This window comes from Oncorhynchus keta, chromosome 26 (genome assembly GCF_023373465.1).
Source record: "Oncorhynchus keta strain PuntledgeMale-10-30-2019 chromosome 26, Oket_V2, whole genome shotgun sequence".
NCBI classification, from domain to species: domain Eukaryota; kingdom Metazoa; phylum Chordata; class Actinopteri; order Salmoniformes; family Salmonidae; genus Oncorhynchus; species Oncorhynchus keta.
In genome coordinates, this window is record NC_068446.1 from 18,350,224 (window position 1) to 18,494,402 (window position 144,179).

General features: G+C 42.8%; 5 protein-coding genes and 1 long non-coding RNA gene across 17 annotated transcripts; 3 read left to right on the plus strand and 3 right to left on the minus strand.

The window, feature by feature from the left end:
- Positions 1-243: 243 nt before the first annotated feature.
- nmu (neuromedin U) lies at positions 244-12,107 on the plus strand. Of its 2 annotated transcripts, XM_035736644.2 has the most exons (9): positions 244-418; positions 2,584-2,639; positions 2,800-2,847; positions 3,079-3,132; positions 3,309-3,335; positions 10,121-10,201; positions 11,017-11,070; positions 11,165-11,202; positions 11,444-12,107. In XM_035736644.2, the coding sequence occupies exons 1-8, from the start codon at positions 271-273 to the stop codon at positions 11,198-11,200; spliced, it is 504 nt and encodes a 167-aa protein (XP_035592537.1). In that variant the 5' UTR covers positions 244-270; the 3' UTR covers positions 11,201-11,202; positions 11,444-12,107. The 2 variants fall into 2 exon arrangements, with proteins under 2 accessions (XP_035592537.1, XP_035592538.1); XM_035736645.2 differs by lacking the exon at positions 10,121-10,201.
- Positions 12,108-23,579: 11,472 nt separating this feature from the next.
- clocka (clock circadian regulator a) lies at positions 23,580-83,900 on the plus strand. 4 transcript variants are annotated; one of them, XM_035737190.2, is made up of 24 exons: positions 23,580-23,671; positions 39,555-39,644; positions 54,033-54,156; positions 54,438-54,502; positions 54,761-54,999; positions 55,109-55,200; positions 59,761-59,823; positions 59,954-60,102; positions 61,866-61,957; positions 63,567-63,656; positions 63,827-63,947; positions 65,512-65,625; positions 65,775-65,893; positions 66,052-66,134; positions 66,495-66,601; positions 69,945-70,092; positions 70,232-70,313; positions 75,128-75,272; positions 75,380-75,474; positions 75,569-75,850; positions 75,950-76,108; positions 76,299-76,714; positions 76,871-77,117; positions 77,203-83,900. In XM_035737190.2, the coding sequence occupies exons 6-24, from the start codon at positions 55,181-55,183 to the stop codon at positions 77,476-77,478; spliced, it is 2,808 nt and encodes a 935-aa protein (XP_035593083.1). In that variant the 5' UTR covers positions 23,580-23,671; positions 39,555-39,644; positions 54,033-54,156; positions 54,438-54,502; positions 54,761-54,999; positions 55,109-55,180; the 3' UTR covers positions 77,479-83,900. The 4 variants fall into 4 exon arrangements, with proteins under 4 accessions (XP_035593083.1, XP_035593081.1, XP_035593084.1 ...); XM_035737188.2 differs by lacking the exon at positions 54,033-54,156; XM_035737191.2 differs by lacking the exon at positions 54,033-54,156 and having other exon boundaries at positions 39,555-39,637.
- Positions 23,718-27,211, minus strand: LOC127912008 (uncharacterized). The gene is made up of 4 exons (XR_008080068.1): positions 26,907-27,211; positions 25,883-25,946; positions 25,479-25,580; positions 23,718-25,282 (listed from the first exon to the last, which is right to left on the minus strand). It is a non-coding gene; the product is annotated as an uncharacterized LOC127912008 (long non-coding RNA).
- Positions 83,901-84,052: 152 nt separating the features above from the next.
- On the minus strand, positions 84,053-89,021 carry tmem165 (transmembrane protein 165). 5 transcript variants are annotated; one of them, XR_004820586.2, is made up of 8 exons: positions 88,642-88,991; positions 86,311-86,539; positions 85,983-86,158; positions 85,683-85,865; positions 85,272-85,377; positions 84,863-84,954; positions 84,614-84,657; positions 84,053-84,510 (listed from the first exon to the last, which is right to left on the minus strand). XR_004820586.2 is itself a non-coding variant. In XM_035737197.2 (7 exons), the coding sequence occupies exons 2-7, from the start codon at positions 88,738-88,740 to the stop codon at positions 84,878-84,880; spliced, it is 870 nt and encodes a 289-aa protein (XP_035593090.1). In that variant the 5' UTR covers positions 88,741-88,765; positions 88,915-89,021; the 3' UTR covers positions 84,053-84,877. The 5 variants fall into 5 exon arrangements, 3 of the variants coding, with proteins under 3 accessions (XP_035593090.1, XP_035593089.1, XP_035593088.1); XR_004820585.2 differs by having other exon boundaries at positions 84,614-84,954; positions 88,642-88,990; XM_035737197.2 differs by having other exon boundaries at positions 84,053-84,954; positions 88,642-88,765; positions 88,915-89,021.
- A 610-nt stretch (positions 89,022-89,631) lies between these two features.
- On the minus strand, positions 89,632-93,059 carry srd5a3 (steroid 5 alpha-reductase 3). Of its 2 annotated transcripts, none has more exons than XM_035737194.2 (5): positions 92,644-93,059; positions 92,258-92,412; positions 91,934-92,125; positions 90,853-90,984; positions 89,632-89,972 (listed from the first exon to the last, which is right to left on the minus strand). In XM_035737194.2, the coding sequence occupies exons 1-5, from the start codon at positions 92,862-92,864 to the stop codon at positions 89,713-89,715; spliced, it is 960 nt and encodes a 319-aa protein (XP_035593087.1). In that variant the 5' UTR covers positions 92,865-93,059; the 3' UTR covers positions 89,632-89,712. The 2 variants fall into 2 exon arrangements, with proteins under 2 accessions (XP_035593087.1, XP_035593086.1); XM_035737193.2 differs by having other exon boundaries at positions 90,853-90,987; positions 92,644-93,056.
- A 16,639-nt stretch (positions 93,060-109,698) lies between these two features.
- On the plus strand, positions 109,699-126,065 carry kdr (kinase insert domain receptor (a type III receptor tyrosine kinase)). Of its 3 annotated transcripts, none has more exons than XM_052480301.1 (29): positions 109,699-110,063; positions 111,419-111,515; positions 111,719-111,933; positions 112,159-112,280; positions 113,278-113,443; positions 113,644-113,780; positions 114,165-114,348; positions 114,570-114,690; positions 114,802-114,971; positions 115,213-115,369; positions 116,458-116,578; positions 116,671-116,779; positions 116,902-117,246; positions 117,411-117,557; positions 117,679-117,810; positions 120,709-120,815; positions 121,336-121,471; positions 121,585-121,689; positions 121,916-122,029; positions 122,442-122,530; positions 122,780-122,942; positions 123,371-123,591; positions 123,673-123,784; positions 123,888-123,987; positions 124,171-124,276; positions 124,458-124,606; positions 124,767-124,851; positions 124,939-125,024; positions 125,151-126,065. In XM_052480301.1, the coding sequence occupies exons 1-29, from the start codon at positions 109,994-109,996 to the stop codon at positions 125,365-125,367; spliced, it is 4,083 nt and encodes a 1,360-aa protein (XP_052336261.1). In that variant the 5' UTR covers positions 109,699-109,993; the 3' UTR covers positions 125,368-126,065. The 3 variants fall into 3 exon arrangements, with proteins under 3 accessions (XP_052336261.1, XP_052336258.1, XP_052336260.1); XM_052480298.1 differs by having other exon boundaries at positions 109,700-110,063; positions 113,275-113,443; XM_052480300.1 differs by having other exon boundaries at positions 109,700-110,063; positions 113,275-113,443; positions 123,374-123,591.
- The last annotated feature ends 18,114 nt before the right edge of the window (positions 126,066-144,179 follow it).

The following is a 144,179-nucleotide window of genomic DNA, read 5'->3' on the forward strand; positions in this document are numbered from 1 at the left end:
TCAAACATATGCTGTCATCTCATTCCTGTATTTGTTCAGGAAGAATATTATTGATGTATAGCATCACGTTTCCTCATAACCTCAATCATCAATTAGATAGGCCACAGCCTTGTGTAGCCTATGCATGCATGTGATGTGGAATTAATGACGCAGTGTAGTGTCATTGATGTAGAGAGGGTGTGACCTCGTGTTTTAAAATTGTTCCGGTGGAATAGTATTTATCACAGATAAACAAGAACACAAGCCAATAGCAACCAGAGAGAAGTAATTATGAAGACCTCTCAGTGCCAAACCAGAGTATCTCAGAGCGGCAGCGCGAGCTACATGAGCAGCCTCAGCACCAGCGCAATGAACCCGCTCAGCAGCGCGAGCCTCATCCTCCTTGTTCTCCTCATCTCAGCGATCCCCATCTGCAAAAGTAAGTTTAATAATATATTTTGAGCATGCTTTGGTTCTTGTGCATTGCTAAAGGTCCAAGTCAAGATCTTAAAACGAAAAACTTTTTAAAACAATGGAAAATGTTTGCGGGTTTTCTGTAGCCTAATTTAATAGGTTATGAAACATGTAAAGGTGTAATCAAAGGTTTTTTCAAACCATTGAATTTGGGCAACATAAATTGCTAATAGGCCTAATCAACAAGCTCAACAACAACAATATAAATGCTTAAAATAATTAGACTACAAAATAAAATTAGGTTCATCAATCATCCCACTTCGTTAGCTTTAATGTGTACAATTCCTGGAGAAAAAAAAACTGTAGACTAAAGTTTGTTGTATTTCAATCCCTTACAATATGAATAGACCCATATCAATATTTAAACTCAAGGTTATTTCACATGCCAATCATTATAGTATTGTGCGTAATTACACATTATTGGGAACCTGCCCAAAGGAGAGAAGGTTGGATAAATATTTAAAAACTTGACATTTACTCAAGTCTATCTTAACTACAGATTGTCATGATAATTATTGGTAAATTAACGTCGATTGTTGCCTGTTGCATTGAATTAAACGTTTGCCATGTCATCAACACTTTCAGCACTTTCATCTGGTAAATGTACTTTGTTCTGAAGAGGGCCTGGTGTCTCCCAGGTCGTTGCTACAATAAGAGCGCTAGATGTAATCGGAGGGCGAACTTTCGTTACAACGATGTTTTTCATTTAGCCTATATAATCTATTATCCAAGACTGTATTTTCGTTTGAGGAATTTTCGCTGACTGGAAATGAATTGATTATAAACGGGGTTGCATTGAGCACTGGTGTAAGCCTATAAACTCCCACCACCAGTACTGCGGCTTTGCAACCTGTTGTTCTAGGGCTGCAACTCACCTGGTCTTTAATAACTACCAGATAGAAACAAAAACAGAAGTGTTTCGGCCCTCCAGTACTGGAATTGAACAGCCCTGGGCTGGGTTTCCTAAAAGCATCGTACAGTAGGTACAGTAGCAATAAAGCTAATCTTAATTCTATTGAAACTATCTGGAAGAAATAAGATTTTAGTGCTATGATGATTTTGGGAAATCCAGCCCTATTTTTGAGTATGAAATTAGGCTACACTTTTATGACTCCCCCATAGCCATGTAACATACATAAACGACAAAAGTTGGAAAGGGAATGACCTCCTAATCCACAATCAGTTAATTTCACTGTATTTTGAACCATAATGGGACGCACTATTGGAACTTGTTGTGGATGAGCCTGATCATTAGTTTCAAATTGACCCATTAGTACTGTCAAACCTTTCTGGGAATAGCATCTATTGTGACATTGTTGCAACTAGACATTTGTTTTGGTAAAATTACGATGTTAGTGTATTTACTGCACTGGCAATTTCTCTCTATTATTTATTTCATGCATGGTCCTCTTCTCCCTCTCCCACTCCTTTCTTTGTTCTGTGACAGACAGCTTGGATGTCCTACAAAAAAAAGCAATAAAGCCCCCCCCCATTGTAATGGCTCTAAACATTGGCTTGGATTCGACCCTAAACAGCAATAATATCACAAATGGTTGAGACAAATAGATTCAGATTGGCAATCGTGTCAATCACTCTTCAGTGACATGATAAATTGTATTTGTTAAGGGGTATTTGCGGTGACATTGAGCGATTGAACGCAGCTTTGATGCTCTTTTGTGATAATTGGCACAGGTGTTTAGAGACATTTAAACCGCGATGGCGACAGGAAGAGAACAGAGCTATTGCTGTGTGCTGTTAGGACAATTCAGACAAAAAGAAGGACAGAAGAGGGAAAGAGGGATCTATAAGGGAAAATAGTGGTTTAAAGAAAGACCATTGTTGGATGTCAGTACACTCTTGGGATACAGAGCTGTTGGTTCATAGTTGGTCACTATGAGTTTTTGAATATGAACAAATATGACCCCAGGATAACACAGACAAGCTTCAATACACTCTCCAAGTTCCCATCCTCCTGTCATATTGTCAAAATGCATTAGTTTATGACTATGATCCACTCAAAATGGATTGTTATGGTTTTTAATCACGATATACACACTCCTATTAGCTTAGTGATACCGCATCAATGTGATGATGTAATGATACTCGTGTCTGCCTGTGTTTCAATGGAAGGTTCTCCAATACAACAGCAGAGAGCAACACTAGACCAGTACCAGCTTCTCAACCAGGTAGGCCACAGAACTACAATGTCTCTCTGTTCTCTCTCTTTCTCTCTCACTCTCTCCATTTTCCCATACTAAGACTGAGCTGTTCCTCTCCTTTGCTATGCAGAGACATGTTTACTATTCACTCCCTCTCTCATAACAACACTCGTCTTGTCTCCCATAGCTAGAAGATGTGTGCTCATCCTACCTTTCTGCAGACCTGCCATTTCGGGTGAGTAAGACTAGAATAATGAAATGTTCATATGGAAGCACGGAAGAGGATGGATGAATGTTCAATGTTTTCTTTCTCTGAACCTTCTCTCATATTTTCAAGTTCAGGATCAATTCCAATTATGATGAAATTTAAAATAGTCAATAACAGGCTTGAAATGAAAATGCTGTTACAACCGTATCAGACTATTGCGCTCACCTCTTTCCCCCTGCTCTCTGGTTGCTACCCTAGATACCCAATGTTTTAGGAGAACTCTGTGTGTTGATGCTTGTACAGAAGTCTAAGGTATTCCACCATTCATGTTCCAGCATAGTAGCTCAAACAAATATGATATCACAAATATAAATACACACGTTGTGGTTTATCCTACTGTGCGAGCACAACACAGTTGCATGTATATTCAGATTTGCAGTGTTTAATCATTCTCGAGTAAATGTAGTTTTATTTCATTGTCATTGCAGAAAGGATGGGACAATCCTAGTAAAGGGGTAAGTGCGGCATCTGTTTCATCCGTCCATTGAAAAGTGTTCACTAAAGGGTAACTAATATCAATGCAATCAACATCCAACCTTTTGACAATTTTTATTTGTGCGTGTATGTGTTTGCTTGCATATACCGTTTTTATTTCATTATGTTAAGCAACACGGTGCCGGCTTAACAGAGGAGGCGGTAAGTTGGGTTAAAGCTCAATTTCACTGTGCACTGCTTTGTGGCTTGACACGAAGGCACATTGCATTTTCGTTTCATTATCTGTTACTTGTACTGTGTTTTTAGTATTGCATTACCTTTTTTATTCCGTAACGTGCATTTTTATCTTGAAAAAGCGTTAGGTTTTAGCTTTCCGTAGTAAACCAAATATTTAGAGTTATGAATTGCAGACACTTTGCTGCATATCACATTACCACAGCTCTCAGGTTCTCAAAATGCATGCCAGCTCACACAAACGTACACTCTAGCGTACACAAACGTACGCTGCCCAGCTTGCTAACTTCTCAAGAGTTGTCCTCCAAGGAGACAGGCCCACAGGTTTCTGGTATAAGAAATACCATAGTTTTCCCATCCCTGGTATGAAAAAGGTTGAAAGAAAACACTGCTCCACCTGCCATAGTGCTTCCCTTCCCCTTGTCTCTTGCTCTGCATGCAAGATGTACACTTTCTTAAACTCTTTTAGGTGTCGCATGTGTCCACACAGAGGCGTCATGCCCATATAGGGGTCAGATTTGTCCAGTTTTTTTGTTGTTGTTTCTCTATAATACTACTAGGCAATCGTATGAAGTTGGTTTTATCCCAGATACACTACATCACCAAAAGTATGTGGTCACCTCGACGACGAACATCTCATTCCAAAATCATGGGCCTTAATATGGAGTTGGTTCCCCCTTGGCTGCTTCCACTTTTCTGGGAGTTTTTTCCACTAGATGTTGGAACATTGCCCCAGGGACTTGCTTCCATTCAGCCACGAGCATTAGTGAGGTCGGGCACTGATGTTGGGCGATTAGGCCTGGCTAGCAGTCGGTGTTCCAATTCATCCCAAATGTGTTTGATGGGATTGAGGTCAGGACCCTGTGCAGGCCAGTCAAGTTCTTCCATACCGATCTCGACAAAACCATTTCTGTATGGATCTCGCTTTGTACACATGGGCATTGTCATGCTGAAACAGGACAGGGCCTTCCCTAAACTGGTGCCACAAAGTTGGAAGCCCAGAATCATCCAGAATGTAATTGTATGCTGTAGCGTTAAGATTTCCCTTCACTGGAACTAAGGGGCCTAGTCCGAACCATGAAAAACAGCCCCAGATTATTATTCCTCCTCCACCAAACTTTACACTTGGCACTATGCATTCCAGCAGGTAGCGTTCTCCTGGCATCCGCCAACCCCAGATTCGTCCATCGGACTGCTAGATGGTTAAGCGTGATTGATCATTTCAAAAAATGCATTTCTACTGCTCTGGAGTCCAATGGTGGCAAGCTTTACACCACTCCAGCTGACATTTGGCATTGCGCATGGTGATCTTAGGCTTGTGTGCTGCTGCTTGGCCATAGAAACCCAGTTCCTTAAAAATATGATCCCAAGTGGTAATTTCAGGCAGCACTGATAGGGATATTTAAGGCCATCCAGCTGGTTTAGCGGGTAATGGCATTATTTTGACAGTGGAAACACAGCCTATACAGCCGTGACTCACACTACCCATATGTGCATGGAACAACAGTAGCCTAATGTGCTTTTGATGCCTCTATACTTTGTATTTAGAAACAGATTTTTTTCTCCCATTTAGTTTTATTTGATTAAAAACCAAGCATAGCCTCCCCTCTCAATTAAGGCTTTTTTTGTTTGCCCAATGCAATTAGGAAGTAGTCAAGACTGTCAATAAAGGGGTTGGCTTCTGAGACCACTTGGAAATAAATCTTAATCACCAAAGCTTTATTAAAATATAAAGTTTGAGAGGAGTAAAACAGTGAGCTGACATTCCCTTTGTATCTATGCATTGTAGGCAGGCACACATTATTTTAGCCATGCAGGTCCGGTTTTGGACGTGCGTAAAATGTAGGCTACGTGTCCATGCCCATGGTGAACCTCATATTTAGAAGTTATCTGGTCTGTAAAAATGGCTTGTTTTCCGTTTCATATGTTCAAAATCTACTATAACGTAGACTTTTAAAATGTTTTTATCCTGGTGATTTTATTACCACAACTTATTAGAATGATTCAAAGTCTTGGTTTTATGGTGACAAAGTCCGTGTCACGCTTGCAATGTAACTTCTGGAGGTGTGTGAACGCTACCTGTTCTTTAAAATGGTTCTGATTATGTTCACAAAACATAGGACTATTTGGGAGTAGTATAATGGTGAGTGGACATCCTCCCTTTCTATTTATATTGGATCAAAGTCCAGCAACTGTGAAAAGTTTGGAGGCGCATAAAACCCTGCATAGTCTGCGTTGTTTTAATATTATATGCCCACGGGGAGAAATGATGGTGCCTTTTAAGTGTAACATAGCCTATTTAAAACAAGTTGTTTTGTTTAGAATTTGATTAGACTTATTCATTCTCTTTTTAGGCCTTATCAATAAATATTTTAATCTTGCTTATTGATCATGTTTGGCATGTCCATGCTCAGCCATAATGCAATTTACAGTAGGTCCCTATATCAGTGTGAATGCTATTGAAGCCATGCAATTACTTAGAACAATGTGGACTACAAATGGGTTCAGGTTAGCAGTTAGCAAAGATAGGTCTACATTTTGTTATTTGGCTTTGTTATTATTAAGCTATTTAACAAACTATAACAGACTAACATTGGAGTTGATTCCAAAGGCAATACATAAACAACGTAAATACACAGCTTGAAGCAACCACATATTTCCCCATTGGCGCACATTCTGATTGGCCAGTGAGGGGCCAAGCCTCTACACACACCCACAACTTGTTTATTCATCAAAACCCAGCCCTTTCGCGCAAACGCAAGCAAGTGTGCCGAATATTGTGATAGTGAAAATGGCACAAATATTTCTGACACACCCCTGAACGTATAGCACTACCGCATGCGCTTAGATTTACCATTGTGTTAGGTTTGTTTAAAATAGAGCCCTTAGTTTCTTTAAAAAAAATCCCCAGCCAGGAGGATACAGACAGGTGAAGAGGTATGCTTAGATATGCATTTTTTTTAATTATATAGAATTAAGCATAAGGATTATGCAGGAAAAAGGTGTTTGAAAATGCTAAATTCTCAAATTTACGGACGGGGGGCCTAGCCCCCCTACAGACCACCACTAGCTAGTCTGACATACTTTGTGCCCCCTCACATTTTTTGGAGTGCGTGACACACCTGTTTACACATTAGTGTATCCTGTCTTGTTTGCATGAGAATTGGAATTACTCATTTCACCCTCACTTCCGCTGTCATCAGAATAACTGACGTGGGGGAACATCATTAGTGTAAATTAGATAAACAGAAAGTACAATGAAGGGAGTAATTTTCTGCCCTGTCTGAATAATTCATGGAAGGCTGTATTTTTAAGTGCCAACCATTTTCATCTCAAGTCTCCAAGTCATTGTAATGGCACCGAAATGACATCCTCTATTTCCTGTGATGGCTTCATTAATTCATTTAGGATATAGCTCTGTTTACAGTCACAGGGCAGAGATTGGCTTTGCAAAGTTCATCCTCAGAGGATGTTAAGCACAGTAAAATCAAGTTGAGTTGACAAAATGTAAAACATGTCAACCAGATAACAATCGAAAGATGATGTCTTTCCTAGACATTGTGATTACGCCATGAAAATGTCTATTTAACTGATTGTAATCGGTTATCTGACATCACTTCAATTCCGTCATAATGACATCCCACACCAAGTGTTGTCCAATGTTACCTACGCATGACGCTGGTACATTACATTAGTAGAGAAGGTATAGCACTTCAATGTCCTGGCATGGCCTGCATGTGGAGAGCGTGCTGTCACTCTGTGATGTGTCGATCTAAACATGCAGAGTCTCAGAGTCTGCGAATGAACACAGGGTTGTACTGAGGACTGTGTGTGCACGTACAGTTGAAGTTGGACGTTTACATACACTTAGGTTGGAGTCTTTAAAACTTGTTTTTCAACCACTCCACAAATTTCTTGTGAACAAACTATAGTTTTGGCAAGTCGGTTATGACATCTACTTTGTGCATGACACAAGTCATTTTCCAGCAATTGTTTACAGACAGATTATTTCACTTATAAATCACTGTGTCACAATTCCAGTGGGTCAGAAGTTTACATACACTAAGTTGACTGTGCCTTTAAACAACTTGGAAAATTCCAGAAAATGTCATGGCTTTAGAAGCTTCTGATAGGCTAATTGACATAATTTGAGTCAATTGGAGGTGTACCTGTGGATTTATTTCAAGGCTTACCCTCAAACTCAGTTCCTCTTTGCTTGACATCATGGGAAAATCCAAAGAAATCATCCAAGACCTCAGAAAAATAAATGTAGACCTCCAAAAAGTTTGGTTCATCCTTGGAGCAATTTCCAAATGCCTGAAGGTATCATGTTCATCTGTACAAACAATAGTACGCAAGTATAAACACCATTGGACCGCGCAGCCGTCATACCGCTCAGAAAGGAGACATGTTCTGTCTCCTAGAGATGAACGTACGTTGGTGCGAAAAGTCCTAATCAATCCCAGAACAACAGCAAAAGCCTTTGTGAAGATGCTGGAGGAAACAGGTACAAAAGTATCTCTATCCACAGTAAAACAAGTCTTATATCGACATAACCTGAAAGGCAAGGAAGAAGCCACTGCTACAAAACCGCCATAAAAAAGCCAGACTACGGTTTGCAACTGCACATGGGGACAAAGATCATACTTTTTGGAGAAATGTCCTCTGGTCTGATGAAACAAAAATAGAACTGTTTGGCCATAATGACCATTGTTATGTTTGGAGGAAAAAGGGGATGCTTGCAAGCTGAAGAACACCATCCCAACCTTGAAGCACGGGGGTGGCAGCATCATGTTGTGGGGGTGCTTTGCTGTAGGAGGGACTGGTGCACTTCACAAAATAGATGGCTTTTCATGAGGAAAGAAAATGTGGATAATTATGTGGATATATTGAAGAAACATCTCAAGACATCAGTCAGGAAGTTAAAGCTTGGTTGCAAATGGGTCTTCCAAATGGTCAATGACCCCAAGCATACTTCCAAAGTTGTGGCAAAATGGCTTAAGGACAACAAAGTCAAGGTATTGGAGTGGCCATCACAAAGCCCAGCCCTCAATCCTATAGAGAATATGTGGGAAAAACTTTAAATGTGTGTGTGAGTAAGGAGGCCAACAAACCTGACTCAGTTACACCAACTCTGTCTGGAGGAATTGGGCCAAAATTCCCCCAACTTATTGTGGGAAGCTTGTGGAAGGTTACCCGAAGTGTTTGACCCAAGTTAAACAATTTAAAGGCAATGCTACCAAATACTAATTGAGTATATGTAAACTTCTGACCCACTGGGAATGTGATGAAAGAAATAAAAGCTGAAATCAATCATTCTCTCTAATAATTATTCTGACATTTCACATTCTTAAAATAAAGTGGTGATCCTAACTGACCTAAGACATGCAATCTTTACTAGGATGAAATGTCAGGAATTGTGAAAAACTGAGTTTAAATGTATTTGGCTAAGGTTTATGTAAACTTCTGACTTCAACTGTATGTGTGTGTCAGTGTTGCCCAATTCCTAATTGAATTGAGAATGCATCAAATTCCAATTAAATTCTGCAATTTGAATTGAGGTAGTAAACAGGATACAAAATTGCAATTTGAATATGAATGAAAGTAAATAGAATTAAATTAAATTCAAATGCCTATTCTATTCTATATATGATGAGCCATGACTAGAATACAATGCATATCAAGTGGAAGAAACAGTATGTAAACATTATTCATGTGACCAGTGTTCAATGACTATGTACATATGGCAGCAGTCTAAGGTGCAGGGTAAAGTACCTGGTAGTCTATACAAATATACATATTGAACATAAAACATGTCATTATATACATGCATAAAAGATATTGTTGAAACGATTGATTTCAGGACAAAATCTTAAAAGAACGATCAAGGAAAGCAACCTGTTTATGAATATTCATATATTCATTATATTTCATTAATCAGTTACATTTTGTTCAATATGGGGAAAATACCACATTTCCCAGAATGCATTAGTTTAACCCTCAAATTGACCCTGAGGGATTCAAAAAGAAGCCAAACTAATTAAATGTTTGGTGGAATTATAATTGGCTATTCTAAGCACTAATGTTAAAAGAGTATATGAACATTCCAGAGAAAATGGATATTTATTGTTATCTGGAAGTGTGACCAGTCAGATTCAATGAAACTCATTTTCTATGACTGATTGGAATTTATTTGAATTGCACTGAATTAACTTCTACTTTCTGTCACTCAAACTCAAATTCTACATCCTGTAGGGTGTGGCCAATTCAATTAGAATTTCAACTCATGAGTGGAATGGGAGTCAATTCAAAAATTCTGTGGGCGCCTGCCCTCGCAGGTGTGTGTGTGTGTGTGTGTGTGTGTGTGTGTGTGTGTGTGTGTGTGTGTGTGTGTGTGTGTGTGTGTGTGTGTGTGTGTGTGTGTGTGCGTGCGTGCGTGCGTGCGTGCGTGTGTGTGTGTATGTATATATGGACTCCTCTCTGCAGCCCCCAGCCCTCTGTCTCTATGTCCGGGCAGTTGTTCATGTTTCTTCATGTCTGTCTGTATGTGGATGTTTTGTGGATGTGTCAGTCCCCTGTGATGCACCCTCTCCTGCAGCTAGTTCCTCTACTCCATACCAGACGAGAGAGAGGAGAGGAGTTTGTATTCCGCGTATGTACACTATGCATGTTCCGTTTTACATCTACTCTGCACCTGTCACTTCTTTGGAGAGGAAATCTCCCAGTAATCTCTTAGACTCGCATATAACAAAGCCAACACAATTTGCAGTGCTTTGTTATAGTGTGATACTAATTGTCGAATTAAAGATATTGTGAGCACCCTTTGCTTTTAATTAATTGGGAGAGCTAAAACTCTTGATGTTCCCTTTGCAGTCAATTTAGGGCATCTGGAGGCTATTCTCTTTTCACTTAGCCAATGCATACAGGATTTGTCATTTTTCCAGTGTGTTGTCCTACTATGAGACTGTTTCATTGTGCGTATAGAGGCTACCTTTTTTACACACATATTGTCACTCTCTGTACTCGTCTACATTAGCTGTTCTTTTCCATGATTCAGGTAATTACAGTTTAAAATTAGTGCATCTGACAGATGAACATCCACGTTGCTGTGCTTTAACTCAACATAATTAATCCTTCATTCTACCTGGGGTTGACATTCACATAGTAGCTACATCAGAATTGTGAGTGGAAAAGTGCTCAGCTTAGTGTGTGTCTGTTTACGGCAGAGACTCAATGGGAGTGACGTCTGCTCTAATGGTTTTGCCTACGAAAGAATGAAATAAGTGGGAAAGGAGCTTAGACAGATAAACAAGGATATCTAGCACACTTCTTTCTGTTCCAACTGAAATGTTGACATTTTTTCATTTTAAAGCGGTTGTCGGCTGAATAAATACTGCCTTACTCAAGTAAGACAATACCTGAATTTCTATCACCTGATCATTGATATCCTCTGTGCTTTCTGTTTAGGATAATCTCCAGGGACCTGGGGGTATTCAGAGCAGAGGGTACTTCTTATATCGGGTATGAATACACACATTCAGGGAACAGGCATTAACTCCATTACAACGTTTATTTGATTTCATACATCAGTAACATTTGGTTTTCTTTCTTACAGCCAAGAAATGGAAGAAGATCCCTAGAATTTGAGTAAATGTAAGGTTTGGGGTATTTCTCAATGCCATTATCATTAGTAAACACTGCTGTAACACTGTTGTCCATTTACTAGGGAATGGGGGAAAAAAAACATATCAAACCGTAATCTGACAGAGTGGGGAGGCAGGTTTCCATGAAACTCTTTGGTTATTATTACTGTGAAAACATTTATTATCATGAGTCGTAGTCTACTGTGTTTGTACTTGCATGGCCTTTGACCCTTTAAAACAACGTGTTACAGAGTCCCTACTATACGTTGTACAGAGATGACACAGAACCAGATAACCAAACAGGCACAACCATCTTAGAGTGGTCCAGACCTCCACCAAAACGATGTTGAAAGAATGAAGAAACTAAATGAAGAACAAAGAAATGAGAGTCTAAGTAAAATAATCTTTGTTTGTCCAAAAGTCTTATTTGTGTTTTGATGATGTGTCTTTTGAATTAAAAGCATTGTTATATGGTTATCTTTGTGATTGCATGATTTTGCAAAAAGACAGATACTGCTTATGAAACTTGCACAAAGAGGTTGTCACGAATTACTAAGGTGGGTGGAATCAGGCGCAGAGAGCAGGTTTCAATTATTAGACAGTTTATTCTCCGGCGCACAAAACACGGTCAACCCAACACACAGGGTGAATATTCCAACGCAGGACCAAAATAGTCCGGAGAATAAAACTCATGAACACCACCAAATAACAGGAATACAAAAACAATCCCGCACAAAACAAGGGCGGGACAACCTACTAAATATAAGGACGCCAATTAAACTAAAATACACACAGGTGAAACTAATAAGACAAAACCAACAGACAAACGAAAAAGGGATCGGTAGTGGCTAGTAGGACGGTGACGACGACCGCCGAGCACCGCCCGAACAGGCAGGGGAGCCAACTTCGGCGGAAGTCGTGACAGAGGTCCTGACGCAACTGGAACATTTTCAGTGAACACACAAGAGGAGCGTGTTTGTGTGTGTGTGTGTGTGTGTGTGAGCTGAAATACTCTTGACCATACTTAGTGTGCTCAAAAAAACAATGTGAAACATTTCCTATGACACAAGATTGAGATCTCACCCAACACTATTATGTTGCACCCGCGTTCTGGAATTAAACTCTACCTTTCAAACAGACGAAAGACCAGAAAGGCTGATTATAGTCTCAATATACCAAAACCTCATTGTTTCAGCTACCAACTATTACATTCAGGTGAAGAGGTAAACTCATTCTGATGACTTACTAATTGTATTTACCTTATAGCATTGACGCTTTATTAATGGTTTTGTTAATTAGGAAAATATTTGTGGAGAGTCAGGTCTGGAATATGGAATAAAAATGTATACTTTGTTTTTGTGACCTAGTAACTATTATCAGACTTAACACACATAGCAGTGGCTGTATGATCGATAATGACACTACACAAATAACGTGTATCTCTTTCCTTTCTGGTTTCTCATCCACTGTGGGAGTATTTCTTGAAAGAAGTAGCTGGAAGGCTGTGGACTGATAGTGACCCATGAGCAGGCTGCTGTGTCCTGGAAAGCTAGATCTGGGTAGAGGATGGAGGAGGTTGGGAGTGTGAAGCAACAAGACACCCCACAAGACAAGTCTCTGAGTGTGAGAACTCCGCCAAGTGTGAAGCAGGTGTTCAGTCAACAGCCAGAATGCTCTGCCAAAAGGGTGAGAAGAGCTGGTAAAATATAATACCTCCCAGCTGTACATAATATTGTAACAGATAAAACAGAAGACGAACACATTTGTATCTGATGCAGGATCAATTCACTTCTGTGTGGATCAAATATTTGACCATGGCGCTATCTAGTGGTAGTAAAAAAAACATCTCAGAAAGCACAGTCATATCTTCAGAACCAAGCCCATCCCAAGGCAATTCCTTCAAGACTGTTGAAAACCTTGACCCTAAAGTCCCATAGGGTGGTGCACAATTGGTTGGAGTAGGCTGCCATTGTAAACACACATTTTTTGACTTGCCTAGTTAAATAAATAAAACAAGGAATGGAAGATAGCTGCTTCAAGGTGCAGTACTTCCTCTAAACAGTAGATGTCCCAATGCTACAACAAATACAATTTCACTTTCAGAAAATAATGTAAACTCAGTAAAAAAAGAACCATCCCTTTTTCAGGACCCTGTCTTTCAAAGAAACACTGTTTCCCATGCTTGTTCAATGAACCACAAAAAATGTATGAACATGCACCCGTGGAACGGTCGTTAACACACTAATAGCTTACAGACAGTAGGCAAATCGGTACATCCGAGCATCACAACAACTGCCCGAGTTACACCAGGAACACACAATCCCTCCATCAGTGCTCAGACTGTCCGCAATAGGCTGAGAGAGGCTGGACTGAGGGCTTGTAGGCCTGTTTTAAGGCAGGTTCTCACCAGACATCACTGAAAACGATGCCGCCTATGGGCACAAACCCACCGTCGCTGGACAAGACAGGACTGGTAAAAAGTGCTCTTCACTGACGAGTCGCGGTTTTGTCGAAGGAATGAGTGTTACACCGAGGCCTGTACTAAGGCCTGTACTCTCGATTTGGAGGTGGAGGGTTCGTCATGGTCTGAGGCGGTGTGTGACAGCATCATCGGACTGAGCTTGTTGTCATTGCAGGCAATCTCAATGCTGTGTGTTACAGGGAAGACATCCTCCTCCCTCATGTGGTACCCTTCCTGCAGGCTCATCCTGACATGACCCTCAAGCATGACAATGCCCCCAGTCATACTGCTCGGTCTGTGCGTGATTTCCTGCAAGACAGGAATGTCAGTGTTTTGCCATGGCCAGCGAAGAGCTCGGATCTCAATCCCATTGAGCACGTCTGGGTCCTGTTGGACCGGAGGGTGAGGCCTATAAGGCCATTCCCCCCAGAATTGTCCGGGAACTTGCAGGTGCCTTGGTGGAAGAGTGGGGAAACATCTCACAGCAAGAACTGGCAAATCTGGTGCAGTCCATGAGGAGGAGATGCACTACAGTACTTAATGCAGCTGGTGGCCACACCAGACACTAACTGTTACTTTTGATTTTGACCCCCCTTTGTTCAGGGACACATTATTCCATTTCTGTTAGTCACATGTTTGTGGAACTTGTTCAGTTTATGTCTCAGTTGTTGATTCTTGTTATGTTCATACAAATATTTACACATGTTAATTTTGCTGAAAATATACGCAGTTGGGCCTCCCGGGTGGCGCAGTGGTTAAGGGTGCTGTACTGCAGCGCCAGCTGTGCCATCAGAGTCCCTGGGTTCGCGCCCAGGCTCTGTCGTAACCGGCCGCGACCGGGAAGTCCGTGGGGCGACGCACAGTTGTCCGGGTTAGGGAGGGCTTGGTCGGTAGGGATGTCCTTGTCTCATCGCGCACCAGCGACTCCTGTGGCAGGCCGGGCGCAGTGAGCGCTAACCAAGGTTGCCAGGTGCACGGTGTACCCTCCGACACATTGGTGCAGCTGGCTTCCGGGTTGGATGCGCGCTGTGTTAAGAAGCAGTACGGCTGGTTGGGTTGTGTATCGGAGGACACATGACTTTCAACCTTCGTCTCTCCCGAGCCGGTACAGGAGTTGTAGCGATGAGACAAGATAGTAGCTACTACAATAATTGGATACCACGAAATTGGGGAGAAAAAAGGGGTAAAATAAAAAAAAGAAGAAAGAAAATAAAATAAAAAATACGCAGTTGACAGTTCAAAAGGACGTTTCTTTTTTTGCCTTGCCTTTTTGATTGGATCAAACACATTAAGAAGGAAAGAAATTCCACAAATGAACTTTTAACAAGGCACACCTGTTAATTGAAATTCATTCCAGGTGACTACCTCATGAAGCTGGTTAAAGAATGCCAAGAATGTGCAAAGCTGTCATAAAGGCAAAGGGAAGAATCTCAAATATAAAATATATTTTGATTTGTTTAACACTTTTTTGGTTACTACATGATTCCATATGTGTTAATTCATAGTGTTGATGTCTTCATTATTATTCTGCAATGTAGAAAATAGTGAAAATAATGAAAAACCCTGGAATAGGTGTGTAGGTGTCAACTTTTGACGGGTACTGTACATATATATTACAGTTACATAAGTATTCACTCATATAAATAATTACTCAGTACTTTGTTGAAGCACCTTTGGCAGCGACTACAGCCTTGAGTCTTCTTGGGTATGATGCTACAGGATGGGCACACCTGTATTTGGAGAGTTTCCCTCATTCTTCTCTGCAGATCCTCTCAAGCTCTGTCATGTTGGATGGGGAGTGTTGCTGCATAGCTATTTTCAGGTCTCTCCAGAGATATTCGATCGGGTTCAAGTCCGGGCTCTGGCTGGGCCACTCACATACATTTAGAGACTTGTCCCAAAGCCACTCCTGTGTTGTCTTGGCTGTGTGCTTAGAGCCGTTGTCCTGTTGGAAGGTGAACCACCCCAGTCTGAGGTCCTGAGTGCTCTGGAGCAGTTTGTCATCAAGGATCTTTCTATAGTTGCTCTGTTCATCTTTCTCTCTATCCTGACTAGTCTCCCTGTGGCTGAGAAACATTCCCTCAGCATGATGCTGCCACCACCATGCTTCACCGTAGGGATGGTGCCAGGTTTCCTCCAGATGTGACGCTTGGCATTCAGGCAAAATAGTTAAATCTTGGTTTCATTAGACCAGAGAATCTTGTTTCTCTTGGTCTGAGAGTATTTAGGTACTTTTTGGCAAACTCCAAGCGGCCTGTCATGTGCCTTTTACTTAGGACTGGCTTCCGTCTGGCCACTCTACCTTAAAGGCCTGGTTGGTGGAGTGCTGCATAGATGGTTGTCCTTCTGAAAGGTTCCCCCATCTCCACAGAGGAACTCTGGAGCTGTGTCAGAGTGACCATTGGGTTCTTGGTCACCTCCCTATCCAAGGCCCTTCTCCCGCGATTGCTCAGTTTGGCTGGACGGCCAGCTCTAGGAAGTGTGTTGGTGGTTCCAAACTTCTTCCATTTAAGAATGATGGAGGCCACTGTGTTCTTGGGGACCTTCAATACTGTAGACATTTTTTGGTCCCCTTCAACCAGATCTGTACACCAAATGTAGGCTCCTGCCTCTTTAAGAGCTAGAATTGATTTTGTATCCTATGTTGTGATTCTCACCAAATATATTGTCATCTTCTCACACTATTCAAACCCCACAAGCGAATAAACAGTTTATGGACATGTCTTTATAACGCACATATTTCAAATTAACAATCTGAACTAAAAACACATTTTGGAATTTCTGTGCATCCTTGACAATTGCTAAACAATATCCCAAAACCACACACATTTTTCTGAGAACCTGCTCATCATTTCCCCTCTTTTGTGGCACCAATGTGAGGGTTATGGCAGGAGAAACGGTGTTGCAGTATTTTAGTGTCTGCTGCGGAAATAATGACAAGCGAATCTGGGGAGCTTTGTGTTCACATTGCCCTAAAAAAGGGAACCGGACTGAGGAATTCTAGCGAACCGAATTCAGACCATCTCTCGAGATGGTCTCAGTTCAGTCCGCTTCGGGGGTTCTTTTGAGGGGTCTGAGATACTTTGGAGGGTTCACACAGGAAAAAAGAATCAGCGAACCGCACAGAGTTCACAAAAATTGTCTGAAAGGGACCAAGTCTGAAAACACCCTTAGCTACCTCCAAATTAATCGGGAAGGACTGTTTTCTCCTGCCAAGCCAATGTAATAGAGTGAAACGCAATGGGACATTTCTTAATGAGTGAAATTTTAACTTACCAAAAGTTGCTATTCCTCAATAAAGGTATTGGAAATGTTCCTACCTATGTTTCTTCCTAAGAGAAAAGTTAAGAAGAAATGGGATTCTTTAAAATACATTTCTTGGATTTCTTCTTGGAAATGTACATAGCTTTCGGGGGCTAAACCCTTGGTCTTGTGCAGACTGGTCAGGAGGTGAGCATTTAAAAAAAAAACATAACTAAAAACATCATTGTAAACCTTGATTTATTTATTTTTTAAATCACATATTTGACTAAATAATGGATAATAATAATAATAATAATTGTTGAAATGGTCATATAAAATCTAATGAAGAACAAACTAAATGTATTATTAGAAAATTATTAAAATAACAAGTAAAACAACTTCCATTTAATGGCAATAGTCCAAAACAGTAATAATCAAACATTAATATTTAGTAATTCAAAGCTTACGATGGTACTTTGAAGGATGGATGTTCTTTGCACAGCGGCTAGAGAGAAGAGAACTCACAGAAGCCCCTACGGGATTGGATGGATCCTCTATATGTCCCTGACCATGTTCTACTGAGGCAATATCGACTACCACAACACTTGGCTGGCCTAAATGAAAACTTAAAAAGAAAGACCATGAGATCATGCCCTCTTCCAATCATCATTCCAATCATGATAGCGCTGAGATCCCTAGAATCGGGAACCTTTCAAGCCTTGCTTGCAGTCCTCTGTGAGTCGGGTGGTTAGTGCAGTGTGCGTGATGCACTGTGTCGTCATGTACAAATATTTATCAAGTTCCCATCAACTGCAGCTGAACAAATAAGCACCAAACAAAACATTTTTGAGGTGGCTAACTTCCTCAATGTCCTTGGTGCAGTGGATTGGACCCATGTGGCAAAAAAGGTCAGTGACAATGATACATAAGTAAAGTTTGCACCCCACCAAAATGTATTATTTCAGTAGGCCTTATGAGTATAATGTTCTACCTGATAGGGTCCACGTGAAGAGGAGGAAATGTATGTTATTCAAAATCACTTCCACTCTATCAATGTCCAAGTAGTGTGTGATGTCACACTAGCCTTCACAAATGCTGTTGCCAAATGGTCCTGGAGCACACGACTCCTTAATTTGATCAAATTCAGCCCTGGGAGCCAAGATTGAGGAATGGCACATTCCTGGTGGATGGCTATTATGTAAAGAAATCACTAACCCTTTCTTTCCTTCACCTGATACCATTTAACTGTGTAATTGTTTTGTGGTCCAAAGCACACTTTAAAAAAGTGTTTCTTCTTATGATATCAATTTACTACTTAGTATTTTGGGGTTTTTAGGTGATAGTGGCTATGGACAAAAACATGGCTCATAACACCAGTCCTAAACACTAACAATGACACAACGAGAACTACAACCATGCTTTGATGAAAACAAGAAGTCTAGTAGAGAGATCTATCAGAGTCCTAAAATCCAGATTCTATCACGTTTCAGGAGAAGACAGAGATACAGACAGTGTTGAAGTAACAAAGGTTTATTACTAGAACAGGGGGCAGGCAAAACGACAGGTCAAGGGCAGGCAGAGGTCAGTAATCCAGATCAGAGTCCATAACGTACAGAACAGCAGGCAGTCTCGGGGTCAGGGTAGGCAGAGGTCAGTAATCCAGATCAGAGTCCATAACGTACAGAACAGCAGGCAGTCTCGGGGTCAGGGTAGGCAGAGGTCAGTAATCCAGATCAGAGTCCATAACGTACAGAACAGCAGGCAGTCTCGGGGTCAGGGTAGGCAGAGGTCAACAATCCAGATCAGAGTCCATAACGTACAGAACAGCAGGCAGTCTCGGGGTCAGGGCAGGCAGAGGTCAGTAATCCAGATCAGAGTCCATAACGTACAGAACAGCAGGCAGTCTCGGGGTCAGGGTAGGCAGAGGTCAACAATCCAGGGTGGTGTGACAATGGTACAGAACAGCAGGCAGGCTCAGGGCAGGCAGAATGGTAAAAATCTGGAAAACTAGAAAACAGGAACTAGAAAAAGACAGGCATTGACCGCACTGGGGAGTTATTTTATACAGCCCAGAAAAAAACATGCAAGATCATAACATTGGCATGTATCTTGCACAACATCTGCATTAAAAAAACAAATAAAATAAAATGTTATTTGTCACATGCGCCAAATACAACAGATGTAGGTAGACCTTACAGTGAAATGCTTACTTAAAAGCCCTTAACCAACAATGCAGTTTCAAGAAAAATACGGGTTAACTAAAAAATATATAAGTTAAAGAGTCTGGGTAGTCATTTGATTAGGTGTTCAGGAGTCCTATGGCTTGGGGGTAGAAGCTGTTTAGAAGCCTTTTGGACCTAGACCTAGACTTCCAGTACCACTTGCCGTGCGGTAGCAGAGAGAACAGTCTATGACTAGGGTGGCTGGAGTCTTTGGCAATTTTTAGGGCCTTCCTCTGACACTGCCTGGTATAGAGGTCCTGAATGACAGGAAGCTTGGCCGCAGTGATTAACTGGGCCGTACGCACTACCCACTGTAGTGCCTTGTGGTTGGAGGACTAGCAGTTGCCATACCAGGCAGTGATGCAAACAGTGCTCTCGATGGTGCAGCTGTAGCAGTTTTTGAGGATCTGAGGACCCATGCCAGATCTTTTCAGTCTCCTGAGGGGGAATAGGCTTTGTCCTGCTCTCTTCCCAACTGTCTTGGTGTGTTTGGACCATGATAGTTTGTTGGTGATGTGGACACCAAGGAACTTGGACCTCTCAACCTGCCACACTACAGCCCTGTCGATGAGAATGAGGGTGTGTTCGGTCCTCCTTTTCCTATAGTCCACAATCATCTCCTTTGTCTTGACCACGATGAGGGAGAGATTGTTATCCTGGCACCACATGGACAGGTCTCTCACCATGTCCCTATAGACTGTCTCATCGTTGTCGATGATCAGGCATACCACTGTTGTGTCGTCGGTAAACTTAATGATGGTGTTGGAGTCATGACCGGCCATGCAGTCATGGGTGAACAGGGAGTACAGGAGGGGACTGAGCACACACCCCTGAAGGGCCCCTGTGTTAAGGATCAGCGTGGCAGATGTGTTGTTACCTACCTTTACCACCTGTGGGTGGCCCGCCAGGAAGTCCAGGATCCAGGTGCAGAGGGACGGTTATGGTCCCAGGGTCCTTAGCTTAGTGATGGGCTTTGAGGGCACTATGGTGTCGAACACTGAGCTGTAGTCAATGAATAGGTGGGAAAGGGCAGTGTGAAGTACAATAGAGATTTCATCATCTGTGGATCTGTTGGGGCGGTATGCAAATTTGAGTGGGTCTAGGGTTTCTTGGATAATGGTGTTGATGTGAGCCATGACCAGCCTTTCAAAACACTTCATGGCTACAGACGTGAATGCTATGGGTCGATAGTCATTTAGGCAGGTTACCTTAGTGTTCTTGGGCACAGGGACTATGGTGGTCTGCTTGAAACATGTTGGTATTACAGACTCATTTAGGGACAGGTTGAAAATGACAGTGAAGACACTTGCCAGTTGGTCAGAGCATGCTCAGAGTACATGTCCAGATAATCCGTCTGTGAATTTTGACCTGTTTAAAGGTCTTACTCACATTGGCTACAGAGAGTGTGATCCCACAGTCGTTCGGAAAAGCTGATGCTCTCATGCATAATTCAGTGTTACTTGCCTCGAAGTGAGCATTGAAGTAATTTAGCTTGTCTGGTACACTTGTGTCACTGGGCAGCTCGCAGCTGTGCTTCCCTTTGTAGTCCATAATAGTTTGCAAGCCCTGCCACACCCTCCTCGCGTCAGAGCCGGTGCAGTACGATTCAATCTTAATCCTGTATTGACTCTTTGCCTGTTTGATGGTTCGTTTTAGGGCATACCGGGATTTCTTATAAGCATCCGGGTTAGAATCACGCTCATTGAAAGCGGCAGCTCTAACCTTTAGCTCAGTGGGGAGGTTCCATGTAATCCATGGCTTCTGGTTGGGGTATGTACGTACGGTCACTGTGGGGACGATGTCATCGATGCACTTATTGATGAAGCCAGTGACTGATGTGGTGTACTGCTCAATACCATCGGAAATTCCCAGAACATATTCCAGTCTGTGCTAGCAAAACAGTCCTGTAACTTAGCATCTGTGTCATCTGACCACTTCTTTATTGACCGAGTCACTGGTGCTTCCTGATGCCACATCCCAATATACCTGACATTCCACCAGCTGTACCTGATCAGGATGTTGCTGCTGACCACAATGCCGCTGGTAGATGCAATGCTGGCCTACATTCAATAAGGAGGAGATTCACATGACAAGAAGACGTCTGTATGATATCAAACCAGATTTATTTTAGGATATTAATAATCAAGTCTTTTTTGCTTTTTCGTGGCAAACTTATCATTCTCCAGGGCTAGCTTCTACTTCTGCGCCCTACTCACGGCTGTGCCCTCCCACAGGAGCATCTTCTGTACAGCCACCATCTCCTTCACAGCAGCAAGCCTCCTTGCCCAGGGTGGCACTGGCTCGTACATTGGGGTGTCATGATGCATAACAGGGATCTGAGACAGCCACATCCCCTCTGTATCTTCAGTGATGATCTTTTGAGAAAATACAGTGAATCTATTATGGGAATGATAATGTGTTGTAGGAGATAGGCCTATGGTAGAAGAATAATAAACTTATGAAATTACAAATCAAACAATTACCTCTGCTTGTTCTTTTGTCATATGATTATGATGATCCATGGCTCCCACATCCCGTAACACAGGGGCATATGTGTTAAATAAATATTAAATGGGTGGGTATAATTTGAGGAATGTTCCTCAAATTATACCCACCCATATTAAATCAAATAAATAAAACATATTGATGAGGTCCAGTGTTTTTTGTGGAAGATTGGACACATGGTGTTAATAACCACAAAGTTTCAAAAGCTGTAGGCTCGATATGATGAGAGAAGTAAACAAATGTAACGTTAGCTCCATGACTGGATACATTTATAACCATGAACGTTTTCTTGCTGCCACTGCCACAGTTGGATACCGGACATTTAAATACGGAAAGAAAACGCGTTTATTTGCGTTTGCTTTTAACCGTAGAAACCAAGGTGGGGTGCACGGGACTGAAATTTAAATGGCTGTTTGGTTGTATGACATAAATCCTATCATTCAAGAACACAATCCAGTGATTCAACACATCAGCTGTCAAGAATGTATTTTCCCGCGTGCACAATGAAGGTTGATTGGTTCGTGAGTTTGACCTAATTGGCACCCTGCCAAGGAAGTGAGCGGCACACGAAGGCCAAGGATTTTGAACAGTTGTATAACAAGAATTCAGAGAGAACACGAGTAGCCAAAAACCTGACCACAGAAAAAAGATCCTTATGAAACAAAAATAGTACCTTGCATGTTTATTGGAATGAAATACACAAAATAAAGTTCGTTTCACAGCATCTAATAGGAAAAGCGAAATGATTGTGTTTGCTCATTTTCACATAACTGAAGGCACAAATGTTTGTAGGCTATTGTGAGAAACAGGTCTCACAAAATGTTTTAACAACAAATTTAAGTATGGTTGTTGAGCTGTAGGCATTGTGTTATTATTCGAGTGAAATACAATTAATTAGAATGTTTATCGCAACATACTTCAAACGTTTTACAATATTTTAGAGGTAGGAGCTAGGTTGCCATCCAATTGGCGACTGATTTTCATGCTAATATTCTCAGATCCGGTTAAAGAAAATATGCGCATATTCCCGCCAGTCAATCGTAGTGGGAGGACCACATATAATCTCGTGATTCCAGTGAGTCATATATGGTGGGAGGACCACTTCGTGGTCCAAATTTACTTCGATATGATAGTTATTATATCAATACCTGCGCATAAAGGCGTTTCCACCGCCATTTCAAGCATCATTAATTTTACAGATACAAAAATATCGCACAATATTGAACGAAGAAAGTAGGCCTATCTGTCGGCATTTATAAAATTGTACCGAAACTTCCCGTTTCCATCACAGCTGTCGTGATTTAAAAAAAAATGTATGCAGTTGCCTATGACTTTACTCGCATGAAAATGGTGAATGGGCACGTGGTTATATACGAGTTTGTTCGTGTCAAATGTATTGCTCGGTAAAAACTGCGCATGCGCGTCAAGAGATCGAGGTAGACCCTGCTGTTCATTTGAAATCCAGTTGAACCATAGAGATATATAGAGGACTTATTGTTTGTACGTGTGCTATTAGAACGTCTGTGACAGAATGCGAGGCGCCATTGAGGCAATCTCCATTTGAAGTAGTACATTTTCTTATTTACGATTGACTGATCCCCCCCTGATGACCCAGTTGGACATGATTTCAACAGGGTCAACAGGAGGGTCGTCACTAGTTACCACAGTCACAAAGTCATAAAACCTGCATATTTCTAAAATGTTTCTTCTTATAATAAGATGTTAAACCTAACCTTAACCACACTGCTATCCTTGTGCCCAATCCTAACCCCACAATGAAGACCAAAAAGCAAATGTTTGTTTAATTAATTTCAACCATATAGCCATTTAGACTTTGTGGCTATGGTAACTAGTGGAAACCCCACCAGGAGGGATCGGCCACCCAGTTGACTACATTAAAATGGTGGAAGTCCTCAATGGCTCTTCCCATGCTAATACCGCCTTTTGGCCACTAGAGGCCTCTATCATTCTCTATGAGTTCAACTCAACGCGGCCAGCTAAAGCAAAACAAGAAGCAGGGAAATCCAGATGAACGGTGAACAGACAAGGTAAGAATGACCTTTTAACCGACAAAATCCACTTAATTTGGAAACGCGCCTGTCATAGGTTTATGTGTAGACACAGTTATATTGAAGAGGAGTAAACCGAGGCATTTTTTTCATAGCTGTGCAAGCTTGTTTCAAAAGGCCTGGTGACCCACATTCGTAATCTAGGCTAGAAATACCGGGGAGTGTGCAGTAGATCGCCGCATAGGTTTTTGATGTTTAAATATGCTCCTGGTTTTCGTATGTTTACCATTTTCATTAGTATTGTGGATGTATCTGTCGCATAATGTGTTATAACTACGTTGCTATATTTAGCCTGGTAGCTCGCATTGACCCCTGTTTTGGAGTGATGAAACACGCAGTTGGTTTCGAGTGCGCGTTTGCAATGACAGCACAGTTGCGTCTCTTTCACTGTAATTTCTAATGATGTTCCTTTTGGGGCTGAACCTATAATGTCAGTGGGTTGAACGCTACGGTTGTGCAGTGAACAGTAGCTGTGAATGTGAGTTAGATTTTTACACTGCAATCGGAAGCTTTCGCATAGATGTGGGCTGAATCAAATCCAATTAACCCTCGACATTTTCACCCAGGATCTGAGGACGCAACCTGCAAACGTAGCTGGGTGATCCAGTGAGAAATGCAGATAGGCTACACATCAATATTATGCAGAGGAAATCCGTATAACGGGAATACACACTTTGCATGTCATCAGCTAGCCCAAGACGTACTCTTAAGGAGCCTACCCAGTGGGCAAACCCTGGTTGAAAGACGTCATGTCTTATTCTGGTCGCAAACAGATTGAAAAATTACGTTTTTTAACGTATTTTTCAGACCGCCATACCACCAGTTGGATTCTTACCACTATTTTATGTGCTATATTATGTAGCCTACTGGTCATAGTTAAGACCTCATCATAACCTGGCAATGACTACCTGACTACAGCTTATTACTACACTCTTAGATAAAAGGGTTCCAAAACGGTTCTTCAGCTGTCTCTATAGAATAACCCTTTTTAGTTCTAGGGAGAAGCCTTTTTGGTTCCACATAGAACCCTTTTAGTTTCCATGTAGTACCCTCTGTGGAAAGGGTCCTACATAGAACCCAAATGGGTTCTACAGTACCTGAAACCAAAAGGGTTCTACCAGGAGCCAAACAGGATTCCTCAAAGGGTTCTCCTATGGGGAAAGCCAAATAACCCTTTTAGGTTCTAGACAGCACCTCTTTTTTCCCCCTAAGAGTTTACTGTAAAAAGTATTGCAGAGGACAAAGTTGGATATTAAAAACATTGTTCATTACATTTGTATTTGTTTCCATAGTCACCGATTGATGTTAATCTGCAACACATTTTTTTTTTTACATTTAAAATGTATCAAGCAATGGCAAAAACAAATCTACATCACAATTTCACACATCTGTGTACAGTAATTGTTTCATAATTCATCAACAGAAATGACATGCATAGAAATACTGTGAGTATATAAAGGCCCATTGTTTTATTTGATTCATGATCAATACGAGTGGTGTGATGGGGTAGATCCTCATCGAGGACCCCTGAGCACAGATGGTGATCTGGAGCGTCGTGACCTTCTTGAAGAGTCGTGTGATGGCTCAGATCTGCAGTGAAGAGAATCGGCGCATTACAACTTTATACATTTGCGATTTTATAAGCAAAATAGGAAAGGACATTCTTGAAGAAACTTTGTGGACTCAGCTGGCTAGAAGTATTTGCATGGTACTAGTTAAAGTATTTTGTGGCAGTTATAGCTTTGAGATGTCTTTAAAAAAAAGTGCAACTTGCTTATATACATACTTTGCTTCCTTCACCAACACGGCTCAGGGGCATATTTCGGGACTTTCCAGAGGGCCCGCAACACATCAATCTCCTGAGTTTTCTGGCTTTTCGTGACACTTACTGTGAGCATAAAAAACAACAACAGTGTTGGTATGCAGGACGCGACATGACAGTAACGCACAGTTAAATACATTTTAACAGTCAGAATCTACTAAAAGTGGTAGCAAAGGCTTGTTTGCTCCTCGGTCCCTACATATTGAAGTCGGACATAAATGAACTGGTCATGAATCTGAAACATTTTGAAGGAAGAGGATATAAAAATGAGACAGTAGTTGGATAATGAAAATGTTTAACTCCTCTCTAAATGGTCAAGTGTTGCTTTATCTTAATACAGGTAATAATAGGCTTTTTATAAAACACACCGCTGCCTAATCCTGAGGACATCGTCCCGGACAGAGGTGCCCCAATTCAGGATAGCTTGGCAGTCTTAAAAAAAGAAAGTGAAATGTAAGTATGTTGTAAAGACAATAAAATATTATATTGTTCAAAAGGGATGTCTGTCATATCATTAATGCAACGAATAGTGTTAGAAATGGGTGTAATTGGCAAATCTCGCCCTCTTCTTTGCAACTGCACACGTGTTTGAGTGAGCGACAGAGCGAAATTGGAGAAACTGTACATGACTCACCAACAATGTTACCTAAAAAAAAAAATCCGGCACTGAGCAAATTTCAGGTCTGCTGAGTGCAAACTTGAATGAACTTCCAGCGGGCTTTTGCTGTGAACACTGAGGCTGTACCCATTTTAAGCTACAGTTTTAACAATGGCCAGATAGGCTACAGTGGCTATTTGATCACAATGTAGGCCTAACAGAGTGGTATTGAAAATAAAAGAGAGCCGCACACTCTTGGAGCTCAGATGCAAAAAATTAATACCAACGTTTCGACAGCCAAGCTGTCCTCATCAGGGTATGTTATACCCTGAGCTCCAAGAGTGTGCGGCTCTCCTTTATTTTCAAGTTTCTACTCCGCTAGCCAGCACCTCGTCTTAATTAATAGGTGTGCGTTTCTTTTTCTTCTAACAGAGTGGTCTATCATCAAAAACAATAAAGAAAATGCATCCCATAACATTTTAACATTTTAACATTCAGCCTACAGTAGCAGCCAATGTGTGGTGTTCTAAATTATGAGACCTTTGGGAGAAAAAAACATGCAGGGCTAGACATTAACCTGTTTATCCACTTGTCCTTCAGACAAGGAGGTAAGTGAACATGTTGTTGTTTGATGCAAGAAAACAATTTACAAAATAAAATGCATCATTATTCCCATACCATTATTACAAAGAATCAGACAAATTATGCAACCCTCTGCCTATTGGCTACTTAGCTTATTCAAGCCTGTCTCAAAATACAACACTGCCCCTCTAAGACAAAAAAAAGCTCTTTACCTGACCTGCCTTTCAAAGATGTCTAGAAATGCACACATTTTGAGATCTTGTAGGAAGCAATCACGCCCCCATTGCTGACTACAAATCATGAACAAAATGTGGACACATGGCTACATGCAGCTCATGCTTTGATCTCAAAACAAGATAAAGATAATCTACTCAGACCACAGCTGTCAACACAGTTCAGATAAAAGAAAACACCACAGATCCATACGGCAATTGTCTATTTGCATATAGGTCTACTGCAGCTCTGATTGGTTATGCCGCACTGGTCTGTCTGTGTATAGTACAGGCTGAGTCCTGCCCAATAGAATCCTGCTCCGATGCGTTCTGCCTACAACAACATCTCTTAAATAGTTTGTTTTGTTTTAGCATGTTGCATTGAAAGTTGCTAATATTGCTTTGATTCGATTTACAATAGCCACAGTAACAGGAAACGTTGATGGTGTTAAGTAACAGGGAAAACTCTAGGAATTTGAGTGAAGTTCAATCTCGTGCTTCTCTGTTGGCTGATATTTCCTCTGCGCTCCCGACAGTCTCCGGGCAACAGTTTAGAGAGAACATTGCTCACCAAGGGAGGTGTCTGTTAAATCAGGACACAAGGGTTTTGCACCTGGGGGGAAAAAAGTGGATTTGATTTGCTTTACAATGTTATATTATTAGAAGCGGTGCTATTTCGATTGGATCTACTTACACTACACTCTTCGAAAAAAAGGGTTCCAAAAAGTTTCTTCAGCAATCTGGCAGTCAGGCAGACAGACGGAGAGGCATAGACAGCCAAGCATAGGCTATTTACGTTTCTTAGTCTGCAGGCTGGATAACTTCTGTACTCATTCCCTTTATTCCCTCCTCCATCCTTCCATCCAAGCTAGAAGATTCCTGCGAAAACAGAGAATAAAGAATTGACAAAGGCAGTTGATCGGTGTAACATTAGAATGCGTGTTGATGGATGTGGAGCAGGTATTGGCAAAATGTATGTTATTCTCAAATATAAAATATCCAAAAATACAAGGATCTCTAATGAATCAAGAAAATCTTCACATCCATATTGGGGGTAGAAGTTTCAAGAATTATCCTAGTTTACGTTCTTACGCAACACAAACAATCAATGTTCTGTGTATTCATGTACTCTCTCTTTCTCACACACACACACACACACACACACACACACACACACACACACACACACACACACACACACACACACACACACACACACACACACACACACACACACACACACACACACACACACACACACACACACACACGATGACAATCTTTTTTATTATTGTGATCATAATCATCTCTCCTTCCTCTCACACAGATACACACATAGTTAGCATGACAATGTTTTTTCTAAACTTATTGTGATCATCACTCGCTCGCTCACTCACTCACTCACTCACTCACTCACTCACTCACTCACTCACTCACTCACTCACTCACTCACTCACTCACTCATTCGTAGAGGACACACGCACACCAGTGGCTGTCGGTGCCATTAAAGATGAGGGAGGACGATTTTTACTTTTCATCAGCATGGCCTTATTTCTATTACAGCATATTGGATGACTGTCATTGATATTCCATTCACCCAGTTAAATGTAACAGCGTTAGGTTTAGGCTACTACATGATTCTCTCATTTTCCCTGTACCCGTCATGATGTTGCTACAACCTAGCCTACGAATGAAAGTTTACAACGTGGGTGCACACAGGACGAGAGAGAAATTTGAGGTGACAGACAGTGGACTTCAATGTACAACACATCAGCTGTATGTGACCAGGCGAAAAAAACTTTCCAAGCCAAACCCTATCGTAACTGCTACACACAGCCTACATCTTTGTCACCATATTAGCTGTGAATATATTTTTTATCTAAAAAGGATAACTTTTAAAATGTCTAACAATTTGTATTTTTATGAAACGCACTGAGGATGGTCCTCCCCTTCCTCCTCTGAGGAGACTCCACTGACACACGCACACATTTACTATAATTCAAATAAATCACTACAGTAGCTAGCTCAAATCATTCCTTGATGTTCTTCTCCCCAACACACTGCTGCTTTACTTGCAAAAGTGTAACAAGAATGCAGGAGAACAGGGGACTACCACTTAGCAGTCAAATCTTTTTTATAAGTTTCTTGTGTAAATTTCGAGAACCTGTTGTGGTTTTCCAGCTGTGTTGTTGTGTAGCTTACCGGGCGCCCTGGCCCAACTGCCATATGGAATGTTGACGGCTGCTCTCAAGCAGGCTGCCTGAGCGCAGAGATCTTTTGCTGCGCATGAGACACAGATTCCAATTCAAGTTTTAGCTTCGTTATCTTTAAGGTTTATTTAGCTACTGAAATTAAAGTCCAATTACTGCATGCATTATGTTCATTTATTAAAAGCTTTAAGGAGAAATATAATTGTCATATTTTCAGGGTCAAATTCAGGTGCAATAACTTTGGAATAATTATTGATGGAAATAAATGCGATTAAAAATGTAGTTTTGTAAATCCTGGTAGATTGTAGTAGCTATTGAAATAAAAGACATAGGCAGGCCTATGTAATATTTGTTAAATTCTGAAAAAAGTCATTATAGAACATCAAAACAGCATTTAGTGGAACAGAAGAAAATGTGCAGCACAATAAACAGTGCAATTAGCCAACACGACAAAATATTACTATTAGAAGCCAACACACACAGCAAGAAATCCAGATATCATTAATAAAACAACCATTATTTCATTGTACTGCAGTTTTGTAAGGTTATCCTGTGTTATTGTGAATGCTAATCTTACATGCTGGTAGCCTAGAACAAATGTTATGGAAGTGAATGTGCACTTTTCAGTTGGGTGGAATGCAAGTACAAAAAACACTGCCTGTAGTAAACCAAAAGCATTTATAGCATCGGAGATTCCCTAAATTGGGGACCATCTCTGATAGATATATGACCACAGAGACTGACACATTTGAGCTTTTAATGACCTAGCAAATTAGATGACTTGGAGGTGAAATACACTGAACAAAAATATAAACGCAACATGTAAAGTGTTGGTCCCATGTTTCACGAGCTGAAATAAAAGATCCCAGAAATGTTTAATATGCACAAAAAGCTTATTTCTCTCAAATTTTGTGCACAAATTTCTTTACATCCCTGTGATGAGCACTTCTCCTTTGCCAATGTAATCTATCCACCTGACAGGTGTGACATATCAAGAAGCTGATTAAATAGCATGATCATTACACAGGTGCACATTGTGCTAGGGACAAAAAAAGGCCACTCCTAAAATGTGCAGTTCTGTGACACAATACAATGCCACAGATGTGTCAAGTTTTGAGGGCGCATGCAATTGGCATGCTGACTGCAGGGATGTCCATCAGATTTGTTGCCAGAGAATTGAATGTTCATTTCTCTACCATAAGCCGCCTCCGTCGTTTTATAGAATTTGGTAGTACATCCAACCGTGCTCATAACCGCAGACAACTTATAACCACGCCAGCCCAGGACCTCCACATCCGACTTCTTCACCTGTGGGATTGTCTGAGACCAGCCACCCGGGCCAACTGATAAAAATGTGTTTGCACAGAATTTCTGCACAAACTGTCAGAAACTGTCTCAGGGAAGCTCATGTGCGTACTCGTCATCCTCACCAGGGTCATAACCTGACTGCAGTTTGGCGTCATAACCTACTTCAGTGGGCAAATGCTTACCATTGATGGCCACTGGCATGCTAGAGAAGTGTGCTCTTCACGGATGAATCCCGGTTTCAACTGTACCGGGCAGATGGCAGACAGTATGTATGGTGTCGTGTGGGTGAGATGTCAACATTGTGAACAGAGTGCCCCGTGGTGGTGGGGTTATGGTATGGCCAGGTATAAGCTATTGACAACGAACACAATTGCATTTTATCAATGGCAGTTTGAATGCACAGAGATATATGGTGATGAGATCCCGAGGCCCGTTGTCGTGCCATTCATCTGCCGCCATCCCCTCATGTTTCAGCATTATAATGCACAGCCCCATGTCGGAAGAATCTGGACACAATTCCTGGAAGCTGAAAATGTCCAAGTTCTTCCATGGGCTGTATACTCACCAGACATGTAACCAGACATTGAGCATGTTTTATCCAGCAACTTTGCACAGCCATTGAAGAGGAGTGGGACAACATTTCACAGGCCACAATCAACCGCCTAATCAACACTATGTGAAGGAGAGGTGTCGCCCTGCATGGGGCAAATGGTGGTCACACCAGATACTGAGTGGTTTTCTGATCCACGACCCTACTTTTTTTTGTATTGGTGTCTTTAACCAACAGATGCGTGTCTGTATTCCCAGTCATGTGATATCCATAGATTAGGGCCTAATGACTATTTCAATTGACTCATTTCCTTATTTGAACCGTACATTTTGGTTCTGTTTAAAATCACCGATCTTAATGCAATTTACAAAAATACAGTATAAGTAAAGTTACTGCATCCAAAAGTGGATTTAAACCTTAATAAAGTGACTTAATATATATATATATGTTTTTATCCAAGGTAATTACAGGTAATATTGGTTTATTAGGATGTGGATATTTGTGGTTGAAAGGTATTTTAGGTATATTTATGGATTGAATGGAATCCTATGGGCAAACAGCATAACACAATATGCCTATAAAGTATCTAAATATGTGAGATATGGACTAAAAACTGTTTTTGAATATCAAACAAGTGTGAAAACAGATACACATGTCGAAATGGGGGATATCCAGCCCATTGTGGCTTAAAGTAAATTACATTGGGTTTTATACACTCCATTTTCATAACAAACCCTACTTAATCAAATAACTGTTGTTTTACAAAAATATCTATACAATATGTTTAAGAAGTGGTCCTAGTAAGTAAATAAAGTTACCAGCACAGCACACCCATTTACTGTACATTACAATTAGCTTAGTATCTTTACCGAAATTAAGGTTCTCATTAACAAAACGGACCTAAAAAAATGATGTGGTAATGATAAATGTGTATTTCGTGCCATGAGGCCCAAGTTCAATCTGCAAATAATAGGAGGGCCGTTATGAGTCAACAAACAATTGACCACATCACTAAAGCCCATTTATGCCTTAATGTTGGTAAAGTAATGGTTCTGACTTTTTCCCTATTTGAACTTTTTAGCCGTTTTGGTAATGAGAAGACCAAGTGAGGTAAAGGGGGTGTTTGAGAATAAGAACCTCTTCTAAAGTCAGAAAAAAAACATTTATTTTTATTTTCTATTTGACCTTTTATTTAACCAGGTAGGCTAGTTGAGAACAAGTTGTCATTTACAACTGCGACCTGGCCAAGATAAAGCAAAGCAGTGCGACACAAACAACAACACAGAGTTACCCTTGGAATAAACAAGCGTACAGTCAACATAATAGAAATAAAATAAAGTCTATATACAGTGTATGCAAATTGTGTGAGGAGGTAAGGCAATAAATAGGCCATAGTAGCGGAGTAATTACAATTTAGAAAATTAACACTGTAGTGATAGATGTGCAGATCATGATGTGCAAGTAGAAATACTGGTATGCAAAAGAGCAGAAAGTAAATAAAAACAATATGGGGATGAGGTAGGTAGGTTTGGTGGGCTATTTGCAGACGGGCTATGTACAGCTGCAGCTGCTCAGATAGCTTATGTTTAAAGTTAGTGAGGGAAATATAAGTCTCCAGCTTCAGCGATTTTTGCAATTAGTTCCAGTCATTTGCAGCAGAGAACTGGAAGGAAAGGCGGCCAAAGGGGGTGTTGGCTTTGGGGATGAGATATAGTGAGATATACCAGTGAGATATACCTGCTGGAGCGCGTGTTACGGGTGGGTGTTGTTATCGTGACCAGTGAGTTGAGATAAGGCGGAGCTTTACCTAGCATAGACTTATAGATGACCTGGAGCCAGTGGGTCTGGCGACGAATATGAAGCGAGGGCCAGCCGACTAGAGCATACAGGTCGCAGTGGTGGGTGGTATAAGGGGCTTTGGTAACAAAATGGATGGCACTGTGATAGACTGCATCCAGTTTGCTGAGTAGAGTATTGGAAGCTATTTTGCAAATGATATCGAGGATTGGTAGGATAGTCAGTTTTACGTTTTACGGTATGTTTGGCGGTGTGAGTGAAGGAGGCTTTGTTGCGAAATATGAAGCCGATTCTAGATTTAATTTTGGATTGGAGATGTTTAATATGAGTCTGGAAGGAGAGCTTACAGTCTATTAAGACACCTAGGTATTTCCAGAGGTGGATCAGGGAATCACCAGTAGCACGAGCAACATTGTTGATATGTACAGAGAAAAGAGTCGGCCCGAGAATTGAACCCTGTGGTACCCCCATAGACTGCCAGAGGTCCGGACAACAGGCCCTCCGATTTGACACACTGAACTCTCTTTGAGAAGTAGTTGGTGAACCAGCGAATTTAAGCGAATACATTAACTTATGCTCATCTAAAGACTACTCCTCTAGATGATGCATCAAGAAATGTTGAGTAGAACTTTAGTTTTTACTTGAAAAAGTGTTACGGTAATGAGACATGTTCACAGACAGTGTTTTTACGTAATAAATACTGAATGATAGTTTAACGTCAACTATTATTTGAAAAAAATATGATTTATAGACTAACTACAGCAACTTATTTAGTCTTTTATTCAAATAATTTTTTTTATAAAGTAAAATTGTATAGAATGACCCGATTAATTTAATCCGGACGCATTTCGGTAATTAGTATTTGGGGTGAAAATGTAAGAAATTCTGGGAAAAATATAAAATGTATTTAAAGATGAACTATGCAGAAATCGCACTGCCAATTAATGGTTGCTAAAATTCTAATAATTTTCCTAATTTCTCTTTTTATGTGACAAAACAAGCAAGTACAGTGTAGAGAATCATTGTACCATCTAAACTGCTGTGAAACATATTTTCCATCACCAAAAATATTGTATTTTCAGCTGTTTTGAAGCTGGTGTACACAACCGAAAGTAAAAGACAAAGCGAAACATAGCAATAGTGCACATAAAACATATCTACTGCTTCTTAGACTTGCTTTCAATAAGAATGACAGATCTATAACACACATTTCTATGTGAATTTGGTCAGGTCACCAAAAAGTTACATATTGCACTTTGCCAAAAACTAGACATCTTAGTCTGCAGAATGATAGTTGATTTTTGCAAATGCATCATAGGTTTTGTAACTCTATTTGCTACAGACATGTTTAAAACTGGTTTCATGCGAATCACCTGTATATGGATACAATGTATCCAAATGGCATTAATCTAATAGCCACTGCTATATTCAACTAGAGCTATCTGACCATGTTCATTGTATTAATTTACTGCCTTAATGTAGGCTACACATTTTATTTATTTATGCACGGAATGCCTGCCTAATGCAGTTTGGTGCACTGGTTCCTGTGATGCTCAGTAGGGTTGTGTTTTTGGCAGCCTTGAAACCATACCAATATGTGTCTTTGTCAGCTGTTGAACCAGTACCGATCTGTTGTTGCTAAGTTGCCCTCTGAATTCTACCGATCTGCACTGACAGACGCAGCGTGTAACCAATGTTGAAACATACATTGGTCCATGGAATAACAAGTTGTTCAGTGGCTCTATGGTTGAACAAGTTGTTCAGGGCAGGCCATGGTAAGTCATTCTCATCCACCCTGAACTGCATCTGTTTTGCCATGCATCTTGTGATATCTATAGTGGTGTCTGCATGCCTTGTCTGTGTCGTCATTGTTATCGTTTGTCTTTAGGAGTATTTGTGGGGAAGTTGTCCTTGAGCACTGCTCACAGCATGCACAGTAGCCTGTTGTCTGAGTTCTAGAAAATGTCCAGTGACTTTTGGTTTGACCGTGACCAAGTTAGGATGCGTGTCAGTCACTCCCCAAATAGTACACAGTTTATTCCTTAGCCTAAACCTGGTGTTCGTTGAACCTGTACAGTGAGGAAATATGTATATGAGGAGATGTGTATTTTGACACCTAAGCCCCTTTTTCATTGGCATTTGAATTAAGGCCAAATTTGAGCTGGCTTGAATGTAATTCTCAAATTAGAGCTGGGTCGGAGGAAACCCTGGCCAGTCCAGCCCAGTTTCACAACTGATGCTAGCCCGATTAAGATTCAGGCCAGTGACGTTGTTCTCAAGTTGGCAAACACAGTTGCTAAGCAACCAGTTGTCAGCTTCTTCAATCAATCAACAGATAAATGTATACTGTTGCGGCAAAGAACTAGAAAGTCGGTTCCTTGGTCCTTTGAGGAGATCCAGACCCTTGGGCAGACACTTCAGTACAACATTTATACAGTTGAAGTCGGAAGTCTAGATACACCTTAGCCAAATACATTTAAACTCAGTTTTGAACTATTCCTGACATTTAATCCTAGTAAAAATGCCCTGTCTTAGGTCAGTTAGGATCACCACTTTAAATTAAGAATGTGAAATGTCAGAATAATAGAAGGGTGATTCAGTTCAGCTTTTATTTTTCATCACATTCTCAGTGGGTCAGAAGTTTACATACACTCAATTAGTGTTTGTTACCATTGCCTTTAAATTGTTTAACTTGGGTCAAACGTTTCGGATAGCCTTCCATACGCCTCCCACAATAAGTTGGGTGAATTTTGGCCCATTTGTTTCATCAGACCAGAGGACATTTCTCCAAAAAGTACTATATTTGTCCCCATGTGCAGTTGCAAACCGTAGTCTGGCTTTTTTTATGGCGGTTTTGGAGCAGTGGCTTCCTCCTTGCTGAGTGGCCTTTCAGGTTATGTCGATGTAGGACTCGTTTTACTGTGGATATAGATACTCTTTTACCTGTTTCCTCCAGCATCGTCACAAGGTTGATTTGCACTTTTTGCACCAAAGTACGTTCATTTCTAGGAGAGCGGTATGACGGCTGCGTGGTCCCATGGTGTTTATACTTGCGTACTATTGTTTGTACAGATGAACGTGGTACCTTCAGGCATTTGTAAATTGCTCCCAAGGATGAACCAGACCTGTGGAGATCTACAATTTGTTGTCTGAGGTCTTGGCTGATTGCATTTGATTTTCCCATGATGTTAAGCAAAGAGGCACTGAGTTTGAAGGTAGGCCTTGAAATACATCCACAGGTACACCACCAGTTGACACAAATGATGTCAATTAGCCAATCAGAAGCTTCTAAAGCCATGCCATCACTTTCTGGAATTTTCCAAGCTGTTTAAAGGCACAGTCAACTTAGTGTTTGTAAACTTCTGACCCACTGGAATTGTGATACAGTGAATTAAAATAGAAATAATCTGTCTGTGAATAATTGTTGGAAAAATGACTTGTGTCATGCACAAAGTAGATGTCCTAACCAACTTGCCAAAACGATAGTTTGTTAACAAGAAACTTGTGGAGTGGTTGAAAAACTTCCGACTTCAACTGTAGCTTCTCTGTTCTGCAGGTGCGTTGAAAATCTGTCCAGCTTTATATTTTCCGTGTCGTCGTTCAGCCACCACTTGGTGAAACATAAGATATGATTGTTTGTTGTCAAGTAAAACGGGTGGCAGTGGGAGTTTACTCACTCGACACCGGATTGTCAAAAGGCAGCCTGATCTGCGTCATCTTTTCCTCTGTCTTTTCTTCACGCAAATGGCGGGGATCTGGGCCTGTTCCCTGGAGAGCAGTATATCTTTCTCGTCAGACTCGTTAAATAAAAAATCATCTTCCAGTTCGTGTTGAGTAATCCCAGTTCCGATGTCCAGAAGTCATTTTCAGTCATAAGAGACGGTAGCTGCAACATTATTTACAGAATAAGTCAAAAAACGAGTTACAAACAACGCAAAAAATCGAACATAATAGCACAATTGGTATTTTATTAGGATCCCCATTTGCTGTTGCAAAAGCAGCAGCTACTCTCCCTGGGGTCTACACAAAACATGAAACATAAAACAGAATGACATAATATAGAACATCAATTAGACAAGAACAGCTCAAGGACAGAACTACATACATTTTTAAAAAGGCACACGTAGCCTACATACAAATGCATACACACAAACTATCTAGGTGAAAAAGGGGAGTGGCGTTGTGCCGTGAGGTGTTGCTTTATCTGTTTTTTTGAGCCCAGACTGTTTATTTGAGCAATATGAGATGGAAGGACGTTCCATGCAATAAGGGCTCTATATAATCCTGTACGTTTTCTTGAATTTACTCTAGATTTGGGGACTATGAAAGACTCCTGGTGGCATGTCTGGTGCGATAAGTGTGTGTGTCAGAGCTGTGTGTAAGTTGACTATGCAAACAAGTTGTGATTTTCAACACATTGATGTTTCTTGTAAAAAGAAGAAGTGATGCAGTCAGTCTCTCCTCAACTCTTAGCCAAGAGAGGGCCTCCCGGATGGCGCAGTGGCTAAGGGCGCTGTACTGCAGCGCCAGCTGTGCCACCAGAGACTCTGGGATCGCGCCCAGGCTCTGTCGGCCGCGACCGGGAGGTCCGTGGGGCGACGCACAATTGGCCTAGCGTCGTCCGGGTTAGGGAGGGTTTGGCCGGTAGGGAAATCCTTGTCTCAAAAAAGCAGAGCATCACTTTATTACGGCCAGACCTCTCCCCATCTTTGCAACCATTGAATCAATATGTCTTGACCATGACAGTTTACTATCTAAGGTAACGCCAAGTATTTTAGTCCCCTCAACTTGTTCAACAGCCACACCATTCATTACCAGATTCAGCTGAGGTCTAGCACTTAAGGAATGATTTGTACCAAATACAATGCTCTTAGTTTTAGAGATGTTCAGGACCAGTTTATTACTAGCCACCCATTCCAAAACAGACTGCAACTCTTTGTTAAGGTTTTCAGTGACTTCATTAGCTGTGGTTGCTGATGCATATATGGTTGAATCATACATGGACACACATTGGTTATGGGCATGTAAAGCGTCAGCCATCCTCTTCGGCGCCATCTTAACATCTGGTGTATCTCCACTCCAGTGGTGATGGAGAAGGTCAGCCTGGGCCTGTCTTTGTGCAAATAGTATTGAAACTTCTTTCGTCAGATAGTAGCCTAATTGAAAAAGAATTAATTTGAGAAAATGTCCATAATATATTCGTAGTTATTGCAATGATAGTGTTTCACAGTATTACTTCCCGCTGTGATATTCGCCTGTTGATTTCTCCTACCGGTGCAGCATCTGTAATCAAAATGGGAAAGCTTTTTTTTTTACTTTGTGGCTGTGTTTTCTAGTGGGAATTGGATTAAAGTGGCCATGAAGAAATCGGTCTGTCATTTCCTGGCTGCTAAATTTGTACACTGTTCGCTCAATTTAAGTTTATGTGAGAAAAGCACTGAATACTGTAGGAAATCATTGTACCATCAAAATGGCTCGGAAATATATTTTCAATCACAAAAAATATAGTTTTGACAGCTGTTTGAAGCTGGTGGACCAAAACCGAAAGTAAAAGGCTCAAGCAAGTCTCCACCTAACACGGAAATGAGATGCAGGGGAGATTTGTTTTGAATGCAGCCTAGCGCTGTTGCAATTCACCTAGAAATCCCCTTCAAGTCACTAGCCTTGTCTGTCTGTCTGTCTGTGCCAGCCAGCCAGCCAGCCAGAGTTGGGCTCAATTCGTATTGACGACAGTCAATTCAGGAAGTAAACTAAAATTACAATTGAATGACTTTTCAATAAACTGAAAAGTAAATTGAAATCAATTTGAAATGAGCCCAACCCTTCTCTCTCTCTTTCTTTCTCTATTTCTCTCTCTCTTTCTTTCTCTATTTCTCTCTCTCTTTCTTTCTCTATTTCTCTCTCTCTCTCTTTCTTTCTCTATTTCTCTCTCTCTTTCTTTCTCTATTTCTCTCTCTCTTTCTTCCTCTATTTCTCTCTCTCTCGCCAGGTTCAAGACACGACACACACCTAGGATTAGTTTAATGTGGATCCAGGAGCAGATGGAAGCTTGTGTTTACATCTGTGGTACCGAAACCCCCCGTCCCAGCTGACTGACACAGTGCCAAGTCTTGGTTGTAAATGAGTTTAGGAGGTGTGGTTGTGTGTGTCTGTGTTTTCTGACTGGTGTGTCACTGCTTTGGAAGCTTCAGGATGTGATTAATCTCTAATCAGAACGTCTGGGAGTAGCAGAGCTGATGGCTAGAGCAGAACCTCACACGGCACCGCCTTGTCCTCTGGAAACTCATAGTTCACCACACAGCCAACCCCAATGAAACCTAAAGCAAGTCCCTAACTCCTTGTCTAGCTTATTCTCAACATGATTTCAGCACTTTTATTTCCATGGCTGATTGATCGTGGCTCATTCTTGTCCCTTTACAGCAGACATGGTGGTCAATATGTTTGGTACATCGAAACCTATCATCGAATCGCTATGCATATAGAATCGTGAGAATCGCAATGCATATCGTATCGGCGCCTAAGTATCGTGATAATATTGTATTGTGAGGTCACTGGCAATTCCCAGCCCTGCCTGCTAAAGACTGCACTCTGGCACAATATATTGTGATAGTTTTTTCTGCTGGTCACAAGGAAATTTGAAAAGCTTCAGGTGGGTCACTGCACAAGAATGTTAGGTAACGACTGTTTCATATTCCTACCATATAGACTCGCCCAGACCACAGGGCTAATCTTGACCAAATATATGTGTGGTTCTCAGTGGCCTTTGTTATTTTTATTTTCCAGGTTGACATTTTGAACAAAACGGCTGTGCTGAGAACATGGGTTGCAGAGGGTTGGTTGCCTTACTGGACATCGCTTAATAAAGTGTAAGAGGTAAGGAGACGAAGAAAAAGGCTGCATGGCATTTGAGGAATGTACTGCACAGTCTATGCAACGACTCCATTTAGACTGGCACCATTGGTGTGACGGGTCTATTAAGTTAATGTGGTCTAAAGCATTTTTGAATGCACGCAGTGACAAATTTAGGCTATTTGTGCATGTAATTTATATTTGATGATTTAGCTATGTGTCACCTTTTGGGGTCTCAATTTTAAATTTGGGTTTCTCAAAGTGGGTATTTGGGTTTGCCCAAGTAGAGTAAAGTCATTGTTAAAATTTGTCCAGGTAATAGGTCAAAATGGTGATAGGTAAGGGTTTTGGAATATATTATAGCCTGACTATCTTGAGATAAATGGTTGGTTCTGATGTTGACGTTTGCGCTGTGACGGTCATGGAGTTTTTGATGACCGCAGTCTCGGTAATGACCGTTTGAATAGCAAAGAAAAACGTTCAGCCTCTATCGAGGCTCTAGTCTAGAGTGTCCGGGTAAATTGTGTTTGAGTGCATTTATAAACTCTCGAAATGGTTAAATGAGTGAGAAATAAATGGCATTGTTGCAATTGTTTTTGAGTGGTCAACATACTCATGATACGATATTATCACGATACTTGGGTGCCGATACAAAATGTATTGCAATTCTCATGAATCTACACTGAGTATACCAAACATTGGCCTCAATTTGTTGGGGCATGGACTCTACACAATGTTCGAAAGCTTTCCACAGGGATGCTGGTCCATGTTGACTCCAATGATTCCCACAGTTGTGTGAAGTTGGTTGGATGTTCTTTGTGTGGTGGACCATTCTTGATACACACAGGAAGCTGTTGAGCATGAAAAACCCAGCAGCGTTGCAGTTCTTGACACTCAAACCGGTGCACCTGGCACCTACTACCAAAGGCACTTACATACTTTGTCTTACCCATTTACCCTCTGAATTGCACACATACACAATCCATGTCTCAACACTTAAAAATCCTTCATCTACATTGATTGAAGTGAATTTACAGGTTAACAGGTGACATCAGTAGCTTTAACCTGGATTCATCTGGTCAGTCTGTCAAGGAAAGAGCAGGTGTTCCTAATGTTTTGTACACTCAGTGTATACTATCATAAATTGGCATGCTTAATTATTTTACCATATGTGTGCAGTTTACAAGGTGCTTGTTTAAAAAATACAAGTAATATGATTACTATTACTAAGTATGTGTATATAGTAAATTGTATGTTTTAGGTTTTCAATATATCAAAATGTGTTTCTGGTTATTGATTTGGACACTTTAAAACTGTTTTTTGACTTTGGGCAATTCATCAAAATGTTTTGTCAGCAGAAAGCAGCGACAGCCTAATTTTCAATTGACGTTTTTTGTAATATAAATGTAACTTTATTAACAAAATGAATTTCCAATGGCATTGTACTTAATCTGGTAAAAACTGCTGAATGAGTTAAAAAAACATGAGGTGATTTATTTATTTTGATCAAATCACCAAAACGGGTTTGCCCTGACTATTAAGTAGTGATGGGGGGAAACATTGATAGAGTTACACTTCCGTTCAAAAGTTTGGGGTCACTTAGAAATGTCCTTGTTTTTGAAAGAAAAGCAATTTTTTTTGTCCATTTAAAATAACATCAAATTGATCAGAAATACAGTGTAGACATTGTTAATGTTGTAAATGACTATTGTAGCTGGAAACGGCAGATTTTTCTATGGAATATCTAAATAGGCATACCGAGGCCCATTATCATTTTGAGCCTGTAATCGAACCCACAAATACTGATGCTCCAGATACTCAACTAGTCTAAAGAAAGCCAGTTTTATTGCTTCTTTAAACAGCACAACAGTTTTCAGCTGTGCTAACATAATTGCAGAAGGGTTTTGTAATGATCAATTAGCCTTTTAAAATGATAAACTTGGATTAGCGAACACAATGTGCCATTGGAACACAGGTGTGATGGTTGCTGATAATGTGCCTCTAGACGCCTATTTAGATATTCCATTAAAAATCAGCCGTTTCCAGCTACAATAGTCATTTACAACATTAACAGTGGCAACACTGTATTTGTGATCAATTTGATGATATTTTAATTCACAAAAAAATTGCTTTTCTTTGAAAAACAAGGACATTTTTAAGTGACCCCAAAGTTTTGAACGGTAGTGTAAGCCTACGCTCATGATGCATATCGTGGTAGGCGGTGGTAGCGGGCACTGTGGGCAGTTGGCATGGCGTATTTAATATCTTCCTCTCCTGTGTTGGCCTGGCAGTGCTCATCTCTCTGTCTCTGTCTCTCTCTCTCCCTCTCTCTGTCTGAACTGGCCACTGTGGGAGAATGGGCAAGTGGTGGGGCTCCTGGCAGCCTCTCCGTCCTCCTGCTGCCATTGGAAACCGCTGCCCTACTCTGACATTCCTGTCTGTGGAGTGTGGGATTCAAACGCAAACAAAGACCCCTTTTGTGCTGTTGGGGCTGCGGATGCATGTGCTTGGGTGGAACACAACTGGGTTGCCCAGCTCTGGGGGCTTCAGCAGCCCAGTGGTGTGGAGACGAGCTGGGGTGGGCAGGGAACTGGGCAGCAGCATGGATAGAGAAACAGTAGCTCAAGGTTTAACTTTAGCCCAGACACAGTACGGATCACTGACTGTCAGAAGAATCATCGAGCCTGCTGTTTTTGTTTGTCAGTAACTCCACTGTATTCTTCTTCTTCTTGGAATTGTCAGCCTACTAATTAGAAGCCATTAACCACAGTGTGTGCTGGTAGCAGGCACACTCTCTTATTGTCTGATTTAACAGGGAGAGGTGTAACCTTTGTGTCTGAGAGTGGGAGAGAGAGAGAGGGTGTATATGCAAAGTGTGGGTAAATGTATATTTGGTTCGTTTCCCGGCAGTGAATGTGTTGATGCTCGTTGGTGGTTTCCGACTGCATTAGATTACTGAGGGATTCTCTGCCACTTAGAGCAGAAACTCTCCTCCTCCAGCTCCTTGTCTGAACGGCTGAATATCTTAAATGTCGGCCTGTTTCTATGGCGGAGACATTTTCCCATCCCCACTGTCAGTTCCCTAAAAGCAGTACTGCTGCTTTTCATATGGTGACACTCTGGCTATCCTACCCCCTTACTAATCGATGGTCCACAAATTATTTTGAGTTTCCGATGGCAGAATATGTCGGGATGGTACACACTGGCTTGGGCTGAGCTTAGAAAGGACCTATTTTGTATGCCAAGGTCCATACGATACGGATCAGATTTTTTGTGTTTAATATAGGTACGTTTTACATACCTCTAGTAAGACCCTATGATCCGTGAACTGTACATGATATAGACAACATCTTGGTGTCATTATACTCCTTAGGCTATAGTGTGCTCTCATATCTGTCTAGATTCCCATTCATTTATTCAACATTAAAAATATTTATCTCACAACTATCCTTTTTGATTTTGCTTATTTTTAGACATTGTCTGTGATCATATTCTCTTCAAACACGTCACGTTTCAAGAGTATGCACTCTGGTACTTGAAAACATGACAATTTTCTCCATATAAATTGACATTATAGTTCATTAACCAAGCACAGCCCTCCTTTTACGGTTGCACATTCAGCAAATCACCAACAGAGTTCCCTTCAAATCCATTTTCCCATTCACTGTGTTGGTGGTGCTCATAAAATTGATCAGAATTAGCAGAGAGGCCACTTTGTAAATCTTATGTACTTATAGAGTAGATATTGTTCCAAACAATACGTCTTAAAAAGGGTACTTTTGAGATTGATTCATATTAATATTTTCAATGTTAAATGAATTCATTCATGTGAATGTGTATTTCAGAAGGTCCATATGTTAGAGCACACTAGGAGTATAATGACACCAAGATGTTGTTCGTGCGCACACAATGTCTCTAGGCAACTTGAAGTCGATAGCCAAAGTCTTACGGCCCTTCGCCGGTGATTGGTCAACAGTAGGGATTCTTCAATGAAGTGTTTGTTGTCATTCAATGAGAGATTCATTGTTTTCATGCATATTTTTTTTACTTGAGAAATACTGTACCAAACATCTTAGTTAGATGCAAACATTTCGCGACTAAGATCTTGTTGGCAAAAATGTCAAAATTAATTACCGATTTCTTGAGTTATCTTAGATAAATTCAGACTGTTTTGAGGAAGTGCATACTGGCTACAGTGTCTCAAGATGGACAAACAGTGCTATTGATGCTTTTTTTCTCATTTTTCTAGCGAAGGTCTTAGAGGTATGGAGGTAGGTCCTCTTTCTGCGGTAGGTAGACCATCATAGGGGGGAGCTCAGCCTCCAACAGAGATATAGGGAGTCTCTCTCTCTGCTCTATAATAGAATAGGGGGATGCGCACTCATGATGGAGCAATTCTCATCTGTAGAGGAATTCAGCGGAGCTATTTTTACCCTGCATGGCGCGGGCGGTTGCTATGGGGTTGCTGATGGGCACTGACGATATGCTGGCGTCTCGATGCATGCGTTGGTGTGCGTGACGACGAGCTGCGCCAAGGATCCACTTTAGAATGAGTCATATCCTCAGAGCTCCTCTGACCTACATCTGAGTCAGTGCGTGCGCGCGCACACACAGCGCATCAGCACAATGCCTGTGAGAGGGAATTGGTGAAAAAGGGTTTGATGAGTGAGATTTTGTAAGTGGGAGAAAAATCGGATCAAATCTAATTTTATTTGTCACATGCGCCTAATACAACAAGTGCATATCTTACCCTGAATTGCTTACTTTGCAATCCCTTAACCAACAATGCAGTTCTAAGAAAATAGAGAATAAAATATTTACTGAGTTCGCTAAAGTTAAAAAATAATTGTCCAGGTGGCCATTTGATTAATTGTTCAGCAGTCTTATAGCTTGGGGGTAGAAGCTGTTAAGGAGCCCTTTGGACCTATTCTTGGCGCTCCGGTAACGAATGTGTGCGGTAGCCGAGAGAACAGTCTATGACTTGGGTGACTGGAGTCTTGACCATTTTTTGGGCCTTCCTCTGACACCGCCTAGTATATAGGTTCTGGATGGCAGGAAGCTTGGCCCCAGTGATGAACTGGGCCATATGCACTACCCTCTGTAGAGCCTTATGGTCGAGTGCCGAGCAGTTGCAATACCAGGCGGTGATGCGACCGGTTAGGATGCTCTCGATCTTGCATCTGAATAACTTTTTGAGGATCTAGCAACCTATGCCAGGTCTTTTCAGTCTCCTGACTGGGAAAGGCGTAGTCGTGCCCTCTTCACAACTTTCTTGGTGTGTTTGACCATGATAGTTTGTCGGTGATGTGGGCACCAAGGAATTTGAAACTCTCGAGCCACTCCACAACAGCCCCGTCGACATAAATTGGGGCATGTTCGGCCCTGCTTTTCCTGTAGTCCACAATCATCTCCCTTGTCTTGCCGTTGTTGATGGAGAGGTTGTTGTCCTGGCACCACACTTCCAGCTCTCTGACCTCCTCCCTATAGGCTCTGTATTTGAGGCTACTAAGAAATGATGAGGGGGCTCCTACCTGGGAGGTGTATTAATCGGTTTCTGTGTATATGAGGGAGAAACAGGAAATTTGCGGCTTCAGTGATTGATGGGTGGCTACTTTAAAAACATTTCTCTTCCCCTTCCACCCTCTCATTTTCCATGTCCTTCCCATTATCCTTCATGCCTCCCTCTCTCTTCTTTTCCTCTTGTCTCACTACTGCCCCAGAGAAGCCAGGATGCATTTGCTAACTGTGTAATTGGCTTTTGAATGTTGTGATATGCTGGTTAGGGACTTGATTGGCTGTTCAGGGCTCATTGTGACTTTCTCTGCTCAGTGGTTGGCTGCTCAGGGTTTCATGGTGACTGAAAGTGCTCTGTTATTGGCTGCCTGTGGAGCTGTGATGAAGTTAAAGGGGAAGGAAGAGGAAAATAGGTCATTGTGTCAGCGGATCAGTGAAGCACTCAGTGACCTCATAGTTATACAAGCACAGCCTTTAGCTGTAGCTACAGCTAGTGTTGCTGCTGCTACTGCAACTGTTGTTATTTTAGAGGAAATAGAAATGTTGCTGTAGCTTTTTAACCCTAATCCTACTCCCTATCATTCCTCTGCTCTCACGTCATGCTCTGTCTGCATGTTTTTCTTCGTGGCAATTCCAGTGTTATGGACTTGCACGCAAAAAGAATGTACAAAAAATATACATTTAAACTTTTATGTGTGTATAATAGCCCTAGGGGGGTGTTTATACCCAAAAAGCTAACTTCTAAATATTGGCATGTTGGAGAAATAAAGCAAATACGAAGCGTTATGGATGTTGTTGACAAGCTTTTAGAGGAGACTGAACATATTAGTGAAAGTCTATACGTCTTAACATGGATAGCCATTTCGAAGGAATGGTTTGGCTGAACACAAAAACTATTTTTTAAAGGTTGTCATTTCCATTATTACTTTAGAGACGAAAAATGACTTACGGATGTTACACCCTCCGTTATGGTTGTTACAGTCTGAAATAGACAATCAAATTAGAAAAATATCCGCAAAAGGCATAGTAACTTATAGGCCCGGGCGGCATTAGTATTTTACTATACAGTATATACTGGTATTGATGCACGCACCGGTTTCGGTTTTACTTTACTTTTTATAACGGTATATCAATTTCTAATGAGATACACCACTCCAGCGCATGTAACGTCTTTTTCTATACTTTACTCCGTTTCTTAATTGAGTCGTCTCTCCCGCTCCTCCTGGATGCCGCTTCCCCATACTCTTCTTATACAAAGCCCTGCACCCTACGCTTCCTATACAAAGCCCTGCACCCTACGCTTCCTATACAAAGCCCTGCACCCTACGCTTCCTATACAAAGCCCTGCACACTACGCTTCCTATACAAAGCCCTGCACCCTATCACTCGAGCACTTGCAGGCAGTTAACCCACTGTTCCTAGGCCGTCATTGAAAATAAGAGTTTGTTCTTAACTGACTTGCCTAGTAAAATAAAATTAAAATAAAATATACAGTGTATTCGGAAAGTATTCAGACCCTTTCCCCTTTTCCACATTTTGTTACATTGCAGCCTTAATCTAAAATTGATTATGTTGATTTTTTTCCTCATCAATCGACACACACAACCCCATAATGACAAAGCGAAAACAATAAAAAAAATAAACTTATTTACATCAGTATTCAGACCCTTTGCTTTGAGACTCGAAAATTGAGCTCAGGTGCGTCCAGTTTTCATTGATCAAAAATCATTGAGATGTTTCTACAACTTTATTTGAGTCCACCTATTGTAAATTCAATTGATTGGACATGATTTGGAAAGGCACACACCTGTCTATATATGGTCCCACAGTTGACAGTGCATGTTAGCGCGGAAACCAAGCCATGAGGTCGCAGGAATTGTCCGTAAAGCTCCGAGACAGGATTGTGTCGAGGCACAGATCTGTGGAAGGGTACCAAAAACTTTCTGCAGCTTTGAAGGTCGCCAAGAACACATTGGCCGCCATTCTTAAATGCAAGAAGTTTGGAACCACCAAGACTCTTCCTAGAGCTGGCCGTCTGGCCAAACTGAGCAATCAGTGGAGAAGGGCCTTGGTCAGGGAGGTGACCAAAAACCCGATGGTCACTCTGACAGAGCTCCAGAGTTCCTCTAGTGTAGTAAATGCAGAGATGGTAGTCCTTCTGGAAGGTTCTCCCATCTCCACAATCAGGCCTTTATGGTAGAGTGGCCAGAGGGTAAAAGGCACATCATCAGTAAAAGGCACATGACATCCCACTTGGAGTTTTCCAAAAGGCACCCAAAGGACTCTGACCATGAGAAACAAGATTCTCTGGTCTGATAAAACCAAGATTGAACTATTTGGCTTGAATGCCATGTGTGTCACGTCTGGAGGAAACCTGGCTCCATCCACACGGTGAAGCATGGTGGTGGCCGCATCATGATGTGGAGATGTTTTTCAGCTGCAAGGACTGGGAAACTAATCAGGATCGAGGGAAAGATGAACGGAGAAAAGTACAGAGAGATCCTTGACGAAAACCTGCTTCAGATAGCACAAGAATTCAGACTGGGGAGAAGGTTCACCTTCCAACAGGACATCGACCCTAAGCACACAGTCAAGACAATGCATGAGTGGCTTCTGAATGTCCTTGAGTGGCCCAGCCAGAGCCCAGACTTGAACCCGAACATCTCTGGAAAGACCTGAAAATAGCTGTGCAGCAACGCTCTCCATCCAACCTGAAAGCTTGAGACGATGTGCAGAGACGAATGGGAGAAACTCCCCAAATACAGGTGTGCCAAGCTTGTAGCGTCATACCCAAGAAGACTCGAGGCTGTAATCGCTGCCAAAGGTGCTTCAAGAAAGTGCTGAGTATGGGTTTGAATGCTTATGCAAACATTTCTAAAAACCTGTTTTTGCTTCGTCATTATGGGGTATTGTGTGTAGATTGACAAGGGGAAAAAACAATTTAATCATTTTTAGAAAAAGGCTGTAACATAATCAATGTGGAAAAAGTCGAGGGGTCTGAATACTTTCCTAATGCATTGTAACTCTGTAAAATCTTTTAAATTGTTGCGTTTATATTTTTGTTCAGTGCAGAGTCACAGTGCAGTTATCACAAAATGTAAACTAAGCAAAAAAAGAAACGTTCTCTCACTGCCAACTGCGTTTATTTTCAGAAAATTTAACATGTGTGAACATTTGTATGAACGTAACACGATTCAACAACTGAGACATGAACTGAACAAGTTCCACAGACATGTGACTAACAGAAATGTAATAATGTGTCCCTGAACAAAGGGGGGTCAAAATGAAAAGTAACAGTCTGGTGTGGCCACCAGCTGCATTAAGTACTGCAGTGCATCTCCTCCTCATGGACTGCACCAGATTTGACAGGTCTTGCTGTGAGATGTTACCCCGCTCTTCCACCAAGGCACCTGCAAGTTCCCGGACATTTTGGGGGGGGGTTGTCCCTAGCCCTCAGCCTCCGATCCAACAGGACCCAGACATGCTCAATGGGATTGAGATCCGGGCTCTTTGCTGGCCATGGCAGAACACTGATATTCCTGTCTTGCAAGAAATCACGCACAGAACGAGCAGTATGGCTAGTGGCATTGTCATGCTGGAGGGTCATGTCAGGATGAGCCTGCAGGAGGAGTACCACATGAGGGAGGAGGATGTCTTTCCTGTAACGCACAGCATTGAGATTGCCTGCAATGACACCAAGCTCAGTCCCATGGTGCTGTGACACATCGCCCCAGATCATGATGGACCCTCCACCTCCAAATCGATCCCGCTCCAGAGTACAGGACTCAATGTAACGCTCATTCCCCTTCGACGATAATTGCGAATCCGACCATCACCCCTGGTGAGACAAAACCGCGACTCGTCAGTGAAGAGCACTTTTTGCTTGTCCTGTCTGTTCCATCGACGGTGGGTTTATGCCCATAGGCGACGTTGTTGCCGGTGATGTCTGGTGAGGACCTGCCTCACAACAGGCCTACAAGCCCTCAGTCCAGCCTCTCTCAGCCTATTGCAGGCAGTCTGAGCACTGATTGAGGGATTGTGCTTTCCTGGTGTAACTCTGGCAGTTGTTTTTGCCATTCTGTACCTTTCCATTAGGTGTGATGTTTGGATGTACCGATCCTGTGCAGGTGTTGTTACACGTGGTCTGCCACTGCGAGGACGATCAGCTGTCCGTCCTGTCACCCTGTAGCGCTGTCTTAGGCGTCTCACAGCACGGACATTGCAATTTATTGCCCTGGCACATCTGCAGTCCTCATGCCTCCTTGCAGCATGCCTAAGGCACGTTCACGCAGATGAGCAGGGACCCTGGGCATCTTTCGTTTCTTGTTTTTCAGAGTCAGTAGAGAAGCCTCTTTAGTTAGTGTCCTCAGTTTTCATAATTGTGATCTTAATTTCCTACCATCTGTAAGTTGTTAGTCTCTTTTTGAATATATTTGTTTTATTTCACCTTTATTTGACCTTGTAGGCCAGTTGAGAACAAGTTCTCATTTACAACTGTGACCTGGCCAAGATAAAGCAAAGCACTGCGACAAAAACAATGACACCGAGTTACACATGGGATAAACAAACGTACAGTCAATAACACAATATAAAAATCTGTATACAGTGTGTGCAAATGAAGTAAGGAGGTAAGTCAATATAGAGGGCAATAGTGGTGAAGTAATTACAATTGAGCAATTTACACTGGAGTAATATATGTGCAGATGAGGATGTGCAAGTAGAAATACTGGTGTGCAAAAGAGCAGAAAAAACAGGTAGGTAGGTAGTTGGTTGGATGTGCTATTTACAGATGGGCTATGTACAGCTGCAGTGATCGATAAGCTGCTCTGACAGCTGATGCTTAAAGTTAGTGAGGGAAATATAAGTCTCCAGCTTCAGCGATTTTTGCAATTAGTTCCAGTCATTTGCAGCAGAGAACTGGAAGGAAAGGCGGCCAAAGGAGGTATTGGCTTTGGGGATGACCAGTGAGATATACCTGCTGGAGCGCGTGCTATGGGTGGGTGTTGTTATCGTGACCAGTGAGCTGAGATAAGGCGGAGCTTTACGTAGCATGGACTTATAGATGACCTGGAGCCAGTGGGTCTGGCGACGAATATGTAGCGAGGGCCAGCCGACTAGAGCATACAGGTCACAGTGGTGGGTGGTATAAGGGGCTTTGGTGACAAAATGGAGGGCACTGAGATAGACGAGTAGAGTATTTGAAGCTATTTTGTAAATTACATCGCCGAAATCGGGGATCGGTAGGATAGTCAGTTTTAGGAGTGAGTGAATGAGACATTGTTGCGAAATATGAAGCCGATTCTAGATTTAATTTTGGATTGGAGATGTTTAAGATGAGTCTGGAAGGAGAGTTTACAGTCTAGCCAGACACCTAGGTATTTGTAGTTGCCCACATATTCTAAGTCCCAACCGTCCAGAGTGGCGATGCTAGTTGCGCGGGCGGGTGCGGGCAGCAAATGGTTGAAAAGCAAGCATTTGGTTTGACTAGCGTTTAAGAGCAGTTGGAGGCCACAGTAGGAGTGTTTTTATGTTATTGAAGCTTGTTTGGAGGTTAGTTAACACAGTGTCCAAAGAAGGGCCAGATGTATACAGAGTGGTGTCGTCTGCGTAGAGGTCGACCGATTATGAATTTTCAATGCCGATACCGATTATTGGAGGACCAGAAAAAGTCGCTGCCGATTAATCAGACGATTTTTTGAATATGTATTTGTAATAATGACAATTAGAACAATACTGAATGAACACTTATTTTAACTTAAGATAATACATCAATAAAATCAATTTAGCCTCAAATAAATAATGAAACATGTTCAATTTGGTTTAAATAATGCAAAAACAAAGTGTTGGTGAAGAAAGTAAAAGTGCAATATGTGCGATGTAAGAAAGCTAACGTTTAAGTTCCTTGCTCAGAACATGAGAACATATGAAAGCTGGTGGTTAACAACAATATTCTCAGGTAAGAAGTTTTAGGTTGTAGTTATTATAGGAATTATAGGACTATTTCTCTCTATACAATTTGTATTTCATATACCTTTGACTATTGGATGTTCTTATAGGCACTTTAGTATTGCCAGTGTAACAGTATAGCTTCCGTCCCTCTCCTCGCTCCTACCTGGGCTCGAACCAGGAACACATCGACAACAGCCACCCTCAAAGCAGCGTTACCCATGCAGAGCAAGGGGAACAACTACTCGAAGTCTCAGAGCGAGTGACATTTGAAACGCTATTAGCGCGCACCCCGCTAACTAGCTAGACATTTCACATCGGTTACACCAGCCTATTCTCGGGAGTTGATAGGCTTGAAGTCATAAACAGCGCAATGCTTGAAGCATTGCGAAGAGCTGCTGGCAAAACGCATGAAAGTGCTGTTTGAATGAATGTTTACGAGCCTGCTGCTGCCTACCATCGCTCAGTCAGACTGCTCTATCAAATCATAGACTTTATTATAACATAATAACACACAGAAATACAAGCCTTAGGTAATTAATATGGTAAAATCCGTAAACTATCATCTCGAAAACGAAACATTTATTCTTTCAGTGAAATTCGGAACCGTTACGTATTTTATCTAACGGGTGGCATCTATAAGTCTAAATATTCCTGTTACATTGCACAACCTTCAATGTTATGTCATAATTATGTATAAGTCTGGCAAATTAGTTTGCAACGAGCCAGGCGGCCCAAACTGTTGCATATACCTTGACTCTGCGTGCAATGAACGCAAGAGAAGTGACACAATTTCACCTGGTTAATATTGCCTGCTAACCTGGATTTCTTTTAGCTAAATATGCAGGTTTAAAAATATATACTTGTGTATTGATTTTAAGAAAGGCATTGATGTTTATGGTTAGGTACACAAAGTAAGGCAGGTGGTTAGAGCGTTGGACTAGTTAACCGTAAGGTTGCAAGATTGATTCCCCGAGCTGACAAGGTAAAAATCTGTCGTTCTGCCCCTGAACAAGGCAGTTAACCCACCGTTCCTAGGCCGTCATTGAAAATAAGAATGTGTTCGTAACTGACTTGCCTAGTTAAATAAAGGTGTAAAAAAAAAGGCCTAATCGGTATCCAAAAATACCGATTTCCGGATGGTTATGAAAACAACTTGAAATCGTCCCTAATTAATCGGCCAACCTCTAGTTAACACCGTGTCCAAAGAAGGGCCAGATGTATACAGAATGGAGTCGTCTGCGTAAGAGGTGGATCAGGGAATCACCCGCAGCAAGAGTGGCGTCATTGATATGTACTTTAATCAGGAGAACAGTTTTCAGTTGTGCTAACTAACATACTTGCAAAAGGCTTTTCTAATGATCAATTATCCTTTTAAAATGATAAACTTGGATTAGCTAACACAACGTGCCATTGGAACACAGGAGTGATGGTTGCTGATAATAGGCCTCTGTACGCCTATGTAGATATTCCACAAAAAAATCAGCAGTTTCCAGCTACAATAGTCAATTACAACATTAACACTGTCTACACTGTATTTCTTACTGCATCTGATCAATTTGATGTTCTTTATAAAATGTGCTTTTCTTTCAAAACAAGGACATTTCTAAGTGACCACCCCAAACTTTTGAACGGTAGTGTATGTCTCATTTGCATATCTTGTTACATTATGTGTCTATATTCAACAGGTAAAGGTTACTTTTGATATAGGCCTATATAAAGAGAAATAATGACCTATTAGGGTGTGGTGCCTGACCTTGTATACTATTCACACTACCTGTAAATATGCAATCCTAAGGAACTAGAGCTGGGCGATATGGCCATATCACAATATTTTTCATATGATGTTTTTTTATGTTTTTTAAATATAAAATATATATATATATATATATAAAGTTCTAAATATGCTTTGAGTAGATCATAAAAGAGAAGTCTGATGTTTGCTGTGATAAAGCTGTCAGAATTTCACTGCACCTTTTTAAACTTGCTGTAAATTGTAAATACATTTGATTTGAACGGATTCTGTTTGAAGAATATTTTCTGCTGGGCATTTTGCAATTATCTGTGTCAGGTCTTGTGGAACCTCCGTTAGGTGCATGCCTGTAATCGTTAATTGAAGAGGGGAAAATAGCTTAACATTGTCAGGGCTGCCTGGTGGGCTAAATGTGCAGCAGTAGCTCAACGCACCGTCATAAAAACTACATTCAAAAGTTAGATGTTTTATTAAGTTAAGAATTTCAAATGCCATGGTAAATCCTTTCTGTAACAATGTCACATGGATAACTGAATTGAATTTAGGCAGCTTTTTCATTGTTAAAATAAGCCAATTTTTTTCTCTCTCAAATTAACACACAAGTGATTGAATCCCGTTTGTATTTTCGATAAACTGTTGCCATCCCTCGCTTATACCACTGTACGCGAACACTTACGTTTGACATTTTTTCTATATTTATTCCCACTGGACAATGACCATATCTTTCCAATTCTGTGCACGTTAATTTTATAGTTTTGACAGATGAAATGTATATTTAACGACATCACCAGCTGTGTCAATGCGCCCTTGTTGCAAGGCTACATAATGTGGATAGAAACTTGCTGCTGCTTACATACATGGTCACGTTGAGAGTTCATTAAACCTGTAACCTTATGTTATGGACAGAGACCTTATTCTCTGTGTGTTATGTGATGTGTTTGTGTGTGAGAGCCTGTGTGTCATTCTGCCTGTGTAGGTCAAATGTATCTGTCACATGCAGAGAGCAGCAAAATGGGCATAGCTGAAAGTCAACGGCCGGTGACACTGCCCCCCCTTCTATCAGGCACTCCCCTCATTCACCTAGACACTCAGCCACAGCCACCACACCCCAATGTCTCGGTTTCGCTCGTTCTATCCTAAAATGTGTTCGTAGTTAAAAAATGTGTCAAACACTAACTCTGATGGTTTGTTCTATCCAGGTATTGCAGTCTGTTGAGCCAGAATGGGAGGAATCCTGATACTGGTCATTTTAGGAAAGCTCGCCATTGGTGATTTTCTATTGGTCAGTCAAGCTCTACTGTAGACGTCCTTGCATTGGCAGAAGTAGGTATCATTAGGACCGCTAACCAGTTTAAAGACTAGGGCTGGTGTCTAAACAAGGATTTTATCATGTCGGTTTTTGGTTGCGTACGTGTGTGTGGCTGTTGTGACCCATCTGTCTCTTTGAATCAGCTGTTCCATCATCATGTGTCATCTCTAAGGGTATAAGGTTATATGTGCGTCTGTATGTAAGGTTATTTGTGTGTCTGTTTTCAGGGTATAATGTGGGTGTGTGTTTGTGTATGTTTCAGGGGTATAATGTCATGTGCCTTTTCTTATTTTAGATCTGAGAAGAAAAGGGTATCTTCTAGTCCAGTGCTGTAGCGACTCCAGACCAACCATGTGATCGGTAAGTGCTTTCCTCTGCTCTGTACTAACCAGTGTGATTTACAGCCAGTCCCAAATTGACCCCTAAACCCTTCCCCTCCTAGGCACATGAGAAATATAGCGCCACTGATAGGCTAGGTGGAATTTTCTCCATGTAACATTTCTCCAATCATTCATTTCAGACGGACACAAGGACCTAGGGTACACAAGTACCTTTGGAATTGAATAAATAGAAAACTCCAAAGGTTTACTAATGTAATGTCTTCTGTTTTGTAACCAGTTAGAGCATCCGATGTAGCTGTCATGAGGTACGTCCACAACCGAACCCGGCGGAAAGCTCAGCTCAGAAAGGACCCGTTGACTGGCCTTTGACACAGGATCCTCTCCGTGACTCTCGTAACAAACCCTCTCCCCTAGTGGGCACACAGACCTCTGCCATCACCGCAGTGTCTCCTCACAGAGTGGACCTTCATCCTACACCACACTCCTCATCCTCCCACATAGTCGGCTAGACAGGAGGTAAGGTTGGGCTGTGTGCTGCTGCGCTTCAGGGATGGAGGCTGTGGACTATTTTTTTGTTTCAGGCCAGGTACTGTAATTTCACTGCTAATCTAGTTTTATCTGGCAGGTTAATTCACAAATGTCTACCTCACGATTAAAAGGCCCCTCTCCACCACTGCGACCCTGAACAGGCTACAAGATGACTTCCAGCATAGGCGGGTGAGTCAGTCCACCACTCTCCTCCTACCCCTGAGAGAAATGAATATCCTACCTTACCTGCTCATCAAACTGGTAACCTAGACGCTGTCTCTGAAATCACCTGTGGTTAAAAATCCTTAAGTATTTTTTACATTTTCATCTGTACTTCACCTTGGCTGCACAGAGTCCCCATGGTGATTTCAAGCAACATTTTGGTGGACCTTTAGGTGTGTGTGACTGACCTGTGTGTGGGTGGACTCTGGCTCGGCAGCTGTTTTAACTGGCTGGCTAGCTGAGTGACAGCGGAAGTGTCCCTGTATCCTACCAGCACGGGATCTCCCGCCTTAACCCCAGGATTAGTATACCACTCAGCCCTGCTCCATTTTGAGTGGGTTGTGTTTTTTTTTCTCTCTTCCCCCAGTGTGTGTGTGTGTGTGTGTGTGTGTGTGTGTGTGTGTGTGTGTGTGTGTGTGTGTGTGTGTGTGTGTGTGTGTGTGTGTGTGTGTGTGTGTGTGTGTGTGTGTGTGTGTGCCCCGTCTTATGCAAGGGAGGGGCCTCTCTATTGGGCACCACTGAACTCCCCCTCTACTGTCATGTGGGTTGTCTAATAATTCGACTTAATGTGTTTAGATATCAGGAAAGGTATGTTGCTGTAAATGAGAATGTGTTCTCAGTCAACTTACCTGGTAAAATAAGGGTAAAAAAAAAATAAAGTAGTGAGTGGAGTTACAAACTATACTAAACAAGATAAATGTCTTACCTGTGCTGTTTTCCACACACATAGCTACGTTTAGCCTACTCGGACACCGGCTTCCCCACATTTCCCACTCTCCCACGCTGAAAAGCCTAAACCCACAGGGCTCTTCTCGCAGGCTCTATTTCCCTATGTGGGAGCATTGCAAACCGTAGGGTTGGGATTTTTTATCTGGTAACATCTACATTGAACAACACAGCAGCTTTTCGTCATGCTTTGTTATTTCTGTATAGCTAAAAATGGATGATGAAGTTGGCTCTTTTACACTGGGGTCAATGGCAAGGAATGTTTGTTTTCGTGAAGTTGTGGTTGAGGGGAATTCTTTATTATTACGTGAATATCGACTCTTGAGTGTTTGCATTATTTAAGAGGCATATCCTTTTGATAGAAGATGTTTTCGAATGAATGAGACTCTCATGTTTCACGTCTCAGTTGAATTGATTTGATTTGCTTTGAATTCAAATGATACTTCCTTAAAATGAAAATTAATTTCAAATTCTGCTTCCTATGAGATGTGTCCAATTGAAATTCATTGTTTGAAATGAATTAAATTCAGATATTCCAAATGGACCCCAACCCTGGTATACTGTCCCACCAGGCAGGGATATACTATACCTTGCCAGGTTGTCATTGGTAAATGAGAAATGGTTCTTAATGAACTTGCCTTGTTAAATACAGTGTCTTCAGAAAGAATTCACATCCCTTTACTTTTGTCACATTTTGTTGTGTAACAGCCTGCATTTAAAACGGATTACATTTAGATGTTTTTGTCACTGGCCTACTAACAATAAGCCCATAATGTCTTTTGAAATGTTTATATTTATTTATAAAAAATAACACGCTGAGGTCATGACACCTGTACAGAATAAAAAATCATGCATCCTGTTTGCAACAAGACACTAAAGTAATACTGCAAATACTGGCAAAGCTATTAACTTTTTGTCCTGAATAAGTGTTCAGTTTGGGGCAAATCCATTACAATGCATTACTGAGTACCACTCTCCACATTTTCAAACATAGTGGTGGGGATGCTTGTAGTCATTAAGGACTGGGGAGTTTTTCAGAATAGAAAAAATAAACGGAATGGAGCTAAGCACAGGCAAAATCTTAGAAGAAAACCTGGTTTAGTCTGCTTTCCAACAGACACTGGGAGATTAATTCACCTTTCAGCAGGACAATAACCTAAAACACAAGGCCAAATCTACGCTGGCGTTGCTTACCAAGAAGACAGTGAATGTTCCTGAGTGGTCGAGTTACAGTTTTGACTTAAATCTACTTGAAAATCTATTCACACTTTGACCCTCTTTGGCTGCTACTTAAAGAAATAAATGTTAAGGATTTGTGAGGATCGAAAACACAAAGACCAGCACAACTGCTATAAAAATACCTCTTGTCAAAAGTCTGTCGTTAGATTGTGAAAGGTATGTTGATAGTTTGTCTCAAGTATTTTGACGGTGGTTGTGTTTGTAAGTAGGATTTTTGTGAGCATCCTTACTTATCTTACTCATTGTCCCTTGGTTTCAGAGGAGAATAGTGTTTTGCTGCCACACGGTCCTCTGAAGCTCCGCCTCCTGTAAGGCAGAGGTTAGAGCTGGCCACACACTATTAACACCAGCTTAAATACACAATCCTCACGTTTTACATGGCACCACAATAAAACACTGCCAGCTTTAGGTGGCCTAATTTAATAGTGCACTATGGGTGGAGTTTCATTTATTCATGTGGCATCTTTATGGGCAATTTGTTATTGATTTGATGCCTCCAGCAAGTTGGAAAGTAAATATCAGTTCGCATTTCTTCGGAGTCCCATTCATTCTCATATGAGAGCAGAGCCTGGCTGTACTTATCTGTCAGTGGATGTGTGCTTGTTTTTACTGTATCTTTATTGCAGCATTTGTTGTTTTGATATGAAACCATCAGGTTTCTACATTGTTGATGTTAATGGCTTCATCTAAAAATATCTTTGGTGAGTGTAATTTGAAGCTGATTTGATCGTAGCAATTCTGGGGTTAAAAACACACACACTCACATAAAACATTAATCTCATACTCACACAGCATGCACCAAAACGCATAAGGGCAAATATTGGGACAGATGCACACATACAGAAAGCATGCCAGTGTACCTCATTCCGCAGAATGGCACAGGCTTAGATCATTACGCATTTGCATTAGTATGATTTTCCCCCTCCAAGGAATCTTGGTCAGTGGTTTAATGAATGATTGTTGAATGGGAGGAAGTGTGGAGTGACAATATACCTCAGAAGTGACTCAGGTTGGCCAATAAACCTTTATGGTACTGGCTGGAAGGACTGTGGAGCACAGTGACCCCTCATATGGACCATATCCACGCATGCTATGCATGTAGACAGACAGTCAAGCACTTTAAAATATTTTCTTGGAGGTGTACATATTAACATTTACTGCATGTACACACACGCACAGCTACATGCATATTGGCACGTATACACAGCTACATGCATATTGGTACGTATACACAGCTACATGCATATTGGCACGTATACACAGCTACATGCATATTGGCACGAATACACAGCTACATGCATATTGGCACGTATACACAGCTACATGCATATTGGCACGAATACACAGCTACATGCATATTGGCACGAATACACAGCTACATGCATATTGGCACGTATACACAGCTACATGCATATTGGCACGTATACACAGCTACATGCATATTGGCGCGTATACACAGCTACATGCATATTGGCGCGTATACACAGCTCAATGCATATTGGCGCGTATACACAGCTACATGCATATTGGCGCGTATACACAGCTACATGCATATTGGCACGTATACACAGCTACATGCATATTGGCACGTATACACAGCTACATGCATATTGGCACGAATATACAGCTACATGCATATTGGCACGTATACACAGCTACATGCATATTGGCACGAATACACAGCTACATGCATATTGGCATGAATACACAGCTACATGCATATTGGCACGAATACACAGCTACATGCATATTGGCACGTATACACAGCTACATGCATATTGGCACGAATACACAGCTACATGCATATTGGCACGAATACACAGCTACATGCATATTGGCACGAATACACAGCTACATGCATATTGGCACGTATACACAGCTACATGCATATTGGCACGAATACACAGCTACATGCATATTGGCACGTATACACAGCTACATGCATATTGGCACGAATACACAGCTACATGCATATTGGCACGAATACAGAGCACCATAGGCTTCAATAGGTCTCATCCATGCTGACACACTGTACTTATGAATATTTTCTAACTGCAGGCAGAACATTGCCAATGCTACTTGTCAAGGTCCTAATAATGACTATTTGACGTACTTTAGTGATATCAGTCTTAGTCGGCTGAGTAAGCGAAAGGTTCTCCCTTCCAAGGCAAATGAGTCACATCCCCGGACATTGTTCCTCAATACCAGCTGAGTCAAAGAGCACAAGTCTCTGTCTAAATATAGACTGAGCCTGGCACTGCCCTCTACTGCTTGGGCTGAGGTAGCAGTCTGGCCAATGATATCTGCACCTCTTATATTTGGCCCAAAATAATTATTTTGGAATGCCATTGTCAAGTTTTTTTTTGTTCTGGTCTGTAATTGAATAAATGCTTATATTATTCCTCTGACATTATTTAAGTGTAAGTAAATGCAAAGTTAGTTTAAATAAATGGATTTTAAATTGTTTTGGGGCCGTGGTATGTGATTGGCTGGTCTTTATTGAGTAGAGGTTTAGGATTGTAGGATCTTGTTTGACCGGTTGGTTGGTTGTTTGTTTTGCAGGGATGACGCAAGCAGTATCTTTGATGGGTTAATGGAAGAAGATGAAAAGGACAAAGCAAAACGGTGAGGTCTTAATAAAGCTCAAGCACTCCATTAAAGGGAACTCTGAACAAAGGCTTAGTTTGATCATTGTGTTGTTTTTGTTAGCATCTTAGTACGTGTATTCTTATCTTTCTCATGTCCAACCCTCCAGAGTATCCCGTAACAAGTCTGAGAAGAAGCGCAGAGACCAGTTCAATGTCCTCATCAAGGAGCTGGCTACCATGTTGCCAGGCAACACTCGGAAGATGGACAAGTCTACCATCTTACAGAAGAGCATCGATTTCCTGCGCAAGCATAAAGGTATGGACCTCTCCTCCTTCTAGCCCTTGGACATCAACATGTCTGGAAAAATACGAACATTTCAGTGTTTTAACCAGGGAACCAAAATTATTTTCCATTAGTTTTGTTCTGAACAGAATCTTATTTTTTTTTAAATTCCATTCCACTGTTCCGACCAGCAAAATAAAGATCTGAACTGGTTCGAACACCAAAAAATGAACTGTTTATATTGTTCCTTTTTAAACCTCAGATTTTAGATTTTTTTTTTTTTACATTTAGTTTGACAATAAATCACTTCACAAATGGATAGAGCAGCTTGCTATGGAGCGGGCAAGCAATGTGCATACATTGGACAGACAAGTGTAGTGTAGGGTGCAACATGCGACTGAAATTTGGCGGGTGAGGAGAGCGCTGGGCATGAAGTGCTGGGCATCTTGTAATTATGACGTATAATATCTGAATTAAGCCCACATAATTATACCTACGGAGGAGCGGCTTCTATGAAGGAACTTTGAATATCTTTGAACTTCAGAGATTTGGCTTAACTGACGGTGGACCAGAGCTAGCCCTTGATCATGACTCTCAGTTCGATTACATTACACTCATAATGCCATCTAGAGTTGTCAAGAGCTAGACCAGAGCTAGCTAGCTAACAAGCTTGTGTGTGCAGAGAAGCACCAGAATTAAAATTAAAATAACTTTTTTGTAGTTAATAAATCCAATGTGAAACATAATGCTGTAACTATAGTATCCTTAAATCGCATGTGAAAAAAGTTAATTAGTTGTTCTGTAATTAAAAATCTTTCTCCCTAATTTCTAAATCACGGCTGTAACGTCCGTAACTACAGTAGACTATGCATGCTTTAGAAGGAGGGGGAGGGGCCGGTAGTTTACACACACTGGCAAAGATTTTCAGCTGGTAGGCAGACAGACACTAGAATAAGTTTCTTTGCATGGGCGCTTTGTTGTGTTTTGCGTGGGACTGGAGAACAGTTCCCATGCTTTTAAAATAATGGTTCTGTTCCGGAACAGTATTCATGGGTTGCACCTCCGTCACTTGGTCGCGCCATTGCCATTGCCATTGCTATCAAGGTTCTACAGATGCTGCAGCATATTGATATCCGACTGATGGTTAATTGCTTAGTCTTCCTGAACGGGGGCTAATGACTGTTTCGTCAAAATTACACTATAGTGGCCTGGAAATACGATGACATTGCTAAAAGTAGACAAATAATTTGTAGAAAACAACATTGGCATTATGATGTCATCAAGTTTACTTTATAGAAATGGCAATGTTGGCATGAGCCTGCAAAGTTGGTCAGAAATATCTAGCAATGCTAACTTTAAGCTGGCTAAAATGTCGGTGCCCTCCCCTCAATCGTAGCGAGCTAGCTAAAGTTATGCTACATCTAAAGTCAATCTGGCGACATTACAATGATGACAAAAAATGTCCTACTAATTATTTGCCTCCTTTTGAAATGCCATCGGCACAGTAATGCACTTTAGACGAGATCGTCATCCCCACCTGTTAAGACTGCATAGAGATGAATGCTCATCTGGGCGTCTGTTCTAAAACGAACGTGCAAAACAATATTGTGATGAAACGTGCAGATTCAGATCATGGATACATCACTTTCGTTCTCGGTTCTGGTTCTGTTCTTCGGAAAAACATTTTTGTCCAGTTTTCGGGACTGTTCCCTGAACCGGTTCCAACCCCTAGTATTAACCAAGCTGTCAGGGGAATCACTGATGTGAATTACTCAATCTGTGTCTCTCCCTGTCAGAAATCGCTGCGCAGTCAGAGTCAAGTGAGATCCGACAGGACTGGAAACCTCCTTTTCTTAGTAATGAAGAGTTCACACAGCTGATGCTGGAGGTGAGAGTGGCAGTCAACACACTCAAAGTGCAGTAGATTGCACATCCTTTCACGAAGTAGGATCTATACTGAACAAAAATATAAATGCAACAATTGTGAAGATTATATTGATTTACAGCTCATATAAGGAAATCAGTTAATTGAAATAAATTCATTAGGCCCTAATCTATGGATTTCACATGACTGGGAATACAGATATGCATCCCTTAAAAAGGTAGGGGCGTGGATCAGAAAACCAGTCAGTATCTGATGTGACCACCATTTTCATCATGCAGCATGACATCTCCTTCACATAGAGTTAATCAGGCTGTTGATTGCAGCCTGTGGAATGTTGTCCCACTCCTCTTCAATGGCGGTGCGAAGTTGCTGGATATTGGCAGGAACTGGAACACGGTGTCGTACACGTCGATCCAGATCATCCCACACACGCTCAATGGGTGACATGTCTGGCGAGTATGCAGGCCGTGGAAGAACTGGGACATTCCAGGAATTGTGTACAGATCCTTGTGACATGGGGCTGTGCATTATCACGCTGAAACATGAGGTGATGGTGGCAGATGAATGGCACAACAATGGGCCTCCAGAATCTCGTCACTGTACCTCTGTGCATTCAAATTGCCATTGATAAAATGCCATTGTGTTTGTTGTCCCTAGCTTATGCCTGTCCATACCATAACCCCACCTCCACCATGGGGCACTCTGTTCACAATGTTGACATCAGCAAACCACTCACCCACACGACACCATACACATGGTCTGCGGTTGTGAGGCCGGTTGGATGTACTGCCAAATTCTCTAAAACAACGTTGGAGGCGGCTTATGGTAGAGATATGAACATTAAATTCTCTGGCAACTACTCTGGTGGACATTCCTGCAGTCAGCATGCCAATTGCTCGCTCCCTCAACTTGAAACATCTGTGGAATTGTGTGACAAAACTGTACATTTTTCGAGTGGCCTTTTATTGTTCCCAGTATAAGGTGCACCTGTGTAATGATCGTGCTGTTTAATCAGCTTCTTGATATGCCACATCTGTCAGGTGGATGGATTATCTTGGCAAAGGAGATATGCTCACTGACAGAGATGTAAACAAATTTGTGCACCAAATTTGAGAGAAATACGCTTTTTGTGCGTATGGAACAGTTCTAGGATCTTTTATTTCAGCTCATGAAACATGGGACCAACACTACATGTTGCATTTTATATTTTTGTTCAGTGTACAAATAAAGTATGTCAGTCAAAAAGGATGTCAAGCAGCAGTAACAACATTCTGAACATGTTTTTGTTCATAGTTTACTGAAGAAGGTTGACAATGAAACGTCTGTGTGAAATTTTTTCCCCCTGTCTGCTGTGTAAGCAAGAGAAAAAAGTGTGTGGGTTAAAACAGGTCCACTGTATAGGTAAAAAAAAAAAACGAAGGAATATTTGTATAAATGCTTGTATGCAAACCACCCTTCCTTTTTTGGACGTCATTGTTGATTGGTTTAACACACCAAGGACTATTCAAGTTTAAAGTTAACCGCAATGGTACAATTTTTTCTACATAGTTTACTTAGTAATACTCTATACTGCAGGTAGATGGTGCTTTAATAACTGTTTTGTATCTGCTAGGCGTTAGACGGCTTCTTCCTAGCAATTATGACTGATGGGAACATAATCTATGTCTCAGAGAGTGTTACATCTCTACTGGAACATCTTCCTGTGAGTATTAATTCTGTCCATACACATTACTTAATGCCTATGTACGGTTGTTGTTATGCATTACTAAAGGTTGACATGCGTGACGACGGTTGACATGCATGACGACAGTTGACATACATGACCAAGGTTGACATACATGACTTAGGTTGACATCCGTGTGTGTGTTTCAGTCTGACCTGGTGGATCAGAACCTATTGAACTTCCTGCCCCTGGGGGAACATTCAGACGTGTATAAAGCCCTGTCGTCTCACATACTGGAGGGCGAGACGCTAACGCCTGAGTATCTCAAGAGTAAGTACTGGAGCTGTTTTAGTGTTTTTTTTCAGTTTCAAGTTTTAATGTCACATGCACAAGTGCAGTTAAATGCCTTTCTAGCATTTCAAAACTCAACAATGCAATAATCAATAACAATGTAATACTAGAAAAAACACATAAGAAATATGAAGAACACAATAAGTAAGTAAGCATACTATATATAGGGTCAGCTCCAATACCATATTTACAATGTGTAGGGATACAGGTTTGATGGAGCTAGATACTGTATGTATAGGAGTAAGGTGACTAAGCAACAGGATATAAGATAAACAGAGTGGCTGTAGCTTGCATGTGAGTGGGTGTGCGTGTGTGTAGAGTCAGTATAAATGTATGTGCATATCAGTGGCGGTCGGTGCCGTTTATGAAGAGGGAGGATGAAGGAGTTCCCACATACCTTCAGCACTACTTGGCAGCTTTTCCTTCACTCTGCTGTCCAACTCATCCCAAACCATCTCAATTGGGTTGAGGTCAGGTGATTGTGGAGGCCAGGTCATCTGATGCAGCACTCCATCACTCTCCTTCTTGATCAAATAACTCTTACACAGCCTGGAGGTGTGGGTCATTTTGGGTCATTGTTCTGTTGAAAAACAAATGATAGTCCCACTAAGTGCAAACCAGATGGCATATTGTTGCAAAATGCTGTGGTAGCCATGCTGGTTAAGTGTGCCTTGAATTCTATATAAATCACAGACTGTGTCCCCAGAAAAAGCATACCCACACCATCACACCTCCTCCTCCATGCTTCAAGGTTGGAACCACACATGCGGAGTTAATCCCGTTCACCTACTCTGTGTCTCACAAAGACACAGCAGTTGGAACCTAAAATATAAAATTTGGACTCAGCAGACCAAAGGACAGATTTCCACCGGTCTAATGTCCATTGCTCGTGTTTCTTGGCCCATGCAAGTCTCTTCTTCTTATTGGTGCCCTTTAGTAGTAGTTTATTTGCAGCAATTCGACCTGTGAATCAAAGTTTACGTAGGTGCATACAGGTAGAGATATTTTTAGGTGACAGACAGTAACACACGGACAGATAGTGACACATTCAATACCGCCTTGCACACTCTTGCTTGCATCTAGCTGATCTAGAGTGTAATTGTTAGTCCAACAGTTGCAAACGAGAGTTTCTATTAGACAAATTGAGGTATGTTTAATTCTGCTCATTCCGCTTGCTGCCAATTTAAGAAATGTTTTTAAACTGAATCGGCAGAATGTATACACTCCTGATCACATGTAAACACAGTTCACTTTAAGAGCAGCCACGTTGTATTCCTTCTCGCAACCATACGCTCTCTTCCTCTCACTTTTTCTCTTTGTTTGTGGACTTCAATGCACATCAGCTATATGTTACCAGGCGTAAAAAAAATATTTCCAAGCCAAACCAGATCATAACCGCTACACACAGCCTATATCGCTGTCACCATATTAGCTAAAGTAGTCAAGTTTCTTTGGCCACAGCATAAGCAGATATTTTTTTTAGAGTTAGATGTATCCATGAGTTTATTTGTACTGTTTTATTGTATAATTAATTTGTTTTCAGCTAAAAACCAGTTAGAATTCTGTTGCCACATGCTCAGAGGGACGATTGACCCTAAAGCTCCCCCTGTGTACGAGTACGTCAAGTTCATCGGAAACTTCAAGGCCCTGAATAATGGTACGTTTTATTTTATATTGATTTATGGGAAAATAGACTTGGAATGTGTACACAAGTAGTTGCTCTGTATTTAGTTTGTGACCATAAATGCACTTAGTCACTGTTGCCTTTTGGTCTGTCCCACTCTTTATTTTCCCTTTCTCCCAAAGTACCTAATTCAACTCGAAACGGCTTGGAAGGGGTGATCCAGCGTTCACTCCGGCCCGCTTTTGAGGACCGCGTCTGTTTCATAGCAACTGTGAGATTAGCTAAACCACAGTTTATTAAGGTAAGACACTTATACAGTATATCACAGACTGCATATGTCGGTAGCTAGGTAACCAGGTATGTCAAATGCTGTACTGTAAAGTTTCCTAAGTGACAGCCTTGTAAATTATTTCCTTTGTATAAGAAGTAAACATCTAGTTTTTCCTCACTCACCCACAGGAGATGTGCACTGTGGAAGAACCCAATGAAGAATTCACCTCCAGACACAGCTTAGAATGGAAGTTCCTCTTCTTGGACCACAGGTAATGTGTGCTGTCTATGGCCATGTCTGTGTGTTTACTTGCCTATGTCATGTTCGAGTGAGTTAGCCTCTACCTGTTTGAAACTAGAGTGTTAGGTTCATCTCAAATCCAATTAGCTGGCTGCTGTGTTCTCTCTGGGCCAGTCAGTCGCAACTGTTTTTGAGCAACAACACTAGAAAGAGTACATAGTGTTTCACTGCCACTGAAAACCTTTATTATACTGTCCTCTGTAGATACCAGGTCCAGAGGGTAATGCATTGTTTTGTGTGTTTTTGACGTGTTATTATAACTACTTTAAACTGTATATTATTGTCTTTGAATGGGTTGTGCTCTCATTTAATGACATTGTTACCTCCCCAGGGCTCCGCCCATAATAGGTTACCTGCCGTTTGAGGTTCTGGGTACATCTGGTTATGACTACTACCACGTGGATGACCTGGAGTCACTGGCCAAATGCCACGAACACTGTAAGTACATTTCTGTCACATTTGTGTATTTCAAATCAAATTGTATTGGTCACATACACATATTTAGCAGATGTTGTAGCAAAATGCTTGTGTTCCTAGCTCAAACAGTGCAGTTGTATCCAACAATACACACAAATCTAAAAGTAAAATAATGGAATTAAGAAATATATAATTATTAGAATGAGCAATTTCGGAGTGGCATTGACTAAAATACAGTAAAATAGCATACATTATATACATATGAGATTAGTAAAGCAGTATGTAAACATTTAATTAAACATTATTAAAGTGACTAGTGTTTCATTATTAAAGTGGGCAGTGATTCCATGTCTGTGTATATAGGGCAGCAGCCTCTAAGGTGCAGGGTTGCGTAACCAAGTGGAAGCCAGCTAGTGATGGTTATTTAACAGTCTGATGGCCTTCAGATAGAAGCTTTTTTTTGAGTCTCTTGTTCCCAGTTTTGATGTACCTGTACTGACCTAGCCTTCTTGATGATAGAGGGGTGAACAGGCAGTGGCTCACGTGGTTGTCCTTGATGATGTTTTTGGCCTTCCTGTGACATTGGGTGCTGTAGGTGTCCTGGAGGGCAGGTAGTTTGCCCCCAGTGACACGGTGGGAAGACTGCACCACCCTCTGGAGAGCCCTGCGGTTGCGGGCGATGCAGTTGCCGTACCAGGCAGTGATATAGCCCGACAGGATGCTCTCATTTGTGTATCTATTAAAATATGTGAGGGTTTTAGGTGCCAAGCCAAATTCCTTTAGCATCCTGAGGTTGAAGAAGCGCTGTTGCGCCTTCTTCACCACAATGTCTATGTGAGTGGACCCTTTCAGATCGTCAGTGATGTGTACGCCAAGGAACTTGAAGCTTTCCATCTTCTCCAATGCGGTCCCGTCGATGTGGATCGGGGCGTGTTTCCTCAAGTCCACGATCAGCTCCTTTGTTTTGTTGATGTTGAGTGAGAGGAGGTGTTGGAGGCGTGCGTGGCAATGCAGTCATGGGTGAACGGGAAGTACAGGAGGGGGCTGAGCACGCACCCTTATGGGGCTCCCGTGTTGAGGATCAGCGAAGTGGAGATGTTGTTTACTACCTTCACCACCTGGGTGCGGCCCGTCAGGAAGTCCAGGACCCAGTTGCACATGGCGGGTTCAGACCCAGGGCCTTGAGCTTAATGATGAGCTTGGAGGGTACTATGGTGTTGAATGCTGAGCTATTGTCAATGAACAGCATTCTTACGTAGGTATTCCTCTTGTCCAGGTGGGATAGAACAGTGCAGTGCGATGGCAATTGCATCGTCTGTGAATCTATTGGGGCGGTAAGCAAATTGAAGTGGGTCTAGGGTGTAAGGTTGAGGTGATATGGTCCTTGACTAGTCTCTCAAAGCACTTCATGATGACAGAAATGAGTACTATGGGGCGGTAGTCGTTTAGCTCTGTTACCTTAACTTTCTTGGGAACAGGAACAATGGTGGCCCTCTTGAAGCATGTGGGGACAGCAAACTGGCATAAGGATTGATTGAATATGTCCGTAAACACACCAGCCAGCTGGTCTGCGCATGCTCTGAGGACGCGGCTGGGGATGCCGTCTGGGCCTGCAGCCTTGCGAGGGTTAACACGTTTAAATGTTTTACTCACGTCGGCTGCAGTGAAGGAGAATCCGCAGTTTTTGGTAGCGGGCAGTGTCAGTGGCACTGTATTGTCCTCAAAGTGAGCAAAGAAGTTATTTAGTCTGTCTGGGAGCAAGACATCCTGGTCCGCGACGGGGCTGGTTTTCTTTTTGTAATCCGTGATTGACTGTAGACCCTGCCACATATCTCTTGTGTCTGAGCCGTTGAATTGCGACTCTACTTTGTCTCTATACTGACGCTTAGCTTGTTTGATTGCCTTGCGGGGGGAATAGCTACACTGTTTTTATTCGGTCATGTTTCCGGTCACCTTGCCCTGGTTAAAGGAAGTGGTTCGCGCTTTCAGTTTCACGCGAATGCTGCCATCAATCCACGGTTTCTGGTTTAGGAACGTTTTAATAGTTGCTGTGGGTACGACATCGCCAATGCACTTGCTAATGAACTCGCTCACCTAATCAGCGTATTCGTCAATGTTGTTGTTGGATGCAATGCGGAACATATCCCAATCCACGTGATCGACGCAGTCTTGAAGCGTGGAATCAGATTGGTCGGACCAGCGTTGAGCAGACCTGAGCGTGGGAGCTTCCTGTTTTAGTCTCTGGATAAAGGCTGGGAGCAACAAAATGGAGTCGTGGTCAGCTTTTTCGAAAGGAGGGCAGGAGAGGGCCTTATATGCGTCGCGGAAGTTAGAATAACAATGATCCAGGGTTTTCCCAGCCCTGGTTGCACAATCGATATACTGATAGAATTTAGGGAGTCTTGTTTTCAGATTAGCATTGTTAAAATCCCCAGCTACAATGAATGCAGCCTCAGGATATGTGGTTTCCAGTTTACATAGAGTCAAATAAAGTTAGTTCAGGGCCATCGATGTGTCTGCTTGGGGGGGGATATATACTGATGTGATTACAATCGAAGAGAATTCTCTAGGTAGATATTGCGGTCGACATTTGATTGTGAGTCAAATGAACAGAAGGACTTGAGTTCCTGTATGTTGTTATGATCACACCACGTCTCGTTAATCATAAGGCATACCCCCCCGCCCCTCTTCTTACCAGAAAGATGCTTGTTTCTGTCGATGCGATGCGTGAAGAAACCAGCTGACTGTACCGACTCCGATAGCGTGTCTCGAGTGAGCCATGTTTCCGTGAGGCAAAGAACGTTACAGTCTCTGATGTCTCTCTGGAATGCTACTCTTGCTCGGATTTCATCAACCTTGTTGTCAAGAGACTGGACATTGGCGAGTAGTATGCTAGGGAGTGGTGCGCGATGTGCCCGTCTCCGGAGCCTGACCAGAAGACCGCTTCGTTTGCCCCTTTTACGGCGACGTTGTTTTGGTTCGCCGGCTGGGATCCGATCCATTGTCCTGGGTGGTGGGCAAAACACAGGATACACTTCGGGAAAGTCATATTCCTGGTCGTAATGATGGTGAGTTGACGTTGCTCTTATATTCAGTAGTTCCTCCCGACTCTATGTAATGAAACCTAAGATTACCTGGGGTACCAATGTAAGAAATAACACGTAAAAAAACAAAATACTGCATAGTTTCCTAGGAACGCGAAGCGAGGCGGCCATCTCTGTCGGCGCCGGAAGTTGCAAACGGTTTCTGGTTAGGGTAGGTTTTAATAGTCACAGTGGGTACACATTTTATGAGTGTGTTTTTGTTTTCCTGTCCCATGTCCATATCTGTGACATCAGTTCACTCCTCTCTCTCTCTTCTTCAGTAATGCAGTATGGGAAGGGGAAGTCGTGCTACTACAGGTTTCTCACCAAAGGGCAGCAGTGGATCTGGCTCCAGACTCATTACTACATCACCTACCACCAGTGGAACTCAAGGCCCGAGTTCATCGTCTGCACGCACACTGTCGTCAGGTATAAATCGGCCAATCAATAATAATGATATTCGTATATTCGTATATTTCACAAGAAGTATGTCTGTCATACTATGGATAACCAGTAGTATTGCATTGTGTTAGGATGTTCATAACCCTCTTTCACTGTTGTGTTGCAGCTATGCTGAGGTAAGGGCTGAACAGCGCAGGGAGCTGGGGATTGTTGAGTCACCGCCGCCAGAAATCTTTGCGGTAGATAAGGTGAGACATTTATGAGACTGACATGAGAGCTCGTCTCGCCGACTCCTGAGCATGAGCAATCAGAATTCAGTTTAGGGGATAAAGACGGGGCTGAGTTTCGTTAATGATGAGGGTGTTTTCCACAGGCACATGGAGAAGCCAGCCAAGTAAAAAATAGCCAACCAGGCTCACCCGGGCTGGGATGGGGGTGTTACAAGCTCTAGTTTGGTGGCCTCTGGTACATTTTAATGCTAGATTGTTTTTTCAACCAGCAACTATCAGGAAATAAGATTGATAAAAAGAAAAATGTATACATGTATATACATACAGTCGCGGCCAAAAGTTTTGAGAATGACACAAATATTAATTTTCATAAAGTTTGCTGCCTCAGTGTCTTTAGATATTTTTGTCAGATGTTACTATGGAATACTGAAGTATAATTACAAGCATTTCATAAGTGTCAAATGCTTTTATTTACAATTACATGAAGTTGATGCAAAGAGTCAATATTTGCAGTGTTGACCCTTCTTTTTCAAGACCTCTGCAATTCGCCCTGGCATGCTGTCAATTAACTTCTTGGCAAACTATCAGAAAGGGGATTCATCAGAGAAAATTACTTTACACCAGTCCTCAGCAGTCCAATCCCTTTTGCAGACTATCAGTCTGTCCCTGATGTTTTTCCTGGAAAGAAGTGGTTTCTTAGCTGCCCTTCTTGACACCAGGCCAGCAGATGCACTCACACCTGCCTGCTGCCATTACTGGTGGTGCCCCGATCCCGCAGCTGAATCAACTTTAGGAGACGGTCCTGGCGCTTGCTGGACTTTCTTGGGCGCCCTGAAGCCTTCTTCACAACAATTGAACCGCTCTCCTTGAAGTTGTTGATGATCCGATAAATGGTTGATTTAGGTGCAATCTTACTTGCAGCAATATCCTTGCCTGTGAAGCCCTTTTTGTGCAAAGCAATGATGACGACACGTGTTTCCTTGCAGGTAACCATGTCTGACAGAGGAAGAACAATGATTCCAAGCACCACCCTCCTTTTGAAGCTTCCAGTCTGTTATTCAAACTTAATCAGCATGACAGAGTGATCTCCAGCCCTGTCCTCGTCAACACTCACACCTGTGTAACGAGACACTGACATGATGTCAGTTGGTCCTTTTGTGGCAGGGCTGAAATGCAGTGGAAATGTTTTTGGGGGGATTCAGTGGCAAAAAGGGACTTTGCAATTAATTGCAATTCATCTGATCACTCTTCATAACATTCTGGAGTATATGCAAATTGCCATCATACAAACTGAGGCAGCAGACTTTGTGAAAATTCATATTTGTGTCATTCTCAAATCTTTTGGCCACGACTGTACCGACATACAGTGGGGCAAAAAAGTATATAGTCAGCCACCAATTGTGCAAGTTCTCCCACTTAAAACGATGAGAGAGGCCTGTAGTTTTTATCATAGGTACACTTCAACTATGACAGACAATATGAGAAGAAAACATCCAGAAAATCACATTGTAGGATTTTTTATTAATTTATTTGCAAATTATGGTGGAAAATAAGTATAAGTTAAAGCTTGGTCGCAAATGGGTCTTCCAGATGGACAATGACCCCAAGCATACTTCCAAAGTTGTGGCAAAATGGCTTAAGGACAACAAAGTCAAGGTATTGGAGTGGCCATCACAAAGACCTGACCTCAATACTATAGAACATTTTTGGGCAGATCTGAAAAAGGAGGCCTACAAACCTGACTCAGTTACACTAGCTCTGTCAGGAGGAATAGGCCAAAATTCACCCAACTTATTGTGGGAAGCTTGTGGAAGGCTACCTGAAACGTTTGACCCAAGTTAACCCATTTAAAGGCAATGCTGCCAAATAAATGGTTTTATTTTACATATACAAATTGAGTGTATGTAAACTTCTGACCCATTGGCAATGTGATGAAATAAATAAAAGCTGAAATAAATGATTTTCTCTACTATTATTCTGACATTTCACATTCTTAAATTAAAGTGGTGATCCTAACTGACCTAAGATATGGAATTTTTACTAGGATGAAATGTCAGTAATTGTGAAAAACTGAGTTTGAATGTACTTGGCTAAGGTTTATGTAAACCTCCGACTTCAACTGTACATACGTACACAAGTACATGCATCCACACACACACACACCTACTCATTCAAGGTTTTTTTTTTTTTTTACTGTTTTCTACATTGGAATAATGGGGAAGAGATATAAACTCTGAAATAACACATATGGAATCATGTAATAACCAAAAGAGTATTAAACAAATCTAAATATATCTAAATCTAAATATATTTTATTAACTCAACAAAAAAAGAAACGTCCCTTTTTCAGGACCCTGTCTTTCAAAGATAATTTGTAGAAATCCAAGTAACTTCACAGATCTGCATTGTAAAGGGTTTAAACACTGTTTCCCCTGCTTACTCAATGAACCATAAACAATTAATGAACATGCACCTGTGGAATGGTCTTTATTAAGACACTTCTTACAGACGATAGGCAATTAAGGTCACAGTTATGAAAACTGAGGACACTAAAAGAGGCCTTTCTACTGAATCTGGAAAAACACAGAAAGAAAGATGCCCAGGGTCCCTGCTCATCTTCGTGAATGTGCCTTAGGCATGCTGCAAGGAGGCATCACGACTGCAAATGTGGCCAGGGCAATACATTGCAAAGTCCGTACTGTGAGACGCCTAAGACAGCGCTACAGGGAGACAGGACGGAAAGCTGATCGTCCTCGCAGTGGCAGACCACGTGTAACAACACCTTTACAGGATCGGTACATGCGAACATCACACCTGTGGGACAGGTACAGGATGGCAACAACAACTGCCTGGAATGCACAGTCCCTCCATCAGTGCTCAGAATGTCCGCAATAGGCTGAGAGAGGCTGGACTGAGAGCTTCTAGGCCTGTTGTAAAGGCAGGTCCTCACCAGACATCACTGGCAACAACGTCGCCTATGGGCACAAATCCACAGTCGCTGGACCAGACAGGACTGGCAAAAAGTGAGCTTCACTGACGAGTCGCGGTTTTGTCTCACCAGGGGTGATGGTCGAATTTGCGTTTATCGTCGAAGGAATGAGCGGTACACCGAGGCCTGTACTCTGGAGCGGGACCTATTTGGAGGTTGAGGCTCCATCGTGGTCTGGGGCGGTGTGTCACAGCATCATCGGACTGAGCTTGTTGTCATTGCAGGCAATTTCAACGCTATGCGTTACAGGGAAGACATCCTCCTCCATCATGTGGTACCCTTCCTGCAGGCTCATCCTGACATGACCCTCCAGCGTGACAATGCCACTAGCCATACTGCTCGTTTTTTGTGTGATTTCCTGCAAGACAGGAATGTTACGTGTTCTGCCATGGCCAGCGAAGAGCCCGGATCGCAATCCCATTGATCACATCTGGGACCTGTTGGATCGGAGGGTGAGGGCTAGTGCCATTCCCCCCAGGAATGTCCAGGAACTTGCAGGTACCTTGGTGGAAGAGTGGGGTAACATCTCACAGCAAGTACTGGCAAATCTGGTGCAGTCTATGAGGAGGAGATGCACTGCAGTACTTAATGCAGCTGGTGGCCACACCAGATACTGACTGTTACTTTTGATTTTGACCCCCCCCCCCCTTGTTCAGGGACACGTTATTCCATTTCTGTTAGTCACATTTCTGTGGGACTTGTTCAGTTTATGTCTCAGTTGTTTAATCTCGTTATGTCCGTACAAATATTTACACATGTTAAGTTTGCTGAAAATAAACACAGTTGACAGTGAGAGGACATGTCTTTTTTTGCTGAGTTTACATTTTGAGATTCTTCAAAGTAGCCACACTTTGCCTTGATGACAGCTTTGCACACTCTTGGCATTCTCTGCTGTTGATGATGTTGCTGTTTTTGTTGTTAAAATATGGATAGGGCCATGTTCTGCCAAGTTGGCCAAAAATTGAGTGTCCCAAAAATAATTTATACTGGCCCGGACATGGTTTGGTTCTTAAATACATTGGCCTAAAGTTTGCCATGCTTTCTCTCTATATTCAGCTGTTAATTGCCTATATTTGGTTATTATGATATGTATTTAAAAGCTGTGTCATAATTTAGCAATGCATGTCATTACTCTATTCTTTAGAATTGCATTGCATTCATTTGTTTCTAAACTATGTCATTTTGAGAAGATTTGAAAATAGGACGCTGTCCCTTTAAGACAAACGCTCCAAAAGAGAGATCAAAATGGCTACAGTAGGCTAGCAAGATGAATGCTAGTGTCTTTTTGTAGCTTTCTTTTTGCATACTGTCAACGCTAGCCAGCATATTGCTAGAATGTTCACTATTGAAGGTGTACTTTTGTAAATCGCTTTCCCTAAAATAAATACGCTCAGAGTAGATTGATTGGCACTTCATTTTGCTTTGGACAGCTCAAGTGTGCTGTGTGAAGTCATCAACTCCTACTGCTGGAGAGGTTGTGAACAATGATTTATATATTCACTATATGACTGTTAGGGGGCGCTGTGTTGAATCCACCGTGTCTCCATCTTGGTACACCACTGTTGTAGCTATGGAAATGCATTTATTAATGTCTACATTTGTTTTTGCCAAATGTGTTATTTATTACAGACACAGTAATGCATACTTTTAAATTATATTATGTGAGCTAAATGTGCAAATGGAAAAACTATATAAAAACATTTTGTTTTCACCTATCGAACTGTGTTAGATCAGTGATTACCTCATGCGATGAAGGAGGGATGTATTTCCAAAGTCTCCTAACAACGTTTGGGAGTTGTAGTAGTGAGTCTGACTGTTCTCTCTCTGCTCTCTCCAATCTCAGGACTCTGGTTCTGAGTCTCAACACCAGCTCAACACCTCCAGCCTGAAGGAGGCCCTGGAGCGATTTGACCGCAGCCGCACGCCCTCCACCTCCTCACGCAGCTCCCGCAAGTCCTCGTCTCACACCGCCGTCTCCAATCCAGCCTGTAAGCACTGACCACATGACATCACTACATCCATCTTGTCTATGGTCACATCCTTTCTGAGAGCTACTTTGATCCTAAGAGTAAGTTGTTTGTTTTTTCCTCCTCAGCACCTAAGCTAAAGACAGACAGAGGTACACCAGGATGCCAGTCCGTCTCTGCTATTGAGATGACATCACAGCGAAGGTCGTCCGTCAGCAGTCAGGTCAGTGTGGGCTTTCTTCCGCTTGCGGTCACCGTATCTTTATTTTTGATAGTAATCTGGTTCATAATGTAGTTCCTGTGTTTGTCTCCAACAGCAATCAATGAGCTCCCAGCACACCCAGAATACAGGGCAGAACATGGCCCCGTCCATTGTTTCACAACAACATCATCAACAGCAACAGCAGAGGCAGCAGCAACCGCAACCACAACAGCAACAGCAGCAACCACCACCACCACAACAGCAGCAACCACCACCACAACAACAGCAACCACCACCACCACAACAGCAGCAACCACCACCACAACAGCAGCAGCAACCGCCACCAGAGCAGCAACCGCCACAACAGCAGCAGCTGCAGATCCAGCCCAGTGTCCAGGTGAGAAATCTCTCGCAGGACTGTAATTTCGCAGTGACAGAAATGTTCAATAATAATGAGCCATCCACAAAAACATCCCTTATTTTTCATCTTTGCTAGCCCATGGTACAGTTCTCCACCCAGCTGGATGCCATGCAGCACCTGAAGGATCAGCTGGAGCAGAGGACCAGGAGGATTGAGGCCAACATCCAGAGGCAGCAGCAAGAGCTCAGGCAGATCCAGGAGGAGCTCCAGAAGGTGCAGGGCCAGGGCCTACAGGTTAGCACTGCCCCCTGCTGTCTGTCTCGGGAACAGCACTATATTGACCATGGCCCTCTTATGTAGAGCTGGGAAAGGGTACTTGAACCAAAATGTCTGCTTACATTTCTGTGGATGCATGCATGTGTCATTATGCCTGTGTTTTTCTATGTAAGAAGAGTCTTACCATGTGGTATTTTCTCTGGTGCAGATGTTCCTCCAACAGGGTGCAGGTGGGCTGAGCCTGAGCTCTGTGCAGCCGGCCCAGGGGACCACCATGCAGCCAGGTGGCGCTCTCAACATGCAGGGTCAGGTGGTGTCTGCAGGCAACCTGCAGGGCAGTACTCAGCAGCAGCACACGGTTCAACGGCAACCTCAGCAGCAGGCCCAGCCTCAACAGAACCTGCTACAAGACACCAGCTCTGTCCTCTCACAGTCTTCTGTGAGGTCGACTCACTCTCTGCCGCCCCAGCAGAGTGCCCTGCCGGCCTCCCTCTACAACACCATGATGATCTCTCAGCCCAACCAGGCCAATGTGGTCCAGATAGCCAACAGCTTGGCCCAGAACAGCAGCAACAACACTGCTACTGTGGCAACCTTTGCCCAGGACCGCTCGGGACAGATCAGGTACATGATGCCATCAACAGGGTTTATGCTCCTCTCACTCAGCAGCTGATTGTTGCTGAGAACTATATTGATTACCCAAGGGATTTGCATACATTTTTTGTGTGTGGTTCTTATGTTGCTCATTTATTGCCACCCTCTCTCCCTCATCTCTCTCAGGTTCCCAGCTGGCTCTCAGTTGCTGACTAAGCTGGTGACTGGTCCGATGGCGTGTGGAGCGGTCATGGTCCCTACGACCATGTTCATGGGCCAGGTGGTGACAGCGTTCGCTCCTCAGCAGGGCCAAACTCAGACAATCAGTATCGCCCAGCAGCAGCCTCAGCAGCAGGAGCAGCAGACGCAGGCGCAGTCTCAGGCCTTAGCCACACAGCATGGACAGGCCCAGCAACAAACCCAGTTCCTCCAGGTGAGGTGACCAATAGGGAGCACTGTCTGTAGAGGTAGATCAAATACTTTTCCCTCCCACCCACCTCTCTGTTCTCCCTCTCTAGGGCCCTCGGCTGCTCCATGGAAACCAGTCCACTCAGTTGATCCTGCAGGCGGCGTTCCCACTGCAGCATCAAGGCGCTTTCGCCACCACGCAACTGCAGCAGCAGCAGCAACAACAACAACAGTTACAACAGCAACATCAGCAGCAACAGCAACAGCTCCAGCAGCAGCAACAACAACAGCAACAGCAACTCCAACAACAGCAGCAACAGGAGCAGCAGCTGGCCTCTCACAGGGCAGGTAGCATGTCAGGTCGCTCCAGCACACAGCCCCAGTAACCTGGCAACCGCCAATTAGACATGTGGACTGAACCAAGACAAGGTCTGTGTGTTTGTGTGAGGGGGTGAAGAGTTATAGTGGATGGATGGATCAATAGAACTTGGGAACGATTGGCGCTTCAGAGAGAAAACAATGCTGTGCTGACAGTGAGCACAGGGTCGCTCTGCCTCACGGCCATGCTCAGAACTCTTACCTCACAGAGACCTCCACTCTGTCCAGGTCCCCTCACCACGGTGGCAGGAAGAGGAAACCCTGGTCCCGCCAGTGTTTGTCCCCTCCCCTGTCCTCGTCTTGTGTGTTCAGTGTGTGCTCCGGTCACCCTCACAGGATTAATTTATGCAGGATGATCCAGTCGACACACTGGAGCTTCAATCCAGGCTTCAAAGAAGTCCTACGGAACAGACAGCAGACAGATTCCTTGTGTGTATTTGTTTTTCCTCCTATTTTTGTTTTTCATGTGAAAGTAATTATGGGTCAGGAAATATTTTTAAGAATGTCATGTGGATTGTACTTTTATTGTACAGAACACATGTAAAAAATAATATGTAAATATATGGACAAAAAGATAACTAATATTTTATATGATGCATGAAATGAAAAGCGTAGTCTGTTATTTGTAGCTTTGAATATATATATTTTTTATCTAGTACTCTAATGAAAGAAAGCAAACCTAACACGCTTAAGGGCAGATCTTTTCACAGACTTCCTTCTTCTCAGGGGGTCTGCTTAGCGGACACCGCCGATGCTGCTCGTCATGTCACCGTTTGTTTCATCCTCTTCCTCACTTTCAATGTCTTGGTAAAGGAAAAAAAAATGTTTTAAAGTTACAATATTTTTTTAGAATATACATTGTGGTCCAAAGCAACATGTTGAGGACTCTAAATAGACACAATCTTAGTCAAAACAATATTTTAAATAGTTAATAAAGCAAAGACCCAAAGTTGACCAAATAGACTTTAAACGCATCCTATGGAAACCCTATGAGTTCATTCTTTACTCGGCCATAATGCCTCATGCCAAAAGCATTTATTTGTTTATTCAAACCTGTGGCATTATGACTGTTTTAAGGAGTGGTCACATAACACTCATAGTGATGCATGAATAGTACCTCTAGATACAGGCTATACTAGGGCCAAGTCATAATGCTTTACAATACTGTAGTTATTTTAGCCCCGAAGGCTTAGTGTGTAGAAAATATAAGTATTCTCATAGAAAAAGTATCTATTCAATGCCGTTTTAAATGGTCAAAAACACTACCTTAAACTAAGAAATGCAATATACGCTTGTGATTTTTCCGCACAATATCACATATTAGCTCTGTTAGAAATTGTATGAATACTGAATTATTTTAGTGTCTGTTCTATGTCCATACTTTCTCCTGTCACTTACAGCCAACAACTACAGCATGTTTATGACCTTGATCTCCAATGAAGCTTTTTCTGGGTCAGAACAAACAAATGATTGATATTTGTCCTCTTTAGAGGAGAAATGTAATGAAGGTGGATCTCATCAAATAGGTGTTAGGACAGAACGCCACCAGCGATTGTTGCGATCCGAGTTCATCTTCATGTGTTCGTGAAGTAAGCTTGTGATGTTTGTCTGAAGCCAGTGATCTAGGTATTACACTGTGGGGGGGATATGGTCTTAATCAAGACGTTAAACTGCTAATCTGACCTACTGGGGTCATTCATTAAAGTAAACGTATAGCACTTATTGAAACTCTGGCCCTACAGACAGTACTCTTCACTTCTTCTCAGTTGTTCGATTGCGAGAAGACAAACTACACTACTGGAAATGTTTCCTAAGGCTAGGCCCAGTCCAGACAAGAACAGAGAAGATGCTGAGGCTATTTGATCCTAGAACGCAAATTACCTCTGAAACAAGTGAAACTGGTGTTTGTTGGACCTGCCAAGAGAATGGATTGAAACAATTATCATACAGTTAAGAGATGTTGTCTTTTTGAAGTTTTTCTTCTCCTGCTGCTCTGCTCCTCCTGTCAGGCAGTACATATCACCATGTAACTGTGTTGTAAGGCTATAAGGTGATGGTTATATTGTCGTGCCATGGCAAATTTAAAACAACTGTTGTTGAGTGGGGTCCTATGGACTGGTTGTACTATATGTTGCCATATTAACTTCCATAGTGGATTTCCAGGTTTCTATGGTGAATGTTGTCAAGTGAGGTTCTTGGGGATTGAGCCTCTGGTTTTCCCAGTTGCTCATTTGTTGTCAGGGGCTTCTGCAGAATGGCACTTTAGTAGTAGTTGTTATGAATCTTCACTTACAGTAGAATGGTCAGGGAGCAGGTCAGCTAATTTCATCTCTATAAAAAATGGATTATATACTGAACAAAAATATAAACGCAACATTTTGGGAACGGTGTCCCTCCCACGGGACGGTTGAGCTAACGTAGGCTAATGTGATTAGCATGAGGTTGTAAGTAACAAGAACATTTCCCAGGACATAGACATATCTGATATTGGCTGAAAGCTTAAATTCTTAAATTCTTCACTGTCCAATTTACAGTAGCTATTACAGTGAAAAAAATACCATGCTATTGTTTGAGGTGAGTGTACAATTTTGAACATGAAAAGTTATAAATAAACAAATTAGGCACATTTGGGCAGTCTTGATAAACATTTTTTAACAGAAATACAATGGATTCATTGGATCAGTCTAAAACTTTGCACATAGACTGATGCCATCTAGTGGCCAAAATCTAAATTGCACCTGGGCTGGAATAATACATGATGGCCTTTCTCTTGCATTTCAAAGATGATGGTACAAAAAAAATACAATATAACTTCGTTTTTTTCTTTGTATTATCTTTTACCAGATCTATTGTGTTATATACTACTACATTCCTTTGACATTTCCATAAACTTCAAAGTGTTTCCTTTCAAATGGTACCAAGAATATGCATATCCTTGCTTCAGGGCCTGAGCTACAGGCAGTTAGATTTGGATATGTCATTTTTGGGCGAAAATTGAAAAAAGGGGCTAATCCTTAGTGTTGGTCCCATGTTTCATGAGCTGAATGAAATAAAATATCCCATAAATGTTCTATACGCACAAAAGCTTCTTTCTCAAATGTTGTGCACAAAGTTGTTTACATCCCCGTTAGTGAGCATTTGTTTTTAGCCAAGATAGTCCATCCACGTGACATGTGACACATCAAGAAGCTGATTAAATAGCATGATCATTACACAGTTACAATAAAAGGCCACTCTAAAATATGCCGTTTTTTCACACAACCCAATGCCATAGATGTCTGAAGTTTTGAGGGAGTGTGCAATTGGCATGCTGACTGCAGGAATGTTCAGCAGAGCTGTTTCCAGAGAATTGAATGTTAATTTCTCTACCATAAGCCGCCTCCAATGTTGTTTTAGAGAATTTGGCAGTACGTCCAACCGGCCTCACAACCTCAGATCACGCTAGCCCAGGACCTCCACATCCGACTTCTTCATCTGCAGGATCATCTGAGACCAGCCACCCGGACAGCTGATGAAACTGTGGGTTTGTACAACCGAAGACATTCTGCACAAACTGTCAGAAACCTTTTCAGGGAAGTTCATCTGCACGCTCGTCATCCTTACCAGGGTCTTGACCTGACTGCAGTTCGGTGTCGTAACTGACTTCAGTGAGCAAATGCTTACTTTCGATGGCTACTGGGACGCTGGGGAAACGTCATGTGGGCGAGCGGTTTGCTGACGTCAATGTTGTGAACAGTGCCCATGGTGGGGTTATGGTTATGGTTATGGGCAAGCATAAGCTATGGACAATGAACACGATTGCATTTTATCGATGGTAATTGAAATGCACAGAGATACCGTGACGAGATCCTGTGGCCCATTGACGTGCCATTCATCCGTCGCCATAATCTCATGTTTCAGCATGATAATATACAGCCCCGTGTCGCAAGGATCTGTACACAATTCCTGGCTGAAGATATCTCAGTTCTTCCATGGCCTACATACTCACCAGACATGTCACCCATTGAGCATGTTTGGGAAGCTCTGGATCGACCTGTACGACATGCTCCAGTTCCCACCAATATCCAGCAACTTCACACAGCCATTGAAGAGAGAAATGGGACAATATTCCACAGGCCACAATCAACAGCCTGATCAACTCTATGTGAAGGAGTTGCGTGGTGGTGTATGAGGCAAATGGTGGTCACACCAGATACTGACTGGTTTTCTGATCCACACCCCTCCCTTTTTTTAAGGTATCTGTGACCAACAATATCTGTATTCCCAGTCATGTGAAATCCATAGATTAGGGCCTAATGAATTTATTTCAATTGACTGATTTCCTCGAATGAACTGAACTTTAACTCAGTAAAATCTGTGAAATTGTTGCATGTTGCATTTATATTTTTGTTCAGTGTTGAATAATTAACATTCTTGATCGTTTGCTATCTTTTAGTTGAGAAGGATTGTGTGAAACCTGCATTAAGTTTCACTTTTTTTATTGGTGGAAGTTGACAAATAACATTTTCTATCAAACCTCTGGTATCACAGCATAACATTGTAAAACCTCTGGGCCTTCTAGGGGTAATTTCCTGCTCTGGTCTCTCACAAGGCTGGCTGGTCTAATCCATGTTCATGTTGCAGTACCTCATGGCAAAACTGTCCCAAGCCCTTCTGTTCACATGTACAATAAGTCACACAAAGCCTGCTAGTCGCTGCTTATTAAAATTCACACTTAGTGTGAATGGTGGTCCCTGTTGCTAGGCTATTGGTGGTGCATTGCCCTGTACAGTACAACAAGGCTGGTACTTCCTATAACCTCAAAGTTATTGTATTGCCAGTAATGCATATTGACACAGATTATTCAACAAGTTGTATAAAAACGGTATATGTGGCTCTTTCTCAATAGTTCGTTGGTCACTGATTTTATGCTGTTTTTTTTATTAACACAAATGAAAGTTGCTCCATCTAGTGATTAAACCTTTTCAGCTACCATCAGTGGGTCAGGCAGTGCGATACTTGAATGAATGTCATTTAATATCGAACCCCAACATAGCTGTGTAAAAACTGGTATGCATAAAGAAATGAATAACCAAGTGTTTTAACAGAACACACACCTCAGATTTTAAGATTATTTTTCTATGGCCAAGCTAGACCTCAAAAGATAGCTATAGTAGATATTGTCATACACTGTAATATACTGCTATCATGGTGTAGAAAGGGAAAGCAAAATAGAAAATAAATCTACCTAATGATTTACCTCAAATGAGAAAGGAATTAAACAAACTGTGACATGCGTAACAACTATTGATCTAATTTCCCCCAAACAGGATTGGCTACTTTGAGCTCCTTGATAAGGACTCATGAGATCATGGTTATGCAAAGGTATATTGAAATGTTGAAAGGAATCCTTATTTAACAGCATATGCTGTATGCCCCCCTCCATGTAATTGGTTTCAATTGCCAAATAAGTCTTATGAATTCTCTCAATGTGATTTGAGGGGAATGCTATATTAATATATTGGATCATCTCTAGGATGACCACATATTGATGTTCCTTTTACACATGTTTACCAGAAGTATCAAAGTGGGGATCTATGTTGTATCTCAAAAGGCATATATATATACAAGGTAATTCAACCCTGTGGGAAAGATGTTTTTAATGCCCAATGTAGAGGGTGGTGAATCATGTTTAATGTTCTGTAGTTCTGATGTACACGCTAGAAGTTCTGAATGTTTATCAGTGTTCCATCATTTAATCTTTGTATGTGTGGCGTTCTTTGCAGTACACTTGTTTGGCTCATGAAATTAATCTGTTCAGTACAATTTCCAAAAAACATCTGGAACTGGAAAATGGTTTATCTTGGCACAATTGAGTCATAACCTAGGGCTGTTCCACTTTTTACATCAGTTCTTGACCCATAATTACATTTAACCATAGATTTAGAACAAGTAGAATGGACAGTTTGTAGTTAAATGCATATCTCAGCATTTTATTCAAGCAATGAATTCCACAACCTCTGTCTAGTTCTGTGTCATCAGTTGAACTCAAAGTTCGAACACATCGATTGTTGAGGGTGCTCAGAAATCAGTGGAATGGACCAATATGATATTGATATATTTCTTTGGGAGTTTCATCCCTTGGACACCGGAGTAGACTTATAAAGGAAAAATGCATTTTAATGTCCGTTCTACCCCTTCTATTTCAATGGTGCTAACCATGCTCTGCAGCATAGGTAAATTAGGTTGTGTGATAACCCTGAGACATTCTGAAGGCATTTTGCATTTTAATGGTGCTGTAATATCACTAAGGAGTTTGCTGCTATAAATTCATTTCTAGAGCCAGATCATTCCTACATAAACTAAACATAATGGAACCTTTTAAAGCAAGCAGTGCTGCTTGCACCCCTTATTACATTTTAAAATGAATAAAATGTTTTTAATTGAGAAATCCCTCGTGTTGGACATTCACTCGTGATGGACAAACCAGAAGGCAGGCGTTAGTTGCTTCTCGCAATTTTCAGCAATCACTCATATCCAGGATAACTTAGTCATTGCATAAAATGTAGGGGCTAGACAATCATTTATAAGGCAAGAAACCAGTCTTGGCATGACAGGTTTTATTGAGTATTTACATTAATCAGGCTTTAACAATGAAGTGAATATCGCAAACAGCGTACATGTACACGCTTGGTCGGTCATCACAGGGTACAACTTGTCAAATATTGACAATGTAGTGACATTTCCCTGTGTACTTTAAAAAAGTAATAGTGTCTACAGTACTTCAGCTAAAAAAAATAAAAGTTAACAATACCAATCTCTGCTCAAAAGTTGTAAATAAATACCATAACCAACCACTTTCAGGAAAGGTGTAATAGACAATGGCTCAGGTCTCAAAACATGGCAGTGAAGCTATGAAGTATTTTGTTCCATGATTTCTTCATCAGTAGGCCTCACACAACCTCTTCATAAACCGTTGTAGTAATTTGAGTGGTAGATAAGACAGACTGGCCCTCCGTGGGATTTCCCTGAAGTCAGCGCTCAACAACACTGAGCTCATGCTGAAGAGGGGAAGAGAGATTCCATGCACTCAGTCAATGAATGAGCTGCTCTTAAATCATAATATAATAACCCGAGGATGGGGAACGAATTAATAAAACAGACCTAAGCTCAGCACTGACAGGCCTGAGGGAGAGGTAAGTCTTGTCCTGTGTGTAAGACACAGGATTCAGAACGGTGAGGGATCACAGACTCAGTAAGACAAGAGGGCAACATTCACACAGACACACTCACCCATTAGAGTCCCATTATAGAATATTCTCCATATCTCACCCACACCATGAGTACAGTACAACTGTCATACACACAGAGTCAAGAGTACAGCCTCTCCAAATACACATAGTTGAGCTTTACAGGTATGTACTCCAATCAGATTCCAGCATCTGGCTTGACGAAGAGGGCAGAGAATGCAAAGGCCAGGAACATTATCCCACCAACGATTGTAACTGAGGAGGAGAAAACAGAGGTCCATAACACAATTCCAATTACTACAAGCTACATTCATTACAGTTTAGGCCAGTGCTCTCCAACCCTGTTCCTTGAGAGCTACCCTTCTGTAGGATCTCGCTCCAACCCCAGTTGTAACTTCTGATTAATCGAACCAAGCTGCTAATTATTAGTCAGATGCGCTCGATTAGGTTTGAAGCAAAAACCTACAGGACGGTAGCTCTCCAGGAACAGGGTTGGAGAGCCCTGGTGTAGGCTATGACCACAACCAGGAACACATTTTTTTAATTATTCAAGTGAGGAAAAATATAATCACCAGTTCTAACAGAGATCTTCTGTGCAATCATCCTTCCTCCAACCACAGCCAGTCCTGTGCACAGACAGTGTCCCAGAGTCCCACCCACTGCCACTCCAAAAGGATCCTGAGACAGAGCATTTGTTTATGATACATTTAAGCCTCTCACAGAACCAACAAGTATCACAGTGCAGTAGAAATAAATGCACAACAATAATTCCCTAACAATAGAATTCCGTTTGAGTATATTACACGTACACAGCAACCCTATATCCTGATCTTAATCATGAACTCGGACTTTAGATCCACAATGAATGCTTTGCAGCCACATCTCAGCATTTTAGCTTGAGATCAGTGTAACATTTGCCAGCATGTGCCATTTTTACTAGGCAAGCAGACTCAAGACTCCATAGTGTGTCTGTCAGGACTCACCTCCCGGGCAGCCAAGATGATGGTGGTCAGCTGAGAGCGGTCTCCCCACTCTGCCAGGAAGGTGAGGGTGAAGGCCTGGATGAACACAGGTGAGATGAAGCTGTGCCATCGCCCCTGAGGATGGCTTGACCCTGAGCCCAACTCCACATCTGAAGCCCCATTCACCAGCTTAGACCGCTGGAGCTATAGGAAATAGGAATACAAACCAAACAACGAAACCCTAGACCAAGAGTTACAGCAGGGTAATATGAAAATTCCTAACATGCAAATGTAGGTGTGGGCAGCGTGTGGTTTACAGACCTCCTCATCCTTCTTTTTAATCTCAGCCTGCACCTCCTCCAGCTCCTCCTGACCCTCGTCTGGACTCATTTTCAGCCCCTCTCTCAGCATGCGAACACCAAAGATGGCAAACAGAGCTGTGGACACATAGTATGTGTAGATCCTGGGGATGATGGTGGTGGCATAGCCAAACATCACTGAGAAAACATAAGAGGGACTTAGTAGGATAAAGGACGGACTGTACAGAACCAAATACTCAGGGGGACATTCAGACACACCAAGGATGGATCCGCACCTCCACTAATTGGGATACATGAACAAACAAAATCCCAACAATCCATCCACCAACCTGAAAGGCAGGTCATAATGCCAAGCGCTAGCATTGCCCCTAACAGCACAGTGAGGCGGTTGTAGCGCATAGCCATGATGGCAGCGATGAAGAAAGTCTTGTCTCCCAGCTCAGAGACAATGATGACAGAGATGGCAGCAACAAAGGCATGGATGAAGCCCAGGTCACCAGATTTGCTGGAATCATTTTCACTGACCTCTGGGCCAATAGCATGAGCGGTTGGTGTTTTCTGTTGAAGGGGAAACAAATATCAGTTCAGTTCCACAACAGGTTAGCCATGGAAACCATGTTTTAATTGTTTTTTTTGTACACATACAGTATTAGTCAAAAGTTCTTTATTTATTTATTTCTTTTTTTACAATTTTATACATTGTGGAATAATAGTGAGGACATCAAAACTATGAAATAACACATGGAATCATGTAGTAACCAAAAAAGTGTTAAAACAAATCTAAATATATCTTCAAAGTAGCCACCCTTTGCCTTGAAAGCTTTGCACAATTTGGCACTCTCTCAACCAGCTTCACCTGGAATGCTTTTCCAACAGTCTGGAAGGAGTTCCCACATATGCTGAGAATTTGTTGGCTGCTATCCATTCACTCTGCAGTCCAACTCATCCCAAACCATCTCAATTGAGTTGAGGTCAGGTGATTGTGGAAGCCAGGTCATCTGATGCAGCACTCAAACACTCTCCTTCTTGGTCAAATAGCCCTTATGCAGCCTGGAGGTGTGTTGGGTCATTGTCCTGTTGAAAACAAATGATAGTCCCACTAAGCGCAAACCAGCTGGGATGGCGTATCGCTGCAGTGGTAGCCATGCTGGGTAAGTGTGCCTTGAATTCTAAATAAATCACAGACAATGTCACCAGCAAAGCACCATCACACCACCACCTCCATATTCACGGTGGGAACCACACATGCAGAGATAATCCGTTCACCTACTCTGCGTCTCAAAGACACAGCGGTTGGAACCAAAAATCACAAATTTGGACTCCTCAAACCAAACTAATGTCCATTGCTCGTGTTTCTTGGCTTGTGTTTCTCTCTTCTTATCGGTGTCCTTTAGTAGTGGTGTTGTTGCAGAAATTCAACCATGAAGGCCTGATTCACGCAGTCTCCTCCGAACAATTGATGTTGAGATGTGTCTGTTACTTGAACTCTGAAGCATTTATATGGGCTGCAATTTCTGAGGCTGGTAACTAATGAACTTATCCTCTGCAGCAGAGGTAACTCTGGGTCTTCCTTTCCTGTGGCGGTCCTCATGAGAGCCTTTGCGCTTGATGGTTTTGTATCTGCACTTTTTAAAATTTTTAATTTTATTTAACTAGGCAAGTCAGTTAAGAACAAATACTTATTTACAATGACGGCCTAGGAACAGTGGGTTAAACGACAGATTTTTACCTTGTTAGCTTGGGGATTTGATCTTGCAACCTTCCGGTTACTGGCCCAACGCTCTAACCACTAGGCTACCTGCCGCCCCAACCTGCCACACTTGAAGAAAACGTTCAAAGTTCTTACATTTTTCCAGATTGACTAACCTTCATGTCTTAAAGTAATTGTTGTACTGTCATTTCTCTTTGCGTATTTGAGCTGTTTTTGCCATAATATGGACTTGGTCTTTTACCAAATAGGGCTATCTTCTGTATACCACACCGAACTTGTCACAACACAACTGATTGGCTCAAATGCATTACGGAAAGACATTACACAAATTCACTTTTAACAAGGCACAACTGTTAATTTAAATGCATCATGGCTACCTCATGAAGCTGGTTGAGAGAATACCAAGCTGTCATCAATGCAAAGGGTGGCTACTTTGAAGAATCTAAAATGTTTTTTTTTGTTTAACACTTTTTTGGTTACTAGAAGATTCCATGTGTGTTATTTCATAGTTAATATCTTTAATATTATTCTACAATGTAGAAAATAGAAAAAATAAACTAAAACCCTGGAATGAGTAGGTGTGTCAAAACGTTTGACTGATGCTGTATATTGGAAAGTGTACAGCCTGTCTCATTGAAGCAGGTAGTCAAAGTCACGTAGACTGGGGGTATAATACAACTTGGTAGTTATTAGAGTTCAGCTTTCAGACTAGGGCTAGTGACGACCAGGACAATAACCCGGCTAACCATGTTTTCCACCTATGGCATGTCCCCAAAGCATGAACAAAGAAAGAGGTCAAAGTAACCGAGTGAAATAGATACTGGTGGTGACTTTACACATCATCTTGCTCTGGCTATGCGAACGTAACGACGCTCGCTTGTTAGCATTATTAGCTATGTGGAATGTTTTCGAGTTGCTAGTTAAGATAACTAGTTAGTTAGCTAACTACCTCTTGTTGCGGTTGTTCTTGGACTGGTTTGTGTTCCTCCTGCATCCCAGAAACTCCAGCTGACAACACCGCGACAACCAGGGGCAGCAGGACACACATCACACTTCTGTTAGCCCTTCCATTCCTTCCGCCGGACAGTAGATACATTTTAATAAAGAGAAGCAAGCAGATTGTGTTAAAATGCGGATAATAAAGGCAGTTTACATAAGCGTATGGGATAAAAATCACTGCCCCTGACTGCGTAAATCACTCGATATAATTAGCTAGACGTACACTACATAGCTAGTTGGTAGAAAAGCTTGCCGATTGAACTGCTTTGGATAGAACTCATACGGGATTTTTAAATTGTGAACTTGCTACCTGAAAGACAGTAAACCACTAATGTGATTGGATCGCTAAAAGGAAGACGCGTATGTAATCTGCTACTTTAACTTCTGTGCAGTACTGTCATTGGCTACTTCAACTGCCAATTTGTAGATGTCATGGAAAATGTCAAGTTAGAGAGACTTACAAATGCCAACCAATAATGGGAGGGAAGAAAATGCAGCGAGAGCAAGAGGCTCTATGAAACTATACTATATAGTAGCTACACTTTAATGTAGAGTAATACAAGTAGTCAAATAAAAGCAATTCAAATACTGTGATCATTTAAAAAATGCTGGAAGACTTTTCTAAATATTGATGTCATTAACTGCAATTTTAAGTTGGGGCCAATCTCAGGATATGGACACCGAAATGGACACCAATGCCATTCATTATCTAGTGGAGCTGCTGCTGTCAGTCACAGCATAAACTGGGTTAGGGCCTGGCGTAAACCCTGCACCTTAATTAAGTCACCTTAAGTACGGAAGCCAAGGCACTCCCTTATCAGTCCTTGCCAATGTACACAAACGATTTCTGCTGCTAACAGTGTCCTTATCAATCTTGTCCTGTTAATTTGTTTAATCTTTACATCTATTCTATTAAAAAAATAGATATTCAACGCAATCATTTCAACAAACAAAGTATTTAGATTTATTTTTCTGGAAAATTAAGTTGTACAAAATAAATCACATTCATATCAGGCATCAGTTACAATAAATAAGGGAGGAATGCTTTGCGATGCTGTGGGTAAGACTGAAACTTGCTTGTGTAAAACTCATGACAGAGCTGGGCAGCCAGCGCCTGGTTGAAGAGCACATAGAGGACAACGAGCCACCAGGTGAGAGCGTGACTTCCAGACACAATCCCCAGAGACACATAGATCAGCAGCTCAGCTAAGTAATGAGGACAGGAGACCAGCTCAAACCAGCCTCCACTGGGAACCCTGTGGGCTAGAGTCTCCACTGTCCCTGCAAAAGAGGAGAACAAGACAAAATGTATACAAATTATACAAAACATATTCATGAGGGGAAGCTAAAAAGATGTTAACCAAATGAGTCCCACTGTATCGCTGGCACATTTTGGACTTCTAACTCCTTTTAAACAGTGTGTTTGAGCTAGAGACTACTGGGTTTTACCATTGGATTCATCTATTTCTTCTGCATCCGTAGTCCGTAATTAACCGGGGCTGAGATAGAGCAGTGTTTGTGAGACAAGGGTGGATTCCAAAGGGGCCCGGTTCTTTATACAAAAACATATACAGAGTCCGAATGGTTTGAGCTACAAAACTATTAAAAGCTTTCCATGAAAAGTCGAGACTCTCACAAACACGCACATGTTTTGCTCTATGATGCTCACAAGCAAGCACAAGAGTCGTTAGAATGTATGATGTTCTTCTACAAAGATCATAGGAAATCCCAGGACATTGTGTCTATACTGTAATAGGCTCACATATTTGCTGTCAGAAACACCACACAGTTGTCACTGACAATTTGGATATTAATTTCCCAGTGAACAAACCATTTCTGTACTTACAGCGTTCATTAAAAAGAAAAATCAGGTTTTTGCTTTGGGTGACCTTGTTTTTTTATTGACATTTGTCAATACAACTCATGAATGCAAATGATTGTGTCAAAGTGTTGTGTGTGCTACTTGTAGCCCTCGTTGTCCTGAAAAGAAAATGGTAAAACACTTAATTGTGAGGATAAATATAAGGCATGGACAAAAAAGCAGATTTTTGCTGGGGTCTCGGGACTGATAGGGTTAATGTGATCAAACATTTACTTGCCGAGTGTCCTCTCGGAGTCATTTTGAACTAATAATTGAGACATCTGATCTGCATGACCTCACCTGATCCTCCAGTGCGCAGTCTGGCCAGCAAGACCAGGGAGCGGTGCTGCAGCAGAGAGGCCCAGAAGAAGAGTACAGCTCCAGCCACATAGTACCACCTCAGCTGGGAGAGCAATGGGAAAGCAGGGCTCCCTACTAAAACAACACCATCAGTCTGGCATCAACAGCATAACAAATATCACAATTACATATAATACACTGAATATATATATATATATATATATATATATATATATATATATATATGCAACAAACAACAATTTCACCAATTTTACTGAGTTACAGTTCATATAAGGAAATCAGTTAATTTACATTAATTAATTAGGACCTAATCTATAGATTCCACATGACTGGGCAGAGGCGCAGCCATGGGTGGGCATGGGAGGGCATAGGCCCACCCACTGGGGAGCCTGACACACCTACTGGGAGCCAGATCCAGCCAATCAGAATGATTTTTTTTCTCCCACAAAAGCACTTTATTACAGACAGATATACTCCTCTGTTTCATCCTCTGTCCGGGTGGCTGGTCTCAGACAATCTGCAGGTAAAGAAGCTGGATGTGGAGGTCCTGGGTTGGCATGGTTACATGTGGCCTGCAGTTGCGAGGCTGTTTGGATGTTCTGTCAAATTCTCTAAAACGACGTTGGAGGCGGCTTATGGTAGAGAAATTAACATTCAATTCTCTGGCAACAGCTCTGGTGGACATTCCTGCAGTCAGCATGCCAATTGCATGCTCCCTCAAAACTTGAGACATCTGTGGCACTGCACATTTTAGAGTTGCCTTTTATTGTCCCCAGCACAATGTGAACATGCTGTTCAATCTGCTTCTTGATATACCACACCTGTCTGGTGGATGGATTATCCTGGCAAATGAAGAATGCTCACTAACAGGGATGTTAACACATTTGTGTACACAATTTGAGAGAAATAAGCTTTTTTGTGCATATGGAACATTTCTGAGATATTTTATTTCAGCTCATGAAACATTGGACCAACACTTTACATGGTGCGTTTATATTTTTGTTCGGTAAAGATCATCAAGCAGTATGTGAATTGTGAAGCAATACAAAACAAAGCTCACCTCCTTCAATTATCAAAGAATCCAAGCACAGCACTGTCAGCCCCAGTAAAATGTAGTAGGCCAAGCCAAATATATACTGAACAATGTGAATGACCCCATCAGAGAACACGCTGACCAAGTGGCACTCCAGTAGTCGTCTAAGAGAATGAATCCATAACAGGACCTGCACCAGCACAGCTGACACCTGTGGAACTAAAGTAAACACGAGTCAGTGTTCTACAGGCACATACAACCTAATATGATGAGTTGGTCTTACCAGGTGCCAACACAGCAAATGAAAACAAATGAGGTAACCATAAAATATCCCAATTCTGGACAAGTTACCTTGCCTGACTGCCACTGGTCCACCAGTAGTCAGGAATCCCAATATGTCAGTCAACCATGATGGGAATTTCTGGCCCCATACAATCATGTTAAGTGACAGGACAATAAGAACACCATTCCAGCCAACAGATATTGCATAGAAGTGCCAGAACCATCTACAAAGAAGAGGTTTAATTAAAATCAGTGGCCTACAGTCAGTCAAGTGTCATCATCATCAATCGGGGCTCTAGTCTTGCAAAACCATTCGAAAATCTGGACTTCCGATCAGCTGTTACATTACGTTGTGCTGATAAACGTCCACCCAATAAAGTAAATATATGGAAGTGGGTCATTTAACATACAGTTGAAATATGTTTTCCCATTTCCTCAAAAGGGCCGAGCATTACCTTTTTGGGATATCAAAAACACGCAGCCAGTGGTCTCGTTTCAGTGGTCCCTTGGTTTTACCGTATCGGATTAGATCCTGGAATAATATATACAGTTTTGAATGCTCACATCCAGTCGGCAGGTAACGTGAAAGTCTGTGGACGCAAAAAGCTAAGAGAAAGCATAAAGCCAAGGATAACCACAGGAAATCAATAACACAAAATCCTAAAAGTGTTAGCATTGTTCGGTCAGGCACTCAAAAACCTCCGTCTGGAAACACCAATGGAGCATTCAAGTTCCGATGCACAACTGCTGCAAAGGGACTAGTCTCGATAACTCGACCCGTAACCCGAAACTTGACAACGTTGCCTAGGGCCGGGGTTTGAAGACTACACAGGGACAGTCGTGTATTTGTTAGTTCATCAGATAAATAACCACCGTACTGTATGATACATTACGGATATAACTGATCCAATCAATAGATGATTAAAAAAACACAACGATTCATTAATGTGCTGTTGATGTTACAGGTGTAAACAGCAGGTGGCAGCAAGAGTTTGGCCAGAAGACCTCTGAAAATGTCTTCTTTTTTTACGGTCTCTGCCTCTGACAGCCTCTGACTTGACTGTTCGAGCCACTGCCTGAGAAAACAGCTCAGAAAAATCCACAATGCAAAATATCCAAACTGTCATTGACTCAACCTTAGTGTCATTCAGTGGCTGAGGTGGGAACATTCATTGAACACATTCATTTATTGCTTTCCTGTAGACATTTTTATTTCAGCTTTGGTACAGCAAATGTAGGCAGAGCCATGTTAACTGTTTCTATACCATTGATTTCCTTTAAGGGAGGTACAGCAGCTCCAGCAGTCAGGACCCAGTCAGAACTCTAGATATCAAAGTGCGTGAGGGCCTGTGTTTATGTAAAGGACAATGAGCCACCAGGCGAGAGTGTGATTGCCAGACACAATCCCCAGTGATACATAGATCAGCAGCTCAGGAAAGTAATGACAGGAGACCAGCTCAAACCAGCCTTCACTGGTAAACCTGTGGGTTTAGTCTCCACTGTCCCTGCAAAAGAGAACAACAAAACACAAGAAAAAATGTACACAAATGACACAAAACATATCCATGAGAGGAAGCTAAAAAGATGTTAACCCAATGAGTCACACCGTATTGCAGGCACGTTTTGTACTTCTTACCCCTTTTAAACATAAGTGTGTTTGAGCTACAGACTTCTGGTTTGTACCTTTGGATTTGTTTATTTCTTCTGCATGTATGTAGAGTCCGAATGGTTTGAGCTACAAACTATTAAAAGCTATATATGAAAGCTGAGAATCTGACAAACACGCACATGTAACATGCTCTTTGACGCCCACAAGCATTGGCTTCTGACAATCCTAAATGAGAACAGGAGAGGGATGGCTGACAATGGCTTTGTTGGCAGATGGTTGCCTCCCTACTGGAAAATCAGGGCACGTTGTTCAAAGAGCATAATAACAAAATAGCAACATCATTTACAGAATGGTGGTGTTGTTGTTCCTCAACTGTGTTGAGTTAACTCCCGTTAACCCTGAGTGAAAAAGACATGGGAGGGGCCTCATTATCGTATTTCCCTGCATGTTTTGTTGCAGGTTGATTTTAAGAATAGTTTGTTTTAATATTTATGTTTCTGTACGCACATTGATTGATTCATTGATCTTATACTGCACAAAGATAAATAACATACATTTTTCGAAACTATTCCAATCTGTAAATGGTTGGACTTATTCACAAATGATTGAGATAGATGGTGGTTCAAATGTAGATGGTTTAGGTAGTCTCCTTTATCAATATTCCTTACCGTGGCAGTCATTCTAACTGCAGTGAACGAACCTTCACCCCATTTGGTTCCATGCTGGCTGAAGACCTAGCTAGCCAGTAACTAGTTAAAACAAAACACGTATGAAAGGGCAAACAAGCTTACCCTATATATGAATAGGGTAAATGTGTTATTATATTTGCTGACACCCTACAGTCAAATTGTGGCATCAGTAGAGTAGCTATCTAAATCAAATCAAATCAAATGTATTGGTCACATACTCGTTTAGCAGATGTTATTGCGGGTGTAGCAAAATGCTTGTGTTTCTAGCTCCAACAGTGCAGTAATATCTAACAAGTAATATCTAACAATTTTGCAACAATACACACAAATCTAAAGTAAAGGAAAATATAAATATTTGGACGAGCAATGTCGGTGGAGCATAGACTAAAATACAGTAGAATATAATAGAATACAGTATATACGTATGAGATAAGTAATACAAAACATGTAAACATGATTAAAGTGACTAGTGTTCCATTATTAAAGTGGCCAGTGATCTCAAGTCTATGTCTATAGGGCAGCAGCCTCTAAGGTGCTAGTTATGGCTATTTACCAGTCTGATGGCCTTGAGATAGAAGCTGTTTTTCAGTCTCTCAGTCCCAGGTTTGATGCACCTGTACTGACCTCACATTCTGGATGATAGCGGTGAACAGGCAGTGGCTTGGGTGGTTGTTGTCCTTGATGATCTTTTTGGCTTTCCTGTGACATCGGGTGCTTTAGGTGTCCTGGAGGGCAGGTAGTTTGCCCACAGGGATGCATTGGGCAGACCGCACCACCCTCTGCAGAGTCCTGCCATTGTGGGAGGTGCAGTTGCCGTACCAGGCGGTGATACAGCCTGATAGGGTGCTCTCAATTGTGCATCTGTAAAAGTTTGTCAGGATTTTAGATGCCAAGCCAATTTTCTTCAGTCTCCTGTGGTTGAAGAGGCACTGTTGCGCCTTCTTCACCACACTGTCTGTGTAGGTGGACCATTTCAGTTTGTCAGTGTGCTGTTTCCTGAAGTGCACAATCAGTTGTTGACGTTGAGTGAGAGGTTATTTTCCCGGCACCACACTCCCAGGGCCCTCACCTTCTCCCTGTAGGCTGTCTCGATATTGTTGGTAAACAGGTTGTGTTGTCTGCAAACTTGATGATTGAGTTGGAGGCGTGCGTGGCCACGGAGTCATGGGTGAACAGGGAGTACAGGAGGAGGCTGAGCACGCACCCTTGTGGGGCCCCTGTGTTGAGGATCAGCGAAGTGGAGGTGTTGTTTTCTACATTCACTACCTGGTGGCGGACTGTCAGGAAGTCCAGGATCCAGTTGCACAGGGCGGGGTTCAGACCCAGGGCCCCGAGCTTAATGATGAGCTTGGAGGGTATTATGGTGTTGAATGTTGAGCTATTGTCAATGAACAGCATTCTTACATAGGTGTATTCCTCTTGGGAGTCCAGACGGGATGGCAGTGTGCAGTGCGATGGCGATTTCATCGTCTGTGGATCTATTGGGGCAAATTGAAGTGGGTCTTTTGTGACTCCACTTTGTCTCTGTACTGATGTTTTGCCTGTTTGATTGCCTTATGGAGGGAATAACAACACTGTTTATATTAAGCCATATTCCTAGTCACCACACCATGGTTAAATACGGTGGTTCGCGCTTTCAGTTTTCGCGAATGCTGGTTTCTGGTTTGGGTAGGTTTTAAGAGTCCCTGTGGGTACAACATCTCCTGATAATCTCAGTCACTGTATCCGTGTATTCGTCAATGTCATTCTCAGAGGCTACCCGGAACATATCCCAGACCGCGTGATCAAAAAACACTTGAAGTATGGATTCCGATTGGTCAGACCAGCGTTGAATAGTCCGTAGCACAGGTACTTCCTGTTTGAGTATCTGCCTATAAGAAGGGAGGAGCAAAATGGAGTCTTGATCAGATTTTTCGAAGGCAGGGCGGGGGAGGGCTTTGTAGGCATTTTGAAATGCTGAGTAGCAGTGTTCCAATGTTTTCTCAGAACGAGTGCTACAGTCAATGTGTTGGTAGAACTTCGGTAGCGTTTTCCTCAGATTAGCTTTGTTAACAATAAATGCGGACTCGGGATATGTGGTGTCCAGTTTGTATACAGTCCAGTGTAGTTCTTTGAGGGCCATCGTGGTATCGGCTTGAGGGGAAATATACACGGCTGTGACTATAACCGAAGAGAATTCTCTTGAGGGGCAATGCGGTCTGCATTTCATTGTGAGGTATTCTAGTTCGGGTGAACAAAATGACTTGAGATTCTGTGTTGTCACAATCACACCATGAGTGGTTAATCATGAAACATACACTCCCGCCCTTCTTCCCGGGAAGAGATCTTTATTCCTGTCTGCACGATGAACTGAGAACCCAACTGACAGTATAGACTCAGACAGTATATACAGAGAATTCCATGTTTCCGTGAAGCAAGTATGTTACAATCTCTGATGTCTCTCTGGAAGGAGATCCTCACCCTGAGGTCATCAACTTTATTATCCAGAGACTGAACATTAGCGAGTATTATACCCGGAAGCGGTGGGTGGTGTGCGCAGCCTCTTGAGTGGGACTAGATGTCCACTCCGTATACATCTTCTCTGCTGGCAGTGTTTTGGATCAGCCTCTGGTATCAGTTCGATTGCCCTGGGGGGTACGAACAAAGGATCCAATTCGGGAAAGTCGTATTCCCATGTCGTAATGCTGGTATTGCCGGTGAGTTACTGTCGCTCTGATATCCAAAAGTTCCCCCCAGAAATTCTGGGCTAATAATGTAAGAAATATTCCACACCCCTCTACAAACACGCCTTCTCTGATGTTGGTTACAAGGTGGTACTTATTTAAATTGGGTGACAGAATATCATGTTACCATTGGTGTATTAAAATGAGAGAGTTAGGGTGATGTCACCCTATCCCCTTAATAGTCCCGCCTTCTGAATTTAAGTGTTTGACATTGGGGTGAGGAACAGTAACTTTATGATCAAACTTCATCAATGTAGAAGCAACAATTTTGTTTCATACTTTGATCTGGTTTCATCCAAATATCATCCAATTTCATAAAAATTATGATTTGGAATGGTCATGATCTTTAATTTAAGTTGGAATTTGCAACACCCATGGTGTTATGGACTCAACACTTTTGGGGTGTTAGTTTATCAACACTTAGTGTTAGTTTAAGACTTTGAGATGGTCACATATAATTTCTAAGAAAATGTTACATTTAACACTATGGGTGTTAAGATTCCGATGGCAAACTTGTTGTGTACAGGACGGACAAAATCTTTGTTATTAACGGAAAAGAAACTGAGCTCCATAGTGTCTAAAATAATTGGTAATAATATTGATTGATTACAGTGAGCTGTGTTCATAAAAGTACTGTAAGCCTATGATGGGGAGCAAGACCAAATATGTTTTAATTGACCTAATAGCAGTTATTCTTTAGCCAACCAGGTTCAGTTATAGTTCCTTTGATTTAATGGCAGTAGCTTTGGTCTACTCTGTTCTTATCTGCCTCAAGGATAAAGCCACTTCCTGGACATGATATATATGACAATTGAAATTCATTACGAGGCTATAAATTCAGTCCTCCTCTTCCTCTATAGTAATTATTCTGTGTCTGCAGTACAACAGCCACTTAATTAGGAATACATTTTCCCACAGGAGACAGAATGGTCTACAATAGTCTAAGCATGTACTTTATTTATTGTGAGTGCATGGATGAGAGAGAGAGAGAGAGAGAGAGAGAGAGAGAGAGAGAGAGAGAGAGAGAGAGAGAGAGAGAGAGAGAGAGAGAGAGAGAGAGAGAGAGAGAGAGAGAGAGAGAGAGAGAGGTGTTTGTGTTTACTGTGTATATCCTCTGTATTCTTGGCTGTGTGTGTGTGATAGATATGGAAAGTTTTATTTATTTGATTGATTGGTTTATTCTTGGTATGCACTATCACTGTCAGGTTTGACAGAGTTCAGCTTACTCAGTGCTTTCTATATGTGACTGTGTGTGAGTGTGTGTGTGTGTGTGCGTGTGTGCGTGCGTGTGTGTGTGTGAGAGTAACGTATATGTATGTATCAAATGCTGCTCCCTTGTGTACAGTGTGACACGTGTTTCGGGCTTGTGTGTGTGTTTCTGTGTAAGAGACAGTCCTGCTTTTGAGGCGTTTGATTCCAGGATGCCTCTTAGAGGAGCTCAGTATCCTGTCTGGGGAAGCGTGGACTGTTTCCTGTCCCCTTCCCCTCACTGCTGTCCACCTTCCACTCGCTCACTGTGGCCAGAGTTGGACCCTCTTTAGGCCCCATGTCCACAGCTGCCCCATCTGTCCTGTGCCCTCATAGACCACCACCATCAGCTTTGAGAGAGACATCCCTAATTACACATGACACTGGGATAAAACTGAACTGAGAACCACAAACTGGGTATCAACAGTCCTGCTGAATGACTGAGGAAAAATCAAATCAAATGTAATTATATAGCCCTTCGTACATCAGCTGATATCTCAAAGTGCTGTACAGAAACCCAGCCTAAAACCCCAAACAGCAAGCAATGCAGGTGTAGAAGCACGGTGGCTAGGAAAAACTCCCTAGAAAGGCCAAAACCTAGGAAGAAACCTAGAGAAGAACCAGGCTATGTGGGGTGGCCAGTCCTCTTCTGGCTGTGCCGGGTGGAGATTATAACAGAACATGGCCAAGATGTTCAAATGTTCATAAATGACCAGCATGGTCAAATAATAATAAACACAGGCAGAACAGTTGAAACTGGAGCAGCAGCACGGCCAGGTGGGCTGGGGACAGCAAGGAGTCATCATGTCAGGTAGTCCTGAGGCATGGTCCTACGGCTCAGGTCCTCCGAGAGAGAGAAAGAAAGAGAGAAAGAGAGAATTAGAGAGAGCATACTTTAATTCACACAGGACACCGAATAGGACAGGAGAAGTTGTGACAATACAGAGGCGGATGCAAGATGCAAGCAATTATGGATTAATTAATACAGTTTACAGCAGCAACAGGACAGACAGACTGTACTCAAGACGGAATCCGACCCAGGGACTAGGGCGCATCTTCCGATGATAGCGTTCTGAGAAATCCAGGGGAGTGTGTCCGGATGGGTAGGAAGGAGCACAGCAGATAATCCACACAAGGGCGGCGAGAGATGAGCACGGACACACGACACAACCTCAGGGAAGTAACAATGAGCACGGACACACGACACAACCTCAGGGAAGTAACAACGATCTGACAACAAGAAACACTGGTTACAGAATATATAAAGGGAAGATAAGTGGTTCCAGCTGGCGCAGACAATCAGGCCGAGATTGGGAACCACGCCCACACAAAGACGGGAGAGAGAGAGAGAGAGAGAGAGAGAGAGAGAGAGAGAGAGGAGGCAGTGGATTCATGAACCGTGATAGAAGTACTCTAGATATAACAAACTGACCCTAGCCCCCCGACACATAAACTACTGCAGCATAAATACTGGAGGCTGAGACAGGAAAGACTTGAGGATACGAAGCTGAGAGTCAGAGTATTGGGGATTGGGTCTATTTTTCTCTCCCTCTCCCGCCATTGCCTATCTTTTTCATAATGGAATAGCAGGCTCTCTTGGCACAGGTCGGGAGTATATTGTGGTGAAAAGAGCCATCAGCAGTCAGACAGAAAATTTGTTTCGAGAAGTTTGAGAAGACTGTAACATTTAGAGTTTTTCTGCAGAGAAGTAATGTTTGAAGGCTAAGAATTGCCTGTGAGAACCTCTGGTAATGTACAGACCCAACTATTGAATATCAATCCCCGAACCATGTTAAATGTTTGATTATTCCATTGTCTTTCAAATCAAAGAATCTGATCGAGGCAACAAGGTGACCTCAGCCTTAAGAGAAAGGTTGTTAGAAAACATCCATCTCAATGAATCATTCTAAGACACTTAGATTACTACATATATATATAAAAAAAAAAAAGAAAAGGTAGGCAATATCCTACCGTCACCGAGAAACCAGGAACTGTTTCCTTTCCTGTGTAGACATAGTTTGGATTAGCCTATCCACTGGCTTAATAACTCTACCTAGTCTAGTCCGTACACCCTCACCCAAAAACCTATCAGGAATGTCACGGACAGCACTAACCCTGCTCAGAGGTCTGACCTCAGGATGGGGAGTACTACAGATCCGCATATCCGGAGCCAGCACACTTTCAGTTACAGACTCAACACTAGTAGTGTCAGACTACTGATCAGAATCCTGGTAGATTGTCACAGACCACACTGACGAAGCATCTTCAACCAAGGTAACATTATCTGTCACAGCATCATCCACACGGAATGGAGTTTCGCAATTAGAACTCTTGTAGGCTTTGTGGATATCTCTCTGGTCCACTTCCGCTGAGTACACCTCACTTAAGGGGACTTCATACGGTTGTTCCACCTCACTTCCATCAGCTGGGACTTCACCATCCTCTTGGAGTGTTCTCCCAGAAGACTCAGGAAGGCCTGCTACCCAGCGGACAGTCCTGGCGTCTCTCCCATCCATTTGGCTGGACTCTGCAGACATCTCAGAGATCACGTCTCCACTCGATAGAGATTCGTGACCCTCAGGTTCCTCCTACGAAAGCAAAGGCAGAACATTGACTGGCATAATCAGGTTCCTATGCACAGTTTTGATGCATCCAGTGGCAGGGTGTTGGATATGACATGTGTTCAGTGAGCTTGTCACGCCCTAGCCTTAGTTATCTTTGTTTTCTTTATTATTTTGGTTAGGTCAGGGTGTGACATGGGGATTTATGTGTTATGTCTGGTCTAGGGTTTTTTGTATGTTTATGGGGCTGTTTCCCTTCTGCACCAGATAGGACTGTTTTGGTTTTCACATTTGTTGTTTTGTATTTTGTAGTGTTGTTGTTTATTGTCTACATTAAACATGTTGAACACTAACCACGCTGCATTTTGGTCCTCCTCTCCTTCAACGGAAGAAAACCGTTACAGAGCTGTTCTTCGCAACCATTATGTACACCACACTCTCCCAGCGATCAGCCAGTTTCTTCTTGCCCCTCTCCCCCTTGTTAGCAAGTTGAACTCTGTCTCCCTTCCGCACCGAGTGACCCTTAGACCATTTGTTGTAAGACCTCGGTTTGTCTCTTTTGTTGCTTACTGGCATGCTGCTGGGCCAATGTCATATCCTCACCCAGAGACTGGACATACTTATCCACATCTACTGTGTCCCCATCCAACAGCACACTTTCAAACATATAATCTACCGGCAACCTAGGGGTGCGTCCAAACATCAAGAAGAAGGGTGGAAACCCAGTAGTCTCGTGAACAGTGCAGTTATAGGAGAAAGTCAACGTGTTCAACATCTGAGGCCATTTAGCCTTGGACCGAGCTGGCAGAGCTCTAATCATCCCACCCACTGTGTGATTCAGACATTCTGCTTGACCGTTACCCATGGGATGATAAGGTGTGGTGTGGGACTTTTCAACACCAGATAACTGAAGTAATTCTGCAAAGTTAGCACCCCTGTCAGAATGGGTACAATCAGCGAACCCATAAATGCAGAAGAAATTATTCCAGAGAACACGAGCAACCGTCTTAGCAGACTGGTTTGGACATGGATACACACAGGCCAGGTTTGTAAAGTGATCAGTCACTACTAACACATCAATAGACTTGTTGTTTGAATCTTCTGCAGTCCAGAAATCAATACACACCAGTCCTAAAGGTGCCGTTGTCACAATGGAGACAAGTGGGGGCTCTTGCTTCAGGCTCAGGTGCTTTACTCAAAACACATCTCTTACAGTGGGCCACGTATTCCTTGACATCCTCCATAGATTACAAGTAAAACCGCTGTCTCGTGAGCCAAAATGTGCTCTGCTGATCCTGATGACCAGCATCATCATGAACTCCCTTCAACACAAGGCCTCTCAAAGACACAGATACGACATATTGGAATATTTTCTTCTTACTCGCTGGGTGTTTTGAGACACGATACAGAATCCCTAACCGCGTGGTGAGTTTTCCCCACTGTCTTAGAGGACAAACTGTTTCTTTAGCTTCAAGGACTCGCTCTCTCCTAGATGGGCGTCGGCCTCTATCTACAAAGAACGTGACTCTGCTGGTGATAGGATCCAGTGACTGGTTATCATACAGCTCCCTGTGTGTAAGGACAGGTAAAGGGCTCTGACCCATGGACATCAACTTCTCAAGAAGTAAATTTGAACCCAAATAAACTTCATAAAACAATAACTGTAATGAGTTTTTCTTGGCATTTAATGAAATTCTGCAAAGAATTTGTGAAATTTACAGTATGTTTAGCAATGTAGCCTACAGTTGAAGTCGGAATGTTACATACACCTTAGCCAAATACATTTAAACTCAGTTTTTCACAATTCCTGACATTTCATCCTAGTAAAAATGCTCTGTCTTAGGTCAGTTATAATCACCACTTTATTTTAAGAATGTGAAATTGTCAGAATAATAGTGGAGAGAATGATTTATTTCAGCTTTTATTTCTTTCATCACATTCCCAGTGGGTCAGAAGTTTACATACACTCAATTAGTATTTGGTAGCATTGCCTTTAAATTGTTTAACTTGGGTCAAACATTTCGGATAGCCTTTCACAAGCTTCCCACAATAAGTTGGGTGAATTTTGGCCCATTCCTCCTGACAGAGCTGGTGTAACTGAGTCAGGTTTGTACGCCTCCTTGCTCGCACACGCCTTTTCCAGTTCTGCCCACAAATTTTCTATAGGATTGAGGTCAGGGCTTTGTGATGGCCACTCCAATACCTTGACTCTGTTGTCCTTAAGCCATTTTGGTACAACTTTGGAAGTATGCTTGAGGTCATTGTCCATTTGGAAGACCCATTTGTGACCAAGCTTTAACTTCCTGACTGATATCTTGAGATGTTGCTTCAATATATCCACATAATTTTCCATCCTCATGATGCCATTTTTTGTGAAGTGCACCAGACCCTCTTGCAGCGAAGCACCCCCACAACATTATGCTCCCACCTCAGTGCTACACGGTTGGTATGGTGTTCTTCAGCTTGCAAGCCTCCCCCTTTTTCCTCCAAACATAACGATGGTAATTATGGACAAACAGAGTTCTATTTTTGTTTTATCAGACCAGAGGACATTTCTCCAAAAAGTACGATCTTTGTCCCCATGTGCAGTTGTAAACCGTAGTCTGGCTTTTTTATGGCGGTTTTGGAGCAGTGGCTTCTTCCTTGCTGAGCGGCTTATCAGGTTATGACGATATAGAACTCGTTTTACTCTCGATATAGATACTTTTGGACCCGTTTCCTCCAGCAACTTCACAAGTTTGTTTGCGGTTGTTCTGGGATTGATTTGCACGTTTCGCACCAAAGTACGTTCATCTCTAGGAGACAGAACGCATCTCCTTCCTGAGTGGTATGACGGCTGCGTGGTCCCATGGTGTTTATACTTGCGTACTATTGTTTGTACAGACAAACGTGGTACCTTCAGGCATTTGGAAATTGCTCCCAAGGATTAACCAGACTTGTGGAGGTCTGGTTCATCCTTTTTTCTGAGGTCTTGGCTGATTTAATTTGGATTTTCCCATGATGTCAAGCAAAGAGGCACTGAGTTTGAAGGTAGGCCTTGAAATACATCCACTACATCCACAGGTACACCTCCAATTGACTCAAATTTGATCAATTAGCCTTTCAGAAGCTTCTAAAGCCATGACATAATTTTCTGGAATTTTCCAAGCTGTTTAAAGGCACAGTCAACTTAGTGTATGTAAACTTCTGACCCACTGGAATTGTGATACAGTGAATTATAAGTGAAATAATCTGTCTGTAAACAAATGTTGGAAAAATGTATTGTGTCATGCATGAAGTAGATGTCCTAACTGACTTGCCAAAACTATAGTTTGTTAACATGAAATTTGTGGAGTGGTTGAAAAACGAGCTTTAATGACTCCAACCTAAGTGTATGTATACTTCCGACTTCAACTGTATATATGAATGTGTGTGTCAGATTGGAGTTCCTATTTTATCTCTTAGAGATGAGGCTGTACTGTAGTCATAGTAATCACAGTTTGAATGGGCAACCAGACACAGTATACAGTGGTGCCATATTCGAAAAGGCACGTTGTATGAAATGCATGCTGTACAGCAACAACACGATTCCTAGACGTAACCTTGGATCAACAGGGCTATTTTCACTGATGTGACTGCTGGCAGTATGAGGAACATGAAAAGCTTAAGATTTTATGTTTACAAAAGACTGAGAGACAGATGTATTGAACACATTGTGGTCCCTCTCTGCAACTTCTGAGAATGTCATGTCTTCGTGTCTTAAAAGAAAATCACAAATTTCACATAGTGTACTATTCAGCATTGTCTTGAATAGTATGTAATAGTGGGAAAAGTACCCAATTGTCACACTCGAGTAAAAGTGAAAGTCACCCAGTAAAATGCTACTTAAGTAAAAGTCTAAAAGTATTTTTGTTTTAAAATGTACTTAAGTATCAAAAGTAAATGTAATTGCTAAAATATACTTAAGTATCAAAAGTACAATTTGAAAGGGCCCTTGTGACCCCTGCCACAGAGCATGCCAGGACAATACAGTAAAATACTGTAGGATAGGTTTCATTCTCCAAGCTAGAGTTTTGTGACCACATTTCAGCTATGCACTGTATGATCCACTTTGGCTGTACTGTAAATGCCATGTGCATGGGGTACATCAATTTAACACTTTCTACAGCAATGAAAACTGTTAATGTCATACCCATGACCCCACAGCAATATACTGCCTTTATAGAGACCAGGACACAGCCTGGATTAAAAGGAGTGTGGCACCAACTAAGAAATGGTAGGGGTGAAACATTTAGTTCCCTTTCAGTCGGTCAACTTCGGTATAAGATACTATGGGGAGTCGCACTCTCGATACTTCGGTTGAAGGATGTACAATCACACCTATCAAGGCCAATGAAATGTGCGCCTCACTGAAAGTCCTGCCTTCCAAAAGTGTGAGGCTTGGATTCATTCCTTCAATTATTCCGCTTGGTGTGAACAAAAACGATTTGCGGTACTACTGTATACTAAAGCAAACGATTGGAAAACGAGACTGTCTTATTGTCACGCCCTGACCGTAGAGGGCCAATCTGATGGCTAGAGGTTTACCTCTGTATGTTATTGCTACCATTCAGTCCGCAAGGGCGCCCTCCATGAGAGGGATGTATGCGTATAAGTTGCGTTTGAGCCCTTGTGCCAAGATAAAGGGCTGGTTCCTTTTCAGTGATCTGTGAGGGACATCCTTATGTTCATACAGGAGCTTTTCAAGTCTTCTCCACCTTAAAAGCGCACATGGCCGCTATCTCAGCATGTCATGTGAACCTATTGCACTCACATGTGCAGCGCCCATTGAGAATCTGGTGGATTGAAGATCCTCTCCTACAAAACCTCCCTGCTCATCGCTTTGGCCTCTGCCTATTATGTTGGGGACCTCCACATATTATCCGTACACTCTTCCTGTAATCAGTTCGCCCCGGGCGACTCTAAGGTGACATTGCGTCTCAATGCGGCCTTCACACCAAAGGTCTTGACTATGTCCTACAGGTCCTTAGCTTTTGAGTTGGTTCCCTTTTCACCTCCTCCATTTGCTTCTGAAAAGCAACAGATGTTACATGCCCTGTGTCCTGTGCAAACTTTACGCATGTACATTGAACGATCCCAGGTGACCAGCTTTTTGTTTGTTTTGCTAATCCAGCTTGCAGCAGGGCGCACTCCCACTGGATTGTGGAGGTTATCTCCCTGGCATATAACAACATGGGACAACGGTTACCTAACGATGTACGCGCCCACTCTACCTGGGGTCCAGCAGTGTCTTGGGCGTTGCTTAAAGGATTAACTATAGGAGATATTTGTGCTGAGGTGAGTTGGGCATCACTTTTTAACTCATGCCCCCCTTTCAGCAATTGGGAACATCGCCCTAGGGGGGGCACGAGGGGTGGGCAGAGGGTGCACCCCACAGTTTGGGAACCACTGACCTAGGACATGTGGTTTCACCATGAAAATTAAAGTGCTGTCCTGATTGTCTGGGTAAAAACACGCTCAGGAGGCTTTGGCTCGGACCAGTTCGTGGGACCATTAGATCCAGCTGGGCTCAACTTCCATTGTGCGTCGGGCTGACTTTGTGAGAAAGATTGGGGCTTCTGGCAACGGGTCTTCCGGTGAAGTGACCTCGGAAATGGGGTTGTCTGAGGCCGGGTGAGAGCAGCAGCGGTGGTTGAAGTTTATAGGGCTGTCATCCCAGCCAAGTGAGGCTCATTCCGGTTTCTCTGGCGGTGTTCAGGTTCCGGATTCCGGGGATGATATACTGTCCCTGGTTGGCTCTGGAAGGTTTTCATAGTGTGACTGACATCCCTATCAACAGACACCCTGACATCAGTTCAGGGCGGTCTAAACCTCCGGCTGTGGTTCCGATGGAGAGAGGAGAGTGAACCATTGGTGGTTAATGCGCCTTTGATGGAGAGGTGTAGTAGGGGTGGCAGATCACCTGGGGGTGGATTGGATTGGTCTTTAACTCCCGCATCGGTGTTCCTCTAGGTTTGGGGGAAGGTACTGGATTTACCTCCTGTAATTGCAGTAGTGAAGCATTGCTTGGACTTCTTTATAGGCGACCTGGGATTCCCCTCATTCAGCAAGGCTGGTACTACCAGGTTATGAGTTCATGAATGTTGAAAGGGTATGGAGGAGGCAAGGCTTGTTTGCACACTGTCGATGGATGGAAAGCTGGCCAGTTACTTAAATCCAGAGGCTAACAAGTGGGCTAATCCTAGCACGGTGCTTCCGAGTTGCCGGTTCTCTGTGGATCAGCTGGACAAAGTGTACCAGGCTGAGGGTGTGGGTCATTAGGGACAGGCGGACGCATTTGGATGAGCCAGTTTTGCTGACAAGGTTGTTTTTCTGGGCTATGAAGTCCTTACAGGCTCATTTTGAGGAGAAACAAAAACAGGACGCAGCTCTACTGGTCCTTCTCCCAGAAAAATCCATCTCAAGGGCTGCTCGGCAGTTCTCGAGGCGTGAAGGAAAGGGTCCAGACCAAAGGTGGATTGCACTGGGCCAGGGGGTGGCTTCGAGGTCGGTTTTTGACCATATTGGTGCTTCTTGGCAGTGGCGGACGTCTTGGCAAAGAGGTCATGCAGGGTCGAAAGGAAAGCGGGGTGAAAGCTGTGCGGGGGAAGTAGCAGACCTCGCAACCCTAGCTGGAGGCCAGGGGAGGTGGCATGTTCTTGGGGCCCTCCTCCCCAAGCATTTACTATGGCAACAGTGCCCCCAAGTGGCTCGGTCAATGGGGGCAAGTTACTGGTTACCGAAGTCCCCAAACCCAGGGTGAGTCTGGTATCAGAACGGTAGTACCACAAAAGCACATTGTTTCTACCTGAGATTCCTCAATGTTCAGAGTGATTGGTATAGCTGGTACTTCTTAGTTCCCAAGAGCGATGGAACGTTGTATCCTGGACTTGTTTTAAACAAGCACCTCAAGGTTTGCACTTTCCTCACATTTCGCCAGCTATTGCAGTCGGTGCGTCCCAGTGATTAGTTCACATCCATAGGTCTGAAGGATGAGTATTTTCATGTGGCTATACATCCTCCCCACAGAAATGTATGTAGCTTCAGTTCGAGGGTGTGGCCTACAAGTTTCTGGTCCTGACTTTTGGGCTATCCCTATTTCCCTGCACCTTTTCTGCGGTGGTGGAGGTGGCTTTGGAACCGGTGCAGTGCCAGTGAATCAGAGTATTGGCCTATCTGGACGATTGGCTGGTCGTAGCGGAGTCGAGGGAACAGTTGGAGCTCCACACTGCCATGCTGGTTTCCCATATTCAGTCTCTGGGGTTTATAGTGAAAAGTTGTTTGACTCTGGCTCAGCGCATTAAGTTTCTGGGTCTCATTCTGTACTTGCTTCTGAATCATGCATTTTTTTTTCTCAACAGAGGAGGGTCGCATTCTTACTCTGTCTTGCACAGTTCCTCTATGATAGCTGTGGTGCATCTGGGACTTCTGTCGATGCTTCTTTTGGGTGATTTCTACACGTCCGGACATATCTTGCAAATGCCATTGGTTGTTTAAGGTATCCCCGTCATGCCTAAAGGAGTTGACTCTTTGATCCTATCGCTACTGAGTGGAAACTGCACCCCTCGGTGGTTGACCAGATATAGGACCAGTTCGGCAAGGTGCACATTTAGAACAAGGGCAGTGGTCTTTGTTTTAACTACTGGAAAAACTTGCACAAATCTCTAGCAGGAATCACAACCCTTGCTTTTCCCCACTGTGAGATATGTGCTCCCCATCCAGCAACACCCAAATACTTCATAAACATAGAGGATCATTATCTTCTGGTACAACATTTCTCTCTCCCTCAAGAGCCCCTGCCTCTCTCTCCTTCACCATCCTTTCTTCTATTGGTCTCTCTCTCTCTCATTCTCTTTGTTGAGTAGAGAACAATTAGAACCTTGTATTGTGAATCTAACAACACAAGAAGAAAAAAAGAAAAGTTCCTGTTCTAAGTGCCCTGTCGGGATTGGAGTGCCCGCCAGGAAGTGTTGGCTACGAGGAGGGCAGGCGGTTCAGGTGGCAGAGTCCCAGCAGAAGTGACCGGGACAGGAAACATGTGGAGATGGGAGACCTACATTCTGACATCCAACCCCCCACATCCACCCCCAACAGCAAACAGCAGAGGGGCCCACATCCCACCACCCCATCAGCATTGTCAGCTAAAATAACAAAACAAGGTTTCAAATAACAATTTGACCATGAATGACAGAAGCTGCAAAAAAATCATCAGGAATCATTGAAGATGATCAAAAATCATCCTCTTAAACATGTGGCACATCTAAGTTATGTGGCACATGACCACACTACCAATGTTTCCTTGATTAGTCATGTCCTTCTTCATAGCATACTCTGAGCAAGACCATAGTGACTGCTTTGTGTATTTTCACACAAATTAAGATGCACAAAAATGCACAAAAAGCATGAAATCAGCTGAAATACTTTTAGTACATAAATGCACGAATTGAGTGTGAGATTGTGTTGCACAACCCAAAGTTCCTTCCCTATAGATCGAGCCTTTGACCCTAATTATTTGGGTGGACTTATGCAAGTTTCTTTGAAACAGGTCAGTTAAATTGAGAGATAACGGACCGGGGGCTGAGGAGATGGGGAGGCTTGCTCCTCCCTTGCGTTGTCTCACTGCTCTTTCTCCCACCTCCTTCTGCTACAGCGCGTTTCCACTGCCCGTTCCTATTTGCGCTCCATCCTTCCTCAGAGCGACCCATCAACTCCGCCAAACTGTTGAGCACGACTCACTGTCAGACTGTATCATAGTTGCACTGCTGTGAAATAGGATTATCTATTTTATTCAGTTCATTGTGTTTTTGGCTCAGCATTTTCTAACATTGTCCAGTGGAATAGACAAATATCGTCAGTGTGTATGAAGAGGTGATGAACGGATAGCATTGGATTACTTTCTGGAGTGAACTTTGCGTATTGCGTGTTCATGCGGGGACAATCCATCTCTATTGTCGACGATGGCAAAGGCATTCTCCGTCATTACTTTATATTTCGTGTCCATTCTTCTGGGAGCCAGCCGGATGATTGGTAAGATGACACAGAAATAATATTGATCAAAATGGTTAAGTTTAATATGTTCAGAAAACATTTGGATCTTAGGCTACCTTTATGTGTTTCAATTGTGGTTTATTTTGACTTTACTAAAACTAACAACTGTATTTAGATGTTTATAAGAACTTAAAATAATTTCAGGGATTTTGGGGGGGTATAAAAGTCTGAACTCGAAAATATTGGTTCTATCTCACTAGGGCAGTAGACGATATAATAGAACATAGTTGAATGATTGACCATCAATTAGTAGAAATTGTGTAATAATTGGTAACATCCAATTAGTGCAGTTGCCAGGTATAAAATGTGATGCATTACATTTTACATTACATTTACATTTAAGTCATTTAGCAGACGCTCTTATCCAGAGCGACTTACAAATTGGTGCATTCACCTTATGACATCCAGTGGAACAGCCATTCAGTGCCGTTGGTTATTCTTTATGTGCATAGGTCAGTTACAATTCCTTTTGGCCCCACATTCTGTTGTAGCCCTCATTACCCCTGGCGCTTGGCCCTCAATCCTTTTAACAATCCATTTTTGACACTTCATTTGTGGCAGTATAGCAAATGACCATTGAGCTAGCATTGAGACAACACATGTTCCTCCCCTAAATACTCTGGTGCTACACTTAATGTTCATATTGTTTGGATCAGTATGCTAATCAAAGACATCAGTAATATTGAACTGTTCCGTAAACGTTGGATAACTTGGGGCTAAATATTCCACATTTCTGCATGTATAGTATGTGTCCAGGCCCTCTCTGGGAGGCCGTATCCTCTGGAACAGGAACCCCACCTTAGGCGACACAGAGCTGGGCTATTCAGCCTGACCCGGCCCATCTGCCCTGGCTTCCTGTTTTGACACAGCTCCGCCATTTGCTACAGGAGTGGAAATATAGCGACAGAGTCCATAGAGTCCACGCCATGGATGCAAAACATTTCTCCCAACTGTGAAATCCACTGTTGGAATGATTCATGAAACTTCATTTTTATCATTGAATTACAAATGAGTTATGATGTGTTCTAGCTAGAGTAAACTAGTGTGTTTGAGGAGTCTGGTGTGGATTCTGAGATTAGACATTGGAGAGCATAACCTTAGTTGGTATAGGGACCATTACCCATCTGATTTCATGTTCAGACATCACTAGCACTCTACACTCGGGCGGTGTCCCAGTCTACATGTTTCTATACACATGATTTAAGGTTGGTTTGACATGAGAGAGAGAGAGCAGTCTCATATTGATCTCCACTGTCTGCTAATGCTGACTGAACTGTTGAGATAAGTCAATCACCAGGGTGATTGACTGACTGTTTACCTCTCCATTCCTGCAGCATTAGAACTCCGGTTCATGCCTGACCCCCCAACACTGAGCATCCAGGAGAAAGTCCTCAGGATCAACACCTCAGACACACTGGAGATCACCTGCAGGTGAGACATACTGGAACCTGATGGGCCTCTCTTCTCCAGAAGCCTGGCAAATATGGCTGCAAACATAACTCAAATGTTCTTAAAACTGATATCAACTACCTCTGATACCTCACATAATGAATCATAATGAATCTCCATATAAGTCATCCATCCATCAAACTTCTCCCCTACATCATTTCCCACTCTGTTCTTTGGATCTACAGTGGCCGTCAGAACCTGGAATGGACCACATCCTATAATCGCAGCCGTGCTGGCAGTCGACTCTCCATAGTAGACTGCAGTGGGTCAGGATTCTTCTGCATCAAATTACACATTTCCTCGGCCACCGTCAACGAGACTGGGAAGTATCAGTGCTCCTACAGAGACCTGGCGGTGGAGGATAGAAAAACCTCTGTGGCCGTTTATGTCTATGTCCAAGGTGTGCATCATCATTACCTCACTTTGGAATGACAAGTAGGCTTACCAAATCCCTCAAGCGTGACCCAATGGGTAATCTTTACTATCTGACTCAAGAGCTGCTTAGAGCTGCCTTAATAATGAGCCTACCTGATCTGATGTATGTACAGTATGGATTACATACAGTGTATGTTGTTGACTCTCATGATGTCTCATGACTCCTTCATGTATTTGTGTTTTATTTCAGACTATAAAGTGCCATTTGTGCCCTCTGACAAGGACTATGACGTTGTGTTCATCAGTGAGGGAGTGCAGGTGGTCATCCCATGCCGAGGGTCCGTGGAAAATCTCAATGTCACGCTGCATACCGTAAGGACAGATCCACTGACTTTATTGTCCATTTGGGCGGACATTTTAAGGCATACTAAAGTAGAGCTCACCAGCCAAAAGTGTCCCCCGAAAATGGCTCACTAGGTCACATACTGTATATGTGCCCTACATCATTGCTCTCTCTCGCTCTGCTGTGTGTGCATCTTGCTAGCTGTCACTCAAATGGCAGGGCTCATTGGTTAGAACTCGAAAATGCCAGGGGGCTTACCCAAGTGGGGGGAAATGTAGGGAAAAGTACACAGCACAGCTTCCAGGAACACAGTTGCTTTAGGGATTCCGTGGCTAATTGAGGCAAGACAGTAATTTTGCTAATAGATTATGCATGTATGAACTACACATTGACATATCCAGCCCAAAGAGGCACGTTTAAAAACATGCAATATATTCTGTTCAGAATGGAGTCAAAATTCCAGAAGTTATTCTATCTATTTTGTCTAAAGTTGACAACTAAGACTGCTTCACCTCATACCTGCCTTTCCTCTAGTCTTACTACATGAAGTGGCCTACATTTGTGCTCTACTCTGTCAACAAAGCCAGTTGGTAAAGACCTTGCTCTCTCAGGTATGTTTTGTTAGACTGCAGGCTTTGTGGGCGGCAGATAATGTCAGGTGAGATTCTGAGTCTTTTGCGTTGTATTCATGTCAGTTCAAGGGAACAACAAAACGGAGTTTCCATTTCCTGCCTGGGTTGTCCCCACCTTCAGTCAGTATTAGAACTCTGGGACCTCGTATATGGCCTGTATGGTTCAAGAGGATATTTTACTGAAAATGAGTGTTGGAAAAACCACATTGCCCTCTGACCTAGCCAGTGCTGATCAAATGGTAAAACATCACTCATAGTTTCCATGTGAGGGTTGGTCGGTCAGCACCACTAGCAAAGAACCTGCTTTACTCAGTTTTGTCAGGTCGATGCAATGTTGTGATGTATCTGTAATTAAGTTTTTCTTTTTTAATTCTGTGTCCTTTTTCGTCAGAAGTATCCCACGAAAGAACTTAATCCGAACGGGAAGGACATTTTTTGGGATAGCATGAAGGGTGTCTCAGTCCCCAGTCACCTGATCAGCTACGCTGGACTGGTCTTCTGTCAGACACGCATACACAATGAGACCTACAAGTCACCTCTCTACATTGTTACAGTTGTTGGTAAGTGGGTTAGGTTTTAGGTTAGTGTATGAATCCAATTTGATCCACTGTATGTATGACTTACCAAGGTGTTATTGAAACTGGCCATTTATTTTCACGTTTGTGTTCATTTAACTTAATGATTGTGTGTGTTTTTGTGAGTCTTATGAGAACAATAGCCTGCTCACCACACCACTGTGTCTCCCCTCCCTTTTCCGCAGGATATAAGATCCATGACCTCACCCTGACCCCGGCACATGAGAGGCTGTCTGTGGGGGAGAAATTGGTGCTAAACTGCACTGCCTACACAGAGCTCAGCGTGGCCATCGACTTCACCTGGACACACCCTATCAGCCTGGTCAGTACTCTGCATGGCCCACTCTTATAGACAGACTGTGATTACTAAATGCACATGAAATCACTGACTCAGGCTTCATTGACTGACATGTTAGTCATCACATTCCACCAAACACAGAAATCATAGACATGGTGATGATATTGACACTAAACTGACTCACCATAGACATATTCCATTCAAGAGAGGGATACCATATGATATATCCCTTCCTCTTACTCCCAAGGTTTCCTCCTTACTTCCTGCTTTCAGGAAAGTTTTTAAACACAACGTCTGTTCAATGCTGCCCTTATATAATTCATGGTGTTGTCTTCTCACTTATACCAGTCTTTAGGTTGATTTTACAGTGCTTTTATCCCCTGACTCCTCACTCTGCCCCACTTGCAGGCCCCAGTGAATGGCTCAGGTCGGACCTACACCACGTCACACAAGAAGAAGCTGTGGAGCTCTCTGGAACTGTCCAACACACTCACAGTGGAGAACGTGACCGGCAACTACACAGGAAAGTATACCTGCACAGCCTCCAGTGGAAAAATGGTCAAAACTGCATCTGCATCTCTTGTGGTCTTTGGTAGGTACACTTAGTGGTTTAAGCCACATCTGTTCTCCAAGATACAGAGTCTGGAGGTTTTTACACTTTTTTTTGCAGATATCCTCTTATTGTCTTATATTAATAATGACCCCTGGTCTGGATTTATTGCACAATAATCCATTATGTTACTTTGTGACACTTGAATTGCTTTGATGACGGCGGTAGTTGACAATGTTTATGCTGTTTTTTGTTGACATTAGAAAAGCCTTTTATTGATTTCGATGACCACAAGTGGGTTAAGGTTCTGGGGGTGAACGCTAGTGCCCAGAACATTAAGATCCCAGTCAAGTTCGACGCCTACCCAGAACCTACAGTCAGATGGTATGTTGATCATGTACAGTAATGATATACTATATATGCTTGCAGTAGTTTGTACTGTATTCTATGCATACTACGTATTTGTGTAAATTGAACCTGTCCTTATTTCTACAGGTATAAGAATGGCCAGCCTATTTACAAGGATGACTATAGATTTAAACCTACCAGGGACTCGCTCATGATCCTTGGCCTAGCTGAAAAGGATGCTGGGAATTACACAGTGGTCTTGATCAATAAGATAACAAAAGAAGAGCAGAGACGCTCCGTCCAGCTCTTGGTCAATGGTATGTACCTCCCCTCTCCTCTCTCCCATTCCTCTCTCATTACTCTCACCAGTCTTCTCCTCCCCTCCCCTCGTGCTCCTCCCTCCAATTTGTCCTATAATTCCCCCCTCTCTCTTTCTCCTTTATGCTGTACCTCTGTCTTAGACTTAAACTGTGATGTGACCATTGCCGCGTTCACACTGCACTTAGCCTCGGCCATATGGAGTTTTCACCTGTCAAGTCACGGTTCATGTCTCCTCAGTCCCTCCCCATATCATTGAGAAGGAGGTTGCCGTGGACACTGATGTTCACATGTACGGCAGCAGCCCCACCCTCAGGTGCACTGCCCGTGGAATCCCCACCCCTACACGCATCCAATGGCAGTGGATGTCCAGAGAGGACTGCCCACTCCTCTTTCAGTAAGTCTCACGTTCATTATGCGTGTGCGTGCGTGTGTGTGTGTACGTGCGTGTGTGTGCGTACGTGCGTGTGTGTCTGCACGATGCATGCGCATGTGTGTGTAACCTCACCCTGCTGCTCCTCAGACGGTCATTGTTAACAGGTTGTTGATTCTGTGGAGGAACATCAGCATTCTAGATGTTGATGAAAGCATTAACAGAGACAATGAGTGTGCCCTGTGACCTGCATCAGATTGTAGGATGTGATTCATACTTCGCACAATAAGTTGCGTGCATAATTTAAAAACACCAGGGCGCTTTAGACGGAGAAAACATGAAGACCGATCTTATCTTTGTATGGTTTTGTATGGATTTTCATATGATCCCAGTATTCTCTATGGATTATGGATAGCCTTGTATTCCAGAAAACTTTGATGATTGAGTCGCTTAGGACAATTGTGATTGGGTAGATTGGGTTGTGATTAGTGAATGGGCCCCTCAGGTATGCAGTAATGTGAGGATTGTTGATAGAGTGGTTGGAGTGTATGGTCCAGTGTACTGTACAGACCAACAGTAAGGTCTTATCTTCAGCCTGCACATCCAAGCACTTCCTCAGGCCTGGTCAGGGTTTCCTGTTGTTCACAGTGCACTACTACTCTGTCTAAAGGCTTCTTCCTGTGCAACCCTGTCTCTACCTCCTCGTCTTCCCTCCATCCTTCACTACCACCATCACTCCGATCATCTCTGGCTCCCCATTTCACAGATCATTTTTGTGTTCTCTCTCTCTCTCTAGCCGTCTATTTCTATGCGTCTCTGTTCTCTCGCTTCTCTGTTTGGTCTCTACTGTAGTGGTGTGTCTTTGTTGACAATCCCACCCACTCCAGTCTGTAAACAAATGACGTAACCTCTCCTGAAATAACCATCTCCCAGCTGAGAACAGGGACCAATAGATCAGGGACATGTTGTATTTATAAAGGTCACAGTCCTCTTTTTATATGTGTGTGTGCGTGTGTGTGTTTATTTGTTTTTGTGTATCTACGGTGCTGTGCTTTTTTGTGTGTCTGACAATAGCAGTGTGTCAATGGAGTGATTTTGGTTTTGCTCTGCAGGTCGGGAGTGGTGAGCTCTGGGGTCAAGATGGAGGACTGTACCAAATGGAGGGACATCAGCAATACCACAGGGCAGAATCCTATCGCCCGAATTAGCAGTGACACAGATCACGTGCACAAGGTACAGACCATTCCTTCCTCTCTAAATGATCTCAGTCATTTATTATATCAATGAATTTGTAAAATTAATAGTCAAGATCATTTTGTCTGCAGACTGTGAGTTCTCTGAAGATCCAGAAAGCCAAGGTCCACGCCCTCTACAAATGCCTGACTTCTAACAAAGCGGGACAAGATTCACGCATTATCGTCTTCCATGTGACACGTAAGCTTCATTTTATGCTTCTTCTGTTTCTTTCTGTTTGTGTTCATTGGTGCATCGTCCATGAGAACACCTCATGATTAAGTGTGTGTGTGTGTGTGTGCATGTGATTGTCTACTCTACAGGTGGTCTGGAGCTGAGTGTGTCTCCGTCCCGTGAGCCCATTGAGCAGGACCAGGTGGTTCTGAGGTGTAAGGCAGACAGGCTGATCTATGGAAATCTGGCCTGGTTCCGTGTGGAAAATGAGTTTGACACAGAGCAGGTCCCTGCTGTGCAGTCCTGTCGGGGGCTGTCCCTATCCCAGCAGCCCTTGTCCCAGGCTGTCCTCTCTGGGCTGCAGGGCACCAACGTTACCCTGGAGCTGCCCCTGACCAATGTGTCTCGGAGGGACCAGGGGGTGTACGCCTGCCAGGTGGAGAACATCAAGACTGGGGAGAGGACCTGTCTCCTCCGACACCTCACCCTCAGAGGTACAAATCTGTACCCGGACCATATTTATCAGTCATCTCCACAATCACTTGGGCCACTCACAGGTCCTTAACCAAGGTCCTCTCATGGGTACCGCAGGTTTCTAAATCTAGTCTAGTGTTTGGAAAAATATTTAGAGTCCTGTCTTCTTGGTGTGTTTTTTTAGCACTTGAGGCCGCAAGGATCCTGAACAATTTGACAGACCAGAGAGTGAACGTCAGTGCGACGACCATGCTAATATGTGAGGTGACCGGTACACCCACCCCAACCGTGATGTGGACCAAACAGAACCAAACAGTGGTGGAGGGCTCTGGTAATGGCATGACCCAATGGTTACTAATATACCACTTCTGCTGCTATCATTTCTACTTTGTGTTAATAAATACAGTACAATATTGGTATTAATGCCATGGACTTTTTTTTTTGTGCCACAGGTGTGATTCTGAGCCGATTGAACCAGACCCTGACCATCCTGCGTGTGAAGGAGGAGGACGGTGGTCTGTATACCTGTACTGCCTGTAACAGCCGGGGCTGCGACACATCTCAGAGCAACCTTATCACTGAAGGTCAGTCTCTCCCACTACGGGAAACTGGACCACAGCATAGGAAACAGCCAACACTAATTACGCTACAGGCATAATGCAGTATGACGGAATGCCTGTATTTCCTGTTCTCTGGTGCTGTATCCATAAACAAAAGAAGGTACAGGCATAACCAAAGAGGGATTCATACCACAATGAATTCGTTCAGTTTTACTCACAATATCTTACCCATAAACTCCCATATAGACCATCCATTCATTTATAGATTTTTTTGTATTTTTATAGCTGGCCTCAAGGTTCCCCTGTTTCACCTCCCACTTAAGACATTCTGCTATATCAAAGATGAAGTGTATAAATAACTGTTCCCCCACGGAACAGGAAGTGGGCCCTGTTAGAGCACATCCTCCTGGGAGTTTCAGAATACCAAACAATAAGAAGCCCAGCAAGGACAAAGGGAAAGGCTGGCCTAGAACACTGAGACACAGCAACAAACAAACAAACAGACGTACAGAGAGTGACCGGTTACAGATGTAGGATCTTCATTTGATCACTCTTTTGTTGCTAAGAATTTCCTGGCACAACAGAAAATGCTCATTTGCAGTGTTTAATTTCCACTTTAAAATGTCAGACTTGATTTGCCCTAACAAAAACTGTATCAACCCTTACAAAAAACGTCCATTAATTATAATCCACATAATAATTCACATTTAATGTTGTTCCAGAATTATTTTCCTTCTGTAGAAAACTGTCTCAAATTAAGATCCTGCATCTGTAGAGCCTACGTGACCCAGCCCCCATCACAGGCCTCTGGCCACCGGCCCGTCACCCAGTCAGAGCTCAGGGTCTCTCAGGCGCCAGTGAGCCTCACTAACGAGGCAGGACAGACGACAGAGGCTGCCTCAGCTCACTAACGAGAAGTTCCTCTTATATGTGGGCGGAGGACAAGAGAGGGATATTGGGCAAAAGCGAGAAAATGGGATATAGATGGAAAGAGGGAGAGAGTAGGGTGGAAACATTAATGATGGGTGTAGATCATTAGGGTTCTACAGCTTGTAGTCACAGACTTATGGTATGATGACAGTTTTTTTCCAGGTTGACTTTGGCCAGAGTGATGCTGACCCCAGAACATTTGTTATGACTAGATAGAATATCAGGTCTGCTCACAGCCTGAATTCCAACAGTGCCCTTCCGCCAATACAAACACACACAGGTTTCCTGAAACCGTGTTCCTCCTAGCTTGGTACTGATTTATAGCCAAAGCACATTGTAATTGGCAAATTCCAAACTGACGGAGAAAATCTATTTCAAATTATTTTTTTGTTTATTTAACAGAAGTGGTTTATTTAACAGAAACTCAGATTTGATGTGTGCAAAATGTGCAAAATATGTGAACCCCTTCAGTCAATAGCTTGTCTCACCTCCATCAGCAGCGATAACTTGGGAGTAAACGTCTCCTATAGCCAGTAATCAGTCTCTGACATCGGTTTTGACAGATTGTTCCCCCCACTCCTCCTTACAGAACTCAGCCAATTGAGTGAGGTTTGAGGGGTGTCTGGTATGAACTGCCCCACTCCAGGTCTTCCCACAGCGTCTCGGTTGGATTTAGGTCAGGACTTTGACTTGGCCAATTCAAAACACAAATCTTCTTTCTCCTGAGCCATTCTTTGGTAGCTTTGCTTGAATGCTTTGGGTCATTGTCTTGTTGGAAGACCCATTTTAAGCCCAGCTTTAGCCCCTTGAGCCTGACGTTCTGTTTAAGAATCTCCTGGTATCCCTCAGAATTCATGGTTCCCTTAATGATGTGGAGTCGTCCAGGTCCAGAAGAGGAAAAGCAGCCCCAGATCTTGACATTTCCATCAAGATGCTTGACTGTTCTGATAAGGTTATTTTGGTGATCGGCAGTGTTGAGTTTTCTCCAAACATAGCAGTGTTGATTGTGACCTAAAAGGTCAATTTTGGACTCATCGGTCCAGAGAATGGACTTCCAGAAACCTTCAGGTTTGTCCAGGTGGTCTCTGGCAAAGTTAAGACGGGCAGTTTGGTTCTTTTTTTTTGACAGCAGAGGCTTCTCCCTAGCAACCCTCCCACGAATGGCATTTTGATTCAGTGTTCTTCTTGTTGTTGAAGCATGCACAGTCACCTGAGATAAAGCAAGGAAGGTCTGCAAATCTCTAGATGTTATGTTAGGGTTGGCTTTTACCTGATTTCTTGTGGCTCTTGGGGATATTTTGGAAGGGCGTCCACTTCTAGGCTGAGTTGCTGTCATGTTAAATGCTCTCCATTTGTAAATGATTTGCCTCACAGTGGACTGATGGAGCTCAAATCTTCTTGAGATGATTTTATAGCCTTCCCCATGCTGACGTGCTCTCACTACCTTCGTCCTGATGTCCTCTGAGATCTCCTTTCCTCTCGGCATGGTGTGCTTTGCATTCGCCTGGATGGGTAACAACAAACTGACCAGGTTTCCTTTCTCTATTTATCGATTTAGTCCCGCCCAAACTCTTTCCTAACGATCTCTCCTTTGATTGGTTCATTTGGTACCCAATTATTTACCCACCTGATTCTACTTACCTACTTGATTTAACCAATGCAACTTGGCTTTCACTGAGATTTCCATAGATCAGCCTTATTTTTGCACCTGCACCTTTTTTATGTAGTTTTTCTACTACACGCATGATTTCCTCTACACCAACATACAGTATTAGTACATATATACCTGCTATGTCAGATCAAAAAGACTGGTTCTGATCCAATGAAGATTTCATGGTAAAAACTAAAAACAATCTGTAATTTCTACAAGGGGTTCACGTACTTTCAAGCAGCATTGTATAACGATTGAGTAATGAAGAGGTAAATAACCTTGTACCGTTTACTGTAGTTCATACTACTTCATACTCACTCTGGTTATTGTTTTGGTTGTAGGTGCAGAGGAGAAGACTAATGTAGAGCTGATTGTTCCTATTGGCTCTGTGGTCATCGCCATGTTCTTCTGGCTTCTCATCGTCTTCGTCATCCGCAGTAGGAAAAGAGTAAGACAGACTCTTTTACTCACCCCCTTTCCACACTCCTCTGCACAGGCCCACACACAGAGTCACACACACACACACACACACACACACACACACACACACACACACACACACACACACACACACACACACACACACACACACACACACACACACACACACACACACACACACACACACACACACACGGATGGGTCTGACAGATGAGAAGTGACTGGTCTGGCGGTCAGTGTCTACACTCCTTTGTATTGGGGAACAACAGAGCCACATTCTGCTGCCAGTCCCTCCGTCACTGGCCGGGCCTGGCCTGGCATCTAACTGATGAACCAGCAGAGAGGGGACTCACACATGACAAACTCTCATAGACAAACTTCCATAAATAATCAGAAAAGGGGGCTTTCCATCCATCCCATCAGGGGAAATGTCTGAAGACACTGTATCTGTAGGTCATTATATACAAATATATTCATTTCTCTCTCTCTCTTTCGTTCACTCTCATCCCCCCATTCCCTCTCTCTAGACAAATAATGGGGACATGAAGACAGGGTACCTGTCCATCATCCTTGATTCTGAGGACATGCCCATGGACGAGCACTGTGAGAGGCTCACATACGACGCCAACAAGTGGGAGTTCCCTCGCGACAGGCTGAAACTCGGTGAGACTTTCAGATCCTTACGGGCACATTTTTGGGGAGGAAGAGACGCTATACACAGGCGAGATGAAAGTTTTAAATCCACTGCCTGAAATGATATTTGGTGTGTTTTGAAGGTGACCAATTGGGGCGTGGAGCTTTTGGACAGGTAGTAGAGGCAGCAGCCTTTGGCATAGAGAAAGCCACTACCTGTACTACAGTGGCAGTCAAGATGCTGAAAGGTGGGTACACCTCCTTCTCATACCCTGGCATACACACACACACACACACACACACACACACACACACACACACACACACACACACACACACACACACACACACACACACACACACACACACACACACACACACACACACACACACACACACACACACACACACACACACACACACACACACACACAATAAATGAGCTGACTGAGTTTTTATCTCTGCCCACCACAGAGGGAGCCACGTCCAGTGAGTACCGTGCACTGATGTCAGAGCTGAAGATCCTCATCCACATCGGCCACCATCTCAATGTGGTCAACCTGCTGGGGGCCTGCACCAAACCAGGGAGTGAGTCTTCACATTATCAACACACACTCACACATTTCATATTTCACATATTCCCTTTCCTATTTTCTTTCCCCCTCTTTTTCTCTCGCACCATTTATTGGCACCCCTTTCTCCCCCTCTTCCATTTGTGTTCTACACACTGTGTTCATCAGGAAGTGTCTGCTTTATTAGTGGTGAGAGGCAGAGAATAACACGCATGCTCTATCTGTCCTAATTGTATATCTGCTCAAACTGCAGAGAGGAAGCCATGTTCTGGGAACGGGGAAGAGGGCCTCTGTTTCCATGTCCTCTCTCTCTCTTTCTCACTCCTACGCTTTCCCTTACTTTACTACACATTCCCATTCTACAGTGCTCTAATGAAGTGATGATCTTCCTCTGATATTGAACCTTTTCTCCCTCCCTCTCCCCTCAGGTCCGTTGATGGTGATTGTGGAGTACTGTAAACACGGCAACCTCTCCAGCTATTTAAAGAGCAAGCGTGGAGAGTACAGCCCCTTCAAGGTAAATGAGCCATGCCCCAGCAACAGCGGTCTGTAAAGCTCAGCCAGCCTCTGATGTGGTTACACTGATCCCAGACCGTTACACAAGTGTTCTCCGTGATGCTCTCACATTGTCTGCCTGCCTGAGCCGCTGGAAACTACCAGCTTCCATTTCATGTTGTATTGCTTGGGCCAGGAGTTTTCCAGTCCACTTTTTCTATTGGACTTTTGGTCCTTGATCCTTTGACCTGCCATTTCTCCATGGTTACAGAGGAGGCGTCCTCGGTCAGGTCAGTGGGAGCGGATGGAGGAGGACGTGACTGAAGGGGACCTGGGTTTGGGGACCAGCACCCACTTGGACATTTGCACTGGGACAGCAGTCTGCTCCAGACTGGGAGAGGAGAGCTCTGTTAGCCACGTAGAGGAGGAGGATGGTACTGCAGCTCTATACCTCCATACTCACCTCATGCAAATACTGTACATATCACCAATGGGATTTATATAGACGTAGGATCTTAACTTGAGCCAGTGTGCTACAGCGGGAAAATAATCATGCAGCAACAGGACATTTTAATTATTATGTGGGTTATATTTAATATACATTTTTTGTAGGTGTTGATACATTTTTCGTTAGAGCAAATCAAGTCTGAAATTAATTTCAAAGTCGGAATTACAAACATTAGAAGCCTTTTTAAAACTCAAATACACTATTTGCAGGAGAATTCTAAGCAACAAAATATTGATCAAATGAAGATCCTTAATTTGTATGCACCACTTCACTGATCACAATGTATAATGTATGACGTGATAATGTGATAATTTAACCTCTCTGCTATTAGTAAATGCCCAATTTGAACCCAAGCAGAGAGTTGTGAGTGGGAGGAGCACCTGACCATGGAGGACCTGATCAGCTACAGCTTCCAGGTGGCCAAGGGCATGGAGTTCCTATCCTCTCGCAAGTGCATCCATCGGGACCTAGCAGCTAGGAACATCTTGCTCTCAGAAAACAACATTGTGAAGATCTGTGACTTTGGTCTGGCCAGAGACGTCTACAAAGACCCCGACTACGTCCGCAAGGGAGACGTAAGCTACTAAGAACACGCCGTACCTCAGTCACTAGCAGTGGTTATTACGACGTCTCATAAACTGCGATTCTCTCTACAGGCGCGGCTCCCTCTGAAATGGATGGCTCCTGAGACCATCTTCGACCGGGTCTATACCACACAGAGCGACGTGTGGTCCTTTGGCATTCTGCTCTGGGAGATCTTCTCTCTGGGTGAGCCAAGTGACAGTACCTCTTCAAACACAACTTGACCACTTAGTGGCCGCACCATGACCACACTGTGACTGTATTATAACGGTTGTTCTCTCCACCACAGGGGCATCTCCATACCCTGGTGTTGGCATTGATGAGGCCTTCTGCAGGAGGCTGAAGGAAGGGACCAGGATGAGAGCACCAGACTACGCCACCACTGAGATGTGAGTGGACTACTGAAATACAGCATATCACACGACATGACATACTGAAGCCTGCTCAATTCCATTATGACTGTGAAATACAATTATCTGCCAATAGAATCTGCCACGTGAAGCCATAGACAACAATGTGACACCATTGCAGTGATGAATTAACAAATGACCAGGTAATGATTGTTCTGCTAGATATCAAACCATGTTGGACTGCTGGCTGGACAAACCTACCGACAGACCAAATTTCACTGAGCTCGTAGAACATCTGGGGAACCTGCTACAGGCCAGCGCTCATCAGGTCTATTTGTTTACATGCATGTTACATGTATGTATGTAACTAGCACTAGCACACGTGTTATGTGTGCTAGTTTATTTATGAGGGTATTGGTGCACGGTATGTGAGTTTGTTCATCTTATTGTGTGTGTATGAGATGAGATCGTGAGGTCTGAGAGTGTAATCGGTGTGTGTTTACCTTCAGGATGGGAAGGACTACATCCCTTTGACAGCAGTGGAGGTGGAGGGGGGCTCACTCAGCCCTGAACCCAGGAACCCCTTCACCAGGATCATCAGAGAGGAAACCCATGTCCCCCAGATACACTGTGACAGCACACCCGCCATCTCCCTCGGGTCAGCAACATGCACACTGACTCAAATTAACACCAAGCATCGCATTGATCCATCACAAATGAAACCCCAATATAGTGGACTACTTTTGTGCAGTTTGTATGAACACTTGCTAGTTGCTAGTGTAACAGGTGATGCCCCCCCCCCTCACTGCTCCTTATAGGCTCTCCCAGCAGAGTGACAGGTGCAGTCGACCACTCAGTGTGAAGACTTTTGATGACGTCCCTGTGGGGCATAGCAGCGTCATGGTGAGTGTCTCCATGGTTCCACACAGTGTCACTCCCCCTTACATATCAACAGCCAATAATCTGAGTCCATGTGGGTGTTCCCTACAGGAGGGTCAGACGGACAGCGGTATGTGCCTATCACCAGAGGAGATGAAGAGTCTGGACCATCAGCGTCACCGCACGTCCAACTTCAGGTGAGAAAACAGGAGGCCCATAACCCCCAACCCAATGGTTGTGTTACACTCTGGAATCTCACAGCATTTGTGTGATTGTTACTGTATTTGTTTATTGGATAATAAATGGTTCCTGTCCTCCTATAGTCACATCCAGCGATGTAAGAGTAAGGAGTCTCTGGCCTCCGAGTCGTCCAATCAGACGAGTGGGTACCAGTCAGGCTACCACTCAGACGACACTGACGCACCCATTTATGCTAATGAGGAGATGATCATGAAGAGAAGCATTGTGAAGAAGCCACTGCCGCCCAAAACAGCAGACAAGTTCAGTGTTGAGGTGCGCTACAGTACACCCCCTGTTTAGCCCCTAATGGTCAACACCATCATCACTAGCACTGTTCCCTTAAATGCCCACAAAATATATCCCTCTCCTTGAGCCTGTTTTTGCAGCACAACCTCAGGGACCATCAGGAACAATGTCATCACATGTAGTAGTGGCTTATCCATTGCATTGTTTATTCAGTCAAAGTATTTTGTTATGAGATAAATGTAATATATTCAATGGGATTGATGAAAGTTGTATGAGATAATTCGTCATTGTAAAGACCACTGTTTTTAGCAAACCCTTGGAATGCAATCATGTTTACACAGTAGATGGAAGGTCAGGGGAGCCACAGGGACACACCTAGTTCCTGAGAAGCAATCCGCCCACTTCCTCTATTGCAGGAAATGGCAACTGGAATTTGACAATTGAATTAGCAAATGTTTTCATTCTTTTTTTCTTTCTTTTTCTGTCAATTGTGTTTTCTTGGAAAAATCCAGTCGACATCTCACACAAGTGGTTTTATCAAATGCAACACCTTAAAATCTTTTGTACGGACAAGTTTCTATCAGATGTTTAGCTTTTTCTAGATTGTTCTTGCCTCTCAATTGTACAGTTTATCACAATGACTTTTGTCTTTGTTATAATAACTTACCTTATTTGATTGAAGCCGATATCTACTGTACTAAACTTGTAATAAATGTAACTAGTTTTATAAAATAAATATATACTTGTAGAAATGTGTGTGTGTATTTTGCTTTCTTTGTCAAATTGAACTTGAGCAGACAATACTTTCACGCCCATAGTCCGTCTTTTGATTTAAGCCTTTCTCAGTAGTTGGTATTTACACTAACCTTATGCATGTGCGTAACAGGCTTTGCAGATGTGACTCCCTGATGTGCATTGAATAGATTTCATTAAACGGCTGAAAACCCTCCCACTTGCTGGCTAACAGATTTTCTCATGGAGTTTTCATTCAACAGGGTTTGCGGTACATTTATCGAAAGCCCAACCTTTACATACTGCCACAACGCCTGGAGTGGTGGGTGCGGAGTCAACCGCAGAGAGCAGAGGATACTGGGGAAACCGGACTTTATTAAGTTTCCAAAGCTAACGCCCAAAACAACAGGCGAAATTAGTCATTAGTCAAAATTGTCCAACCCAACACAGGGCACAACACAGGGCACAACACGCACAACCTGACAAACAGAAAACAAGCCCACACAAAAACAGGCAGGCCTAACAGGCTTAAATAGACTGAATCAAAAAACAAAATAAGAGACAGGTGCAACCAATAAGACCAAACAAACAGAAAAGGGGATCGGTGGCGGCTAGTAGACCGTCGACGACGAGCGCCGCCCGAACAGGCAGGTGGGAGTCGTGACACATACAACTTACATTTCATTTGAATTTTCTCAACAGACTCACTGACTAGAATATACTGTATATCGAGAACAAGTTCAGAATAGGAATTATGAAAGCAAGCCATCTTAAATAATGTACATATATTCGTATCCTTTATTTGTTCTTGCACCAATTGGTAGATTAAAAACACTGAAAACAAAAAACAATAAACAACCAACGAACAGTCCTGTAAGGTACAACACTAAACAGAAAATAACCACCCACAAAACACAATGGAAAACAGGCTACCTAAATATGGTTCTCAATCAGGGACAACAATTGACAGCTGCCTCTGATTGAGAACCATACCAGGCCAAACACAGAAATAGCAAATCATAGACAAACTAACAGACAACCCACCCAACTCACGCCCCGACCATACTAAAACAAAAGACAAAACAAAGGAACTAAGGTCAGAACGTGACAGTACCCCCCCCCCAAAGTTGCGGACTCCAGCCGCAAAACCTGAACCTATAGGGGAGGGTCTGGTGGGTGTCTGTCCGCAGTGGCGGCTCTGGCGCGGGATATGGACCCCACTCCACCATAGTCTTTCTCCGCCTCCTTAACCGCCTCTATGGCCTCTTAAGAGCGGCAACCCTAGCCACAGACCTCGGACTGGGGACCCTATCAACGGGTCCCGAATGGATGGGAGATTCTGGCAGCGCCAGAGTGAAGGACGACTCCGGCAGTGCCGGACAGGCGGGAGACTCCGGCAGCTCTGGAGTGAAGGGCGATTCCGGCATCGCCGGCGCGACAGGCGGCTATGGCAGCTCCTGGCTGACTGACGGCTCTGGCAGCTACTGGCTGACTGACGGCCCAAGACAGACTGGCGGCTCTGGCGGCTCAGGTCAGACTGGCGGCTCTGGCAGCTCAGGGCAGACTGGCGGCTCTGGCAGCTCAGGGCAGACGGGAGACTCTGGCAGCTCAGGGCAGACGGGAGACTCTGGCAGCTCAGGGCAGACGGGAGACTCTGGCAGCTCAGGGCAGACGGGAGACTCTGGCAGCTCAGGGCAGACGGGAGACTCTGGCAGCTCAGGGCAGACGGGAGACTCTGGCAGCTGGGCAGACGGGAGACTCTGGCAGCGCTGGGCAGACAGGAGACTCTGGCAGCTCAGGGCAGACTGGGAGCTCACAGACTCTCTGGCAGCTCCTGGCTGGGCAGACTGGCTGAGACTCTGGCAGCTACTGGCTGGGGCTCAAGACAGACTGGCGGCTCTGGCGGCTCAGGGCTCTGGCAGCTCAGGGCAGACTCTGGCAGCTCAGGGCAGACGGGAGACTCTGGCAGCTCAGGGCAGACTCCGGCAGCTCTGGAGTGAAGGGCTCTGGCGCGACAGCGGCTCAGCTCCTGGCTGACTGACGGCTCTGGCAGCTACTGGCTGACTGACGGCTCAAGACAGACTGGCGGCTCTGGCGGCTCAGGGCAGACTGGCGGCTCTGGCAGCTCAGGGCAGACTGGCGGACTCTGGCAGCTCAGGGCAGACGGCGGAGCTCAGGGCAGACTCTGGCAGCTCAGGGCAGACGGGAGACTCTGGCAGCTCAGGGCAGACTCTGGCAGCTCAGAGAAGGGAGACTCTGGCAGCTCAGGGCAGACTCTGGCAGCGCTGGGCAGACTCTGGCAGCTCAGGGGCAGACTGGCGGCTCTGGCAGCTCAGAGACTGGCTGGCAGCTCAGGGCAGCTACTGGCTGACTGACTCTGGCAGCTCAGGGCAGACAGACTGGCGGCTCTGGCGGGGCAGACTCTGGCTGCTCAGGGCAGACGGGAGACTCTGGCTGCTCAGGGCAGACGGGAGACTCTGGCAGCTCAGGGCAGACGGGAGACTCTGGCAGCTCAGGGCAGACGGGAGACTCTGGCAGCTCAGGGCAGACGGGAGACTCTGGCAGCTCAGGGCAGACGGGAGACTCTGGCAGCGCTGGGCAGACGGGAGACTCTGGCAGCGCTGGGCAGACGGGAGACTCTGGCAGCGCTGGGCAGACGGGAGACTCTGGCAGCGCTGGGTAGACGGTAGACTCTGGCAGCGCTGGGCAGACGGGAGCACCTGTAGGGAGAAGACAGAGAGACAGCCTGGTGCGGGGGGCTGCCACCGGAGGGATGGTGCGTGGAGGTGGCACCGGATAGACCGGACCGTGAAGGCGCACTGGAGCTCTTGAGCACTAAGCCTGCCCAACCTTACCTGGTTGAATGCTCCCCGTAGCCAGGCCAGTGCGGCGAGGTAGAATAGCCCGCACTAGGCTGTGCTGGCGAACTGGGGACACCATGCTTAAGGCTGGTGCCATGTACACCGGCCCGAGGAGACGCACTGGAGACCAGATGCACTGAGCTGGCTTCATGGCACCTGGCTCAATGACCACTCTAGCCGTGCCGATACGAGGCACTGCAATGTACCGCACCGGGCTATGCACACGCACCGGGGACACCGTGCGCTCCACTGCATACCACAGTGCCTGCCCGGTCCCTCTCGCTCTCTTTGCCACACTCCCCGTGTGCCCCCCCAAGACATTTTTGGGGCTGCCTCTCGGGCTTCCAACCGCGCCGCCGTGCTGCCTCCTCATACCACCGCCTCTCGGCTTTCGCTGCCTCCAGCTAAGCCTTGGGGCGGCGATATTCTCCTGCCTGTGCCCAGGGTCCCTTGCCGTCCAGAATCTCCTCCCATGTCCAGGAGTCCTGCTGCTGCTGCTGCCCGTTACCACACTGCTTGGTCCTTTCTTGGTGGGTGGTTCTGTAACGCTTGTCGTCTGGGGAAGGAGAGGAGGACCAAGGTGCAGCGTAGTAAGTGTTCATATTTTAAATGTTTTAATGAACACTGAAAACAAAACAATAAACAACCAAAGAACAGTCCTGTAAGGTACAACACTAAACAGAAAATAACCACCCACAAAACACAATGGAAAACAGGCTACCTAAATATGGTTCTCAATCAGGGACAACGATTGACAGCTGCCTCTGATTGAGAAACATACCAGGCCAAACACGGAAATAGAAAATCATAAACTAACAGACAACCCACCCAACTCACGCCCTGACCATACTAAAACAAAAGACAAAACAAAAGAACTAAGGTCAGAACGTGACATCCGGTCTCAGTCTCCAGTATTTAGGCTGCAATAGTTTGTGTCGGGGGGCTAAGGACAGTCTGTTACATCTTGAGAATTTCTCCTGTCTTATCAAGCGTCCTGTGTGAATTTAAGAATGCTCCCTCGCTCTCTGTCTCTCTCTCTTCTCTCTGAGGACCATGCCTTAACACTACCTGGCCTGATGACTCCTTGCTGTCCCCAGCCAGCTGGTCGTGCTAATGCTCCAGCTTCAACTGTTCTGTCTGCGGCTATGGCACCCTGACTTGTTCACCGGATGTGCTACATTTACATAAGTATTCAGACCCTTTACTCAGTACTTTGTTGAAGCACCTTTGGCAGCAATTACAGCCTTGAGTCTTCTTGGGTATGATGCGACACCTACATTTGGGGAGTTTCTCCCTTCTCTGCAGATTCTCTCAAGCTCTGTCAGGTTGGATGGGGAGCATCGCTGCACAGCTATTTTCAGGTCTCTCCAGAGATGATAGATCGGGTACAAGTCCGGGCTCTGGTTGGGCCACTCAAGGACATTCAGAGACTTATTCCTGCATTGTATTGGCTGTGTACTTAGGGTCGTTGTCCTGTTAGAAGGTGAACCTTTGCCCCAGTCTGAGGTCCTGAGCACTTTGGAGCAGGTTTTCATCAAGAATTTCTCTGTACTTTGCTCCATTCATCTTTTCCTTGATCCTGACTAGTCTCCCAGTCTCTGCCACTGAAAAACATCCACAGCATGGTGCTGCCACCACCATGCTTCACCGTAGGGATGGTGCCAGGTTTCCTCCAGACGTGACGCTTGGCAATCAGGCCAACAAGTTCAATCTTGGTTTCATCAGACCAGAGGATCTTATTTAAAGGTAAAACATTTGGTCAGAGTCCTTTAGGTGCTTTTTGGCAAACTCCAAGCGGGCTGTCATGTACCTTTTACTGAGAAGTGGCTTCTGTCTGCCACTCTACCAGAAAGGCCTGATTGGTGGAGTGCTGCAGAGATGGTTGTCCTTCTGGAAGGTTCTCCCATCTCCACACAGGAACTCTGGAGCTCAGTTTGGCAGGGCAGCCAGCTCTAGTAAGAGTCTTGGTGGTTGCAAACTTCTTCCATTTAAGAATGATGGGGGCTGCTGTGTTCTTGGGGACCTTTAATGCTGCAGAAATGTTTTGGTTACCCTTCCCCAGATCTGTGCCTTGACACAATCTTCTTTCAGAGCTCTATGGACAATTCCTTCGACCCCATAGCTTGTTTTTTTTTATCTGGCGTGCATTGTCAACTGTGGGACCTTATATAGACAGGTGGGTGCCTTTCCAAATCATGTCCAATCAATTTAATTTACCACAGGTGGACTCCAATCAAGTTGTAGAAACATCAACATCAATGTAAACAGGATGCACCTGAGCTCAATTTCTAATCTCATAGTAAAGGGTCTAAATAGTTATGTAAATAAGGTATTTCTGTTTATAAGATTTGATATATTTGCTAACATTTCTAAAAACCTGTTTTCACTTTGTCGTTATGGGGTATTGTGTGTAGACTGATGAGGAACATAACAGAATGTGGAAAAAGTCAAATGGGCTGAATACTTTCCCCGAATACACTGTAAGTAAAACATTCTAGAGTGCATAACTCCACTCAGTAGGATCGGTGCTACTGTCAGTGCGCACAAGTTTCTATAGGCTACATCCTAGGTTTGGGTCTCCAAATTTAGGCCTACAATTAAAATAATGACAGCCATTTATACTTCACTGTGGAAAAGAGACCGAAATATCTGTCTTGTTGATATGCTTTTCAATTTTCTAAAATATGACTGCTTCCACATTGTAAGGTCAAATAGGTCTAAAACAATTGTCATTTATATTTACAATCCCCGTACACAAATGGATGACCCATGTACCTGAGTCTTATCAATAGCTCTTACTCATTTATTAACTACAGTGCATGGAGATCGGTGTTATTTCTATTGGGAAAAAGACGGTCTGGAAGACACGTGGAACTGACAGGTTGCTCTATCTTATCCATGGTTTCTTCACGTGTAAAAGTGATGGAATTATAAGGGAATTAAGCCAAGGTCAGAATACATTATATCTGTAGACACACCTCTGCCACACCTCCATTTGTGTGATCTCCACCCCAAATGAATACTTGGCTGGCACATGCGTTTCCCCATGCTTCAATTCAAGGTCAGAATCCCCATAGAGAGGAAAAATGCATAAAAAGGGAATTAAGTCCTTTTTACGTGGGCATAACCAAGGTCTGAGTTCCCCTGTTCGTGTGTGTGTTTGTGTGTATGAGATCTCTGTGGAAACAATACGTCCACCAGCCTTGGATATTTTCTTATGTATATCCAGCCTTCAACAGATGCCCAGAATAGCCCAGACAAGGCCCGTGTGAACTTGGTGACATAATGTGTGTTTTTAAGCTGGGGGTACACTGCTGGCATGACTCTGAAAGTTGAGGGCAATGTAAAAAAACAAAACAACCTCCACGCAGATACAGTACTTGTAAAACTACTTTTGAGCCTTATCCTGGGTGACACCGACAGTTTGTAACTGTTTTGTGTCAAGGTATTGGTTTGGAGTGGGCATCTTAACTGGGTTCTGCTGAATTAATGTATTTTTTATCTCTGACCGCCACTGTACCAGGAAGTAAAGCTGAACATTTTTTTTTTACCACTTCTACAATAAATATAGAGGAGTAAATATAGAACACCAAAACTCTCAACTGTCGGTTCGTCGGAACTCTGAGCCGTGTTTATGCAGCATCTGGTAGTTTATTCTAATAGGTTTCAGGAAATTGTATGAATGTCCACTCACTGACTGTAGATGCCTCTGTCTTCTGTGCCTTGTTTGTGCTCAAAAGATAGCAGAGCTACGGGGCCCTATGCTGTTTGAATGATGTACATACAGCATTTACATGTCTTACACTGGTCGGTCCTGTGGGGAACATGTTAGTGCACATGCATGTGTGCTTGTCTGCGTGTCTGTTTGTGTGCGTGTCTGTGTGCGTTTGTGTGTGTCTGTGTGTGTCTGTCTGTGATTAGGTCCAAATTCCGGTAATGTCTCTTGTTTGGTCAAATAAAACAAAATGTTCAAAGAAAGGCTGCAAATGTGTCGATACAAATGTGTTTGTTGGTGAACAGGGTGGAGACACACAGACACTCATATAAAAACAGAACATTAAAGGGTAGAACAGCCCATCCTTCTCTGCTTCAGGAACTCAGTGTCATTTCCTCTGGAATGGACAAACGGGCCCTGGGCATAGTTCTGTACCACCAGGAAATACCTTGGTATATACACAGACACAGACACAGGCCTAGACCCTTACACAACACACATACACACACTCATGTGTGCATGCACGCATACACACACACACACACACACACACACACACACACACACACACACACACACACACACACACACACACACACACACACACACACACACACACACACACACACACACACACACACACACACACACGACAGACTTGACATGAGACTTATGGGCAGTAGGGTATAAGATGCACCCCCACCCCCAGCACACACACACTCAGCCATAAGGTAGTTTCATTAGAGGGTATACTATAACCTACATTATGGTGTGAATGTCTGTGCAAGCACCGATACCATTGAGTATTGTAAAAACTTGAGTGTGACTTAGTATTTCGCCTTTCACGAGCTCTCTCTTGGTGTGTTACAGACCGTGCACTGCGTAGACTGACAGTGCGATATTAAGACAATGCTATAGCGCCCTCTGGTATGTGACTTTGGAGTTCATTTTCACTGCATTACATCCAAGCCCACTGGTCTAAAAATAGACAGTAGACAATGTTTATGTTGTTTTATCTGAGGAATTGATTTCAACATTTTTCTTTCTTCTTAAATGTATCGCCAATAGATGGTTTAAGGGTAGGCCTATAGAGGAAGGAAAATAATCCTGCATCAACAGGAAATGTGAATTATTATGCTGATTATACACTAAGTGTACAAAACATGAGCAACTCTTTCCATGACAGACTGACCAGGTGAATCCAGGTGAAAGACTTGATCCCTTATTGATGTCACGTCAATGCACTTCAAATCAGTGTAGATGAAGGGGAGGAGACGGGTTAAAGAAGGATTTTTAAGCCTTGAGACATGGATTGTGTTTGTGTGTCATTCAGAGGGTGAATCGGCAAGACAAAAGACTCAAGCTGTGTTATTCACGCTCAACAGTGTCCGTGTTTATCAAGAATGGTCCACCGCCCAAAGGACATCCAGTCAGCTTGACACAACTGTGGGGTGCATTGGAGTCAACATGGGCCAGCATCCCTGTGGAATGCTTTCGACACCTTGTAGAATCCATGCCCTGACGAATTGAGGCTGTTCTGAGGGCAACTCAGTATTAGAAAGGTGTTCCTAATGTTTTGTACAGTCAGTGTAATTGATGGGAAAATCAAGTCTGAAACGTCACTGTGTAAATAACAAACTTTTAGAAGCCCTTTTAAACCTCACTACAAGTTAAACAGGGGGATCAAATTCGACATCTGTGGGTGTACTGAACTGACTCATTCTGGAGTCTGAGTAACCAGGAAACATTACCCACAAGGGCAAAAACTGGTTGAAATAATGTTGTTTCCACATCATTTCGACAAAACAAATTCAATGTGATGAGTTGCAAAAAGTCATCACAATGAAATGGTGACATTTTTTCGTTGATTCTACGTTGAGTTCACATTGGTTGACAGCTGAACCAAACGTAAATCAAAACTAGACGTTGAACTGACGTCTGTGCCCAGTCCCTACATTACAAATAACACCCACAGTGAGCAGAGAAATAGGCTCGTCTTTTTGACTGGAATCTGACTGGGATCTGACAGCTTTATAATTGAAGGCCTCACTTTATCAGATACGCTCATCAATTGCCACACGCATCTAAAGGCTGGTATATAAAGACCTGTCCCTCACTCCTCTGTAGTCAAGATTGACTCTGGGATCCTCTGTCAATCTGGAACGAAATCAGCATGGGAACTACTGTAGGAGTGGGAAGAGTGTGTGTCCTATAAAGGAATAATGTGTGTGTCTCTGCATGTGGGGGAGGGAGAGGTTGACTTATCTTTCAATTGCAGCATTCGAAAACACATTCTGTTTAAAATGATAGCTACGAATATTATGCTGTGTTTGTCAAACATTTCAGTCAATATTATCGTATTCAAAAGAGCACATCATTATCAGAATCCACATTTAACTGTGCACATTGTCTCAGCACGTTAAATAAGGTGCTCTGAAATATTCACAGATCTCATCGTTAGTAAAAAAAAAAAAATGGTAAAAAATCCCTGAGATATGTCAACAGCAAACAGCCTCTAGCTGATAACTATGGACAGCATTTAGTTGGAACCTTGCTGCAATTATTGAATTATTCAGTCACGCCTATTGAAAAACTAATGACATGATCATAACGGCAGATTCTATCCATCGTCATTGGGGAAAAGAAAGCATGTATGCTCAGAACAGCAGAGCATCATCATAACTCATAACTGTGCTTATGATGGAACAAACAGGTGGGGCATAATTCATGATTCACAGGCGCTATCAGAGGCCCGAGGTGGGAGTGTGTCAGTTGGGGTAGGGTGGGTGGGTGGGTAGGTGTCTGGGCCTTGGCAGCAGGGTGTGATGGGTAGTTCTGCTGCTGCCCCTGGGAAACAGACACACAGCTCTGTCCGCATACCCCCCACTGTTATCAGCCTGTCAATCTCTCTCTTACCTGCTCCTCCCTCCCTCAGCCAAGCAGTCTATTACTAAACAATGTGTGTGTATGTGTGTGTGTGCTTGTGTCGTGTGTCCGGATGCAGGTTTGTCTAGTGCTAGATATAACCCACTTATTTCTTCAAACACATTTATTTGTAAATAACGTCTGCATGCAGGGTGACTGGTCATGATATTTCAGAGGAATTTGTTGGGTTTTGGTTTGATCCTGGAGGCTGTCAAGTTTGAAGAGACGTTGCTGTATGTAGATAACTGCAGTTATGTAATTACTAATTAATCTCTCATCTTTGCTTGTCAGGTTAAGAGACACAGTAGTAATCTCTTTCTCAAGACCTTCTAACAACAGCAGAGTATGATAAGTACTGTAATGTACCCTTAGGGGGCATCATAGACCTTGGTTCATGACCACCACTTCTTTTGAAGGCCCGTGTTGCTCCTTACTCACTCTGTTACAGACCAGAGCCCAGTTTCCCAAAAGCATCTTAAGGCTAAATTCATCGTTAGAACCACAGTGGTTACAATCGGTTCTAACAATTAACTTAACCCTCAGATGCTTTTGGGAAAACGTGCCCAAGCTTTTCTAACAGAGCAATAGAAACCTATTTCAACAGGAGCTATCACAATCCATCCTATTGTGTCTGAGCAGATGACCAAGGGGGTCAAAGGTGACAAAAGTGCTGTGTCATCTTTGTTGCCAGATTATAATGTCCTCGCCTGTCAATCATCTCTATGTGTGGCAGTGGTTGGCCAGGATGTTGAGAGCAGCGGTGCCACTCATCCATCTATCCGTGTCAGCTCCTAATCAGGCAGCTGTGTTAAAGAGATATTATACATCAATCCTCAGGTGTGATACTGCCACCGTGGAAGCCCCCCACTGACTGATCCGTATCTACAGTATAACCTCACACTCACAGGAAGAAATGTGTCTGGAAGAACCTGCAGGAGGTCAGACCCCGACTCTTTATGTCAACTGATCAATCTCAGTTAAAATGAATGTGGGGATAAAGTCATCGGCAGCTGTTACATTCTGTTGGTTGGTTGTTCTTCTGCTGTCATTGAAAACATCATTATTTAAACGTTTTACTGTATTGTGTCTCCAAAAGCAAGATAGCGGTGCTCCAATTCAATCCATTCATTTGCGATTGGACAAATGGGTTTCATTTACCCTGGCACTGCACCTTTAATAAAAACACCAGCCAATCACGAGTCCCTTACAGATAATAAGTTTGGTTATTTGTTTAAAATAGTCAAGGCAACATAACAACGGAGTGTGTATTATATTAGGACGTCCTATCAAGATGTCCTATATCCCCATATAAGGAATAGAAGATGCTGGTGCCACTATACTGTTCTCCTAAGGAAATAGTTTGGTTTAATAAATTGATGCAGATTTTGACGCACATGTTTCCCCCCCGCTGGTATTAGATTTGATCATTCAGATGGATCATTAGTTCACAGATATTACTATACTGGAATATAGATTTGATCCAATGAAAAGCAAAAGATGACCGGGACATCAAGAAGAACAAGATCCTTATTACATCAAGGAGCCATTCAGGAAATATGGAAAAGAGATACATTTCACATCATTTAGAAGCAATGTGATTATATTGCAGAGAAAAAGACCACAAGGAAACCATAACTTAATATGTGAGCCTATCCACAAGCAGTTTGAAAAATACCAATAAAGATGGATGATAAGAAATTGTTCCTATGTGATTATGTTGATTCTGATATTGAGTTTACTTTAGCAATCAGTTATGGATAATGGTGATACAAAGGTCTTGTTGATCAAACTATGCACAAAAAAATCTATGTAGCCAAGAGCCTCTCACATTTTGCCTGTTCATTTTTAATGTACAGTGGCCCTTTCTATGAATGAATTTGGGTACTTGGCATGTAAATGATATTCCCCCACAGTGTGACCTATCAGGTACCCCGATTAGCCCTGTCAAACAGCACAACGATAGTGTGAACACAAACAACAATGTGAGGCTCTCTATGACTGTCCAGCCAACCTGCATTCTGGACCAAAGTCAGCTATCGCCAGCTGTTATCAGGAAACATTTGATTTTTATGGTTTCATTGCACCAAAGAAAACAAGTAAAGGCAAAACAGTACAGATAAAAAAAACTGGTAAAATATACTGTGAGAGGTTGGAACCCAAAAGGGTGTGAGAGTTGGCTACATGGAGGAGACTACAGGTTAGTTTGATTCATCAGGCTGATCCCCGGTGTACGCTTGAAGTTATTGAGGGATGACGAAGTTTTGGCATTGTGAAGATAGAAATTTGAGAGTATGAAACCTCTGTATCTGATAGATAATTGACTATGTGAGGTGTGGCAGTGGAGAGGATGAAGGTTATTGCAGTGTCTTGTGTTGTATATTGTTGGATTTGGGAATTAACCTGGAAGAATCCATTGAAGGGTTTCGGTAGGCTGCCTGGGAGGTATGTGTATTTGTACACTGAACAAAAATATAAACACAACATGTAAAGTGTTGGTCCCATGTTTCATGAACTGAAATAAAAGATCCCAGGAATGCTCTATATGCACAACAATGTGTTTACATCTCTGTTAGTGAGCATTTCTCCTTTTCCAAGATAATCCATCCACCTGACAGGTGTGGCATATCAAGAAGCTGATTAAAAAGCATGATCATTACACAGGTGATCATTTATCACTCCAGTGTTAATCTGCTAAATTGTAATTATTTGCCTACTTCCTCATGCCTTTTGCACACAATGTATATAGACTCTTTAAAAAAAAAAATTCTACTGTGTTATTGACTTGTTTATTGTTTACTCCATGTGTAACTCTGTGTTGTTGTCTGTTCACACTGCTTTGCTTTATCTTGGCCAGGTCGCAGTTGTAAATTACAACTTGTTCTCAACTTGCCTACCTGGTTAAATAAAGGTGAAATAAAAAAAGTTGCAGCTTGTGCTGGGGACAATAAAAGACCACTCTAAAATGTGCAGTTAACCACGCTAGCCCAGAACCTCCACATCCGGCCTTTTCACCTGTGGGATCGTCTGAGACCAGCCAGTTGGACAGCTGATGAAACTGTGGGTTTGCACAACCGAAGAATTTCTGCACAAACCATCAGAAACTTCTCAGGGAAGCTCATCTGCGTGCTCATCGTCCTCATCAGGGTCTTGACCTGACAGCAGTTCGGCATCATAACCGACTTCAGTCAGACAAAGCTCACCTTCGATGGCCACTGGCATGCTAGAGAAGTGTGCTCTACACGGATGAGTTTCAACTGTACCGGGCAGATAGCAGGCATTATGTATGGCGTCGTTGTGGGCGAGCGGTTTGCTGATGTCAACGTTGTGAACAGAGTGCCCCATGGTGATGGTGGGGTTATAGTATGGGCAGGTATAAGCTACAGACAACGAACACAATTGCATCTTATCAATGGCAATTTGAATACAAAAAGATACCGCGATGAGATCCTGAGCTCCATTGTCATGCCATTTATCCGCTGCCATCACCTCATGTTTCAGCGTGATAATGTGGTGGCCCATGTCGTAAGGATCTGTACACAATTCCTGGAAGCTGAAAATGTCTCAGTTCTTCCATGGCATATTCACAAGACATGTCACGCATTGAGCGTGTTTGGGAAGCTCTGGATCGATGTGTATGACAGCATGTTCCAGTTCCCACCAATATCCAGCAACTTTGCACAGCCATTGAAGAAGAGTGGGACAACATTCCACAGGCCACAATCAACAGCCTGATCAACTCTATGCGAAGGAGTTGTGTCGCACTGCATGAGGCAAATGGTGGTCACATCTTTTCACTATCTTTTTTGGGGTATCTGTGATTAATTTATGTCAATTGACTGATTTCCTTATATGAACTGTAACTCGGAAAAATCTTTGAAATTGTTGCATGTTACTTCTATATTTTTGTTCAGTTTTTCTTAAACAGAGGGGAACATGGAGCCAAGTAGTTCAAATTAGTGGCTAGTCTTGCAAATGTCTTCTATGAGATTAGTCATTTGTGTAGCATATGTACTGGCCACGTGTAACCGGTAGTATAATGTCAGGAAGCAAGCCTGATGAACTAAACCACTAATCTTTCTGATTATACCAATGGACTTCACTATTTTACTGCAGACACAGTGATGATGACCTTTCCAGGACAACTTTTCATCAACTAGAACACCTATAATCTTAGAAAAAAGGGTTCTAAAAGGGTTCTTCAGCTGTCCCCATAGGAAAAACCTTTTTGGTTCCAGATAGAACCCTTTTGGGTTTCATGTAGAACCCTACCTGGAACCAAAAATAGTTATTCAATGGGTTCTTCTATGGAGACAGCCAAAGAATATTTTAAGAATATTCTACATAGCACGTTTTGGACGCAACCTGGTGTAGTTCATTCCCACCAATTGAGATTCTGTCTCTTTTCCCCAATTTCTTTTTTTTAACTATATTTCTTACCAGTGAATGCAATAAAGTTGGATAAGATTTTTTATTGAAAGATAATTTGTTTATCTATAACCATTCAGAAAACGTACATTTTTTTCTAATTGTCTTTGACAGAGAGGAACCCACATTCACAAAAATGTTATTAAATTCACATGATATGACGAGGATCACTATAGGTCTTATTTACATCATTAAATTGAGATTTGTGAGAAACCTTTTATACAACTCTATTTTTTGAACCCCTTTGTTGCTCTATTACTAAGTCTAACTAAGGGAAAGTGGTCAAATACAGAATTGAAGGATGATTCTAAACATTTTCCCATGAAATATCATCAATCAACATCTTATAGCGCTCAGAAATGCTTTTGTTAAATATTCTACATTTAATGCTACCATCCATTCCCACCTGTTCATTTCTAACTGCCAATGAGAAGTGTAATATTGTAAAGTGGTCAGAAACGTCACTATAAAGTATACTTGTTATAGCCACATTATTCAAAGAATTAGTAAACAAATGATCAGTAAGGGATGCAGATGAACTGGTCACTCTTGTAGGTTTGTAAAGTATTCAAAAAGTCAGATGTTAGTGAGTGGTTCTCACTTTTAAATAAATTCATGCCGTAGCCACCCAAGAGAAAACCCATATTATCTTAGTTATTAATCAAATCCAAGGTTGATGCAAGGACGTCAATAAAACTACCAACGGCAGTATTGAGTGGCCGATAGACACATCCAATTACCTTTTTTTTTTTTTACCTCAAACATTTTTTCAAGGAGGAAATTTCCAGGAAAATCGATTCAACAACAATGTTATCAGAAGTAAGCGCAAGGTCCTCTCTTACAAAGAAATTCAGACTTTTATGAACAAAAATGGACACACCTCCCCACACTCTTGATGTTCTACGGTGGTGAACAGTATTAATAAGGAGACATGTCATAATGCACTGTTGTCGCTTCAGTTAACCATGTTTCTGAGAGGGCAATCGTGGAAAATTCATGGTTGAGAGAAGACAGATAATGAACAAGGTGGGCATGATTTTTTAGGAAGACTCCAAACATTCAAATAACAGGCAACGAATAATTGTGTCTTGGAATTAGATAGACTGCTATACAGGTTGCTAAATTGATATGATAGCCTCATCTCTGGTGAATTTCAGGAAATTTGAATCTGGATTAACACAGTCATTATATTTCTTGTTAGCTTCATTAATATTAAATTATAATATTAAAGACCAGGTTATCATGGTTGACATCCTGCCCAAATAGATTAAGTAATGTCAAAGCAATTATACTGAATTCAAAACAAGATTTCAATGCACAATTAACCATTATGCATTGAGGCGGACAGGATGGGTTGTCTCACTGTTATTGTGTGCCGCCTGGGCCTACGGAGGGGGGTGAAATCTGCCGCGGCTGATAAGACTGAATGACCCAGCACTCTCAATTCACAAAATGTCTAATGATGTAATTAAGCTGTTTGAGATTGAAAACAGGGGTAGGGAGAGGGGGCTGGGGCAGAGAGGGGTGCAGAACAGGGATCTTTATTTGGAAAACCTCAGGATGTTTTTCTCTCTCGTCGTCTTCTTCCTTCTGCAAAAACAAATGACAAATAGGAAGGAATATCAAGGAAAAACACCGAATGGCAGTAGTGTCCTGTCCTCTGCTAGAATCTATGTCTTCGCGTGTCTGTGCACTTGAGAGAGAGTTTTTCATACTTCACGTACGTAAAGTGTGTGTGTTCCGGTGTGTGTGTGTGTGTGTGTGTGTGTGTGTGTTCTGGTGTGTCTTTCTGTGAATGATTCACCAGTGAGTGTTTTGTAGCTGGAGTGGTCCAGCTGTACAGGAAGTCGACCCTGTCAGGTTATCAGGACTCTCACCGGAGACATGGACGTCACTCTCAATCCCAGCAACGCTGCAGACGTCCCAGTGTTTCCTGTGCTCTGTCTTCGTGAAAACACACAGTAGCAGGAAAAAGGCAACAGGGACAGGGACACCATAGTTGAGAGAACTCCACATCAACCTGTATACAGATCACAGAGGTACCAATGCCATCACACACAACCCAACAAAACCAGCCTAAAAACACCTAACACCCCTCACGAGCTCCACAGCCCTTCTCAATAAACCATCACCACACTTGCTATTTCTTTAGATTGCCATAAAGGAACGTACAGAGTTGGCTAGCGAACACGTCAACAACATTCGACATTGAGAGATCAGACACTCGTATCCAAAGCAATTTACAGTAGTGAGTGCATACATTTTCATACTGGTCCCCCATGGGAATCAAACCCACAACCCTGGCGTGGCAAGCACCATGCTCTACCAACTGAGCCAGACCAAACGATAGTAAAACTTGTCTTATTGGTATCGTCCCTAGCCAAAGTCACGCCGTGAGGTTAATCTGTTATTCAAACTACCGTGTGGATAGGGAAAGCATCACCTACACTCAAGTTCACGTAGTGTGTGTTTATTTAGCTAGTGTAAACATAGATACTGAAGGCTGAGAGGGCAGGAAGAGTGATATCACTATACTGGTAAGACAGGATGTTTGGATGACACGGTGATACTGGGTTGAGAGAGATGTATGTACTGTATGATAACATGCTGCCGGATGTGTGTATGTGTGTGTGTGTGTGTGTGTGTGTGTGTGTGTGTGCCACTGGCGAACCACACAACACAGCAGCCCCCCCCCACCCTATTTCTTTTTGTATAGCAGAAAATCAGCTATTAAACATGTTTCTCTCTGTCCCCATATGGTAAAATGTGTATAATAGCAAGAAGTTAGCTGTTTTTCCAAACAATCTGTTTTCCTAAAACTCTTCGCTCAAACTTTGCAGGGTGGTCTCGCAAAACTTCTGTATGCCACTGGTGCAGTGTTCATTTTGGCACTCTTTTTAAGATTTAGTCTAGTCTTAGTCAGTGGTGTAAAAAAACGAAGTAAAAATACTTTGAAGTACTACTTAAGTAGTTTTTTCTATATCTATACTTTACTATTTATATTTTTGACAATTTTTACTGTTACTCCACTATATTCCTAAAGGCAATATGTACTTTGTAAATACATTTTCCCAGACAAAAGTACTCATTCAATAAATTGTATTTGTCACGTGCGCCGAATACAACGTTTAGTAAACCTTAACGTGAAATGCTTACTTACAAGCCCTTTAACAATGCAGTTAAGAAAAATAACAGTTAAGAAAAATATTTACTAATTAAACTAAAGTAAAAAATAAAAGAGCAACAATAAAATAACAATTACGATGCTATATACAGGGTACCGGTACCGAGTCAATGTGCAGGGGTACAGGTTAGTCGAGGTAATTGAGGTATGTACATGTAGGTTGGGGTAAAGTGAGATTTCATTTCAAATGCTCAGGCAGGACAGCAATTATGGTCCAATTCACGCACCTATCAATATAAATATATATCAATTCACACACCTATCAATATAAAACGTGTTATCATCCCTACTGCCTCTGCTCTGGCAGCCTCACTAAACAACAATGCAGTTGCATTGCAACATCGCAACGTCCCTCTAAGGCCCTTATGCTAGCTTGCTAGCCCCGGCGTGCTAACTGCTGGCCCCGGCCTGCTAACTGTCTGAATTGCCGTGTCCCCAGCCAGCCCAACCTCTCACTGGACCCATACGATCACTTAGCTATGCATGCCTCTCCCTAATATCAATATGCCTTGTCCATTACTGTCCTGGTTAGTAATTACTGTCTTATTTCACTGTAGAGCCTCTAGCCCTGCTCAATATACCTTAATCTTGGAACCACCCATCCCGGATCCGGGATAATTGTCATCAACTATGCTAAATAGCATAGCACAACAGTCAAATAATCTTACTAGAAAATATTCATATTTATGAAATCACAAGTGAAATTTAGCGAAACACAGATTAGCCTTTTGTTAATCACCCTGTCGTCTCAGATTTTGAAATTATGCTTTACAGCGAAAACAATTCAAGCCTTTGTGTAAGTTTATCGATATACTAACAAAACATTATGTACACCTAGTGGCAGGTAACTTGGTCACGAAAATCAGAAAAGCAATCAAATTAATCGTTTACCTTTGATGAGCTTCTGATGTTTTCACTCACGAGACTCCCAGTTAGACAGAAAATATTCCTTTTGTTCCATAAAGATATTTTTTATATCCAAATACCTCCGTTAGTTTGATGCTTTATGCCTAGGAATCCACCG

Excerpts from the sequence above, each read along its gene's own strand:
- nmu (XM_035736644.2), top strand. The coding sequence starts at position 271 with ATGAAGACCTCTCAGTGCCAAACCAGAGTATCTCAGAGCGGCAGCGCG. Across the intron at positions 2,640-2,799 it reads AGTACCAGCTTCTCAACCAG|CTAGAAGATGTGTGCTCATC; the intron begins GTAGGCCACAGA and ends TGTCTCCCATAG. Across the intron at positions 3,336-10,120 it reads GGGACAATCCTAGTAAAGGG|TCCCCTGTGATGCACCCTCT; the intron begins GTAAGTGCGGCA and ends TGGATGTGTCAG.
- clocka (XM_035737190.2), top strand. The coding sequence starts at position 55,181 with ATGACTTCCAGCATAGGCGG. Across the intron at positions 75,273-75,379 it reads CGCCGTCTCCAATCCAGCCT|CACCTAAGCTAAAGACAGAC; the intron begins GTAAGCACTGAC and ends TTTCCTCCTCAG. Across the intron at positions 75,851-75,949 it reads AGATCCAGCCCAGTGTCCAG|CCCATGGTACAGTTCTCCAC; the intron begins GTGAGAAATCTC and ends CATCTTTGCTAG.
- tmem165 (XM_035737196.2), bottom strand. The coding sequence starts at position 88,788 with ATGTATCTACTGTCCGGCGGAAGGAATGGAAGGGCTAACAGAAGTGTG. Across the intron at positions 86,540-88,641 it reads AAGAACAACCGCAACAAGAG|AAAACACCAACCGCTCATGC; the intron begins GTAGTTAGCTAA and ends CCCCTTCAACAG. Across the intron at positions 84,955-85,271 it reads GAAGATCTCTGTTAGAACTG|TTACAATCGTTGGTGGGATA; the intron begins GTGATTATATTT and ends TCTCCTCCTCAG.
- srd5a3 (XM_035737193.2), bottom strand. The coding sequence starts at position 92,864 with ATGCTAACACTTTTAGGATTTTGTGTTATTGATTTCCTGTGGTTATCC. Across the intron at positions 92,413-92,643 it reads GTTTTTGATATCCCAAAAAG|ATGGTTCTGGCACTTCTATG; the intron begins GTAATGCTCGGC and ends TCTTCTTTGTAG. Across the intron at positions 89,973-90,852 it reads ACTGCGCACTGGAGGATCAG|GGACAGTGGAGACTCTAGCC; the intron begins GTGAGGTCATGC and ends CCTCTTTTGCAG.
- kdr (XM_052480298.1), top strand. The coding sequence starts at position 109,994 with ATGGCAAAGGCATTCTCCGTCATTACTTTATATTTCGTGTCCATTCTT. Across the intron at positions 117,558-117,678 it reads AACAGTGGTGGAGGGCTCTG|GTGTGATTCTGAGCCGATTG; the intron begins GTAATGGCATGA and ends TTTGTGCCACAG. Across the intron at positions 122,943-123,370 it reads CCACGTAGAGGAGGAGGATG|CAGAGAGTTGTGAGTGGGAG; the intron begins GTACTGCAGCTC and ends TTTGAACCCAAG.